At 41.6% G+C, this 144,179-nt stretch overlaps 1 protein-coding gene and 2 long non-coding RNA genes across 5 annotated transcripts; 1 reads left to right on the top strand and 2 right to left on the bottom strand.

Annotated features, from left to right (window-relative positions):
* Window positions 1-249: 249 nt before the first annotated feature.
* Window positions 250-107,440, bottom strand: lrp4 (low density lipoprotein receptor-related protein 4). Of its 3 annotated transcripts, none has more exons than XM_026177903.2 (38): window positions 107,091-107,440; window positions 60,644-60,790; window positions 37,359-37,475; window positions 30,939-31,052; window positions 30,714-30,830; window positions 30,197-30,325; window positions 25,408-25,527; window positions 25,117-25,242; window positions 24,286-24,411; window positions 23,504-23,638; window positions 22,383-22,508; window positions 21,671-21,901; window positions 19,654-19,810; window positions 18,852-19,069; window positions 14,351-14,527; window positions 13,008-13,133; window positions 12,150-12,358; window positions 11,747-11,828; window positions 11,522-11,627; window positions 11,237-11,438; window positions 10,854-11,043; window positions 8,427-8,558; window positions 8,006-8,146; window positions 7,816-7,902; window positions 7,560-7,731; window positions 7,293-7,455; window positions 6,903-7,128; window positions 6,407-6,710; window positions 6,049-6,267; window positions 5,694-5,828; window positions 5,485-5,593; window positions 4,997-5,141; window positions 4,401-4,514; window positions 3,712-3,823; window positions 3,339-3,400; window positions 2,519-2,606; window positions 2,251-2,392; window positions 250-1,134 (listed from the first exon to the last, which is right to left on the bottom strand). In XM_026177903.2, the coding sequence occupies exons 1-38, from the start codon at window positions 107,149-107,151 to the stop codon at window positions 793-795; spliced, it is 5,709 nt and encodes a 1,902-aa protein (XP_026033688.2). In that variant the 5' UTR covers window positions 107,152-107,440; the 3' UTR covers window positions 250-792. The 3 variants fall into 3 exon arrangements, with proteins under 3 accessions (XP_026033688.2, XP_026033683.2, XP_080157915.1); XM_026177898.2 differs by having other exon boundaries at window positions 4,997-5,189; XM_080301789.1 differs by lacking the exon at window positions 250-1,134 and adding an exon at window positions 1,840-2,021 and having other exon boundaries at window positions 4,997-5,189.
* Window positions 107,441-125,369: 17,929 nt separating this feature from the next.
* On the top strand, window positions 125,370-130,355 carry LOC145430184 (uncharacterized). The gene is made up of 2 exons (XR_013910634.1): window positions 125,370-130,272; window positions 130,314-130,355. It is a non-coding gene; the product is annotated as an uncharacterized LOC145430184 (long non-coding RNA).
* Window positions 130,356-131,171: 816 nt separating this feature from the next.
* Window positions 131,172-133,853, bottom strand: LOC145430181 (uncharacterized). The gene is made up of 2 exons (XR_013910627.1): window positions 133,421-133,853; window positions 131,172-133,291 (listed from the first exon to the last, which is right to left on the bottom strand). It is a non-coding gene; the product is annotated as an uncharacterized LOC145430181 (long non-coding RNA).
* Between the last annotated feature and the right edge of the window lie 10,326 nt (window positions 133,854-144,179).

A 144,179-nucleotide genomic window follows, 5' to 3' on the forward strand; every position in this document is an offset into this window, starting at 1 on the left:
CAAGTCAGAGGAAACAAACATCCCAGAATGAGAATAAATCTCTGTTGAAGTGTGAAATGGAGAAAGAAGCATGGAGACACTGAAGCCCCACCCTTTGGCACTGTCATAAATACAACTCTTGAAAAATAAAATTAATTAAAAAAGAAAAAAAACAGGTGCTGCTGCACAAAAATAAAACTTCTAGCTTAGCGCACTCATCATTCTCTGAAAGTCAGCAAACCCACTCTACAAATTAAAAAAAACAACAAAAAAACCCACAAACATGTTCATAAATATAGTTCATAAAGACATGAGTGGCATTAGAGGGAACTCTGTGGTTACGTCGTCCGGGGGGTATGTTGCTTTAGCTCCGTCCAGGATGAAAAACAAAGAAAAAGAAAGGTGAAGTGGTATACAGAGAAGCGTCGCACTGAGAGTCTGTATCCTTAAAAAAAAAAAAAAAAAAAAAGGTTCCACGTTAACGCTTGTGTCTCTCTGTTCACTTCCTCCCCAGAGTCCTTTGTTTTTCTTATTCCAGCACGCTCCATTTTTGCCTCGAGGCAGCAGCACTGAGGATACTGCACGTGTGGACAAGTAGGACGGAGCCCCAATTTTAAAGACAGGACATGTGTGTTTTGTAGCTTAGTTGTGTCTAACCAGGTTGATATGTACCATTAGTTTACATATGCAGCTGTTACTGTGTTCTGTACCTATTCATCTTTGTGTGTTTGTACCAGCTCTAAATACAGGTGACTGCATGTGTATATTAGGTAATGATGGTCGAGATAAAGCACAGAGGGCGGGGGGCCTCCTTCACACTTCGCTCTCGGTGGAGGGCTTGCGTACGGAGACCCAGCCGGTGTCGGGCAGGCTGTGCTGGGCGTGACGCTGCGGGGTGATGGCAGAAGGGGTCAGGGTGGTTATGGACGAGCATTCAGACGCCTCCTCCTGGAGGAGCTGCTCCGTCTCGCCGTCGTCTAGCGAAGCGCTGCTGGCCTGCAGGGACACGGTGTCTGTGCGCATGCAGGTGTGCAGCCCGCCTCGGGACGGCTTGATCTGTTTCAGGTCGTCCCAGTAAAGCTCATCATTGGACAGGAGGCACACGCCCTCCACGATGCGGATCTTCTCCTTGGTGTAGCCTCCGTCCACTCCCCCCTGGACAACAACAACACTATTAGTGATTGACTCTGCGTCGGCAGTTCAGAGAGATCATCCACCTTTGATGTGTCAAGTCATGCTTCTTTCTTTCATCTTTAATGCTAACGCTTTGCTCTTTTTCTTTTTAATTAAAATGTATTAACATCAGGCAGAAAGCTCTCAGCCTGTTAAAAGGTGGACAAACCTCAGGGATAAGTCAGAGAACACTCCAGAACAAAGTGTCACGTTCAAACCCACAAAACTCATGCTGCAGGAGCTCCGCTTGCTCCTGGATTTAGCTTTTTTTTTGTTTAGTTTTTTACACATTTCTACATACATTTTTAGAATAAGGTGCTACAAGTACGTAATTAGAAGAAACAAAAATCTGGACTGTTTTACAGAATAAAAACAAGTTGGTGCATACTTTTCCAAAGCAAAAAGATTGATGAATACTGGAAGCTGCTGCTAGTTTTAGATTTATTTTTTACTAAGAAATAACCTTTTTACTTGTAAATTACCAGCAGGCTCTATGGGAAATACAGTATGAGCCGAACAACTGCTGTCAGCTTGACACACTGTGTACTTAATGTTACTATTGATACATGTAGCACCTTTAACAAAATCCACCCACACATTTGGCTTTGTTGCCAGTTTCAGTGTCAATTTCACAACACAGTCACTCAGTGGGATAAAAATCATCATGCTGCTGATCACAGAGCTCTGAAACTACATCCAAAGAAGGAGGTTATTCATTAAGATTTTTCAGGCGACATGCTGTGAAAGGCAGAAGTAAAACAAAGAGACGGTTTAGAATTACACGACTCCTTCATGCTGTGTAACTACCTCTCCACAGGACAAGTGGGTCAAAAGATAAAGGGAGAGAGGGAGTTGTAGGGGTGAGAGAGCTGCGGTGAGGGAGAGAAAGGAGGGGAGGAGAAGATGAGTGCTGGTGTCTGTGACCTACTCGTGTCACATGTTACAATCATTCTATTCACAGAGACAAACAGTAAAGGGATTTGTCTCTGTGCTTAGACACAATACAGTCTGTGATCATCCTATGCAAATACCATGGATTCATGTTAAATCCATTATGTGTCCTTTTCAACTTCTCACAGATTGCGGACCGTTCGTTACCTCTTTCTTATATCGAAGCTGGTTGTATATTGGAGGCTTCTGAGATGCCTCGATCTTGACCTCTTGTGTGGACGTCCGGTACGAGGGGTTACTGTAGGTCAGATTGCTCACTCCTGGGTCAGCAAACTTTGACTTTTTGTGTCTGTTGATCAAAAATAAGACAATAAGAGCAATTACAATTTAATTTAATTTACAGGTTTACCTATCCTCTGCGTCAAATGTAGGTAATTAAACATTCTTTTTAAGCAATGTTGTGCAGGACACTGACCTGTAAATGATCAAAGCGGCAATGAGGATCAGAATCGCCAGAATGGTCAGAACCCCACCGATAACATAGCTGACATGAAGTCCCTCTCCTACAACAGACAGGACACATTACAGGGGTGGTTAACAGGCTTTGCTTAAACTGATTTGCTACAAAGTTTTACACAAACATTGCAGGTCAGTCATTAACCCAGCTAACCCCATAATACCCAGTGAGAAACGAGCTTGAGATGGTTATTGAATATTATTTTAAGTCTTTCAGACATAACTGTATGTCTGCGATGTTTGTCTTGAGAAGTAATTTCATTTAGTAAAAATAGCCAACGCTTATCACTGAATAGCTTTAAAGCAAAAGTAGCTCTTTATTGCCGTTTTTTGTGTTCTTATATCTTACATTTTTATTCACCTTCACAGTCATAACTGGTCTTTGGTTGATGCGAATGCTATATTATTTAAGTCCCACATTCAAACATTACTGATGTCCAACTCTGAGTAGGGGGAGAAACTATTAGCCTAGCTTAAGAGCTGTTTTAACATTAGCTAGCTGGCTGTTAACCAACAGCTACAACCGTCTTTGTCTACAAACACATTACATTTACATTTCTGTTCTGAGTCCTTAAACAATAATCTGTGTCAAGATCCTGTTCAGAGGTGTACTTTATACTAGTCGCACAGCTATGCTAGCAGCCTTTGTGAGCTGCCAGTCTTTGAACCAAGCTCAAGCGTAAACTCAACCTGGATGTACTGTATCTCGCAGAAAGAGTGATGCCTAGCTTTTCTCTTTTCCCTGTAGGCAGACTTTGTGAATGTCTCGGTGTACTGACCGTGAGGAGCTGTCACCACAGTGTTCATACACCCCTCTATGTTTAGGTTCTTGTCAGTGCAGCTGTAACGATAAGGAGGAAAATAAATATTAATTTACCATAGACTGCAACACAGAGGACTTCATATGATTTGTAACAACTTTGCTATATTTACAACTGTGTATTAACATTAAATCTTTCAGATTCTGTGGATTCTAAAAATGTGTAAGGCAGAAACAAGTGCACAAAACAGATCCATTGTATTCCAAAGTTAAAATGCCAACATGGTAGATCGACAAGTCTACAACTGTGTTCATTAGTGGGACAATTTCATTTAGATCAAACACAGTTTGGATCTAGAATGTGAACCATTTAATGAACACAACAGACTTACTTGACCAGTGAGGGTCCTCTCTGTGGGATGTCTGTGGGAGCTTTAGGGATCTTGTTAGGGACAGGAGTGCTGCTGGGCCCTCTGGCAGGAGAGGTGGGGATGTAACCTGAAACTGATCAAAGCACGAGGAACAAGGGCCTGAGTGGGCATTTCTTGGTTTGTCATTTTAGTGTTCTTCCATCCATCCATCCATTCGCTTCCGCTTATCCTTTTCAGGGTTGCGAGGGGTGCTGGAGCCTATCCCAGCTGTCATAGGGCGAAAGGCGGGGTACACCCTGGACAGGTCGCCAGTCTGTCGCAGGGCTAACACACAGGGACAGACAACCATTCACACTCACATTCACTCGCACATTCACACCTAGTGACAATTTGGATTAATCAATTAACCTATCCCCACAAGCTGCATGTCTTTGGACGGTGGGAGGAAGCCGGAGTACCCGGAGAGAACCCACGCAAACACGGGGAGAACATGCAAACTCCACACAGAAAGACCCCGGCCTGATGGTGGAATTGAACTCAGGACCTTCTTGCTGTGCGGCAACAGTGCTAACCACCGTGCCACCGTGCTGCCCATTTTAGTGTTCTTCTGCTATATAAAACCTATTTGTGACTTTTTACCGTTTTCAGTTAAAAAGTTCAGTTAAAACTTTTTAACTGGTACAGGCTGATAAATTACAGAGAACACTTACTTGTGGAGCACGGTCGCCCGTCTGGTTCATCAGGGCAGGCGCATACAAAACTGTTGGTCTTGGCAAAGCAAAGGTGAGTGCAACCGCCGTTATTGATCCCACAGAGGTTAGTACCTAAAGGGAAGGAGAGGGGACGTTCACATTTATGTTCAGCTCAAACTAACTGAACATAATTGAAAATAATGAGCGTTTCCTCCGTTACTTTGGTCCATTTATCAGGTTAGAACTGAGAGCTTTTAGTTATGATGGCATCAAGTAACAGCACAGTGATGAAATTAAAATGCAATCCAACCCAATTACCAGAATCTGTGTCAAGTAAAATAATTTATCTGTTTTATCTGATTATACTAAACGGGCTGAAAGAAATCCATCAGCCTTATCAACAAGAATCAGATTTCTTGCCATGCTGGAGAAAGGGTTATCTTACTCGCACAAGCAAACCACGTGAACGTCATATTGACAGACCAATTATCTAGCACTGACAATATTTCATAAATCCACAGTAGCTTTGGCTCCTTCAGCAAAAGGTAATAAACAGAGACACCTTTGGCCTCTTCCCCGTCAGATGGAGTTGTCAGGAGAAAAAGCCTCCTTACCTGTCTGTCTGTTAGGAGATACCACTATAATGTCCATGAGGCCTTCCACGTTGGCCAGCACGGTTTCCTTGTTACGGCCAGTGTGTTTGTCCACCCGCTGGATGGACTTAGTCTGCCAGTCCGTCCAGTAGATCCAGCGGTCTTGCTGCGAGAGTCGGGAGAAAGGAGTTAGAGGGGAGGACACCGGCTTCGACTGGGGAAACGAGGGAGAAGAAGAGAGGGGGAGGAAAAATACACGGACAAGGAGAAGGGGGCGAGAGGAAGAAAGGGAAGGGGGGAAGAAGAAAAATGAGGGTCAGAGTGAAAGCGAAGTAGAAGAAATGGTTACGTCGAATGGGTTCAGTATGAGCTGAAAGATGGAGAGAATCACACGGTGAGCTCATGAGTGAAAGAGCGGGTGATTGGAGAAGGCAGCCAGGGAAGAAAAGGGTCAGCCTAGCATATGACAGCTGAGGGTGAAGAGGAGAGGGGGGGGGGGCTGGAGGTACCTGTGTGAGGGCGAATGGGTGGGACACCGGGCTGATGAGGACCTGACGCAGCTTCCCATTCAGGTCAGAACTCTCGATTCTGTCCAAGTGGGCATCTACCCAGAAGATCCTGCAGGATTCATTACCAGTTATTGCAGAATTCTTACACAATAATAAACTTTAAAGTCATTTACAGGACATACAGATATCTCAGTCATGCTTCAGCTAACCTTCGTGTGTCGTAGTCTAGTGTTAGGCCGTTGGGCCAACCCAGGTCTGTATTGATCAGAACCTTCCGGTCTGAGCCGTCCAGGTGAGATCGCTCAATCTTCGCGATGTGGCCCCAGTCAGTCCAGAACAGAAACCTGCAGAGGCGAGGTGAGCCTGATAAGCTCATGTCTTTCTATGGTACAAACAATTCTGCAACTATGTGATTCTTCAGTGTACAACAATAAAAACCTCGTGCTGACAGTCAGCCTGTTTGTCTGCCTATTTCAGTGCAGTCTATTTCTGACTTTAAGAGCTACGGAGACCAAACATAACCTTTTGTTTGTCAGTGAAGCCCAGTGCACTCCTCTCTCTTACCCTTTGCTTGGAAACACTGCAATAGCTCGGGGTTCATCCAAGCTGTTGTTGACTAGGACTTTGCGGCTAGTTCCATCCAGGCGGGCCACCTCAATGGTGTTGCGCCCGGTGTCGGTCCAGTACATGTTTCTGGCAACCCAGTCCACAGCGAGTCCATCTGTAGTCTTCAGGCCCTGGCTGATCACCGTCTCCATGCCACTGCCATCCAGGTTAGCGCGCCTGAAAAACAAGTTAATGTTGGACGTTGTATGATAAGGGGCTACTTCAACTTTATTGTGCACAACCAGTGGCACAGTGGCGAACTTTATTCAAAATGTGTGCTTTACAAAATTAATATCTCAAAAATTAGCATTTGCACCTTATAACATCCAGGGTGACATCGGTGTAGTAAAGTTTCCCATCAACGCTGTCATAGTCTAACGAGATGACGTTGTGCAGCTCGAGCACCGGGACGTGTATGTCAGTGTGGTCATTGGTGTCCAGAGAGATTCTGCGCACGCTCACGCGGTTGGAGAAGAGCAGGTATGTCTCCGGAGAATCGTCACATGACCTACCATCTCCCTTGAGCAGAATCCCAGTGGGACAGGCGCAGGAAGTGCCGTTGGGACGAGGAAGGCACAGGTGTGTGCAACCTCCGTTCCTTCTCCCGCACTTATTAAAGCCTTAAAAGGACACAGGGTGACGAATTAGTGCAAAGAGACAGGAGCGCACTTAAAACAGGAAGACGCACATGCACACTTTGTATGTTGACATTGTTCAATCACCATGTGAGTTGAGAAAAATTCAAAAAGTCAGAAGTCAAGGAATCATAAAGATCTTTAATGTGACCTCCACTTCCCGTCCTCCAGACTCACCGAGTGGCTTCTCCCTGTCTACAGCCTGGATGTCCATCAGGCCTGGCAGGTTGGCTCGCACTGTGATGGTGTTGGCCCCAGAGTTCTTGTCGGCTCGCTGGATGCTTCGGCTCTGCCAGTCGGTCCAGTAGATGTGGGACCCCAGCAGGGTTAAACCATACGGGTGTTGGACTGGAGTCACAAGGGTGCGGCGGTTCTGCCCATTGAGGTCAGACGCTTCAATGCGCTGCAGAGGACCAGTACCACATGTGGGATCACCACCATGACTTCATAACGTCTGACGCTTTCATGCTCAAAGCTTTTACATCTTATAAAACAGCATTATTAGCTTTTAAATCTTTAACTGTGACTTGTATCCACTTTATTTTATTCTTGGAAGCATTTAATCACCTCAGTGTGTGCATCAGCCCACAGTAATTGAGAGCCAGCCATATCAATGGCCAGGCCATTAGGCCAGCCCAAGTTGTTATTGATGAGCACCACACGGTCTGAGCCATCCATCGCTGAGCGCTCCAGCTTAGCATGCTCTCCCCAGTCTGTCCAGTACATATATCTGGAGGACGGGAAGATAAAGAGAACACAGAAGATGAAGTAACATAGAACAACCAGAGATTTGCTTTAATTGACTATACAAGGCCGTCAAACTATCAGGCTCACCCCATCTCGTGGTAGAGGGCGATTGCTCGAGGGCTGTCAAGATTTTGCCAGACCAAAACCTTCCTCATGGAGCCGTCCAGGTTGGCTACCTCGATGCGGTTGGTTCCTGTATCCGTCCAGTAGATCTTCCTGCCAACAGCATCCACTGCTAAACCATCAGTCGTCATCAGCCCTACAGTGAGACAGTGAGAGATGAAGTCATGACACTCTGACGAGGCGGAGTCACAAGACTTTATACATGTAAGCCATCCTTCACCTGTAGATATGATGTCTTCGTGTGATATTCCATTGATGTTGGCTCTGCTGATTTTCTTCAGCGTACTGTCAGACCAGTAGACTTTTCCTGCATGAGGTGCCACACATGCAAACACATACACACAGCTGAGGACTTTATTCCTACATCGGTTATATTTATGAAACAAAAAAAATTAAGAAGACATACAAACCTTCTTTGGGGTCAACACCAATGGCAATAGTATTTTTCATGGTGCTATTGATGGCCAAAACCACATCAGCATAGTAGGGGATGTCCAGAGAAACCATCCTGATGTCAGTCCTACGTGCAAATATCAGGAAGCTGCTCATGCCTGCACACAAAAGGATCACATATCACAGCGTCTTCCTGTCGCAACACAAAAAGCGGCTGACATACTTTTATCTTCTCGGTCCTTTAAAAATTGATTTTCCTTATCGGATTTCCCTTTGAGATGGACATGTTGTTTAAAGCATTTGTTTCAGACAGAACACATTGTAAGATCTTAACACACGCTTGTACATGTTAAACTTTTAAACTGTGAAGTGTCGTTCTTTTTTTTGTTTTGTTTTTTACTAAATGTTACTGAGATGTAAACAGAGTTTGTTTTATACCAGGTGTGCAGGTCTTTCCATCCGTCTGCAGGTTGATGCCAGTGGGGCAGGCACAGCTGGAGGCTTTGGGAGCAGGCGCCAGGAGACAGAGGTGGCTGCAGCCTCCATTATTCACCGCACACGGGTTATGCACTACAGGTGGAGAGGCAAACAGACTCGGGTCACTTCCTGTCCTACTTTCTAAGTCAGCTTGAAAGCAATGAATGGGAGATGCATGAAAGAATTTGTGTGTGTGTGTGTGTGTGTGTGTGTGTGGGGGGGGGGGGGGGGGGGGGGGGAGAGAGAGAGAGAGAGAGAGAGAAACCCACAACAACATTGGGGAAACAAACAGAAAAACCCTTCTAGCCACCCAACAGAGCCAAATACATCACCGAAATCAGACAGGCTTCACAGGCTCTGTTCTCTCAGCCAATGATCTGGGTTCAGTTTACCTGTAATTCCCTAGTGTCAGTAGATATATTGGATGTGAGCTCAGAGAAAAGCCAGCACACATCAGAGAGAAGAGCTTCCTTTGTGTAAGATACATATTTTTATTTGTATTTTTGCTGTGTACACACTGCAGCCTTTATACCTTTGTGCCTTTATAATGAAAAGATGTTTTACACTTGAAAAACGTGATGTGGCTTTTGACATCTGACTGGCTCGCCCTGCTTTGCACTTTGGCTGCTTTAGCTAACGCTAAAAGAACAAGGCTGGCTCACAAGTCGGCACCCTGCAGTCCCATTTGGCTTCCTACAAATTCCATCAATTAGCTAGAGCAGGGGCGTAGATTTGGCATGGACGGAAGGGACATGTCCCCACCAATATCCAGCGATTAGTAAATTGTCCCCACCAATAATTTGATCTGTTCGAGTAAAGAAAAACAAACCCGATAGAAAGAAAAAAACGATCCGTCACCGTCTCATTCACCCAGCGGTGCAGAAAGAGTTAAATTACGTACTCTACTGGAGTCCTATATCATGTGACAAATATGGCCAATGTGATTGGCTGTGCTTTTCAGGGAGCTCTGTTTAGTTTTAGCAGCGGCAAGCCTGCGCTGCGAGGACCTGCAAGGAGGAGAGGAGGATGGCTGCAAAAAGAACCTGGATATAAGAAAGTATTTTTCAAAGAAACCTGTAAGTCACTTAAATTCAAGTTCACTCATAAAATGTGTCCGTCATAATAACGTTACAGGCTATGCTAGGCTTTGAATAACGTAGAGGCAGCTCTGCCATGTTGTAGCTCGGACAGAGGTGACGAGGCGAGGTCACAGGTGACTTACTGATGATTTGGTGCTATAGATTAACTAGTATTTATCATCATAACAATTGTTAGGCTGCTGATGTTAATTGATTCATTAGTGTATATTTGACAAAGAATCTGAATTGACATGTCTCACTTTTTATATGGCACGAATCAATGTGTTATTTTATCAGGTAGCAATATGTCCTAGTGCAGTCAGAGGGGAAGAGCCAGGGCCAAAGGTGACGCACATCAAGCACATAGTAATAATTTTAGTCTGAGGATAAAACGCATGTACTTAGGATGAAAGATACTTCAGTGATCTCAGAAGATTAAAAAGATGGCTAAGGTCAACAACGACTCAAATGAGATTAAACAATGCTGCTGTATGCCATTTCCACCAGGAGAGACTAGACAGTATAGATGTAAAACAAATAGGCCAGCAGTTTATCTCAGTTAACGAGAGGAGAAGGCATGTGTTCGGCTCCTTCACATAGTGGACACTGAGTTGTTGTGTGGGTCACCAGTAGTCCATGTCTGTTGCTGTAACAGTAGTCCATGTTTAGAATAAAAAATCCCAGCTCACTGATTTGATCGGGGCAATAGTGTGGCTAAAATGTTGCATAATTTTGCTGAGAGATCTGTTACTTTGTGGTAATCTTTATGGACAAAAACCACCAGGTCATTAAGTGTTCCCTTAGTGCTAATGTGTTAGAGATGTTGGTGTACTATAACTGAAGTAATGTTGTCCTTAAAGTCATATTCTTTTATTGTCATGACTGTATTTGAAGCTATTTTTATTTTTGTATGATACCTGATTTATATGGAATGTGGAAGTAAACTAAAGCCTAAAATACTTTAGTCAGTCATTTGTTTAATAGTAATTTAACATTATATAATTCACATATAAAACTATGAATTGTAATTTTAAATGGCTTAAAAGCATGTAGAATAGCATATGTAGGCAAATATATTTCTCCCTTTTTTTATCAAGAAGCAAAGACAAAAAGGAAAAAAAAAAAAAAAGAAACGGCAGGGTTTGGTGGTTGAATCATCCGTCCCCAGCAATGCCAAAACCAAATCTACGCCCTTGAGCTAGAGGTTTAACAGTATTCAACACTGTGGTTGTAAATATCTGTTTAAAGCTGCAAGTCCAATTCTCCTTCACACACACAAAACTCTATGCTTTAGTGGACAGACACACACCTGTCTCACGGTGTCGATGGAACATATGGATGTCCATTAGATTCTCTAGGTTTTCAGCCAGTGTGTGGCGCCCCAACCCGGTGAGCTTGTCAGCGCTTTGAATGCTCTTGGATTGCCAGTCTGTCCAGTACAGCTTGTCCTCATGTACAGTTAAGCCAAAGGGGTGAGGCAGCTGAGTCCCAATCAAAACCTGTGTGCAAAAACAACAGCAGAGGTCTGATGAGCTCTTTTAGAACATGTCTGAACAGGCATAATCACACACACACACACACACACACACACACACACACACACACACACACACACACACACACACACACACAACAAGACTTGACACATTTTCGTACTTCAAATGTTTTCTCAGAAAAAACCTAACACCTTACCTGTCTGTCAGAACCATCAAAGTTGCCATATTCAATAGTTTTCATGCCAGCATCGGCCCAGTACAGGCGTTTGGTCTCATAGTCAATGGCGAGCCCATTGGGCCACGTCAGATTGGATGAAATGATGACAATTCGGTTGGAGGCGTCCATTCCCGCACGCTCGATCTTTGGGTTGGCCCCCCAGTCAGTCCAGTACATGAAGCTGAGGAGAAAGAAGGAACAAGTTAGAACTCCATGTGTTGTCCAGGTTCACAAGCTGTTTCTGTTTAAATGTCATCATCTTACCCTCCGATCGGATCAACTACAATGTCCCGCGGTCGGTCCAGGTTCTCCCATATCAGGACAGTCCGCATGCTCCCATTGGCATTAGAAACCTCGATACGATCAGTACCTGACACCCAAAAACACGAGCAGGTTAAATTGAGGAGCACTCCCTGCTGAGCTGGTCAATGAAAAAAATGGATATAAAATGATATTTTATGTCAGAATACATGAAATGAGACTTTTTACCAGCATCAGTCCAGTAGAGCTTGTTGGTCACCCAGTCAATTGCTAAACCTGCTGGACTTTCTAGACTGGTTTCCACCACCACCTGTTTTAAAAAGAAAAAGAAAAAGATCAGCTCAGATCCATGCTGACAGTTACTGTTTACTGCTTTGATGGCAATATTTTCATGTCTGTTTTATGTTATTCTGTAGTAAACCTGCAGCAGTGAGTTATGAATGTGCTGAAGGCTCCTACATTCTACAGAGGATGACCAGCTGCTGCTCTTTCACCTCAGTCCCAGTAGATGGCAGTAATGTATAAACCTAAATCTGCTGCCGTCCTCCTCTGCTCCTTTTTTAAGTATGGGCCAGATGAGAAATGACCAGACTGCAGTACTGAGTTCAGTCAACCTGCAGGTATCACTGACCTCCTGCTTGGTGCCGTTCCACAGTGCTCTGTTGATGGAGTCGGTGGTGACGTCTGTCCAGTAGATGTAGCCGTCTTTGGAGTCCCAGTCCAGCGCCACGGCATTGCGCACGTCAGCCAGAGGAATGACATCATCGGACATGTCCTCTGTGTCGAAGCTGATTCGTCGGATGTCCGTCCTTCGGGCAAAAAGCAGGAACTTGTCAAGACCTGATTAAAGACCAAAGGTCTTCTGTCAGTCTTCTAGGTTCAACAGTGGGGTCAGCATTAAACACAGTAAAACAGCTCTACCACAAAGACATGTAACCACTGATTAATATCACAAATCACACCCTCTGCATTAACATAATTAAACAGAGTCATGAGAATACTTTTTATTCAATTTCAAGCAGCATGACTTTACAGTGGGGAAAAAAATGAAAACGCTGCATTTTAGCTCAAATTTTCTTCAGCTGCTCAACCATAACATGCACTTGAACTCACTTTAAATGTTCCCTAAATGAGATCTCACTTTACATGCAGTAGGTGTCTTATAATTGTCTGCACAGGCATTTTTCATCTGAAATTTTGATTCCTCTGACAGCCTACACCTTAATCGTGGGGCTGATCAGATTAACCATGTGTTACAGGATTATTTTCTCTTCATTAGTGTGAACACATGGTTCATTAGTCAAAACAGAAGACAGAGCTTTTTTTTGTTGTTTTTAATTTAAGATTCCAAATTATTGGCTATTAAAAATGACTTTAGTATGAATAGATGCCGCTAAAAACTACTATAATATTAATATAATATTAATTATAATAATATAATATTAGCAGTATTTCTGTACTTTCCACAACAAACAGTGGAGGAACTCACCAGTGGCACAGCTGTAACTGTCCACCTTCTTGAAGCCGGTGGGACAAGCACAGGTGTACGTCTTGTTGCTGGGGAGACACAGGTGGCTGCAGCCTCCATTGTTGGTGCCACAGCGGTTCCTGCCACCTAGAGAAGAGACAGGCAGACACAACTCAGTATATCACATGTAAAGTGGTTCAAAAAATAAAAACCCCTCAAATCCACTTTCTCCTCAAACCCAGGGCAACAAAACAAATAGTCACACTTCCAAAAATGTCTGCCTCCTCTTTCATTAAAAGGTCACAGCGTGTGGGCTCTGTTCACTTAGGTTCTGAGTCGGCTTTTCTTTTGTTCTGATCAGACATGAACTCACATGACTTGACTAAATCTTGTCTAAAAGTGCCTGACCTCCCCCTGCCAGCACGGAGGCAGCTCACAGTTCATGTTAGTGTCGGGGCTGCTGCAGTATTTTATCAGCACGTTAACAAAAACTTTCTCTTGGCTGGACGTCAAGTTCAACACGGTTTGTTAGCAAAGTCTTTGCTATCATGCTGATGAAAAACACACATCAACTGGCCGGTTCACGGCAGGGTCTTGACACTGGTGCAACAAATCATTCTATGGTGGGGTTCGCGCCACTGTGTGAGGCAAATTTTTCATTTCTGCCTGCAATGATATCCTCAGATAAGTCTCCCATTTCTGCCTTCAACTAGCTCATCTTCCTTCCTCTAATGCTGATATTGTGTTTGATGTTTTGTTGCTCACCATTTAGCACATCATCTACTGCTACAAGCTGCAAACTTGGATACTTTAAAAAGAGAGTCATTGCTCCCAGCCAGTCACTGGCAGATCTGAAATAATGGGGAGTAAACATATCCAAATATAATGAGATTAGACTAGACTCCTTCCTTTTGCTTTTAACTCAAGCTGAAGCTATGTACAAAAGAGCTAGCACAGCTTCCTGTTGCTGCTGTGTGTTACTGTCCGATCCATGAACCCAAAACTGCAGTAACAGTCTCAACTGAGAAAAACCTACACAGGTAAAATGCAACATAATCAATACAAGATCAATGCAATGTTTTCTGCTGTTTCACTGTGATGCTATTGGTTGTTCTGATTCAAGCTGCTGCTTTGTGACCTTGCAGAAAGTTGCAAACAGCTGTCAGCTGAAAAACTAATAATTCAGAGAGAAAAATGTGAAAAATAGTCTATTTAGTTTGTGTATCTGCAACCCATCCCTAGATAAGGCCTTTATTTAACCAGACAAAAACCTTATTGAGAACAAAAATATCATTTTCAAGTTTTGTACATATGTAACAAACATCAGTCTGAGTATCCAGCTGTTGACCCAGCCTGATACTGACCTGCAGGCTGCCTCTGTGGGTGCAGTGTGTGGATGTCCATGGGAAAGTGCAGCTTGTTGCGGATTATCTCTTGGTTCTTTCCTGTGAATTTGTTAGCGCTGTTGATGCTTTTGGTGTGCCAGTCAGTCCAGTAGAGGCTGTCCTCAAACACTGTGATGGCAAATGGGTGGGGAAGGCCTAAAGAGAGACAAGAACAGAGTTTAGCAAGGCGACAGTCCACAATGACATTTATGCAAACAAAAAAAAGGAGAGAAAAAAGAACCCCCCAAACACAGAAGCTGAGTTTGTCACATTTATAATAAGCAAAGTAATGATTCAATGAAGTTTCAGTCCTAACACAAAGAATGGAAAGCGCACATGCTACATTTGGCCTGTTCCACTAACTCTCCAAACATCAGAGCTGTGGGCTTGGCTGATGTCATATCATCCCCATTTTAGAACTGCTTTCAATTACACTGCCTCAAACCACTCTGTAGTTGGTTAAGTTGTGGCAAGAGTGTCCAAAACCAGAGGCGCTTCGTAGGTTTTCCATACATAATGTGACTTTTCCATCCGGAAACTGAATGTAAGAGAACACGATTAAACCGGATCAGACTGATGCAGACTAGTTTTGCTCATGTGTCCACAATAAAACTTTACTCACAGATTTTAAAGTGAAAATTGAACCAGGACAGGATGTGTGTGAGATTTCTGAAGGAGAGATCGATGCCTGCTCGATGTCTAAATGCTCTTTAACATCTTTAACATTGTTTTTGTATTAACAGAAGTACTCTGGCAATAAGACAAAAAGCTTGCCTTTTTTTCTAACTAACCACTCAGATTCACTGCTTAAATGGAAGATTTTCCTTGAACATCTGCGGCTGAATATTTAAAAATCAAAGTTCAAGCATAGCTGTTTGACGAGGCTTCATCTCTTTGTTTGAGAAAAGCCTCTTCAAAGTTCGTCAAAGCAGAGAAAAGAACAAAGAGAAAATGCAAATGGGATAATCAGTCGTGTCATTTGTTGTTCCAGTCCTCCTTGATATTAATGTTTACACGTGAAAGCTAACTGCTTTTATTAAGGTTGGAAAAATTTGCTCCAAGGCTTTAATTCTGTGGCTATTTCTGTTCCTTACACGAATAGTTGATTTGTGGGGGACCTGTGCAGATATGTCTCCTGTGGGAACATCACACTAGGGTGACTCCTCCACACTTGTCCAAATCAATGTTCTTTTTCTTTCACCAGCTTTAATCTTCCTCCAGCACAGAAGCCGCAAAGCCCAGTCGGATGGGCACGCCGAACGGATGGAAAAAGTGCTTTCTGCTGCCACACAGAGCCGCAGTGGTGTGGCGAGTGTGCTGGCGCACAGCTTTTAAAAACAGCGTTGCTAGTTTAATGACAGTGTTGTACGGCACAGCAGAAATGTTAAGTGGTAAACGTCAAAAACTGGAGCGAGATCACAGCGATAATAAGCCACAAGGATCAGAGTATCTGGGTGCGTTTTGTGTGACTGTTCGATGAGGTTTATTCAAGAAAACTGAACAAAAGAAATGAAATAAAATAAAACAGCACCTCTACATTTGCCCTCGTCTCTTCTTTTCAAACAGGTCCAGGTGTGTGTGTGTGAAATGATAGTGGCTCAACGTGTGTTTTCTGATCTTATCTCAACATGAGGGAGACAATAGTACACCCAGTTCCCTCCTCTTAGTCACCAACATCTCAATGATTGTTTTGATATGATCAGCTCATTCCTTGTCATCTCTGCTCCTGCTCCTTTTTTGTTCTCCCCAGGACAGCTGCAGGAGCAGCTGCAGGAGGACAGGGCATCAAACATCCCACCAAGCCTTCACAGCTATGTCCTCTTTAACACACGTGGCACCTCATATTCCTCTCACAGCTTGCCTGAATATGTCTCACTTCCTGTTATAGGTCACCAGCAACACAGCAAGGCCTCCGGCTGGACAGAACGCTGGTCCATAGTGTGATGGGAAGTTTCAGGGTTAGGTTTTTCCAAACAAACAAAAAAAGCTATAGTGATATTAGGAATACCACTTTAATGCATTTTATCTGTAAAGCTGAACCATATTATAGCAGAATCTGGTTTGTCTTGCTGAAACAAGTAGGGCCATTGGTTAAAAAGACATCACTTGGACAGCAACATATATTGCCATGTGCACTAATGCATATCAACACAGATGGATTACACAACAGTAGGAAATACATTTCCTTACAGTAGATGTCTTACTGAAAGTGCTGCAACTAAATTTAATGATACAATTCTTCCACTGTTATCGTCTTCAATACCATGTGTCAACACTGTAGAGCAGCTACCTGAAGGCCGATTATCTTGTTGTGTTATATCACAACTGTGTATGACTGTGGATACTGTGCCTCCACTGAAAAGAAAGCTTCATATCAGAAGTGCTCGACTTCCCGAGCCTGGTTCTGCCCGAGTTTTCTTCTTGACCGTTCCTTCCCATTGTCCCTAAGTGCTTGCTCATAGGTAACTGTTGGGGTTTTCTCTGCATTACTGTTGGGTCTTTACCTTACAATTTAAAGCACCCTGAAGTTACTGTAGTTGTGATATAGCGCTATAGATATTAAATTTAATTCATACCTGTGAACTAAAGTGCTGTCCACAGGGGCCATTATTTCATAGTTTAATTTAAGTCTACCTACATATACCCTATTGGGTATATTAAATGTCCAGTCTTCTGCCATACAGCATTGTGCATTTGTCGAGTCCAGACAAAAAATATAAACACTCCCCCACCAGCACACAAGTATGCAATACCCTATCTCTTCCTGTTCCCTACCTCGTGGTGTACAGGTGTGCAGACAGGATAGTGGTGATTACCGTGACAACCGCCTATGCTCCAATTCCAGTTACAGAGGAGCTGGCAGAAATCCAGATAGTGTACACACACACACACACACACACACACACACACACACACACACACACACACACACACACACACACACACACACACACACACACACACACACACAGAGAGAACTATAGGTTCAGAGAGATAAATGCTTGTTAACATTCCTTGACGTAGTGGCTCAGAATGTAACCATGCACACACTCAAAGACACACACAAATGTCCTATTTTGTCCTGTGTGTTGTCTGAGCAAACAGAGGCTGTGGAGGAAGGACAGGGCCAATTACAGCCTTTTATCCTGAGAGCACACATCATTAAGGAGAGCTCAAAGGGCTGATGGTGTGCACATACACACATATACACACACACTCATCAAACAGTCCCCCTGCCACTCTCTCTCTCTCTTTTCAAACTCTTAAACCCTCTTCATCATCACTGATTCCACACTTTTTAGTTCATCAGCGGAAAAAAAATCCCCAAATTGAAAGTGACTGTCAGCTGAGACCTGCACTCATCCTGATTCAACTTGTGTTGTGTAATCGCTGCAAATTGCCTAACCTTTATATTAAAAAAACCCAGCAAATTTTGAATCTCATGTCCTATAAAACTGTGACTGTCCAAATGCTTGCGGACTTTAGAGTCCCACCCATAAATCTAATAAGCTGGTGTGTGTGTGTGCATGTGTGTGTGCGTGAGTGAGTGAGTGAGTGAGTGAGTGAGAGAGAGAGAGAGAGAGAGAGAGAGAGAGAGAGAACCCTGCCTGCTTACACTGCAAGAGCTCCACTTTTAGTGTGCATATGCACTTCTCAGTTGGAACCAAGAACATAAACAGAGCCACACATTTGGCTTTACGTCGTCATTTATAGATTGTGTGTGTGTGTGTGTGTGTGTCTACACTTCAGCGGTAACCACATGTGCTCTTTAATGGAAATATGTTTTTGATTAACGCCACATGGCATAATGGAGTAATGAGGCATCAGCGTGCTACATCCGACATCCATCCCTTTGTTTACCGCATGTGTGTTTCTTAGCGTGAGTGTGATAATTAATGAAAATTGAGAATGAGAGCCTGAATTCCAGCCAGACCTCTGCGCACCACATACAGCATCTCTTCTGTTTCTCCAGCCTCTCTCAGAGCTTTTAATAAAAAAGAAGAAAAAAGAATCCTTCAGCAGCTTGTGAGGTCATATGAATTATGAGCAGTATGTGAGTCATTCCAGTTTGAAGAACTCCTTTAAAGACTTGTGCATTATCGATCCTATTCACTCTGGTGGCAAAAATGAAAACTTTTTGAATCTGTTGAAGCTTGAATCTACTGTTGAGCTTCTGGTCCAAACATAATTTGTGTGTTTTTCACTTCACATGTACTTACACTTGGCAGTTATGTTGTCTTAACTGCTGAAATTAGTCACTCGAAAGTGCTTAAATGTAAAACGTTGCCATCCTTAAACCTGGTCACTTACAGAGGAAGAAGAACCAGCCACAGCAGGAATAAACAGGTAAGGAGCTGAAAGCAAGGCTGCTCAAGAGGCCCATCATTTTTGGGTAAAGCTTTTGACTTTGCAGCCCCACTCTTTAGGCAACTAAGCTAGCTCCAGCAAACGTGTGTAACAGTCAAGACTAGGAGTGTACCTTGGCTGATGACGGCCTTGCGGTTGCGTCCGTCCAGGTCAGCTCTCTCAATGACATGGTGCTTGGCATCCACCCAGTACATGCGGCGGCCAGCGTAGTCTATGGTGAGGCCGTTGGGCCAGAACAGGTGTGTGTCTGCTATGACACGGCGGTTTGAGCCGTCCATGTTGGAGTACTCGATGCGAGGTGTGTTACCCCAGTCGGTCCAGTAGATCTTACTGAAAAGAAAAATGGGGCAATCACGCTCAGTTTGTTTGTTCACAGCGGCAGACTAGATGGGTGTAAATTAGCTGATAGTCATGGTGTCCATTAAAGACAAGAGGCAAGCAGACGGCTGTCAGGATTCTAGACACAACAGATGCCTGATTTAACAAGAAAAGTCTCCTCTGTCCTCATCATTCATGTCCTCCCCATCAGCATTCATCTGTTCTGTCCGGGCTCAGAGGGAGGATACACTCTTTTTTAAAATATAATTTTCAATTATCCCATGCAAATGAGCAACCTAATAAGCTGAATGAGTTTTCTAGCTTTATATTTCTCTGGGGGTTCATCCAAAACTCTCTCTTGCCACTGCAGCTCATGAAAGCTAGGAAGAAAACACACTTAGCTGCTGCCCCTTTCATGAAAGACTTGTTCCACACAGATGCTTGCCTGTGGGTATGGCTGTGCCGCCAAACGTTAATCCCTGCTCTGCTGCTACACTACAACTGGGACACATCCAGAGGGGATATGTATATATGAGTGTGTGTACATCTGTGGTGAATTATAGACTGCATGTGCGTGCGTGTGTTTGGACTCGTACCCCTCTATGGGGTGCAGTGCAATGGCTCTGGGCTTCTCCATGTTCTGCCAGATCAGTACTTTGCGGTGTGTCCCATCCAGGTTTGCCACCTCAATACGGGACGTCCCAGAGTCTGTCCAGTATAACTTGTCATGGATCCAGTCTATGGCCAGTCCACCTTTAAAAGGAGAGAAGAACATTCTGAGTTTGGTTTAAGTATGAACCAATATTTTGTTACTAATGTTACAAGTAGACACAAGCAATGCATACTCTTTAGCTTTTTCAATTTGCTTTGTCTGATAATTATTTGTGTAGCTGTTAGTTCTTATTTTTGAAAGTGTTCTGCTGGTAGAACATCTATCATCTTGCTAATAGTTAATCTAATAAACCTTCATCACCTATTATAATGTCTCTTTTTATAAATCTCAAAAAAAAAAATCCAGTGAACAAAGTCAAAGTTGTGGATTTACTGGGATCAAGGTGCAGAACTATTTCTTGATGAGTGGGTTGAAGGACCTCTGTTGGACTGAAGCCAAATGGTGTGAAAAATAATAATAACAATAATAATAATGGATTGCATTTATATAGCGCTTTTTGAGACCCTCAAAGCGCTTTACAATTCCACTATTCATTCACTCTCACATTTACACACTGGTGGAGGCAGCTACAGTTGTAGCCACAGCTGCCCTGGGGCAGACAGACAGAAGCGAGGCTGCCATATCGCGCCATCGGCCCCTCTGGCCATCACCAGCAGGCGGTAGCTGAAGGGTCTTGCCCACGGACATAACGACCGAGACTGTCCGAGCCGGGACTCGAACCGGCAAACTTCCAATTACAAGACAAACTGCCAACTCTTGAGCCAATTTGCATATCATACCAGTCGCGGCAGATGGACGGCCGGAGGTTTCTTCCTGTTAAAAGGGATTTTTTCCTTCCCAATGTTACCAAAGTGCTTACTCATAGGGGGTCATATGATTGTTGTTTTTTTCTCTTTATGTATTACTACCTTACACCTTGAGCACCTTGAGGCAAGTGTTGCTGTGATTTGGCGCAGTATAAATAAAACTGAATTTAATTGAATTGCTGTGTAAATAAACTGAATTCATAACAATTAAAAACTAATATAGATGGGGACTTTTTAAGCCAATTAAACAAAACTATTAGGCAAATTACTCCTTTCCATGTTTTTTTTTTTTCCTTTCTCTAAAACCGACTCATACAACCTGTTCAGACATCATCTGCCTCTCAGGTTCAAACGCTTTAGCTAGCAAGACATTGTGGTGTCACTAGTGCAGCTTTAAAACCAGCTAAATCAATGTCATGATGTAGCAAAAAAATCAAAACAAAATCAAGAAAGGATGTAGCAGCAGATTTGCCTTTGTAGCCTGACTGTAATCACAGCTAACCTCTGGTACAGCGAGAATCACGATACTACTGTATCAGTAGAAAGAATAAATCATGATTATGAAATAAAAACTGCATAACTGATACTACTAGGACAAGTTAAATACATAAGATACAGTGTGTTAGCTGGTGAGTTGTAAGCCTGTCAGGCTAGCCTTTTCTCTGTTTTAAGCGATTATGGTAGGCTAAGCTAAATCTAATATGACTCTAGCTACATGCACAACACGTGTGCTAGATGATGATCCTTTTAACTTTAAAGAAAGCAAATAATGTTTTTTTAGAAAATTTAGTGGTGAAAGAGATTAAATATGACAGAATAAGACAAAATGTAACGAACACAAATATGTATACAAAAAACACAGATTGAAATAGAAAAGGAGGGTCAGGGTTAGAAATAAAGGAACCAGAGAGAAACTATAAATTAAAAAGACAAGAAGAAAGCACCAAAGACTTTCAAGTTTCACCAGTATTGATGTTATGTTGCTTAACTCATTTATGAATAAGGTGATGAATGAAGTAGAGTGGGGCAGAGTATAGTTGGACAGAAAGCAGCAGAGTCCAATAAATTGGAAACATGATAAATGAGTCTGTTGTCCTACATCTGAACCTGCATCCCATTAGCTGTTGTACCCACCTGGGCTCTCCAGACCGGTGGAGACGACCTCTTCCACATTGGAGCCGTTGAGGTTAGCTTTCATGATGCGGTCCAGAGTCACATCTGACCAGAAGACTAGTTCAAGACTATGATGGAAGTCCAGAGCGATGGCGTTTTCCAGGTTGTTGAGCAGCAAGGTGTACTCGGAGCGATGTGGCAAAACCTGACGGATATCGATGCGGTTGGCAAACAGCAGCACTGGCTCGGGACCTAAAGGGAGGAAGAAAGAGGGACGTGAATGGAGTTGACGTGTGTTAAAGTGAAAAGGAGAAGCAAAGGTTAGCAGGTTAAAATTGGCAAGTAACTACACACAAGAGAGATAAAGAAAATTCAGTTAGGACAAAAGGTCACTTTAAATGAGACAAAGCATTAATCTGACTGGATATAAAGGTCTGGGTTGCAGCAGCTGTGTGACAGACATGTCTGACCTGCATTTAACTCTGGACCGCAGCAGATTGATGTGCTGCTGCACCAGGCCTGCCCTCTACCTATGCAGCATATCTAAATCGAGTCCAGACCCTCCGAATGAGGTGACCTCAATGCAAGTCCAAGACCCGGCAACAGAGCAGCGGATATAGTTACTGCTGAAACACGTACAAACACTATGCAACTGTACTTTTATTAGAAGTCAAACCATGACAGCTCTCTGCGGTCACATGTCAGGGATGAAACAGAGTCCAGTCATTCGTACCCAGAGCTTTGCAGCTGCGCTTGTCAGGTCGGAGCTCATAGCCCTGAACGCACCAGCACTGGAAGCCCCCCTCTGTGTTGGTACAGCCCTGACTGCAGTAGCCTTCTTCAGCACACTCATCCACATCTGGAACAGACCACAGAGACAGAAGAAGGGAGGGGAGGGACATATAGATGTTGGTGTCTTATCTCCCACAGTATTAACAATGTCACACATTGTGCAGAAAGGGAAAATTCATTGATGCTTTTGGAGCATATGTACATCATTTTAGTTTTCAAGCCTTTATCTAAATCAGTTTCACAACATGCATGCACACTAACTGTTGGAAGCTGGAAAAAATACATCGAGTAGATTTGAATGTATCTTCATGATTTGGAAGTTCTGGCAAATAAAATGTTTAACTAGTGGCAGAAATCCAAGATTAGAAGAAGACCAAACAGTCATCAATAACTTTCCAGCCCAAAGAGAAAATTCTTGTGAAATTCCAGCGAAATTTCTTCATACTTTTGGAAAACAACCCTGCTAACAAATTGCAAAACTGACTGACTGGACTAATGAACTTCAATCCCTGGCCGTATTTAGGAAGTTAAAGGCAGGACAAGTAGAGCAAAGTTGTAGTTTTTATAGGTTTGCTTAATTCACTCAGTCAGGATCTGTATTCTACTTTCAGTTTTGGGTTGGTTGCTTATTTGTTGATTCGTTTTCCCCAGACACCTCTAATTCAGTTGATAGCTTGGAGTCTCTCTGTACAATTTAATCATCTATGCTTGGCAAAAGAAAAGGCTTAGCTTAACCAAATTATATGACTGGTTTAGTTCCTAATGTGTAAATTATATTACCAATTTCCAAAAGACCATCTTCAGGCTATAAAAGAAGTGCACGTTGAATGAGTGGAGTGAGGGAGTAGAGTTGTAGCAAACTGAGAACAATTCTTAAAGCACTGTCACATGTAGGAAGTCAGTGAAGCTATCAGATGTTTAACACAAAGTAGCAACTGGCCAATTGTCAAACTCTGCAGAGGTCATGAATATTAACACTTGCTACAACCTGCTCACTCACTTTCACTCTGCTGTCTCTCTCTCCAACACACACACACGCGCAAGCAAGCAAGCCAGTGTTACCCTGGCAGGTTTTGCCGTCGTCCATCAGTCGGTATCCAGTGTGACAGGTGCACTGGACCAGTCCTCTCACCATCTGACACTTCTGGGAGCAGCCTCCGTTATTCTGGTTACAGTTGCCCTCGTTGGAGCGTGGCCCTGCGCACAACACAGAAACATTACAGGAACATAAACACAGCATCCTAGCTCAGTATAAATACAGCCGCACACTATAAAAAGTGTCTGACTCATCTACTGTTGGGCCTTAAAATATTTTAGACACACAAGCAGCTAGGCCCGTGGATGGCGATGGCAATCAGGCTGGCCCAGGTCAACATATACAGTATAAACTGCTGTTAAAATTTATGTGAGCATTTATTATACACCCTCAGCTGTTCCAATGGTTTCTGTTGACAGCGTCATCTCACCGAGTCAGCATTAGGACTACATTTTACCTTGATGAAATCGGTATTTGTATTTATAATGGCAGACCAATAAATGTAAAAAGTAAAGAGAAGACACAGAAACATCCTTCAAACATGTTACCAGTGTTCCATAATTTATTGTAACAATAAAATAAGATCATTTCTACAATTTAATATTATCTTAGTAAGGACTCATATATAACTTCACATAACAAATGTTAGGTAAATCTGTTTATCATTCTTGTGTCTAAAGAAAAAAAACTATCGACTGATGCACTGGATACCAAATGTCGTCATTGCTATCTGCCTTTAAACTCTTTAAACTATTATGTAATCGTCATATTGGTGTCCAGATGCCGATGTCACCATTCTTACACTTACGGCAGTCATGGTGTGGGTGTTCATCAGTCCCGTCACCACAATCATTGACCTCATTGCAAACCTTCCGCAGGCCTATACAACGGCCATTCCCACACTGGAACTGATCAGGGGCACATGGAGGACTGTCTGTGAGGAGATACAACACAGATCTGATAAGTGAAACACTTTTCTACGCCATATTTATCCAAGTAGTTCTCCCTTAAATATCTAAATAGTATGTGCTATGGTTGTGACAGTCAGTTGCCTGCCATGTCTTTAATTCCCTGTTGTGGTTTAAGTCCCATGTATGTACGTATTTAATGTTGTGTGTGCGTGTGTACCCTATGTAACATGCAAGCATGAACAACAGGTGACTGTGCATGGACTATGATGCACATAAGCAGGTTTAAAAATGACACAATGGATTTGAATAGATCATTAAATATGAATAAAATGGTGTGATGAGCAATAAAAGAAACATTTCAGGTATTCACAGGTTTCCTGCAAAGCTGAACTTCTTTATCGCCATGCTTCCTTTTATTGGTGGATAGTATCCAAAAACAGAATAAAAAGTTTCCATCTAGCTTTTTCCCCCTCGCTGCCTGTTCACTGTTATTTTAATCACAATACACAGGCCTGTCTCTGCGGTTCGTCTTTCCACAGCACAGTGAAGGAACAGACCAAAAAAGAAAGAAAAAAAAATCTGAACTTTTTTCCTTTTTTTAAAATGCAACTGTGTTTCCCAACAGAGAAGTTTCTCAGCAGAGGGCTGTTCAGAGCTGTTGTCATGGTTACTGTTGAAGCTTGTACTATTTTTAGCGGCTGAAAACAAGATAACAACCAGAGCCTTACCAGTTTTCTCACAGCCCTCTTCATCGCTGCGATCCGAGCAGTCGTCCTCGCCATCGCATCTCCATGACAACCGGACACAGCGTCCAGTTCCACAGCGGAACTGGTCGGCCGTGCACATGGACGTGGCTGCAGGAGACGCACATAAACATACATATTACTCTTATAGTTTTAGATCAGTCATTAGGACTTCAGTCATTATGGGTGAATGCTTTTTTGAAATAATGACGGAAAAAGAAGAAATGATTAATTTTTAACTGATTTGTTCATTAATTCTGGACACCGGCTACTCACTGCAGTTCTTCTCATCTGAACGGTCGTCACAGTCGTGCTCGCCATCGCACCTCCATGCAGCATTGATGCACATCCCGCTGCTGCACATGAATTCCACTGATCTGCATGGCTGATGTGAAGCTAAATAAACACACATATATATAACTGATTTAGCCTGGAGTTATATATAAATCTAAAAAATATATAAAAATATACACAAACTGTGCAGGTTACAGGTCCACTTCCTTGCTATAGCAAGCATGAAAAGGAGGCTCGTTTTTAATGGTATGACAGTCTTTGAACATCCCTGTATTATAACCACTGGTAAGTCCAGCTGTTTAATTTCTTATTAAATAATCACCTTTTTGAGTCATGCCTTTTGTGTGAGACTTGCATGTTTTAATTTGATGAAGGCCAAGAAACATGTAAGATGCTGTCTCAACATGTGGGATAAAGTTCTAAAAATCCTGCATAGTGACGACACAAAGTGAGACTAGCGACAGCGGATAGGTCACCTTAGCTGTCAGCGGAGTTCTTTTTTTGCGTATTTGTACTTTACTTGCACGCCACAAATGCTCAGTAGCGCCTCAAGGTGGTGCTTTTCTTCATTCCTGCTGTATTCAGCTACAGTCATACAAAGACACTGATGGAAATTTGTTCTGCCACAAATGCAGTGCCACGCAGAACTGACATGGTACAAATGCTGTCAAGTACTGCATAACAAAGCACTAGTTCACTGTCAGAGCACCTTCTCTGGCTAAAGTAGCCCTCTTATTGTTTCTCCATACTTCCGAGAGGTCGTTCTGCAACCACAACTCTGCAAATATATCAGCAATCACAGGTTCATCGACAGATAATGACACATACTAACAAGCATTGTGGTGTGTTCAGGTTGACCAAATTTCGATCCCATTACCTTTTAGTCTATTCAGATCAGGTCTCTTTTGGTACCCTTTTGTTTATTTTGGAAAAGTAAGTCATCTACAAGTTTGCACCATGTCTGATCCCACTTATGCACCTTTGAAGAGTGAAAGTTTTGTCACAAGATCACAGAATAAACATTTTTACTCTATCTTCTCTGAGCGCATTCCACATACCTAAACATATATTACTTTTCCCACATATAGTAATTAGATCTGCTTACTTAAGCTGCTGCATGATCATCTCTAAGCGGAGATCATAAATGTCCCACCTTTAAATCACCCACCATCATCGCTACATGTGATCAGATCAAAGTGAAGCTCAAACTGGCAGCAGATGACGACGGAGGTGGATGAGAAGATTAAAGCTGAATCAGACATAAGCATCTTAAACCCTTCATCCGTGTGTGAGCGTGTGTGTATTTCTTCGACGCGTTTCCTCATGACAGGACGAGTCGGCTCCCATCGAAGCTACAGCAGGCATGTGAGTCAAGACAGTTTCTAGCAACGCTGTGCAGGCCTGTCAGCTGGGCAAGAAACGATCAAAACAGCAGGTGGCTTTCCCACAAGAGAGAAGCTGAGAGAGAGAGACTTATTGGCCAAGGGAATTAGCGTGGGACACCAACTAACACACCGACACCCGCGCACACACCCAAATGATTCATCCCCCCTTTTCTTGTCTATCTCTTATTCTCTCCCTCGCGCACACATGCACACAAAAACAGCAACTGAGCTCTTTCATCTGCTCAGCCACGCAGCCCAAAGCGGCATCAGTGGTAACGAGGCTTGCAAGTGTGATCTCTTTTGGGTGTGTGTGTGTGTATTCACATAAGGGGGAGAGAGGGAGTGAGAGAGAGTGTCGACTTCTCTAACAAAGCGCCCTTCATGTGTCTGGAGAGTCCGTGCCAAGGAATGCTGTCTGAGGATGGGCTGTCTTATGCCTCTCAGAAATGCCTTCTCTGTCTAAGTGTGTGTGTGTGTGTTTGTGTACAAACTACAGCATAAAACAGAATTTACTAGGACTTAAATTACTAAAAAGAAAAAAAGAACGCTCTCGCCCTGAACCATTCTGAGTCAGAAATAAATAAATAAAACAGGAAGAATAACAGGCAGTGTGAGAGTGAAGGACAGCCACAGGGGACACGCAATCATCAGCGAGGACCTGAAACAAACCTTGAACAACACTTTGTTCATTTAGATCTGTTATGTGCCTCTGTATTTCCTACACACAGTTATCTAAAGTATTTCTTAAGGTCTTTCTGCTGCCCCTTTTGTGCTTTCCCCCCCCCCCTTTCAAATACGCTTTGATGCCAGCTCAACTTTCGAAAAAAGTTCGACACTTCAAAAGTGAGGCAGCAATTAAAAAACCTGGATGTGGGAGGAGATGAGAGGAAAAAACAGAGAGCTGCTCAGTTGAATAATTTGACCTTACAGATGATCAAACGATGTTGCAAAACTTTGAAGCCGTGCTTATTGCGCTGCAGATAAACACATCAAAGTGGGGGGAAACCACTGGGCTCGAGCGCATGTGTCTGTGAAAGAGCTGGATGTGGTGGGCAGTTAAAAGATGATGAGCAAATGAACGTGAGAAATCGGAGAAAAGGGAACAGGGAGGGGAGAAGCCGAGAGATTAGTCAGCAGCAGGCAGCGTCTCTGGAGCGAGGCGAACGAAACATGATAGTCTATGTCAGGACTGTGGCTTCCCTCTGCGTGTGTGTGTGTGTGTGTGAGCGTGTGTGTGTGTGGGTGCGTGTGATCGAGAAAGAGAGAGAGATACAGTGACAGCACAGATCTAACAGAGTGCTTTCCAGTTATGACACAGGCTGTCGAGCAACAGCTGTTCCTGAGCCCAACCTGCCATCAACAGAACGTCGGGATGTGAAATCAGCACTCAGTGTTTTACAATGAAGCTCAATTTTCGTGCAGCTACCAGAGGGCCTTTCTTACAACACATAAACACTATTATCAAAGAATCAGCTTTCAAGATTACAGACAGTGAATCAACAATTCACATTTTTTTCTTCTTCTGTAGAGTCACTTTGCATCAAATCCAATGGTAAAATACCCACCTTATCAACCTCAACTATGGCAAAAATGCCACTTCCTAACAGCTCTTTAGTGTTTCTGGGCACACAAAAACATCATGGAAGTGACAAGCTAACAGTAAATGGCTGAAAGAAAATGTGTATCTACAGTACTATATGACTCATGTGATTAAAACATACATTTGATAACCCTGCGCTCCTTTTAAGCTTCTCAGCGCTTTGGTTTCTGTCACTTCTGCAGATGGTCCGTCACATTCATGTTTCTCCACAAACACTTTAATTTTGTTTTGTGATTTTTTTCCCTCTTTTTTTTTTTATATTTGTTGGTGTTTTCCTAAGTTGCGGCCCGTGTGACCTCTCAGGGCCACCATATATTTGGTTGCTTTGAGCAACAGGTGCAGGTAGAGCAGTGGTAGCTGCTGGCAGTGTGAAAGGCGTCACCTTGACCAATTTGAGTTAAATGGACTGAAACTTTATGGCTGTTTGTGGTTTCAGTACCTTCTGGGACAACTTCAGTGCAATTACACAAGATGTATTCTCACTTATAAATGGGAAATCATTTGATTCTTAAACAGCCATCATTTTCTGTTATTAGTATTAATGGACAAAAACAAATAATACTCAAGTCAAATTATCAAAATAACCAGTAGTTGAAGCAACATCAGTTACATGCTGCATCTCTTTTACAGATGTTTTACTGCACTAGGGCTGTTCGATATAAACTTTACTTTACTTTACTTTATAACGATATATATCGGATGACGATATAAAAACGTCTATCGTTTCATTTTACGCTATCATTTGTTTCGTGGTGTCGCAAAATAAACTGTTTACGGCAATATTTTTTCATCGTTTTGATGGTCACTGTAGTGGCTATATTAATTTCTTAAAGTTCTCTCTTTCTCTTATATTTTATATAACCACACTACGGACGGACAAGCGCCTGTTTTTATGCATTGTGGTTAGCAACAACGACAGTAACACCATCGCGTGTCCGCTTGTTTATGTTCTACATAAACCTTTCACAATAAAGCTCAAGATCCTGTTGAGATTTTTCAAAATAAACTGAATCACGTGAAAGAGCAGATTATTTACAGATGAGAATTAAAAAAGAGCCGCCAGATGCTAAAAAATAAATCTTAGACTCAAACGTTAGAACAGGCTTTTCCCCGTAGCATGCCGTGTAATAAATACTCACAACTTATGTCTAAAATGTATAGTTTCATGCATCGGTTAAAACACGGGACGATAGATGTCTTATAGCGGGATATGAGATTTTGGTCATATCGCGCAGCCCTATACTGCACCATGCTTTAACTGTCAGCGTTCAGTATCTGAGCCCAGTTTGGAACAGACTCGGTCGGTGTAACCACTAAAAATGATGGATGTTAAACTTCCTGTTCAGATGAGCCTTTAATGTACTTTTAAACTCCAGCTGAACTAGTGCAGGAAGCTGTAACACATGAATCTGAGTTGCACTCAGAGGAAAGGCAGAGAATAAAAGGAAGGAGAGGGAAGAGAAAACGGAAAGAGCTTTGCCTTCATCCACCATGCACAACACAGTCTAGTGAGAGCCACGATCACTGGCAGGGATCCTAAGAAATGTTTATCTGTGCCTGTGTGTGTAATCAGATGACAGCAATTCTTTACACCAGCCGGAGAGGCACGATTGGTCTGGATCACCTAGCTAAACACTGAGTGTGTTTCCTGTCAAATCTTTACTTCTGCCCAAAACTTGGATTGGTGTCTAAGAAGTACACTTTTTCCCCCCCTGGAGGTTTGAGACTAGACCCTGACGTCTACAATGCTGCAGGTGTGTTTCTAGCTATGCGACGGGGAACTCACAGCAGTCCGATTCATCCGACCAGTCTCCGCAGTCATCATCTCCGTCACAGTGGTAGATGTCCAGGATACAGCGGCCATATGCGCACTGGAACTCCTCCACGCTGCAGGTGGCTGTCATCACATCTGAAGCTGCACAGACACGCAGACATGTTAAACAGATGCTGGAAAAGATGGTGCAGCAGTTGGCTGTCGGAGGCACTTTGAAGTTTTGATGCTACTTTGCTGAGTCTGTCAGAAACTATACATGAAATGAAGCAGAAGCTCAGCTCTACATTGAGACAGTGAACACATTTACATGGTCTGGTGTAAACTTGTTACTGTAAGATCTTGGTTTACATACAGCTTTACTGGTAAGCATATTTGCCCCTTTCTGAGGCCACAATTTTGACTTTACATGCTGCAGTGTACCATCACTCTGATCTGACTTGAGTTATCGTGGATGATGCCCTACAAATATAAGCTGGCCTGTCAATGTGTCTACAAAACAAAGCTTGTGCATACTCTCTCAGTAACTTACGGCAATTTTCCTCATCTGATCCATCTTTACAGTCCGTGTCTCCATCACAGTACCAGTGCTCAGCAATGCAACTCCCGTCCGTGCAGCGGAACTCCTTGTCTGAGCATTTACGCATGTCTGCCATGGAAAGAACACACAGGCTCATATACTATTACAAATACTGTCGGAATGAATAAAGGCCTTGCATGCTCGGGCTTAGGTGAGCCTCTTTGTGTGTGTACCCACCACACTGTTCATCACTGTTGTCCCCACAGTCGTTGTCGCCATCACAGTGCCAGAGGCTGCGAATACAGTAGCCGTTTTGACAGTGAAACTCGTCCTCCTCACACTCCCTGGGAGCTATGCAGGCAGAAAAAAGTGACAGACTTCAGAACACCATATAACACAGACACAATGAAAAGACACTAAAGCTACCCTGAAATCTGGGCAACTCTAATTCTTTGAGTCAAACTAAGAGCAAAAAGCTGTGCAGAAAAAAAAAAGCCCTCCATAAACAGGCGGATCTTTCAGAACACTGCAGGTCTGTGACTGTGAAGCTTTCAGGCTGAATGTCTTGTTGCTCAATATGAAAATCTCTAATTTACACGCATTGCAACACAGTAAGCGATAAGGTTGTGTAAAGTGGTCTGTGTTACAGCTATAATAAATTTCCTTTTACAAAGCACATTTTCAACACCTCACAAAAGGCACAAAATAAAACCTTAAAAATAAAAAAAAACCAAAATTGGCTCTAGCTGAATACATGATGGTTAAAGTGGATGTTAATAGAGACGAGCTTTCATGGAAGAAAAAAGTCAAATGTTTGATTTATTACTCAAACTGCATAAAAGCCTTAAAATGATCGTTGCATTTCAACCTAAAAATACCAAGCTAACAAAAAGGCTACTTTCTTATTTGTTAGGAAACATTCAGAGAGGCTGTGAAGCTGCAACTGAAGAACTTTTTTTTTTTGTCTAAAAATCCAGGACTGGATGTGTTATTTCAAGCAGGAACCAGAAAAAGAAGCCAGCGTGAATGTGCCAAAAGCTGCCATTTCTCAACCAACTACTTGGGACGGGCTCCAAAAACGAGACGGCCCCCCAAACACTCCCGTCCAACTTTACAGAACTGCAACATGTTTACAGCCTGGTACTAAAAAATAGTTTTGATAATCTGGCTTGTTCTGTATTACAGAGCATCCAAGAAGTTTGTGTTTCAGTCAAATTTTGGTATTTTATAGTCTGTTACTAATATAATTTAAAGTATGTTTGTCTGTGTGTTAGAACTGAACACTTTACTGATTTAACCCACTTTTATCTGACTTAGAGGCAGATTCTGAGGCATTATGGTTGTGGGCACACTGCTGTAAAGTTGCTTTAATGCATATTCTTCTAGTCCAGCTCAAATTTTGGATTGATTTCTTTCACCAAGCTCTAGCAGCATGCTTTATATCTTAATTACACATAGTGCTGGCTGTACATTAGGAAGTGTTTCATTATGCAGTTAACCTTTAGACTGGAGATAAAAGGAACATTAGTCATTCGTACAAACAGTTGACACAACAGAGAGACAAAGTCACTCCCTCTTGTGAGAGTTCAGCCCTGTGACAGTGTTTTACTTTCATACCCTTTCATTTATCGAAACAACTGGTTCGCCTTGCTTCTTTCATCACACTTCCAAAGCGCCGCCATCTACCGTTACTGCTGCAGTCGATGGCAAAGCACGGCTGGAGCCGAGCAAACAGGTTTGCCAAAGAAAACCAGTGATGTCTGGCCCCTGGCAGTAGGCAATCTATAATTTATCACTGCTGTGTGTGAGTGTTAGACAGTTACGACAAAGCAAGAGAGATAAGAAGAGACAAAAACAGAAGGACGCCCACAGAAGAGACGACCCGACAAAAAGGAAAAGGGTAACGCTCGTCTTTTTTCCACTGAAAGCTTTCATCTTTTCTCAAGAGTATTATAGCACCACACAAATACACCTGAGAACCACACTTCACTTCTCAGATGAGTGACATGACATAAGAACCCAGAGCCATTGCACGTATATATGATCTGGGTCCAAATTAATGTTTAACAAAGATCCAAAAGGGAAGCATCTTTCTAGAATGTTTTCCATATAAAAACATGACATATTTAGAAAGTTCTGACGGGGATCCTCAACATTTGGGAATTATTACACTCATCATTGGAACTTGCTTTACACTACAAAATCATCCACTTTCTAAAATTAGTTGTTTTAGCTCCATTTTCCCTCCCTTTAAGCCAATCCTCTTCTGATTGGCTGCCCTTCGCAAACAGAAGATTCGCATAACAGGTGGGTGGAGCTTTTATGCTCAAAGCTTAGGGCTGTGTGCCTTAAATGACCATCTACTCTCAGTGACATCATACAGAGCCAAGTGTATTAAAATAAATATCTAAGACTAAACATTCATGAGCATGCTATTCATTCAACTGCTAAATTTCCGCTGACCTCGCCCCCACCTCAGCCAGTTCACCCCCCCCCCCCTTAAAAAAAAAAAGTATTTTGGTGGGTTCCAATGAAAATTTAATTTTACCTGGACAATTGACAATCAAACTCGTTCCATTATTCAGGTTGCAAGAAAATAATTGATTTGCCCCCCTATTCTCTGCCTCTCCCATGCTCTAGCTCCCTTCCCATAAGCGAAGTAAACAGAGTAAGGTCAGAGGTCAACAAGCCCTCAAGAAACTCATCATTCACACAGCAGCCAAAAGTCAAAGGGCAAAGAGCACTGGGAGTCGATACCACGCTCTCTACATGTGCGTATGAGCTGAGACAGGTGTCGAAATATTTATTTGCCAGATTAAAATATCTTTTGAACGTCAAGATTTCAAACCCCTTTTTTAACACACACACACACACACACACACACACACACACACACACACACACACACACACACACACACACACACACACACTGCTCTGCACCGAGGCACACCTCACTCTCCATGTTTGTCTGAAATCTTGACAGCTACTTCGGTTCCAGCCAAGCGTGGAGGATTGTCTCCCCAGGCCTAAATAATGCAATGAAACCACCTCATCTTAGGGAGAAACCTATACTGGCCAGCACATATTGGGAACGGAGAGCCAAACCAGGTAGGGGGAAAGAAATGGAGAAAGAAAGAAGCATGAAATAATAAGTATGGGAAACAGAGGAGGGAGGAAAATTTACTGGGCATGAAGATGAAAAATTCATAGCACCCTCATTGCAGACAGACACCCCCCACCCCCATCAGTAAGTGATTCAGTGTCTGGCTGCTCATGCTATATGTGGGCCAGCACAGGAGGAGGAGAAATCACCAGGTGACAGAAAAATCATTCGCAAGCTATCCTCTACCTGCTGCACCTATAAACTACTTGAATTTTGAGAAAACAGTGAAAGTGGCGTCTGTGCATAGGCCATTAAACAGATTCTATTGTATTTAAATACAGCAAGATGGTCCCTGTAATCCTATGCACATATCCAACATTTAATTGGCTAGAGTGACCAAATGGTTCACAAGACTCAGTGCTACAATCAACAGATTAGCTCTACAGATTTAATGCTAGTGGTTTAGTGGGGAGTTACATATTCATTTTATTGGCTTCAAAATAGGGCTGCCACGATTTGTCGACTAGTCACGATTACGTCGACTATCAAAATCGTCGACGACTGATTTAATAGTCGACGCGTCATTTGAAGCTTTGTAAGATCCCAAAAGCAGGAATAAGTAGCAGGATTTAAGAGTGTAATAACGGACTGAAACAGAAGATGGCAGCACTGCATGTACAAGGATGCCAGCTGCCGTTAAACCCCGAAGAAGAAGAAACTGTGTCCCAGAATTCATAGCGCGGCCCAGCGCAGTTGTCAACAATGGCGGCAGCTAGTTAGTTTTAATATTACTCTTATTATTCTTTCTGGGTCACAAAATAAACGTTTAACATATTTTCAGGCGAGAATGTAGCTGTGTAAACCTCAAATATCTGCTCAGTTTATCAGGACACCACATATTTTCAAAAGCGCTCCGACGTTTTCGGAGGCGTCTGTTACCCACTAGCTCGATAGCTAGCCGGGGGCCATGAGAGCACCGGACTCCCGGCAGATCGTTTTCAAACCCACCGCCCTACTCAGGTTAAACATATACAAGTCACTTAGATAACTTAAAAATGTTATTGTTTGGCTTTTTTCAGTATTTTATTTGTTCCTGAGTAAATCGGCTGAGTTTATTAAACTCCACCGAAACAATCTGCACATTTAATTAGAATTCAATTAACTATCATCTTGTCTTTATTTTTAGTTAGCACAGACCTTAAACACTTAAAGCTGTAAGCTAATGATAGTTATATAAGAGCAGATGCTGCTGGTGCAATAAGCTGTACTTTTACGTTCAATGGATGATGATCTGATTAGTCGACTAATCGCAAAAATAATCGGTGACTAGTCGACTATCAAAATAATCGTTTGTGGCAGCCCTACTTCAAAAGCATAAGAAGGTGGTTCCAGTTTATTTTTTAATCAACATGAAAAGAAAACACACCAAACTGAGCAAAAATATTCATACACTTTTGCTTGCCAAAATATGAACCTCATTTACTATCACCGTGACCCTATGCGTCATGTTATCAAGCTATCCAGCCAACACTAGCATTAGTCATATATCACTTTTTCTTACAAAAACAGGCCTCGCTTGCATTAAAATAAAAACAAAATGGGAAGGCCAGATTTCTACCATACAGAATTTATAATAGCAGTTCCCAATCAAGATATGAGGTCATTGTCATCTTTGATATCCAATATATATGGAACTACAATACTGTTAAAACCTTTGATGTGTATAAACTAAAGACGCACAGTTTCAAGCTACTGCTACCAAGACCAGGAGCTACCAATAGGACTGTCACTCTGGTCTATAGTTACCAACCTGCTGAGTCAGAAGCTTACTAAGCCAGCCAAAAGCAAAAACGTTCCTTCTTTTGATTAATAGCTACCTTCCATCAAAAGCCTACCCAACCCAGCTACCACTCCTCTGCAGAGCCAGAATCACAATACAGATTTTGTGATCTACTCTTAATTCCACATTAGCCAAAATATGCTGAAAGACGAGTTGTTCCCGATCTGATGTACAGAATTATCAAGTGGAGTTACTTTTGCCCTTATTTTGTTTTTTCTACTTTTCTAGTTCTACCACAATGGTGAATGATGATAAAGTTTCAAATAATGAGCCCAGCATAAATGTGAGTTCAAATACTTGCAGCTCTGGCAGGAAGTATCTGTCCGGGCCCCACCCACCTAACGTTCTGTTTTTGAGGGGCAGCCAATCAGAAGAAAAGCTGAAATTGATCACCCCTAGGTGATCAATTTTAAAAGAAGAGTTCTTTAAATGGCTTGTTCAGAACTGGTTTAGAGGCGGCATAATAACAAAATATACAACAACCAGGATTATTATGAACTGTGAATCAATCAAAGTTACTGTAGCTGAGTCCAAGAAAGAAGGTTTATGGTTGCAAAGAAGCATAAGAGGTCTATGTCAAGTTCTCGGTATTGTCACCCTTATACCACTTTTATCGGGGCCAAAGTAAAAAATACAATCGCCAATAATTGATATGAATTGTATAATTTAAGCAACATGTTGTTGGTGGAAGATCCTTCACAGATCTAGAAGTGAGTTACTTGAAGGACACTGCCTAACTGCCATGTGTCGACTCCATCAAGGACATGTCACTGCTTGTAACTATTCCAGTCCTCCGCACAGAGTGTTAAAGTTGATCGAACTGAATCGCCGAACTTGCTTCTGATGCTGTGATAGAATGTCCAGCCTGCAGCATGCATCCACCCCGATCAGGTTGCACACACAGAGCCTTCTGAGTTGTCAGGGGTAAATATAGAGACTAAATGTGGATTCAGAATCTGACCACTGGCCACACCTCAAATAAAGAAGAAAAAAACCCCACACAGACAAGCAGTTGTACTCCTCTACTTCTGATGACCTCTTTTAAAGAGCACAACTCCTATTCTTAACCTCAAATGAATCTAAAACTGACCTTCGTTAAAAGGGCAAGCACATTGTTGAGTTAGTAAAATAGGATGGTTTCCTTATCATGTTTATCTGACAATTTTCTGAAGGCTGCATTAACCCATTTTTAAAAAAAAAAAGACAGAAGTGAGAACAGAGAAATTACCCTCCTCTCTCAAGAATGTCCTCAAAATCAAGCAAAATGTCTCACATAGCAACACAGAGACCACAGATACCCTCACTGTAGCGGTCAAAGCTTCAGGTTTTTCCTTTTAGTTTAAGTGTTGTCACGATTCTGCCTGGTAGGAAGCTGAGGATACTTCAGCAAGAACACACGACTTAGAACACAAATAACTCCTCAAAACAAAAGAGGAGCAAAATAAAGTCAAAGGTCAAACAAAGTCTTGTGCTGTGACCGTGGGAGAGCTGACCTTTTGCCACAATGTTTTCGTGTGCACATGCGATTGCCCGTGTGTTTGTGAGTGCAACAGACAGGCAACGCTTTTAGACTCTAAACAAACACCTCATTGCACATGGCTGCCTCAAACATCTGTTCACTTTAATAAGTCATCCCCTTGAGTAAAACGGAGCAGGTCGAGTGTATGTCTTTGCTACTGTTTGTGTTTTCAAGAAAGACAAAGTGTACTTACGGCAGTCTTGTTCGTCGGAGTCATCCTCGCAGTCGTTGTCTCCATCACACACCCAAGAGCGACGGATACATTTGCCATTGTCACAGTGGAAGTCCAGCGGTGAGCAGGTGGGGAGCACTGCAAGTAAACGAGAGCAGACAACAAGGCTGTCAGCAGAGAAAACAAACAAACACACTGAGCAGCTGAGAGAAGAGGACCACAAAAGAAAAAAACTCAAACAACATGGATGGGACGTCTTTATGAGGATATTATAAGCAGTGTTGCTGACCAATAAATTTGGACAGTTTGCGTCAATGTCCTCTTTTTCTGACAACTACAAGACAATAACTAAATAAAAAGTAATGCATGAGGACAAAAACTACGATGAAATGTATTCACACTTTTGTCAACGAATAAAAACGAGATGAAAATATTCTGAAGTAATCTTAAGCGGTACGGTTAGACACGGACATTTGATCTGCCCCTGGGAAACTAGCTCCCATGCTCCACGTTTCTCATGAAAACACTAAATGTCAGCACTCGTGAGGAAGAGAAGAGCAGACACATGGACATATTATACATTTGTTGTCAACAAATGACGCTTTGTAAACTGTGTGGAGCAACTATCACAGCTAAATACATTTTTTTTTACTCCATAAAACTAAAAGAACTTAGATTATGATGAAAATCAAATGACATTTCATTCAAAAGACTGCGACTAAATTTAAATAAAAATTGTCAAAATGAAAACTAATATTAAGTACTTTCAAAATACCTACTAAACTATAGGCCAGATACTGTTGAGGCTTCAAGTGTGCTAGCATAGACAGCTACAGCATTTAGCTGCATCTAATCTGGACCTCTTCATGTTTGTGCTGTTAGTATCAACTGCAGCATTTTAATGGAACTATCTGACAAATAACATAGTCTGCTATGTGGTAAAAACAATTTTAGTAGTTTATACTTTGATTTTGGTATTTGATTATAATGTGATTCGTGTGTATGCCATATTCCTGTTTGCTAACTATACTCGCTAGTTAGCTGCTAATTTCTGGCTCCAAGACACCAATATGGCAGCAGGCTGAACACTAATCCTGAGGCTTCAAAATGCAGAGTCTAGAAGCAACGATCATTTTTTATTTGCAGTTTAAAAAGTTTTACCTCTGTCTGTTCCATTTGGGCTTGTGTAATTATCTAGATGATTGAGGGAGCTTGATAAGAGCATGTTTTCATGCTGCAATCCTAATGATTGACGAGTAGTGACACATTTGTGCTCTCACTGTGCGACACAGGCCCACAGTTTTGGAGACGCGCACAAAGATATAGCCTCCATTCTTCCACCCTGGTCATATTTCATCTGGGTCAGCCCCGAATAGCAAAGTGTGTATGCAGCTTCAGATGAAAAAAACAAACAAACATACAAATATGCTAACTTAGACAGTGTAATGCTGCAGCAGGCATTTTCAACATTATTTTGACCATGCCACAGATGGGACAAGTACTCATCACAACTAAAAATAATTATTAATCATAACCTAACATAACACAGTCATCACTCTTGCGAGGCTACTAGGTGCCCTAAAGGTCAGTTTGCCAAACAGCTGAAATAAAAAATCTTCACTCTGTATCTGGTCTAAGTTCATTGCGTGAGTCAGGCCTGGATCCAGGCATCCTCTTCTTCCCCACCTTTTTTCTCCTAACAGAGGTACTGAGCTCAGCTCAGCGCATTCCTCCTTAACTTCATATCCGCTCTACAGAGTGCAGCTACTTGCTATCTAAGCACCACCCGAATGACTGGCCCTTTGTCATCTGCAGACAGAGCTAATTTAATTACAGGCCAGAGAGGGATGGAAGTAAGAGGGAGAGAAGGCGAAGGGAAAAGAGGGAGCAGCGGCTCCTTACTATGGACCCGACTGTCAATAGCAAATATGAAATATTGACCAAGCAATGCAGACTTTATGAAAAATGTATGACGTCACGCAGCGAGTTAACCAGCCAGGCAGACAAGCCAGGACTCGGGGAGTGAATTAAGCAAGTGTGCATCTGTGTGTGTGCTGGGGTGTGCCTTTGGTCTCCAGGGGGAAGTAAAACCCCACTGACCCATATACCCCAACATGGATACTACATTATTCAGAGAGAGAATCATAAGCAAAGAGAACCTGTCTCCCTCTTGGTCTACACATTCTCTTCACATTCTGAAGATCTCTGTCTAAATCACACAGTCACCCCCCCATTCAGACAGCCACTGGATTCAGTTCAATATAAGATGTAAAATCACCTTACAGAGACATCACATTAATTTGGTATGTGTCACTTTATCGCAGGAAGACATTTTAAGCAACTTTACATTTTTGTCAGCTAACAACATATTTTATAGAATCTGTGAGCCCCTTTCATAAAGGCAGTCCTTTCAGGTAATCTGACAGCATCTTAACATATCAGCTTCATGCCTGAATGCTCACACCGGCTACTTTTTCTGTAAAAGTTGAGATTACAACCTTACTGAGGTGGATCCAGTTTTTTGCCGTCGCTTTGCCGTACGAATGTCAAATCATGCCGCTTGCACGAGAATGCAACTGCCTATGGATCTAAACCAAACGTGTTGCTCGAGACACTAAAACACACAACAGTTTTTGAGAATACTCTAAACAAGAAAAATTTGAGGAGGAAAAAAAACAAAAACACTAGTCCATAAAGATCACAGAGCACCAAAGACACTCGCCTTTAAAGGCCAGAGACACGTTTTCTGACTTTTCCAACAAAAACCACAAAACTCCTTTCATGTATGTTGAAATCTAAAATCTCACGTCTTATAAGACTGACATGTCTTTAAAAGACTTTAAGTACAAGTCTTTACTGTGATGAAGAAAGAGTCTGTGACATGTCAGAATAATAATGATCACCAGTAATGACTATAATCTACATTTTGACAAAGTGTTCGCAGGGGCTGAAGTTAGCTTGTCGCTTGCATCTGTGTGTAGAAGTCATCATTTTGAGTTTATTACATATCTGTAAAATCAGAAAACAGGAGAAATCATCCATAAACATTTCCTAACAAAGAAAGCTTTGTAAATCTACAAAGGCATTACAACAGTGTTTACTTTATTATAATAAATTATTCCTGAAATGGAGACATGATCCGTCACAATCTAAGAGCCACATTTTATGAACCACAGTAAAATAGTTTATCTGTTTCATGTGCAACCATCTCTTACAACATTACTGAAATACAGCCAATGAATTATGAAAACTACAGTACAGCCAAAAGAGTCTTGTTTAAATGTACTGAGTCACCCTTAATTTCTTTATACTTTCCCAGGAAATTGGAAAATAAATGCAATAATTAGCAACTAAAACATGCAAACATACATGCAAATATAGTCTATAAGGCAACACTAGACTTAATACAATTCCAATATTATCTTTATTAGTTCTCCAGGCTTCTTGAACGACATCTGAAGCTCTTCTTTGGATGTTTGATGCCTTTAGTTCTGTTCTCTGTCAAAATGATCCCACACGGCTTTAATAATGTTGAATCCACATTCTGTGGACTGATAAGTTTCCATTGTGTGGGTTTTTTTTTTTTTGGTTTGGTTTTTTTTAAATTCAGGTATGCTTTTACTGCATTGGCAGTGTGTTTAAGCTTTGGACCAAAGCCATTGCCAGTTGGATGCTTTCCAGTTGGTATTGCAGGGCGGTTCAAAATCTGATCTGATTTAGTAATCTTTTGATAAGATCCCCTACACCATTGCCTGAAATGCAGCCCCAAACCACGATACAGTCTCCACCTGAAAACTGCCAATTCTTGTATAAGATAAGATAAGATAAGATAACCTTTATTAGTCCCACACGTGGGAAATTTGTTTTGTCACAGCAGGAAGTGGACAGTGCAAAAGTTATGATGCAAAAATTAGAATACAATAAGAATAAATACAGTACACAGTATGTTCTACCAGTTCAGTTTCGCTGCACACCATGGCAAAGTATGTTAAATTTTGGGCTAACAACAATTTGGGAATTACTTTGTTGGTGCAAAAATATTACTTTACGCCTGTCAAATTGTGTATTTTTCATAGATTGAGCTAAAAGCAATGGTTTAAATTGAAAGATTTTACAGCAGGGTATTAGTAACAAAGTGGCTGAAAATGCAATTTAAATATGGTTCTTTAATAAGTTGTCTGTTATGTGAGACACAAGTCTGGTTTATCCTTTGAATTAGGAACCTCACCGATTCCTCTGGAAATGGTCTGTTACAAGAACTGAACTGAAATTGAGAGAAAAAGCAGCAAATGTCCAAACAAATATTGAAAGACCTTCAGAATGCAAGCAACACTGTAAAACTAAATAATAATATAATAGCATACAACTTTAAAGCTTAGTAAGCTTTTATTTGTTGTATTTGAGTGTTTCTTGATAGTTAGGGTTAGGAGTTGAAACCACTAGTGAAAGTAAACAGGAAATGACATTTTGTGAGGACTTCTATGGTGTGGCTGAAGGGAGTGATGGCTAAATCAAGTACAAAATTTAAAAAAACAAAACAAAAAAAAACAGGTCAAGTAGTGCCGTTTAGAATAAATTTTACAAGATTCACTCTTAAAAGAAAATCTCAGCTTAGATAAAATAAGAGTTTAACTCATAATGTCCCAAACAAGCAGAAACCCAGCATTGGCACAAATGTATTTAAACTTGTGATATCCTGAGAGCCTATCAGAAGACTGATGACAGCTGTGAAAACCTCTTTTTTTGTTAAGTAAAGTGATCGAGCTGCATTCCTGTACATTTCCTGGTCAGGCGTCAGCAGATTTATGGCCTCGAACAACAAAAGGAGGAAAAATGCTGGGTTGGAAACGTTTCAATAAATAATTCAGCTTATCTGAAGATTTAGAGATTGTGGTGTTAACGCGCACGCAAAAAAGCACACATGCAGACATAAGCCAACCATCACTGCACTGGCTAAATAAACATATTCTGCTTAAGTGCGGGATTGTTTAAGCACATGAATTGGGAGATATACAAAATGCATGCAAATAAAGAGTCCAGGACGAATCAGCGAGAGATACAGAGAGAGGGAGAGTATGTAGGTGTGGCCTGGTCCAGGTATCAGGTGGATCAACAGGGAGCTTGCTAGGTAAGTTGATGAGGTCTCCTGGAGCCTTGATCTCTCTTATCACATGGATTCGGCTCTGTACGGCGCTGCTCTTCTCTGGACCGCTGCATTCCTCAGAGGCTGACACTCACGCATGTGCGCGCACAGACGCACACACACTTCAGCGCTCACAAGACCCTCCATCCGCTGTGTCATCTTGTGCATTCCAGTTATCACTTTATGATGAACTCAACTAATATGAACTCCACCTGCTACACTCCTACATTTCCCAGGATTGTGCGAATATTATTAATAGCTGCAATGATGTACATGCTTCCCTCAGCCCCACAATAAAGTAAGACAGCTCAGAGAATGATGTCTTAGCGAAACCCTGGTTAAAGATGGCATCTAACTTCAAAACGGGTGCACAGCTCATTGTGATCATGAGCGGCCTCATGAGCATCTTCACATTTGCAGTTGGATAACAGTTGCAGCTGATATCCATTTACACCCCCCCCACCACCACCACCACCACCACAAACTTTTCTTTTTCCTTTTGAAATTTATATGGTTGTTTGACCAGTTCATTCACCTCCCATAGTTACACTTTGAAGTGTTCCAATAGTACAAAAATTTTTGTCTCAGTCATGCTTCAAAGCCTTTCAAAAATATTGCTCCTGAACATTTTCCATTTATTCTTCTGTGTGATGCTGTCCTCACATGTGTAATAGAACACACACACACACACACACACACACACCCTGACCTTCACCAATGAGCTTTTCTCATCCAAGCTAAAGAATTCCCACTTGCATACTATGTGTTATTCCCACACAAACAATGATACACACCTGCAAGTCTCATCATCAACACCAGCCTCATTCCTTTCCCCAGTTATTCTCTGGTGCACACACACACATACATACACGCAGTGAAGAAACAAGAGTGTAAGTGTAAAAGTTGACCTCTTTAGCTATACTGAGAGTTTACCTGCATTAAATATTACAGTACAAAGTTAAGTCAATTCTTAAAGCCTTGTTTTTCCATGAATATGTGCAGTATTATTTTAGTCTCCGTATTCTGTAACCATGTAGCCAACAGATATTGCTTGATTACGCTGCTTCAACTTTTAACAAACAAATGTGTGTGAATGCATGCAGTCATTTCCTTATGTCAAACCTAGAGCCAAAAGACTAGAAAAAGTAAACATGGGTCTCCACTGTGAGTAAATGTTTCCTGTTGAGAAAATAGTAACATGGAGATGGAATGACCCATTTTGAGATGAAAGAGAGGGGAAAAAATACAGACATAATCAAAGGTGAACTATACTTGTTAGTAGGGCTGCCACGATTAGTCAACTATCAAAATCACCGACGACTGATTTAATAGTCGACACGTTGTTTGAAGCTTCAGATCACAAAAGACGCAGGAATAAGTAGTAGGATTTAAGAGTGTAATAACGGACTGAAACAGAAGGTGGCAGCACTGCATGTACAAGGATGCCAGCTGCCGTTAAACCCCGAAGAAGAAGAAGTAGCTCTGTCCCAGAATTCATAGCGCAGCTCAGTTTCCAACAATGGCGGCAGCTAGTTAGTTTTAATATTACTCTTATTATTCTTTCTGGGTCACAAAATAAACTTTTAACATATTTTTAGGCGAGAATGTAACTGCGTAAACCTCAAATATCTGCTCAGTTTATCAAGACACCACATATTTTCAAAAGCGCTCCGATGTTTTCGGAGACGTTTGTTACCCACTAGCTCGATAGCTAGCCGGGGGCTAGGCTCACTAGAGCCCGTGAGAACACCGGACTTCCGGCAAATCGTTTTCAAACCCACCTACTCAGGTTAAACATATATAAGTCACTTAAAAATGTTATTGTTTGGGGGTTTTTTTGTATTTTATATGTTCCTGAGTAAATCGGTTTGGCTGAGATCAAAGTTATAGTTTTTGCACAGCTGAATAAACCTCAAGCAGACAGCTGATTATCAGAAGCATGAGATGTTCAAGAATATACTCCGGTGTCCCGTTATATTTTAGATAGCAAGGAGTTTATTAAACTTCACCGGAACAATCTGCAAATTTCATTAAAATTTAATAAACTATCATCTTGCCTTTATTTATAGTCAGCACATACTTTAAACACTTAAAGCTGTAAGCTAATGATAGTTATATAAGAGCAGATGAATGCTGGTGCAATAAGCTGTACGTCTAATGTTCGACTAATCGCAAAAATAATCGGTGACTAGTCGACTATCAAAATAATCGTTTGTGGGAGCCCTACTTGTTACATGTGCAGGCACATCAGTCCTGCTGTGAGATTTCTGCCTCCAGCCCCAATCGATGGGAGGATGGAATATTTGAGGAAAGTCTGAATTCTGAACAGTTTCTTAAAAAAAAAAAAAGTGATTATCTTGTTAAGTTTTTCTTTTTCTGCTTTCCAATGCAACTTTCAGGGCAGTAAGCACCGCGAGGCTTTAGTGACCTTCATTACAATAGAAGGCGCAAATCTCAGAAACAGACATTTAAAATACAGCCAAAGCTGTTTGCATGGCTAGATATCCATAGAGATAACAAGAAAATGGAACCGTTTTCACACAAGCTCTGAAGCCCTAAACTTTTCCATTAGGCTTCAGCCAACAGAGCAGAGTGTGAGAATGCAACTGTCACACAGTTCTTGGTGTTTTAGGGTTTCTGTGCCTCCTTTTGCTTTGACTTTTCCTCCCTTTCTTTCTTTCTTTGCCTGTGTTGGTAGACACATGATCTAAGAGCACTTGTACATTGTTACATTATGTTACAAGTGATAATAATGAGCTCTGTTAAGTGTGCACGCTTACTGACTGCACGTCTGACTTGCATATGCATGTGTGTCTTTGTGTGTGTGCGTCTTTAGGAAGATGTATGTGGCCGTCTTTAAATGGCCTTGAGTTAATGGCCTGCCTCCTCACTGTAGAGTAGCTGAATCAAGTGGCTCTAATGGGACCAATATATCTGCCTAAGCGCCGCTTATCACACCAGCTCGACGGATGGGAGGATGAAAACATGAGGGAGAGAGGGAGACAGAAAAACAGATGTGCACTCCAGAGAGCGACACAGCTTCTTTCAAGCTTAAAAAGTGCAAGGATGTGCACGCGCATGTCACAAATATAAGGGTGTAACGGTGAAAATTGATGACAGTCTTTAAAGTGTTATATAGTCACTTCAGAGGACGAGTCACTGGGATGTCCTGCCATGGTGTACTCGTGTCTGTACACTGTTTGTTTGTTTCTGTTGGCTACTGTACAGCATCTAGCTGGTAAACCTGTGTTCTAATCAAAGCGCTTGTGTCCCATTTGGAAAATGCCTTTCCCAACGCCAGATGATATGTGAATCCACCGAAAGCCGAGATGGTCCAGTTTCCACCGGCACTTAAACGCAGCATGTATTTGTAGATCCGTGTGGAGCTGCACACGTGTTTATTTGCCAAGTTGTTTTGCACGTGTTCAGATTGCTTGGCTTTAGCGTGTAGACTAGCACGTGCATTTGTGAGAACTAAAAATGCTGCACACATCAGTAAATCTTTGTTTTTCTCTGTGAATCATGTAGCGTGCATCTGTGTCTAATTGGGAACTACAGCTTTTTTCTTCTAAACGGATTCATGGTCAGAGGGTGTGAAAGTCCTGTCTTTCATTGCTTAACCCACTCTGGACTTGTGACATGGCGGCAAAAGTAATTGTGAAACTGTGCATAACCTTGTGTCTTTAATTTTGTTTCTGCAGGCTATATGACGATGATGATTATGATAAAAAATTTTTAAAAAAAATTCAGCCTTTTCACTGCTGAATGGAACAAACTCAATTTACATTTGTGTCAGTAGAAATTCCTTAATGAAGACCTTAATACAATCAGTGGCATAAAAAGAACCGTTAACAGTCTGGAGCTGCCATACTTCTGATTCATTTCCAATCTAAATGCAGGAAGCACACATTGAAAAATAATACAAAAATGTCTCAAAATGTAAAAGTACGTCCCTCACCCTTCCTTAAACCCAGACTAATCCCCTCTGTCCATCTCTTTATTTTCCTCTCACAGCCGATCCCGACAGAGGTGGCTTATCTGATTTTGGGCAGCTCTGGTTGCTATCCAGCGCATATTTGAGCCCGTCAGAGCACAGTGGTACTGCCAGCACAGTTTTTTCCAGGAGTGTGTCTGGCGGCTGCTTGTGTAATGGACTTTTTCCTCCACCTATACAGTAAACAGACCTCGCCCTGTCCACAACGCCACTTTGCATTCATAAAACCCACTGAAAACTCACAGCAGAATTGTGTTTACTACCTGTCTGAGGCAACATAATCAACTCTGTCCAGTGTTTATCATAGTCTGCTGTATAAAGCAAACCCTCAAAACAAGTCACCAACAACTGTTTATTCCTGTTTTTATTACCTTATTTATCACCAGCTCTTTTGCACAAACTACAAAATAAAGTGCAAGACGAGGGAACTATGCACTGCAGTGGCACAGAAATTATTTGAATCTAATACTTGCTGCAAAAACAGCATCCCGGGAGTATTAAAGCAATCCATCACAAATATAGTTACAGAACAAACTAAAATATTTCTTATCTAAAAAGCCCCTATTCAAAGAGCCATTTTACAGCATATTTAGCATATTTTCTATGCTTAATGCAAAGAGATTAATGCTTATGTGGCATTTTAAATGTTGCTGAGTCTATAATATATCCTCTGATACATCAAGATTAAAATGTTAAACTTCCAACAATAATAGTCTCCATTATGAATGAGCATGATCAAGTAAAACGCATGCTCAACCAATTAAAGGATGAAGCAAATCCAGCCCTCCCAACCACAGCTGTTCACTCCATCATTCTGCCTGAACTTTCCTGGACTAGTCTGGACCAGCAAGACTGTTTTGTATCTAAAGCTACAAAATAAATAAATTAAACAAAATTAAAATAAATAAATCACTCAAAGTACAAATGAATCACAAGAGTGGCTTTCCTGAATGACTTACAAGTGTGTGTAAGATTAGTGGTGATACAGCACATTGACAGGACATTTTACCGTCCATTATGGCAGATTAATGCTGAAGCGTTTGCTTGTTGCCATGACAAATCTCTGCGGAGCGCTTGACACCAGTGAGTAACACTTAAGCGCTGTCATCCTCACAGCCCACATATTTTCCTCTTAAGAAACTGAATGACAGGAAATACTCTGGTGCAGACTAATTCAGCATTATATGACTATTAGGATCATCAGTCTCCAGCTGAATGAATGCATCCATTTTCTTATGTTAGCTTTCTTGAAATTTTATATTTAACTATCATATTCAGCTCACAATACACAGGAAAGTGCTTGTGAGAACATGACCACAATTTGGGTGAAGACCTATTAGGCTATCACTGTGTGTAAGTTTCACTAAAATCTGAGAAATATTCTAGAGAGATCCTTTAAAGCAATTCTTAGGACCGTGGATAGAGAGATGGATGTGTCATCATGCCATAAGCTTATCAGCTTTCTGGAAGGATGAGCTAAAAAGGATAAAAGGATAATAAACAAAGTTAAAATAAAAGAAACAGGTTTACAAAGATGCAAAAACACACTGTGGGGGGGTGGGGGTAGTGTAATTGTGTTAGGTCCTGGAGGATCAAAGAAGAAGTGAAAGAAGGAACGCATCCGTACCTGGGGATATTAAAAGAGAAGAGGGTAAATGGAGAGACTTAAGACTTAAAACAAACTGAAAAGTAACAAACTAATAACAGAAACTATTGTAAGAAATTGGTATAGGCATTTTTTTTTTATTATTTTTTTGGGTGGGGTTTCGGGGTGGGATTGGTAAAACTTTTGCAGTATCATTTTATGAATGTAGTGCTGTGACACTTCGAGAGTGTAAGTTGTTAATGATAACATGTGAGGTGACAGCTGATTCTCACATCATATTACAAGTATGGAAACCTGCCACTGTCTGGTTCATGGCCCAACAAATTTATTTATTTATTTTATTTATTTATTTATTTATTTTTTTACACACGGCACCATAGAACCCATACGAGGTAAGCTAGCCCCTTATTGCTCTCTCTCCACCTATATCACATTTGATTAATGCAAACGTGTGCTTGAGCCATCAGCAAAATCAACTATTAATTCTGGCATTTATTCAGAAAAAAAATGAAAAAGCCGCTCCAAGATGTAGAGCATTAGAACCTTTAGTAGAAAAATCAAGAAACCCAACTACCAGGTGAAGTACATGTGAGCACCAAAACACACGTGTTAGCTAAATAACAAAAAAAACAAAACAAAAAAAACTACAACTACAATACAGTTCCACCTGGAAAGAACTAAATAGGATCTATAACCCTCCTTTGTTATTCTTTACTTTTTACCAGCACCCACCAATCTATCATTCCCTACTTTCAATTATTCTATTAATTGTGCAAACCGCACGCGCTCACAGCCTGAGGTGATATCTGCAAAATGTTTATTTAGTCTGGCTGTCAAAAAAGTTCAGCAGAACTGCTATAATTGTGCAATTCATTATGTATCAATGCAATTTAATTAAGTGCAGCGACGCAACAGCACTCTGTGTTTGTAAAACTATTTTCAGTTCTGGCTGCCATTTTCTTCACATAAAACGAAACGCCGGGATCTGCATTCCCTTATTGTTTGGCACCAAGCCCAAACCCTGCAGTAAACATATTATTTTCAGCAGGCGGCTCTTTTCAATCTCTCTGATTTGAGCTGTCATGTGAAAAATATACTATTGCGCCACTTAAACACCCCTGTGTACCCCAGTTTTGGACAGCACAAAAGCTCTTATTGATTTTTAAAATCAACAAATCAGACCCACATTTTGTTTTCCTCCAAATGACTTAAAACCAACTGTAAACCACACCAGCTAAACTCTTGCTGGGGTAAAGTACAGAAGTTGAAACTGTGTCAGATTAAGATGTAAGCCAGCAGATTTGGGCAGCATTTATTAAACATTAGGACTGCATCAACACAGCACTCCTATTTCTTTTCATCAAACTAAAGCGTGGGCAGAATCTCTGACAAAACAACACAGGGTTGGCAAGGGAACAAAAAAAAAGTTTAGTCTGCCAATAAAATCAATATCAGCTGGCAGAACACAGCATAGGCTAAGACATGTAAAACAATGTTAATATGAAACTCACCAAAATCCAGAAAAATGTGATGGGGTAACACTTGCCCAGCTTCAGCTTGAGGCATACAAATCACAAGTACTGTGACTTTTTTGCATCAAAATGAAGATTCATAAACTATATGCTAAACCAAATAAATACTTTAAAAAGAAAAAAAAACTACCACTGTTAATGCAAAAGACATATATAAGCAGTATTTTCTTTTAACAAGGGTTGCAAAACATCAATTCTTAAATGTGCTGGCTTACACAGTTAAGCCCTCTAATATGATAGTGCACTGATTACACTTTTAAAGACTTTTAAAGCTTAAATCCACAACCTCTGCTGTAGTTAACATTGAAAACCTACTCAGACAAGTTTGTACAAGATTTAAAAAGAAAGTAAAGCCTGGCCTCAGTCCAATAACCCCTTTGTCTCTCCCTCTTGCTTCTGTTACTTTCTTCTACCCTCGATCACCCTCTAATCATGCCCTCTTCTGTGTGAACAAGTTTGCCCGCCTGGTTTACAGAGCAGGGAGTAAATATTTAGGAGGGAGGTGGAGGAGAGGACCAAGCGAGTGTTGGATAAATCAGAGAGGAGGAGGATTATGTTAATGTGTCCAAACAACTACGGTCAAATCCTGGGACAGAAAGAAAGAGACTGATGAGACAACAACAAGGGAAAGGAAGGGGAAGGGAGATGAACTGAGCGATGCTAGAAATGCAACCGCTTAGTGAGATATAAATGAGAAAGTCTTGGATGAAAAACAAAAAAGCAAAGGGAGTTGGGCGTGCAGGATTCCTGTGGTCAGAGGGCAGAGACAAGGAGGCTAAGGAGGCTGCAAGGACAGAGGGGCTCAGACAGAGAGAAAAAAACATGAGGGGGACGCAGAGAGAAAATCAACACATAGAGAAGGAGGGAATGGGGTCCTAATCTTCTTCGCTCCCACCTTCAGATCAGCTGAGCTCCTGCGGTCACAGCTGCTCTCTGATTGGTTAAGACTGCAGAGAGTGGTGGATTAAAGGACAGGAGGGGGTACTTCTTAGTTTTTGGTGGTTTGTGTGTGTGTGTGTGTGTGGGGTGGGGGGCCGTCTATATATGAATGCTCTTGTGAGAATCACTTTAATGCAAGGACACGGTGGTCACTCCTCACTTATTTTTGTTGAGAGGATTTGATCTTGAGTTAGGGGTCAGGATTAGACCAAGTCCTGCACATATCTGAGGCCTTCCAGTATTTATCAATTCCCTTTAAAGTGTAAACTTGTCTGCACTTTTTTTCAAGTTCAACTGGGAAAAGTTCATTTGAAAAATACAAAAAGACCAGACTTCAAACTGAAGCCAAAAAAAAAAAAAAAAGACAAAAATTAAGACATTTTAATAATTTTAAAGACTTAGATGACAAATATTTGATAACTCTAACTAAACTTAATAACTCTAAAAGACACTTGCATAAAAGGTTTCATTAAAACATTTACTGGTGGCAGTTCCAGAGGTCTTTTAAAACATTTACACTCACAAAGTCGTGAATACCAAGTCAGTGAGTTGTTCAAATGACTTCTTCTCATGAATATGGTAAACATTACACCACCTGGAGGCCCAGTTATACCTGACAGGAGGGTCCTCACAAGTTGGAATGCCAAACGTGTGTGTGTGTGTGTGTGTGTGTGTGTGTGTGTGTGTGTGTGTGTGTGTGTGTGTGTGTGTGTGTGTGTGTGCATATACCTGTGAATGTGTGCGTTTGAGTTTTTAGTACACACACCCGCTTCCCAAACCTCACACGTACTTGTGTGAGCTGACAGCAGAGGAAGCCAAGTCTCATGCAGCGCTTTCAATCTCACCCAACAGAGATTTTCCTCTTCCATTTCATTTTACATTCACGGTCAACACACACACACGCACACACACACACATATACATATATATATATATATATATATATCTCCTCGGCACCCCCTGTCTTCTCACTAGCTGAAATCGTTTACTCTTTCGCAACCTCGGCCGCTTTCAACTCAGCAGGACTCCAACACTGTTGCAACGTGTGTGTGTGTGTGTGTGTGAGTGAGTGAGTGAGTGAGTGAGTGAGTGAGTGAGTGAGTGAGTGAGTGAGTGAGTGAGTGAGTGAGTGAGTGAGAGAGAGAGAGAGAGAGAGAGAGAGAGGTGCGCTTAGCTCAGTGTAAGTGAAATGCAGAGAGAGAAATAACTTGAAGGATGACCTATAACAGTGAGGGAGGATGATGCAGTAGGAGGAGATGAATGGTGAAATAACACATGATGTATTAGTTGTCCCAGGTTATCTTGTCTTATCTGCTGTTGTTATGAATATCCAGTGTTACTGTGTGCTAATAAATTGTATTGCCTTGAACTGGGAAAAGAGGTCAGAAAAATCGAAAGCCTGATAAGATATGATGGAAGACAGAAAAATGAGTCATACTGCAGCTGTTGGACGGGTCGCAGTCAAAAGGTGAGCACGGCTCTATGCCAATCACATTCACTGTGAGAGAGGACAGTCACAGCAAGGCCCAGGGCTGGACTGGGACAAAAAAATCGGCCCGGGCATTTTGACTAGAGACCGGCCCACCAAGTATTATAGCAAAAACCATAAAGCCGTTGAATGAAAACAAACACTGTTGTCACAGTGATGTACACTGTCTCGTTGGTATATATGCATCAGTCTAATAAACTTAAACCTACACCATCCTCCCTATTCTGGTATTCTAAACAGTACCCGAAAGTAGACTGCTTGGTCGAGTTAACCTCCTGAACTATCTACAACACATGGTGAAAACCTGAAATTAAGACAGAGAAGACTAGAGGTGAGACATGATCATTACAGATTACTGATGACAGATTTACATATATTTTCATAAACAATTAATTTGCCACATCAATAAACAGCATGGCAGGGCAAAATATTTTTTCTAACATGGCAACCTTTAAAAAGTGAAAGGAGACAGAAAGACAGGTGAGAAAGAATAAAACTTAGTTGACTTTTTGATGGCATTTTACACACAGTACTGGTACAGAATCTAGAAAATGTGGGAAAATACTGGCATCATATACAGTACTTAGCTACTTCTGAAGAAATTATGATGGGACCCTAAAAAAATTACTATGTACAATAATGGATTTCTATACATTTTACATCAGATGAAAATGTTTGCTCTAAGATTCAGATAATTATTTGTTAAAAGCGAGACATTTTAAATGAGAAAAAGAAAGAAAAGTATTTCCTTGTGCCCTCCTCTCCCTGTTAATGTCCTACCTGGGTCCCTGGCAACACTTTGCTAGACCCGCCCCTGCACAGTCACCAGCTGTCAGCTACTTAGAAAAGGATCCTGGTGTTATTTGTCTCTCAGAAACAGTTCATAACTTCCTTTCAACTCATTCATGTCACCTAAAAGGTAAACCTGTTTCTCCTTCACCTGTTCAGCTCTGATGATTCAGTAAGAACATCTCCTGGTTTCATCTTCATGTTTCTTTCTCACCAGATAACCAAACCGATATCATGACCAGCAGCTTTTACAGCTGTGGCTCCAGCAAACATCAGCTGATACTAGAAATTAATATTAAATCAATTCTAACAACAGCTGATCAAGCTTAAACGTGCTGCTGTTGTTTAGCGCGACATCTGCTGGTTTCCTCTTTCTGGCGCAAGGTGGGAGATAAACAAACAAGAGAGAAAAGCTGATCAGATGATCATTGATCAGGTTCATGATTGAAGTGAAACCTTTATGGGGCGGGGAAAAAAAACAAAAAAAAACAAAAAACGAAAAAAAACCCTAACCCATAAAAACAAATAATTACCATCGGCCCACCGGCCAGTCCAGCTATGGCAAGGCCTGATCACTTGAACATTAACAGGCCTGCAGCATGAAGTGCAGCAAAGAAACCAATGTGGGAAATCGCTACTGTAACTGTAAGAAGGTCAAAACTACAAGGATAACATCAGGGTTACTAAAATAAAAAGAATGGCAGCTTTTCTGAAAGTTTTAGGAGCTTTTTGGTGTCATGTGCACTCAAGGTACTTGGCACATGATTTGGTAGTCCAGAAAGTGCTACGCAGAGCTTTCTAGGCCCATGTTTGCATGTTACAGCTGTGCACTGTCACCAAGGGCCAATGTCTAAAATATTAACAACAACTAATGTGGGCAATCCTTGATTATGTTTATGCTGTTGTTAGCTGTTTAGCTTAGCCCCTGAAAAATTGATAATATACAATGATGGTTTTGTTTTTTCCTGCCATCATTTCCTTTTGTTTTCAAGCCTACTTTCCAACCAGTCAGCAATTGAGCTACACAAGGAGACTTCCTAAATGGGCAATTTGCTGATGGCTTTTGGACTGCACACACGTGCGTCTCTGTAGCCTCTGTGGGCACTGAATCCTTCTTTCTACCACAGGGCTGCACCTTTCTGGTCCCCCTCAAGAATATGACCCAGTCCCCTTTAATGTCTCCTTAATCATTGCTCATGCTGCCTGTGTGCATGCCCAAAGTTTAAAACTAATCATAAATGTCATAATCTTTTTTTTTTTTTTTTCCTCCTAAATCTTTTTCCGAATTCCTAAACTAAGGTTTGAAAACTTTAAAAGCTGGATCAAATAGGTTCTTCCCCTCACTTCTTGACACAAGAGTTTCAGTGAGGTAGGGAGTGGATTTATGAAGAGAGCAGTAGGAAGGTTAGGTGAACGCGCTGACCTCAACACGAGGCAAGTGTCATTCTTTTCAGATATTATGATGTACTTCCTCTTTATTCACTTTCTGCTTCAGTTTGCCCTCATCTAACTGTGAAAACCTTCAACACAATAAGCCCTTACAGCCATTTCCATAGGAACCACACTCACAAAGTATGCCCTTCCTTCTCTTGTGTGATTGTATGGATGTGAAACTAGAGTGGCAAGAACACAAACACATTCCTCCAATGGAGCAGCACTTCATGCTTCTTACAGCTTATACTTACACCCTGCAATCAAACATAGTAAAATGTGCCTATGTTGCCACATTTAGACGAGCACACCCCCTGAGCTCAGACAGCTCTGTCAATGAAAGAATGGGGGTGTTATTAATTTGATTAAACGTCTGTGAGTTATGCCTTCATTAAACTTCATCAAGGCTAATTAGTATCCTGGCATTGAGATGTGCGACCCACTAAAATGCTCTTCAACTAACCACCTCTGATGACACTGTCATAATAGTCACCCACTTTGAACATGTAACATAATCATGCTCAGTTATTAGTTAAATCTTTAGTTAGTTTTACGATCATTTCTACACAATAGCTCAAAATCATCCATGCAGATATTTTGTCTTTATTCTGAAGTTTGAGAAACTAGCACAGACTTTAATTTACTGATCGCCACTTACAAACCTGTTAAACTTACAGCTGAATAACTGTGGGTAAAATAAAGCAGTACAACTTCAGAGAAAGTATCTCTTTTAATGTGGGCATTTGTACCAGACTGTCACTGCGAAAAAGTACCGAGGATGAAGTCCTCGACTTGATTTACCAGCTGATGTTCCAATTCTATTGCTATTATGCAACCAATTCAGTATGCGACCAGATGTGAAATATAGACACAACCTTTCCATCTGTGAAAAACAGCCAGGAAACAGTCTTTGGAGAACACAATGAGGGACAAGGCTTCTGGGACATGGCTGAGAAGCTGAGAGGCAGGAGCTGTCTAGGTTACTTTAGTGTTTGTTTGTTTTTTTTAATTCTTCTGGTACCTGACTGGGTTGACTAGTGTACTTTTAATAATACTTACAAATCCTGTTTAATGACTCCAAGTATCCAGATGCCAGTCAATGCCAGTATCCAAGTGAATGAGTAATACAACTCCCCCACTCAGAGCAGTTATAAAGGGGCAAAATATCCATAGAGGTCAAAACCATCTCCTGTACCAGGCTGTAACTAAGCGTTTTGTTTACTTGTAATGCCCCAACTTACAACCTAATAAAAGGCAAGTGAAGCAGCAAATCTTGCAAACTAACTGGTACAACTTGAGAAGTGTTCTTATAAAAAAGGTGAAATTTATGATAACACACCCTCCCCAGTATGGTCCAGTATAAACAGGCCAAAGTAATGGGAGGTGAAGAGAAGACCCATAGCTGTAAAGTCAATTTCCTTCTCACCTTCATGCAACAGCAGCTCCTTCAGACTAAAGTTACAGCACTGACATTCACAACTCCACATATTTTATCCAACACACATGCACGCACGCATACAACCACAACAAGGATTTTTACATGCTCCTCTTAGTCCCCTGTGTTCCCCTCTGCTCTCTCTTTGGTCTCTGTGCAGCTATGAAACTTTATCTGGGGGAACACAAGTGCAAGATACATACACACACACACACACACACACACACACACACACACACACACACACACACACACACACACACACACACACACACACACACAGACAGCCACAGCTGAACTGCAGTTTCCACATGATCTCCAAATTGTAATTAGATCAGACGTTTACACAGATAGCTTCATAGGCACAGTCCACTAGGCCACTTTGCCTCCACTCCCATCTTCATGAGTTTCTCTCAGACACACACAGACACACACACACACACACACACACAGATTCCTCCAGCGTGATTCAGGAGAACTCTGCTTTGTCTGGAAATTGCTGAGAAATTAGTTAAGGTTCAAACAACACAAACTATAATGCAACAATTCTGCAGGGAGGACAATGTATCTTTCTGTGTTTATCTGTGTGGCTACTGTCGTTCTGGATTCTCACGGTCTCACACACACACACACACACACACACACACACACACACACACACACACACACACACACACACACACACTCAAGAACAGTCGAGAAAACCAACTTGGAAAATGTTGTTAAATAACATAAAAATTTCTCTTCTCGGTTTTACGATCCATTTCCCTCAATCCAATCAGTCAAATACAGGGAGTGCAGAATTATTAGGCAAATGAGTATTTTGTCCACATCATCCTCTTCATGCATGTTGTCTTACTCCAAGCTGTATAGGCTCGAAAGCCTACTACCAATTAAGCATATTAGGTGATGTGCATCTCTGTAATGAGAAGGGGTGTGGTCTAATGACATCAACACCCTATATCAGGTGTGCATAATTATTAGGCAACGTCCTTTCCTTTGGCAAAATGGGTCAAAAGAAGGACATGACAGGCTCAGAAAAGTCAAAAATAGTGAGATATCTTGCAGAGGGATGCAGCAGTCTCAAAATTGCAAAGCTTCTGAAGCGTGATCATCGAACAATCAAGCGTTTCATTCAAAATAGTCAACAGGGTCGCAAGAAGCGTGTGGAAAAACCAAGGCGCAAAATAACTGCCCATGAACTGAGAAAAGTCAAGCGTGCAGCTGTCAAGATGCCACTTGCCACCAGTTTGGCCATATTTCAGAGCTGCAACATCACTGGAGTGCCCAAAAGCACAAGGTGTGCAATACTCAGAGACATGGCCAAGGTAAGAAAGGCTGAAAGACGACCACCACTGAACAAGACACACAAGCTGAAACGTCAAGACTAGGCCAAGAAATATCTCAAGACTGGTTTTTCTAAGGTTTTATGGACTGATGAAATGAGAGTGAGTCTTGATGGGCCAGATGGATGGGCCCGTGGCTGGATTGGTAAAGGGCAGAGAGCTCCAGTCCGACTCAGATGCCAGCAAGGTGGAGGTGGAGTACTGGTTTGGGCTGGTATCATCAAAGATGAGCTTGTGGGGCCTTTTCGGGTTGAGGATGGAGTCAAGCTCAACTCCCAGTCCTACTGCCAGTTTCTGGAAGACACCTTCTTCAAGCAGTGGTACAGGAAGAAGTCTGCATCCTTCAAGAAAAACATGATTTTCATGCAGGACAATGCTCCATCACACGCGTCCAAGTACTCCACAGCGTGGCTGGCAAGAAAGGGTATGAAAGAAGAAAAACTAATGACATGGCCACCTTGTTCACCTGATCTGAACCCCATTGAGAACCTGTGGTCCATCATCAAATGTGAGATTTACAAGGAGGGAAAACAGTACACCTCTCTGAACAGTGTCAGGGAGGCTGTGGTTGCTGCTGCACGCAATGTTGATGGTGAACAGATCAAAACACTGACAGAATCCATGGATGGCAGGCTTTTGAGTGTCCTTGCAAAGAAAGGTGGCTATATTGGTCGCTGATTTGTTTTTGTTTTGTTTTTGAATGTCAGAAATGTATATTTGTGAATGTGGAGATGTTATATTGGTTTCACTGGTAAAAATAAATAATTGAATGGGTATATATTTGTTTTTTGTTAAGTTGCCTAATAATTATGCACAGTAATAGTCACCTGCACACAGATATCCCCCTAAAATAGCTAAAACTAAAAACAAACTAAAAACTTCTTCCAAAAACATTCAGCTTTGATATTAATGAGTTTTTTGGGTTCATTGAGAACATGGTTGTTGTTCAATAATAAAATTATTCCTCAAAAATACAGCTTGCCTAATAATTCTGCACTCCCTGTAGAGGCAGCGTTACATGACACATGAACACAAATACACGTGCAAACACTTGCTTCTAAGTGGCCTGCACTGTGGGGTTTTCAGCCACACAAAAATATGTTATTACATTTCAAAAAGTCGTTGAAATCTTACTTACTTGAGAAAATGCATAATTTAGTTAGCAGAACAATAATCTCAGAACTGGAAGACACTTTAAGACAAATATGCTCTTTATCTGAGGGAGTGAGTGTAAGCGCCTGTCTTTGATGAATGTACTCTCGTCTGATATTTGGAATACAGATCAGATTTCAATAAAGATGAAACAATAAATTTAATGTCAGAATTTGGGAGTTGTGATCGCTTAAAGCTGTACGACTTGCGGTGCTAGTGGAGACGCAGCCAATCAGGACGCATTCTTGTTAACACAACTCAACTATGTGTTATTTCAAAGTGTTCATTTAAGTAGGCAACTTTCCATGGATGTATGCGTTTCTTCCAGTTATCAAGCAGTTTGGACCAGTCGTACCGGCTTCAGCTGCTAGAGAAACTGAAGCAGGCTGAGCAGAGGTGCTAAATAAACTACAAATAACCTACACAAAGAAGGAGGAAATAGTATTATTGTAGGGTCTTTAACTTGCAATGTTGCGAATCTTGCAAAAGTGTGTTGTTGCTATAGAAATAAATTAGTGGCTATCCCAGCTGACATAGGTAGGCGTGGTACACCCTGGACAGGTCACTAATCTGTTGCAGTGCTAACACAACATGACTTAAGTAAAAGTCTAATAATTGTTAAGACTTGTTGCAGTGCCAAGGAGAAAATAGATTCTAAATATTATAAAGTATTCAGTGTTTCTAAACTATAAATACAGGCATATATCAAGGGAAAAAAGTGATACTTTGTTTCATGATTTGTAGTCTTCGCTGTTGGAAAACTGAACTGCATTAAGTTGATATGTGATGTGATCATTGATCTAGTGGATGCAGTAGCAAGAAGAAGCGGTGCGTTTGCTTGACAGTATCTACGGTTTTTAATGGCTGACTACTACAACAATACAAAATCTATGTGATATGAGAATTGCGATTATGATATTGACTGGACAGAATCCAAGAGAACCAGCGTGGAACTACAGAGCGGTGGAGCAGAGGATCGATCAGACAGTACTAATGGATTAGAAAGGTCCAGCTAGATGCTCTGATATCTGTCAGCTGCTTCCATGCGTCTCCTTAAATAAGTAACAAGATGCAGATCAATACACGGCAATCTGACACACTGAATATTCAACTGGCCAGAGATCAATAACGCCTCTCCCAACCTCTAACTAGCTTAATATGACAGAGGAAGACTGATGGAGAAAGCATATCAGCACATACACAAACACAACCACGCAGCTCTAAAGGAGGTTGGGGAAGTGTCAAATAAAAGGGCAGCTTGCTTTTTTCCGCTGTGAGCAGGCGAGGAGAAAGAAAAAGAGAAGACTCGCATTGACATTTCACACCAATACACCGGTGTTTAAAAAAAGAAAAAAATGCTGTGGAGATCTCCTCCACTTGACAAACTGACATGCTCTACAAGAGAATACTCCTGTCTGCCTCAGCTGCCAAGACTTCCCCTCCAGCCAAACTTCATCTGTTGCCAAAAGTCACTCAAGCATTTTTCTGCACGGGGCATACACCAAGCAGAGCGTCTGGCTCACAAGTACTACCCCACCTGACCAGTGACCCATTCACCGTTTCACCGGGTGATGATGGGATCCATATGGGTTCAATTACAGATTTTTTTTTACTTTTTATGGAGGGAAAAAAAGCCTCTGCCTGAGAACATTTCTACATTTATAGAAAAATTCAGAAGTCATCCAGTTATGTGAAATTAGTGCCAGAGACCTGCCAAGAACAACCAGAGTCTTGGTTAAGTGATGGGATTTTAATGCCTTGCTCATGGGGCTCATGCATAATATTCAGTCGGGAATAGCTGATTTACTCTTTAGAACCGCATCTGGCACGCTGGTTGATGTAACAGCTTAGAAAATTGATCTAGATTTAAATTAAACCTTTAAAAGGGAAATTACATTACAACAAATTACGTAAATACAAGTTCATTACAATGGAAAAAAGAAATGTTTTAAGAAAAGTATCAAAAATGTTCAAGTGCTCAAAGTATTGAGAATGTCTTTTTATTTCAATTAATTTAATAATCAGGTAAAAATCTTCTTCAGGTGCTTGTTAAGATTTCAGAAGTTTGGCTACCTAAGGAAAGCATTTGAGGAAAAAACATTTTATGGTAAGTATAAAAAAAATAACGCTTAACTTAAAAACCGACAGATTGTATAAAATATATTTGGCAAATTTACAGTGTCTTTGAAATGAAAAACTCAGAGGGACACACTTGGATTACTGTCACAGGCGACTTACTAAACATGCAGTGCTTTGACTTCAATGCCTCCTCATCAACAACCACGTGCCCATCAATGAGGTGAGTTTAACACGGTCATTGAGTCTTTATGCGATTTTATTTATCTGTTTCTTTTTCCTCCTCATGGTAGATGAATAAGCAGAGAGAGAAAAGAGAAACTGAGGATGATACCAACAGCAAAAAAAAAATAAAGTAAGAAACAAAGACTCACTGCATCCATCCTCGTCACTGTGGTCCCCGCAATCGTTGTCTCCGTCACACTGCCACTGGGCTGGGATGCAGGTACACTCCCCGAATGCACTGACCGCACACGTAAAGTGGTTCCTCCCACATGAGCACTCAGTGCTGCCCTGAACTCCTGCACACACACACGCACACACACACGAAGAGAAGATTAGAGTTTATCGCACATGCTCAGGTTAACTCAGGCACTGGAATTCATATTACCACAAAATGATTCTGCCAGATATACATAATAACTGTAAAATATTGAGACAGGGACTTTTATCCCTGCCCGTGACCTCCTGCTTTGTTTCTCGCTTTAATCTTGACACTCCTCAGCTGCTCCCTGCTTAGTATGTTGGATAAAAGCCTGAGAATGCCACAGTTTTTTGTTATAAACAAAAACACAGTTTCCTTCACTTTAATGTAATTTTCTGTTTCATAACTCTCAACAGTAAACTTTAACAGTAAACACAGTAAACTAGGACTCTGAATAGATTCAGTATAACCTTGCTTCTGAATTTTATGCTCTGATATCTGTCATATCTATTTTACAGAGTGATCGAAAGACTGTGCTGCTCATGTAAAAAGACGCTCCTTAGCTGCAGAAATAACAGAAGCACATCAGTGCCTTGGTATACACATACAGCACTGCAATGGTTAGTCACTCAGTTATTCAACACATACTGAATATATTTGTTGTTTTTAGTGTTTTAATATCCTTGATTTGGAAAAGGTTTCACGTGCAAATCTTTAGTCCTCCCTCTCACAAACCACTTTGATATAGAATAAAGTAAAATAAGCTAAAAGGGTCGTGTTATATCAAGTCAGCGAGGCCAAGCATCTCGAAGATTTTCAGCTCCCAAAATGACAGAGTAATTAAACTTTTCAAGGATGTGTGATTGTGCATTTGAAAAGCTGAGACCATCTCCTCTCAACACATATGCCTTACTGAAATATCTAAGCTATGTGGTGATGCAGAGGCCACGTGTTGCTTTCAGCTGAACTGGGCTTAATATGCGGGAGAGAGTCTCGGGGAGTAAAGTCTACTGTTAAGTTTAAAGTGAGCTAAACAACAACAAAACAAGCTACGATACACAGAAAGTCTGACTCATTTCAGCTCCTGAGAGCGATGATGTTTAGAACATCTGTATGTGTACACATGTCCTGTGGTGTTTCCAACTGAAATCCTCTGTGATAAGTAGGATGGGTGTCTTTTAAAAGCATCAACAAGTGACTGAGTAAATTTTCCCCCTGAAGTTTCTTCCTCAAAAAACAAAACAAAACCCCTGACAGTGAAATATGCATTGTTGTTGGACTGTACTGACACTAATGATTAACAAAGTGATTGATGAGTTCTGTGTGCTAAAAACTGATAATTTAGTCAATTTACTCATCTGACAGAGAAATCACTAAAATGTGACTAAAGACTGAAGTTTATTATGTTTAGGTTTTTCTTTTTAGGTCGACTATCAGTGAAATGAGCATGTTCTGAACTATTGAATCCCCATTCAGTGGACTGAGACAGCCTTCCAGTGTTTATGACCAATCTCTTGTAACAAGCTCAACTTTTATTGTTACAAAACATATGCTGTAAAAAGAGTAATAAATAAATATGCAAATAACATACGAGAAATGTAAATGTGAAATTTACATTTCTATTCAGAACACAATTGAACACTGAACTGTAATACCAAGCTAATATGTAGCATTACAGTATATACCGTGGCTTTTCTCTCAAGTCAGAGTTGAGTCTCCATCTTCAGTGCACCCAATTATACATTCCCTCAAATATCCCTGCGTAAATAAACACAAAACATCTAAAAGAGCAGGGGACAACATTATAGCAAACCAAGCAGGCGGTTGCTTCAATTGTGGAAACTTGCACACTGCCGAGTGCAAAAAACTTTTGCATATTTTTTGCAAAAAGGTGCAAAAGTTATACTTCAAATAATTTACTCATCAATATTTTTTTTCAGTTACATGGCATTTAGCTAGCTTACATTTAGTTAGCAATTTGCCAGTGTGACCGCTACAGCAATTTATCACAGCAGCCAGTTTATTTTTAGGGTGGTTACTGCAATGTTGAATACACCAGTGGTCCCACACACGAGTCAAAGAGAATGTCAAAGCTTGTATCTTGTGGCGGTCCAAGAAGGAAAAAGAATTATATTTACGGTACACTGAATGTAGACATGCTGATTCAGAACATTGTTAAGCACGGGAATAGGCGGTTTTATTAATATAGGCATACAGCAATTAAAATATTAAATAGTAATAACATTTTTATGAAAAAATAACATTGAAATACTAAAATAAAAATACAGTAGTAAGCAGATGACGGTATTATACTGTAAAGCTCAGAATCTACAAGTAAACTACAAAATAACCAATAAAATCTACACTGAACTTAAAAAAAGCAAAGAAAATTTTGATCTATAAAACATCTTCAATTTATCTCTGTTGCAACACGGTTGATTAGATGGATCGAATATAAATATCAGTTACTATCCTTTTATGTCATACACTGGGTATCTGTATACCAATAAACACTGGGTCTGATTTACTACCACAAAAAAGGAAAAGAAGGAAGAAAAAAAAGACACCACATCTTCAGACACATCACAGCAAACCATAACCAGGGGAGGAAATAAATAAAGGTTTCCCGTTTTGCTCTCACTTTGAAGCCCATTAATGGCCATCTGTGCGTGTGTGTGTGTGTGTGTGTGTGTGTGTGTGTGTGTGTGTGTGTGTGCGCGCGCGCGTGTGCGCGTATGTACACGTCTGTTTTGCTGAAGCTGGCCTGCCGCAACAAACCCAAAGTTTCTTGGAGCACGCATACGAATGTGTGTGCGTATGTGTGTGTGTGGTTCCTGGCCTCCTCACAAAGGCATCAGTCAACCCAGGAGGGCCTGGCAGAGAGAGCTCAGTAACCTTCAGATCCCTCCCACAGCACTAAATTAATGGCCTCTTTCTTTTCATTTCCCTCTCTCCCTTTCTTTCGCCTCATTCTTGTCTTTCCATCATCTCCTCTTCACACTTTCCCCTCAGATACCTCCATTATTCCCCCCTCTTCCTTACCCTCTGCTAGACAACTCTTCATTTACATCCTGTTACATTTGTTTTCATTTTCATGAATGCTCTATAATTCCTACAGTCCTCAGACCCTAGGAGTGGGACATTTACTCTCAGAAAAAAACAAAATGGGGCTATCAAAGACAGACTACCTGTCTGCTGGACAGACTGGGGTCTGAAACTCCCCGTGTTAAACTTTTCAGGTTGACACGGATCACTTATATTGGCTTTGTAGCGTTAAGCTTATGCGTATTTTACTCAGATGTGAGTGTGGGCTTGTACTGAGCTAAATTAAAGTGTGCGAGCTGGAGCAGAAGTCTTGTCAACATGAAACCACATCACAGGCCGCACATTTGTCAAACATACTTTGAAAAGCATAGGTCACTGGCTTCAACCGCAGCCAAAGAAACTTATTGACTATAGCAGGAAGCAATCAACCACACTGTCTTACACAGTCTCACATATTTCCAACCGTTTAGATCAGGGGTGGGCAATCTCAGTCCATGAGGGCCAGTGTCCCTGCAGGTTTTAGATCTCACCTTGGGTCAACACACCTGAATCACATGATTAGTTCGTTACCAGGCCTCTGGAGAACTTCAGGACATGTTGAGGAGCTAATTTAGCCATTTAAATCAGCTGTGTTGGTTCGAGGACACATCTAAAACCTGCAGGGACACCGGCCCTCGTGGACTGAGATTGCCCACCCCTGGCTTAGATGGTGTGGCAGTCTAGAAAATGTTCAGATACAGACACAGTAACATCATCAATATTTCAGTGTCAGACTGGACAAAAACTGCCTGTAGACTGAAAGAGTTCTGGTGAAGGAAAGACTGTATCACATGTTCCTGTAATATAAGAGCCGTTGTTTTACAATGTTGCCAACACTATGTCACAAACAAAAAGTCACACTGCTGAGGTGTAGCAAATGTGCTTTATGGTACTAATACCCTTGACACACAAAGCTATCAAACCAGAAAATCAAGTCATCTAATGTTCATCCTGTGAACTGATGTGAACATGGAGCAAAATGGAAAAAATAAAATCTTAAGGGTTAAATGCCAGTAAATACAGCAAACGTTCGTGTAACCCCGTCAGTGAAAGTAATCACAACTTTAAAACCAAAAATGTATGAAGCGAAGAAGATGCCGATGTTCCTCGATGAGGCTTATGATGACGGGTAAATGCTCGGTCAGAGGGCATACAAAAAGACATTTATACCGTCTATAATGAGAGGGTGAACCTAGCAGGAAAATAAAGAGGGAATCATCACCCCTAGATTGTTATGTAAGGCTGCAGACAAAAAAAAAGTAACAAAACAAACACAAACACTATGCAGCAGCCAGGCCTAGCAGGCCGGTGCTTTCAAGAGCGCCAGCATGACAAGCCTCTGATGAATCACACAGATAGCAGATCACAAGCTGGGCTGTTTTCTAAAGACAGAGGATCACTTTGAGTTGTAAGCACAAGTTTAGCAACAATACATCATCTGAATAAAGGCTGAGGAGCACGTACAGTATAATCACCTGAAATGTGAGTTTGGAAAACTGATAGCAACAAGTTTCAGACACAGAAAGCTCCAAAACCAGTATCAACTTTTTTTAAGGGAAATTCCTTGATATTATCAAACTTGTAGACTTTCAAAAGGTTTCCAACAAAGAGAATCTGGATTGTGACTGTGATTGTGTGGGTGATTGTGAGTGTGTGTGTGTAGCAGAAGCTTTGCTTTGTTTAGTGTTACTCAAGGATAGATGTTGGTCTAAATGTACATGTAGATATTTTTAAGCTATATCCCGCTCTGTGGATTGGTTTGACAGTCATTTTTGAGCAGAGACACAGATAATTAATCTCTCCCATCACCTGCTGCTGGTAGAGCCCAGTGTGTGAGTTGTGACTCAGGAAAGAAAAAAAAAAAAAAAAAGACCTCAGGCAGAGAAAAAGAAACCAAAGACCACCAAAGATCCTCCACTGCCGGTCACTATGGCCTTACACTGTCTAAACAGGCCTGGTATGGAACAAGACAGGTGGTCCCCAAAAAGGTAAACACAGACAAAATCCCACAAACCAACGTGGATGCCATGTTTAAACCCAGACCCACCTACAGCAAGGACCGAGCCGGAAGCTGGGGTGGCGCGAGAGCCTCAGATCTAACCAGGTGGTATATTCAAGCTATGTTTCACCATTTTACAATTTGCTGTTGTTAAATAGCTCAATGACGAGTGTGAAGTGTTGAAGAGAGAGCAGTTGGGCCAAAACACACAATGGTAACTCTGGCCTGGAGAGCGGGTGGCCACATGCTTTGAACAATGTCAAAAGGCTGCCAGTTAATTAGGCGTGGACCTCCCTGGAGTCTACCTGGAGGGTCGGCGCGGTATCTTTTTTGCAGTGCGCGAGTGCGTGGCTGTAAAAAAGTGATAAGCAGGAAATTGGGTTTGGGCAGAGGGATGGGGGTTGGTGGGGGTGAATCATCTGATGCAGAGTATAGGAGGGGAGCGCACAAGGAAGGAGTCCGGCCTTTTGTGTGCGTCTTCTGTTCTTCCTGCCACCCTTCGGCTGCTGGTGCCGCGCTGTAAAAGCACAGCTTAAGAGAGAAACAGCTGCGACTCAGCGTGTCAGCAACTGTTCAGCCCGAACCATCCAAAACCGGCCACATTCATGCAGCACTGCGCAGCGCTGCATACTGAGAATGGACACAACTGGCGTCCCGGCTTGCTGTCGGCCAACAGCGTCCAGCATTCGTCACTCCTCGCCGCGTGAGACTGCGGACAGAATGAGACGCCTGACTGCTTGCATACACGGAAAAGCTGTTCACCTGCAGTGGTTCTCATTCATGACTGACAGAGAACAAGAGAGCTGCAATGCTGTTTTGGCTTCCTGAGGGAGACAAACTTCATTATCAGTATATTCGGATTTTCCTAGGCCTAAATGACCCATCCTTAGTACACAGTAATATTTCTGCAGTAAGTAATCTTTTTTTCTAGCATATACAAGCTTATCCGAGTTTTAATTTCATCCCATTTCAATCCCATCTTCTATTTAAATTGGCTTTATATCCCAATACAAAAGTGTCTGAAAGAACATAAATCAAATTTACACGCTCTACAGATTCAACCAGATGGTTATTACCTTTAAAAGAAAAAAAATCTGAATGTCTATAATTTGATAATCTGTGAACAAGACAAGATCAGAGCAGAAAAGTACCGTAGTTTTCGGGTCATAAGCCGCTACTTTTCCCCACACTGTGAACACTGTGGCTTATACTGATGTGCGGCTAATGCATTTTTTTTCCATGCGGCCAAAAACATTTTGCCTGGTAACAGTAGAGCAATAAAATTGATAAGTAGTATATATACGGTATATATTTTTACCGGTTGTTAAGAGACGTTGTAATGTTGTTTGTGCACTGTTGCGTAAAAAAACATAAGCAACATAATTTGTGTGTTAAGTATACGTATGTATCAGTAAAGGTAGCCGTGTTACAGGCGCTGTTCGAGGAAAAAAAGCATTTTTTGTATGTTACCATAACGTTTATGTTACCTTACGGATTAAATTAAATGTTAAAAATCCTCACGTGTAATATTTCTGTGTAAATATCTCATATTACGAGTGAAACGCATACGGCTTAAAATCCGGTGCGGCCTGTACAAGTACAAAATTGATTTTCTTTCTAAAATTAGAGCATGCGGCTTTTAATCAGGTACGCTCTGCAGTCCGGGAATTACGGTAATATTTGCTGCTAGAAAGCGTTGTTTCTTTTCCCACCTTTCTGCAAAAGGAAAGCTTCTTCAGTACAACAGATTGGTCGAGCTGTTACAGGGTGTCACGCAGACAATCAATTCAGCTTCTTCCTGCCCATGTGATGATAGTAAATCAGATAACAGCTGCACTTTCAGCTCCGCTTTGGTCTCATCCACTTTTCTGGCTATCTGGTAACTTTCCGCCGTCTGGTCTGGGACAGGTGGCTCATACTTTTTGTTTTCTGCGGCCGCTGCTGAAAACACAGCCGATGACAGTGGTGAAACTGAACCGCACATTAAATGGCCCGTAAAACCAAAACAATACACTTAAAAAGTTCAAAATGGTCCATAAAGACTTGATGATCATTCTCAGAGGATTTATTACCTTTCAGTTTTTAGACTCATAGAAAGAAATCGATTAGTGGTGCATTTATGAATATAAACTGCGTACCTCAGGCTATGAGCCCTTTCTCGTGATCTGGATCTCTCTCTTTCACGGCATATGGAAGCTGTAAAGCTGCTACCAACACTCAAAGAACACATTCACTGAATTCTCTGTGGTCACCATGGCTCCGGGTTATGCTGACCTGGCTTCATGATGCCGAACAGCTCATCATCCCTGCCAGTACCTCTCCTTAACATCGGCTCATCTCCACCTACTAATTTGCCGACTGTAGGTCAGACCGCCCTGATGTGGCAAGCCGTAACCACAGCAACACATGTTGAACCGTGCTGGGGAAAGGAAAAAACAAGTGTGGGGAACAACATGTTTGAGAAGTCATATATATGCAAAGCTTTATAAGCTTAAAATGCTGTCAACATCCAGTTTGTGCACTCGAGTATGTAAACAAAGTAGCAGACAAACAAGCTTAGAGCTGACGTCAAATCTTTCTGGACAGCTCCGTCATCACCAGCTCATCCTCCTGGTTTGCTCAGTAACACGCGCACACACACACACACACACACACGCACACACACACACACACACACGCGCGCACACACGCACACACACGCGCACACACACGCGCACAGAGACAGGCAGGACTGTCTGAAAACGAGGCAGTTGGTCCAGCAGCGGGGTTCTTTTCGCGCCTGCTCATCTCAGACTTTCATTAATAACACCAGTCTTATCACACTGCAGCTCTCAGTCACTTTTTTATAACATAACTCAGCAAGAGGGTGTGTGTGTGTGTGTGTGTGTGTGTGTGTGTGTGTGTGTGTGTGTGTGTGTGTGTGTGTGTGTGTGTGTGTGTGTACACTTAGCCAATCATTGCCTAATAACTACATGTCACCTAAAAGCATGTGGGTGGATACTGTCCTTCATTCCCATAAAATGAACCAATTCAACTTAATGACACACACAGTGAACATTACCCTGTTGCCGGTGAAGTTTTATAAATTAAAGGCTATAGAGGGAAGCTGTGTACAGTACATTCACCCACAAACACACACACACAGACAGTGTCATGCAAGGCCAGTCGGCAGTCTCCCTCTGAAGTCACTTCAAAGATAACTCTCTTGGCCAGGGATGAGTGGACGGCCGCTGAACAGGCATGTGAGTGGACATGAGGTGGGGGAGGATACATGTAAGTTTGTTTTCTTCGCTGAAAAAGAGAAAAGGAGATTTCCTTTTACAGGGAGTGTGCGCAGTACTATACATTTCATTTTCTGAGGCTGAAACCGTACTGTGAGGACTCCGGCTGCTCGGCACTGCACTTATGTGGTTTGGGGTCCCAATAACTGTGTGCATGCGTTCATATATCATGTGTTATGTACAGGATTTGAATGACATAAGGATTCAGTGCAGTAATCAAAGCAAAAACACTTGAAAAATCCATCAGGACAACCTCCATTTCCTTCACTACAAAGATGTTTTTGAGGCTTGATGGGAAACCGGATGAGAGTTTCTCCACAAGGGTGACACACGTGTGCTGAAAGGAGTTGACGGTGATAATGAAGCCGTTGCACAGAATGGTGGAAACACAGGCAAGGCAGAAGAAGAGCTGCAGGTCTGACAGTTGTAGGCCTGTGTGGGAGGACTCCTGTGGTGTTTTTATGAAGAGTGGGTGAGAAAGCAACAGTGTTGTGTGTGGAGTCATAGAGGAGGGCAAAGACACAGAGAGTGAAAATCTGGTTGGCTTGTTTAAAAGCAGCAGTGTGAACAATTCCGCTGAGATGAAAAGGTTGCACAAAAGAAAGGGCACTTGCAGTGCTTTCAAATAATTGAAATCATATAAAAAGATGCTCCTGTGGAAATAACAATCAATAATTGCTGCCTGTCTCTCATTGGATGCCATCTCCACCAGCAGCTAGCGACAATAGTTTTGTTCTCCTCTGCAGCCGGGGTCAGCTCTGAGGAACCCCTCGTGAAGTCGTTCAGCAGTTGCAATCCAAGCTGGTGCAGGTGGAGCACATCAAGTCAGAGGATGAGAGAAACTACAGAGAAGGGCCAAGGCTAGCTACATAGGAGCAACTGAACCTTCAAAATAAAAGCAAGAGGCAGTATCCACTAGTAGACCAATCATGCAGGTTTTCATTCTCAGAAAATGGAGGGGGGGGGGGGGGGGGGGGGGGGGGGGTTAATGAGAGGTTAAATATACCTGGAAAAGTATAATCAATAATTTTCTGGCACTAAATGACAGGTTTGAAGAAAAGGTTCAGCAGTTTCTCACGTCTACAGATTAAAGAGCATCGCTGCAGTTAGAGTGAGAGCATAAAATCGTGTCGTGGCTTTAGCACCGATAGGACTGTTTGAATGTGCGTGCGTCTGTGCATGTGTGCATGCATGTGTCAAGTCCGACAGTGTAAACACAGCAGAGCTCTGAGCTCTGTCTCTGGCTGTGAACGCTGCACTTGCTGGGTAATGTGCTGAGCTAGCACTTGGTGTCCAAGCCTGCTCTAATCCACAGATTGACTCTTTGGCCAACTGACATGCCCCCCTCTTCCCATTGTCTCACACACACACACACACACACACACACACACACACACACACACACACACACACACACACACAATTCAAATCATACTCATTCCAAACACCAAAATCCCCCAACAGGGGCCTCTGCCAGTGATTCACAGGTCACAGCATCAAATGAGCCCCCCTTTCCTTCCTGAGAAGAGTTCCATTTGCTAGCCGGGGTTCAATTTTTAATAGCCATTCCAGTATATATGTGGTTTTCCACTAATCATTATATGTAGAGGTCCTCCCTACAGGCCTCTGAGTTGGCATTATTACCAGTGTTCATTAGTCAATTCAACAGTTAATCAACTGAAATATTTTAATGATCATGGCTCCTGAGTACCCACAGCATTTTAAACTGGTAGCCTTCAAGCCATTGGCTGGCTAAAGAACTAGGGTTTGATGGTTAAGAAAATAGTAACCCTTCTTCAGTACCAGTTTCACAGCTCTCCTGACAAAGTTCAAAGATTGGACTCTGGCAGCGTGAGGAATTTTTCAGTACTATATTACATCTGTCAGGTGAAAAACAGTACACCAAGTTGTGAAACTCGCTAAATATTTGCGGAATGGCAACTGAAGCCAAGACGAGATAAGACAGGACGTCAGGGCCAAAATCTGGCCCTGAGGGGAACAGAATGACATCCGGCCAGTGCTGTGTTCATGGTGCATACATTACTACTCAAAACAAAATTTAACAGAATAACAAATCTATACCAAAATCTGAAAAAACAAACAAACAAAAAAAAAATGCCCTGAAGCTAAACCAAGTGATCCACTTTCCATGTTTCCAGCCGATAGAAGCGGCAGACCCTACTTAGCTCAAATCAAAATAGCTGAACCCACCGTTGTAGGTAATCCAGAGTATAGGCAGAATATACTCAGATATGCGGACGACGTAAAATGGCTGTCTAAAGTCTGAAAACTCTCAGCAGAAGTTTTACATATTTTTATTTCTGCTTGTATGCAACGAGATCACATCCAATCCAGTGGAGTCAGTTTCTTTGCGCTACACGAGTTGCCTGGAGAAAAACACCTGATCTTCACCCTTCTGTGCAACACCCCCAATTCATCAAACTGTACACGCAGATCATATTTTACCCATGCCCCATTTAATTCTGCCGCTGCACACATCAGAGCACCTGAATAAATTACACATGTAGCCAGTGCCAGCTAATTTTGTCATCTGTACAAACATTCATTTGAGATGTGTAACGCACCAAACAAGCACAGCACTCTCTCGAACAGACTTCAAGGCAGTGCCTCATGCCAGATCAGTATTAGCAGCTCAGTTCTGTCCATGTCTGTGAATGTGAACTCACACTGAAGGGATAAGTGTAATAAGAGGAGATTATTCCATGTGGGCAAGCTGTAACTCACTTTATGGGCTTTGACTGGATGAGGAGAGCAGGCGCTGGGGTCCAGCTCTGTAATATCCAGTTATAAACTGACGCAGCATGAAGGGCTCCACTAACCTCCCCCACACTGGCACCAGAGCCTCTATGATGTTAACATTTGGGATTTGGGGCAAAAATTGGGCTTGTAAAATTTCAGATCTCCGAGTGAGAGTTTGCCAGACTCCGTAAATTCAACTCTTTGTTTTCTACATCACTCCAGTGGTCGGCCATTAAAGTGAGCTGCCATATTAGGAGGCTTCAAACAAAGACACACATGTAAAAGACACTTATTTCTGGGCAAGACTCAGTCTGGCAATTAAATCTCTGATTACCAGTCATACTAGTCAACACAGATTTGAAAACAGCTGGACTCCCCCCCCCCCCCCCCATCCAAGAAAATAACACTATCCATGGTTTTATTACACAATAAATCAATGCTCTTATTTTGAAAGTTTAGTTCAGTAAACATAGGCCCTTCCCGTTGCACATTGCCATACTGGCAGGCTAACCAGTGGTGGTTCTAGATATCATTCAGCGTCTGCGCCAGCCAATGAAATCTCTAGTTATTAGTGAAATAAAGAGTTTGATGTAAACTAGACAGACTAAGTAAAAATCATACTCTCACTAGGTAGGCCAAAAATTTGTTGACAATATCGGCGATTCTCTGAATATCATTTGGATTTACGGCTGTTTGATATAACGATATATATCAGATGATATATCGTTTCATTTTACACTATCGTTTGTTTCGTGGTGTTGCAAAATAAACTGTTTACGGCAATATTTTTTCATCGTTTTGATGGTCACTGTAGTGGCTATATTAATTTCTCTCTCTTTCTCTTATATTTAATATAACCACACCACAGACGGACAAGCGTCTGTTTTTATGCGTTGTCGTTAGCAACAACGACGGTAAAGGTTTTTCCCCACAGCATGCCGTGTAATAAATACTCACAAACAGTGGCCATTAAACTTATGTCTAAAAATGTATAGTTTCATGCATCAGTTAAAACACTCGACTCCAGGTACATGACGCCCAGCTGGAAACACTTCACGCAAGTCAAGCTGCCCGAGATTCACAGAATTTACAGAAAATGTTAAATTTTTGTGATTTATATCGTTATCGGGAAGTAGAGCTGGGCGATAGAACGATAACGATATGTATCGCGATATAACTTTTACTCGATAGAGAAATTAAGCTATCGCGATAGACCTCGCCGCTCTTGTCCTCTTAAAAAAAAAAAAAAAAAAAAGGTCAGCCAATCCAAATTAAGTAGCGCAGAGCCGAACCAATCACAGCCGCAGCGTCACGTCGCGTGACTTGTTACGTACAGCACAAGTGCCAAGCCGCACGTGTGTTTGTTTGGGAAGCAGCCAGCGGGTAATGGAGCCAGCGCGTAATGGAGGAAATGAGTGTGCCGACTAGAAAAATCAACCGAGCGTGACCGAAGAGAAAACAGATGATGGTTCCAATGCCGGAGAGATTGTCGAACAGAAGAGCCATAGAAGTTCCGTAGTGTGAAGGTATTTCGGCTATTTCAAGTCTGACAAAAAACAGAGTAGCGTGCACTGTAAATTGTGCCGAAAGCAAGTCTGGAAATACAATAAACTGGTGCATGCGTCACACTGTGCGCCACGTTATTGTTTCGGTGAAATGAATTTCTACAATACTGTTACTGTTAATTCTACTCTCTGCAGTGTTTAAATGCTTACATATACACACAGTTAGTCCCTCCACACATACGACTCGGTTCTGCTTCTATGCCCCAGCTTTGTTTACTTTTTCCCACCGAGGCTTCTAGACTTCTGATTGGCCAACATTTCTGCACGGTTAGGAATCTAGCGCCACCTGCTGCTTTGGCATGTTCATAGCAGCGTTTTCCTTCATTTCTGCCTTTTATGTGTGGACGGGATTATTTTTTAAAACGAAAACGGAAAATCTCCGTTTTCAAAAATACCCGTGTACGTGTGGACGTAGCCTCAGTCTCTGACTGGAAGCGCTAATTCGTCATTCGGCTTTTGTCAGACTAAAGTAACTGTTAAAACTGTTTGAAAAGCTCAGCTATACAACAAGGAGAGATTGAGAATTTCCTTTTAGTTCTCAGTTTATTTGATATTGACAAAAGTTAGTCAGTTTTGTCTGTTCTTCTGTAAAACAAACTAAGATTTATTTTTAGAATTAATATTTTGTTTCTAAGTGGAATTGACAATTTAGTCTGTTTCGTTTGTCCTATTTTGAAACTTAAACGCTTTAGCGGCTGCCTTTTGTGTAGTTTGCAATATTTGCCTTTATTTATCTGAAAAAGTCTCATGTTCCTTAAGTACATCTACCCTGTTGAACTTATTATGGGAAATAAATATTTAAATAAAAACAAGCTGCTGATTATTTCACATTTTATTTGTGAGCAACGGCACATTTAAATCTTACAAATATAGTTATTTGGCTTATATCGTGATAGATATCGTTATCGCCTGAAATGAAAAAAACATATCGTGATATGAAAAAATCTCATATCGCCCAGCTCTATCGGGAAGATAGATGTCTTATATCAGGATATGAGATTTTGGTCATATCGCACAGCCCTATTTGGATTCATTTTCTATCCTCCTCTTCTCCAATGAAGAAGATCTTAAATGTTTAGAAACCTTGTAGGACAGCCACCCTGGACCCTACGGGACAACAAACCCCTGAAGCATTCCAGAGGCGGTGGGAGAGCGGAGAGTTTTTTAGGGCGATGGGGGTGGAGGGATGTTAAATTGGTGACTTGGAAGGCAGAGGCTTTCCAGAAGCGAAGCGGACAACCTGTGGTTGGGGTTGAATTCTTTCCCTCTCTGGCTCCTTTTAGAAAAGAGGAGAAAACAGCAAACACAGACCCCTCCATTCACAGTAATTTATCCCTATGACCAGGCCTTCTTTACCGGCAGCAATAGCCCCCTTCCGGGGCTGCCCAGCAGGATGCCTGCGAGTGGCGTGTGAAACTCTCCTGTCTCCTTCAGCTCAAAAGGGAAGGATGAACAATGGCCCTCGCCAGGCACTGGCTCTGAACAATCCCTCACTCTGCTTCACTCTCTGCTTTACTTTCTCTGTCTCTAAAAGCAACCACAAGCTATTCCTCTCAGAGCACACATTCCTTTATCCATCCAATATACTGTCCATCAGAGGCTGGTTCCTGTTACCTGAAAGTCCTCGCCTGCATTTATCCCATCCACTTGTCTTTGCCTCAAACTTTATCATCGCTCTTGTTGGTTAACACACAGAGACACACTGTGTATCAACATGAAAGGCAGCAAGAAGCTCCCCACATTTTTCGGGGTTCTCAGGACCTCATGTGACCCTCCCACTAACCCAATCATCAAAACGTGGGCAGCTCACCATCGCTGTGCCTTAGCCCAACCATCTTTCCACCTTTGAATAAAGCCCTGCTGGATCTTTCCAGCCTGAAGGCGTTTGGATCTGACTCAGAGAGCGAGTGAACAAAGCAATTATTGGTTTGATCAGAAGCATATTTGCCTGAGACGAAATTACGACTGATTTTGATTTACTGTACCCCATGTGAGATTTCCACAACACATGGAACCCAACAGTGAAAACAAAGAAAATGAGTGTGGACAGTGAGGCAGCTTTGTGCCATTACAATAAACGCCACAGCAAGTCTTTCTCCCCAAGGCCGAGGATGTTAGCGAGTAAGCTGGGCCTCTGCGAAACATGTGGCTCATCACTTCATAGGGCGACTGTCCAACTGGCTCCAGGCTGAGAAACAGGCAAACTGCATGTCAGTCTGATCAATCAAAAAGAAAAAGAAGTGTTTCTGAACCCCTCTGTGGGAGCCAGCAGTTGGGGGAAAGAAATGTGGACAGTTTCCCGACAGAAAAGCGCCTCAGAAACAATCTGCACAACTATTGCGGGAAGCCATTTTCTCCCCAGCACTCAACCATTCACCAGCGGCTCCTACAGAGCTATTGAGCATTCACCAGGCACCTCCACATCCCCGACAAGCGCAACAAAAAGCATTTTAAAGTAACACTCCCCGCAGTTCCCACACTATTTCACCTGTCAAATGCTTACAAAACAGTCGAGGAAGGCCAAATTCTCCTCAGGGGCACTACAGCGCACCTCTTGCCAACCTCAGCCCCACTAAAGATGTTGTTACTTCTCCTAAAGAAAGAATACACAATAAATCTTTCCCACCTACTATCACGAACAACTATTCTGAGCCTCAAGGCCCAGACGGGACCTTGCACCTTGACAAGCATCACCTAAAGTAGAACAGGAAACCTAAAGAAAGCATTTCCTCATGGAGCCAGACTGTCAGCGCTCAGAGAAAAAAAAAGGATGAGTCATCTTGGGAATGATGCTCAGGAAATCAATAGAAACCAATTGTCTGTTTGAGGAAGGAGACAACAGAAAAAGGCAAAGAGAGGGCAGTGCTAGAAATTTGTTGTTGTGTTGTAGGAAATTAGAGGCATCTGCAGAGTCAGAACCTTGACCAGCTGACTGATCTTAAACTAGAAAGATATCAGGGTCTGACAGAGAGAGTAAGAGAAACTGTTGGCATCAATCATTTACTCGAGCCTTCATTCGGAATTCATAAGAACACAGCTCTGCAGGCGAAGGGTGGCGATGATACAGTCAGCTTCCAATTCAAAGGCGGTGTTGCCCTGCACGGAACAAACGGATTACTCCTATGGGCATGAAAAGGGATCATCAGAGAGAGAAAACTATGGTTATGGAGTTTTAACTTCTTAACTCAAACGCATTGTTCAACTTTTCAATGCAAATAGTCAAATGCACATATTGGAACCCTAATGTCTAAGAAATCATCTGAGGCAGCTGTATGTTATGTTATTCGTTTACCTCACTGGTCACAGCTTCTCAGTAAATGTGCAGCCCTCAATTTAACACTGATAGCAAAACTCCCACTGATGATACTTTTTTTTTTCCAATTTTCCACTGTGTGTGTAGGATGGAGAGGTACAGCTTCACTTAAGCTAATTATAGACATCTCTAACTGGTTTTGTTGCTATGCTGTGCATGTTCCATTTTCTGCGTAGCAGGAATGCGAAAGCACTTGATGTCTATAAACTAGAAGATGCAGAGGTTATTTAATAATAAGGTTTAATAATGTTGTTTTGAAACAAGGTATTCAGCGTCTGTCCTAATTCATGCCACCAGAGCATTCTACAGCACGACAGTTCGGATTAACTCCGGGAGGGAAAGTTGAACATGACAGAAAGCTTTTCACGCGTCTGGAAGGAGAAATGACAGCAGCCCACTCCGCTGCCCTAATAAACCTCCTGTTTAAAGAGACGACACAAATATTTGCTTTGTCAGTCTGCGGCGCTTAACCTGCCACAGCCTTCACATCACACTGCAGTGAAGATGCGAGTTATGGATCCCCTGAGGTTGGAGAATAATTATGCAACTGCACGATAACAACTGTCAATAGAGCATCAACCCCCATCAGAAAGCGAAAGAACAATGCCCATCAGAGTCCTGGTTTGTAGATGCTGCAGTCATCAAATTAGAACCTGATCCTATTTTTCGATTTTAGCTCCCCACCTTGATCAACAATAAAAGCTAAAACAATGAGGGGATTTCGTGTCCCAAGCCGTTCTCCGTCATTTAATATCTGCCTTGGAAGCTGTGGTCCTATTTTAGACTCTCATAAAAGCAAAATTTGGATGTAACTCAATAAATGTTAATTTGGCCCGGGGCATTTCAGAAAATGAAGACATCAATCTTCATGCAGCAGCCCCCCCACACACACACACACACACCACCCCCAAAGACCCAAAAACAGCAGCAGTATAATGAAAGCGAGAGAGAGGAAATAACACAAGAGGAGAGTTTTATCAACATCACTCTTGTTTTAAAAGTCCAGGCCCTCTGTACACTTTTATTAAATCCATCTTTCAGGATGACAGGAAAAGCGGAAATGTCATAACGGGCCAAATCGCTAAACACAGATCCAATGAGGCAAAAAAGGAAACATTTACAAAATGTTTTAAACAGAGAAATGGTTTTGGCAAATCTATTTGGAGTAGGAAATCAAGACAACAAGACAAATATAGCTAAAGCTTTTTTTACCTGATATAACCCAAGTGATAAAGACCTACTTTATGTAACTGGATCTAAAGCTGGGTGGTTTTGGCTCTTTACAGAGGGTTTGTGGTTTGATCCCTGGCTGTATCCTTGAGCAAGATACTAAACCCTGATTGGCTCTGCAATGTATTCATCAGTGCGAATGTTAAACATGTTAATATGTAGAAAAAAAGTGCCATGTCCCCACATCAATGACAGAGTGACACAAAGTGTTTACATTCCCTAACACTGACACAAGCCCAAACACGCCTGAGAGCAAAAGCCACGTGCAAACCTCCGCTGACAATTTAGTGCTTAAAGATGGAGATCACTTCCATGTTATTGAAGTGATTTGGCAACAAAAGGTAAAAACCCCCAACAGCAGCGCAGCACAATACTTTCCAAAATATCCAAGAAAGCTGTTCCTGCTGAAGATGGAAACAACAAAACTTGTTTCACTCCTCCAGGCACAAAAAACACACTAGAGTAGAACCAGGCTGTGACGGCACGTGAGGAAGGAGGAAATGCCAACGGCTGGTGATGTGGGACCCAAATATAAACAAATGACCTGACCAGACATCACTGGAGCACCTGATAGATGCCCTCTATCTGACAGGAAGAGCAAATAGTGGATGCTAGTTACCAGTTCGGTTACATGGTGGAAAAGGAGCACTCTCAGCAGCTCAAGCCAGGATATAGAATTCCAGGTAAAAAATATTTTACAGTTTTACAATGTGACAACACAGGTCCACCCTAAATCATACCCCACTTTATCATCCTGGTGGACACTAATGCCAAGTGTAAAATACAAAATGAAGAGCATGTTGAACACAAAAACACCTGAAACTGAGGCTATAAAGCCACTAGGAAAGTGTTTACTAAGGTCATAGATTTAGGCAGCAGAGTCCCATACACTTTTATTTAACCAAACTTCATCAAGCAATCAGAGGATCTGCCCCACACTGGTCATAAGAAAGAAAATACAGGTTTAACACATTTTTCACTGGATATATATATAGAAGTAATACTAAAAAAATCTGTTAGGTGCTAATGAATTCAGAACACTGATTTGAGTCCCAGCTGATCTTTTGCTATTTTCATGCAAAGCAAAATATTTTCCCATGAGCCCTAGCTGCAAGACGAGAAGTTAAAGGTCAATCTTCCTCATTTTATTTTTACTGTATTTGCACTGTGAGCCCGACAAGTCTGTCTTGCCGTCTTGACATGTCTCACTTTAGATCCATTTGTTTTGGGCTTAGCCATAACAAAAACCTGAGAGACAGCCTGCCTTTCGGACAAATGGACTGACGGCATAATATTTTACTCTTAGTACAGAGTGGATCGTTCTCCCGACACATACATGCCTCAATTATCCGCTCTGCTCTGTACTTGCCACACCTCCATCTCACTGTCCTGAATTTCCTTATTGGTGCCACAGCTCCTTCCCACCAGTCCTCTTCTTTCTTCCTCCCTCCTTCTTATACCGTCTCTATGCTCCCTCTGAAGCTCTTCCCACAAGTATGTTATCGGTCCTGACTGATTTCAGACACCCTTGATTAAAAGAACGGCCCTGTCTGGGCCACTTTGACTCACACACACACCATGCAGGCAGAAGACCGGCAGAAGAAAGAGACGCTGCCCAAGGTCTGATCTTAGCGCCGGGCCTGTATGGGCCTGCCTGCCAGCTTAGATGCCTGCAGGGTGCTGGCCGCCATGCTTGAGAACACACACTCTGAAACACATGCGGCCTCCCCTGTTCCCATCAGTGAGCTGAATGTGGCATAACAATCATTTGTTAAGCGAAACTGTAATAATTGCCTGTTATTGTTGGCTGTTGTTGTTGCAAAGCAGCAAAGTTTTGGGGAAAAGTGATAATGACAGAGTACGCTGCAGAGTATGTTACAAAACACACAGATAAGACACAGATCAGGGTTATAAACTGACAGTGTTACTTTCAAGAATTAAATGTAACCTTTTTTTTTTCCTCTTCAGATTTTCATTGGCTGGCTGTCATGTTTTTTACTTAAGAAACAATTCTAAACTGAAAAGCTCTTCCTCTGTTTCTGCTGGCAAAAGCTGCAGACAAACAGCTTCTGTTGTCTGGAAGTGAGAGACAATGAACGTAACCCCCAGACGTGCCTAAAGAATTCAACCCGTAATGATTAAAGCAGTTTTTGGTAACTCATTGGCTTGATTTTGGTAATAGCACCCTCTGAAGCTGCCTGAAATGTCTTCCATCCATTCATGCACACACACACACGCACACACATTCAATTTAACATATAAAGCATGTGTTAGCACAGACAATAGCGATTTTCTTTTTACTTTTGCATTTTGTCTACTGCACTTTCCCCCGTCCTCCTGCCTCGTTGTCACAATTCGTACTGCCGTGTCTCTTCCTCGTTCTGCTGCATTTGAAGATTCTCCACACAACGTGAACGCGGCCCACTTTAGAGATGAAATGAAAGGGAGGAAAAAAACAAGACGATAAGTGCAGAGAGAGTTACAAACCACTGTGCTTTGGAAGAGAGGAATGTGGAGGAGGAACACTGGCAGCAATCGCTACTGATGGAATATTCTAGACTTTGATTAAAGACGGAATCAAAGGAGAAACTCAGACTTTCTCTTTTTGTTCTTCTTCTTCTATTCTACCAGCCTCCGACCTCGCCATCCCTCAGCCCAGATTTTTTTTAAGTCAAAGAAGTGAATGAAGCAGAGGATTGTGGGGAAGCAGGCAAGTTAAGAGATGCAAAAAAAAAAAAAAAAAAAAAAAAGCAATCCTTTCATGACTGCAGTGAGCTGGGAGATCAGATGTGTGCTGAAAGCAAGCATCATGTATTCACTGTATTCACAGCATCTGCGGGTGCTAAACAGAAGGAAGATGATGGTGATGAAGCGGCTGGGAGAGGAGGCTGGGGACGTAAACAAATTTGCTTTCTTTCTCTCTTTACAGATGATGCCGTTTGCTTTCTGACTTTTTTATCTTTTCTTTTTTTAAGTAATGAGGCTTTGAGGCAGACAGGTTTCAGCAGGATGCCAGCTTCATTGGTGTTTTTTTTTCCTAAAACAAATAAATAAATAAATGAAATATTCTTTTGTGGATCTCTTTCCTGCCCTTTCTTCAGTGACAGAACAGCATCTGCAGCAGCACATTCTGCTGGAACACGAAACAGCTGAGATTGGGAGCGATGTTTAATGAACAACCTGCTGATCCTCATCGGACCTGCAGGCAGACGAGCCTAGAGTTCTAAACTCTCCTCCTCTCTCTGCTGTCAACAACCTGATGACAAACAGAGTTCCTTTTGTGTAAGGAGAAAAAAATAGAAAAGAAATGCAACAATGAGACTGACCTCCAGACAGGCCAGAGAAATAAAACCTGTAATGATTAAAGGACCTTTTAGTAAATCATTGCCTGCTTTGCACTGCAAAACCCTCTCAAGTCTCCTGAAAGAATGGTAAAAGTGGAGGCGGAGGAACAGATAAAGAGAAGGGCAAGCTTTTCCCTTTTTCTTTTTTTAAGTGCAGCAGCCGGTGAAACGATATGTGCTTGAGGCTCATTAAGACGAGAGGCGCTGGATTCATTTAATCTCCCTGTACCCACAAAAAAAAAAAAAAAGGAAAAGAAAAACGCTTCACAATCGATCAGCTGTGGCCATCTAGGTCCTGATGGCAAAACAGACAGCCGCTCATGCACGTGCGCACGCACGCAGCTCTCGTTAACTTAACAAAACTGTTGCATTGGTCGTTCTCATTAAGTGAAAGACAGACGGACGTGTGATGCTCATTTAAGCTTTAAGACGAGGATTTAGATACACTCTCCCTCCTTGGTTTCATTTGCCTGGCATCATGCTCCTGCACTTCTGATCCGATTAGGATGTTTGGAGGTGTACAGCGCTGCCGCAATGAGATTTGGATTAGCGGCAGCTGAGGATTCGGGTCGGGAAGCATACATCAGACCTCGACTGGGGAAAAAAAAAAAAAAGGGAACAGAAGTTCACTTTAAATGAGGAAGCAGTTGTGTGCCAACTAATCTCACATCAGATAAAGACATAAGACAAGCTCAGCACTACTAAAATAATGAGATTTGGGAGTGCAGCAAACATTCCTGCAATGGACTCCAAAGGAACAGGAAAAACCACAGAGTCTACACAGCTGCAAACAGACACGTTCTTCTGAACTGTCTGAGAACTAAAGTGAAAACACTGAGCCTGCACAATCTCCCAATCCTAAGGAATCAACACACACACACGTTGGGACAACAGCCTGGGGGTGTCCGACTGACTATAGGTCTAACATGCAGCACACTCTGTTCATTATTACATGTGAGCAGGATGCTCAGGTGTTTAAGAGGCGTCCCAGAATGATGTGGTTCAGAAACCAAACCCGCAGATTAAGGAAATGAAGCTGAGGCCTCTTTGTCCGTCTTCACACTTCAACACTGAGCTGGGAGCAATTAGCCACTTACGGCAATTGTGGTGAAACACACACACACACACACACACACACACACACACACACACACACACACACACACACACACACACACACACACTCAGGACTGACTGAGAAACACATGTTCTTTCTCCCGTATCTTGTATTCACGATCTGTCCCTGTCCGAAGCACACATACACCTCAGGTCTATCCCATTACATGAGCCCCCAGGCCCAGCTTGCAGGCTGAAAAGCCCAATTTGTTTATTCCTGTGGGGATTACGGGGAGGGAGGGTAGAGGGGGTGAAATGCATCTAACAGAGCGCAGGGGCCCCCTCGACCAAAGCTCTTTAATTACTGCTCCTCCTTGCCACCACCCCCCCATCCCTCCCCAACACCACAGCCTCCCGGAACTCAGCCACAATGAACTTGAGCTACAGTTAACTGCACAGCCACTCTCGAGGTGTGTGTGTGTGTGTGTGTGTGTGTGTGTGTGTGTGAGAGTGAGAGAGAGAGATATATGGACAGAAAAGGAGTAAGAAAGATCACCAACAAAACTCCCATCCCCCATAATACTTCTTTCCTCCTCAAAGCATTCCAGCTTGGCAGAGGCCAGCACAGAGCAGCGAGCTTCGACTAAACCAACATCATCCAGCTCATCACACCAACACCACTGCTTTACCTGTACAGTTCATACACCTGTGTAAAGAGCAACAAGAAGACAGTTTCAAAAAGACACTCCTTTATTCACATATTAATGAGAGTTTTAGTTTTGGAAAGGTTGGAAGATGCAGCTGCTTAAACTTTTTCCTCAGCGCAGCATCCCTCATAATTGATCCGTGCCAGCCAAACAACCAGCAAGAATACCTCCTAAAGGGCTAATAACAAGGAATGTTTACAATATTATTATAAATATTAATATTTATAACCTGCTGATGTGGTAGACTTTAGAACTGCTCACTTTCACTTTGCTTTCAGTTTCTGTAACTCTCCCTCGTTGCATTTTTTTTTTTTTATATCTCCATAGAAAATTTTTCTATGGAGAGTTCCTGCAGTTATTGTGGTTGTTCCACCATGCACTATGCAGCTAACTAGGCTAACCCCCAGGAAAACAAAACAGTTATCCTCTTCCTCTTTCATAACTGAAATTCAATGGGAGAAACGCTGATGCAGTACTATAGTAAGTAAAGAACATTTCTTTCACAATGGTAAGTAATTCCCAAAAGGGAAAAAAAAACAAACAAACCACAATTTAAATAAATCACACATCTTTAAAAAATATGTCAGAAACTGGAATGCAAATAATAAATAAACAATAACAAAAGAAAAAATCTGAAAACTCAGACATCATCTTTCTACAATAGGTTACTTTTGTAGAAGCAGGACTATGTTGGGTTATATTTGTGCTTCACAGATGGTGACTGATTTAAAAAGAGCACCAACCTAACCAGCATCACAATCGTCTAATTAACTAGCCTAAAGCTTATTTCAGCTCCTCCCACACAAAGGGTCGCCACAGTGTATGGATCCAAGTATTTGCTTTGGCAGATTTGTACATCAGAGGCTCTTCCTGGATTCGTGTCACCAGGGATCTTTCCCACGTTAGATGAATCTGTCTAACCACTATACTATGGCACCACAGACAGACAGACCTGCCTGAAAGTGACAAAAATAGTCAGAAAACAGTGTTTTTAAGAGGCAGGTGTCAGGTAATTTCAGCTATCATCTCCTAAGTTAGCAGTGGTAGCACCTGCAGCATTCTTTCCTTGCAGACTGATATCTGAACTGCTCAGGTTGCTCTGGTCTCGTGGTCGGTGTACTGTGACGCAGCTTAAATGCAACCGTTCCTTCTTTGGATCAAAGTACTGCTGAACTGTGCTGTTTGCACCACTGTCGTGTGTATTTGTTTACAACTGTCCATCATTGAGACACAGACAGAGAAGGATGCTGTCATCTGTCTGTGTCTAGATAACATCTCAGACCCAACAGCTAGCTGAGATTTTACAAAAACAAACTATGGCTAATTCGTTCAACTAGTGGTACCAAATTTTGTGTCCCACAGACAAAAACAATTCTGCTTTATCTCCAAAACTGACATCAATCAGATACATGTTGCCCGTAAAAGATTATATAAATTTCCCTCTGCAGTGCTGTGCTGTTCCCACAATGCCTGGTGGGGCTCCAAACAAAAAGACCCCGGGCAGCCTCGACCACAGTTAACCATGTTAAAGAAACAGTGGAGCAACTCTTTTTCTTCTTTGTGCACTCATTTCTGTGTATTTCACTCACTCTCCCCCTTTCTTTTCTTCACCCCACCATCACTGCCACCAACCTCCTCTCACACGAGGAGGTACAGAGGAGAGAGGAGAAAGAAAAACAGAGGGTGGGGGGTAGGCTCGAAGATTGATTAGAGGCAGAGAGGAGAAATGGTTGAGTTGCACATGAAACACAGAAGCAGCCAGAGATGACTCTATTCACACTCATTAAAGAGCACCTTTCAAAGACCTCCTTCCCACACAGATATATGGAAAACAATTGTTTCTTCTCTTAAAGGCACTCTGTCAGCATGAAAATTGCTTTTTTTGTTTGTTTGCTTTTTTTGCGGGGGGGGGGGGGGGGGGGGGTGTCCTAGAAAGACTCCAAACATCTTGCCGCACCTCACCAAAAAACAAAATCTCAATCTGGCAGACTTTCTTCTTATATACAATCACTAAGCTTAACTTTGATACCAAGTTTATCACCTAGAAAAAAATAAAAGGCGTACTGCTAAACGACACGGCTCAGATCTTTTGGCCACTTAGACATCAAATGATTGGTCACTGCCTTTTTGAGCTTACCATGAAAACACATTTAAACTAACTTTAGCAATAAATCTCTCTTTTTCTGTAAGTACATTTATTATTGCTGCTCTTTTAATACATCTGACACTAATTTGACACATCTGACACAACATTGTCTTTGTCAAGAGCACTTGGTGAACCCCAAATCTACTACTGTTTTCAGCTCAAACAATTTCAAAACTGTAAAAAACAACAAACAGTGGCAACCTCTTGTCCCCATGCCAGGCTCCCACCACGATTTTGATGATGAAGGAATGAGAACAGGTGGCCCAGTGGCTCCAGACGCATTGACACGCAAGTAATCATCATGACAGGGGGATTTGGACCCAGAGCAGACCGCCAGAGGAAACATGATATCCCCTGACATCATGCTAGACGTTTGTTCCACAATGACACGTTTTTCTGTGCTTGGGCACACATTGCAAATACATAGGGTTTTTTAATAGTTTGTTTTTATTTTTTTAACCTCTGATTATATCACATTTTCACAATACACAGTATTCTGAAGTGTTATGCATGATGCAAATATTTGGCGTTATTTCCTGTGATTGTTAAGTGAAAGTATAAAAATAATGCTGCAAGAACTGCCTGGCAGTTACCTACAGTATACAAACTTCACCAACACCAACAGAGGAAACAATCACAGTCCTGCCCTGAGTGCTTTCTAGGAAGCGTAGAGACACTACAATGAGGAGCACTGGGCAAAAAACACAAGAACGACTTTGGACAAGAACACAACTTCTTCCAGGATTTCATAATTTGGCCTCTTTTTGTTCTTCAATGTGCGTACTGTAGACTTCTCTACAAATACCAGCTCAGGGCTCAGCATCTTTGAACTTAGTTAACTAAGCTGCCACTGATAGTGTATAAGCGCAACTTCCCCTCAACTAATCCCCTCGTAACGGTTTGCCTTGATAACCTTTTCCCTTCGTCTCTTCGCAGGCCCTTTGGCCTTTCCATAATTTCATCGTACATGTACAATGACAATAAAGGGCTATTCTATTCCTCTCTTTCAGTTGGTTTTTCTCTGCCTTCTGCACCAACTGGACCTTTAACCTTGCTCTATTTGTTATTCTCTTCAGCGTTCAAGTTCCTCCTCTCTGACCCTGGCTCAATTATTCCTTACTCGTTCCTTAGTGTGTCGTCAAAGAGTAAAGACCGCAGTTTTATAGCACTGGCTATGTTTTTTTCCCCTCATCGAACAGACATGCAGTGGCCTCCAGCTTTAGGACATCTCATCCTGACGCCAGCAGAGTAGCCCATCTCTTTTTTATTTGCCTCTTCAGTTACAAGAGAGACGATTGTTTAAGCAGAGCTGTGTTCCAGCCAAGACCTGCTATAAATCTGGGCTGATTTAGACTGCAGCAGCTTCCCGGAGAAGGCCATGGCTTTGGGCATACACTGAGATTTGATGTGCTTGATGGTCTGCCAGGGGATTTAGCTTAAGCTAGTGTAAGGATTTCAGTCATAACATTAATAATACAAATACTGCATCAATGTTGAAGCACATATAGTTACGGTTTGTGTGTGTAGGTGGAATACAGGGTAAAAAAAAAAAAATCTTCTACCTGGCTATATGTATTATTCAGGGGTTTTTTTTTTACATTATTTTATTTATAAAAAACTGTAAGGCAATGAAATCCTAGAAAACTAATGTCATTTCGCACTGACGCTGTCCAGAGCCAGTCTGACATAAATAATGGAGAAAAAGACACACTTATGTTACATTATACACATTGTCAAACCACCCAAGATTAACACCGGAGCTACCAGCTAAAAGTGTATGCATCCATAAGCTCCAAGTAGCATATCAGCCATCAGGGCATTTGCAAAGCTGGTCAACGTCCTGGGAGGAGCTTTGGGATCAATGGGCCTGCCAAGCGGCATTAGTCCTCCTAGCCCACAGGATCCGTCTCTGCACACAAGAGCACAGGGACTTTAACTCTGATCTTATTTATGTGCACACAAAGGGCAGCACAAGGGGTCTTTTGGTGGGGCCTGTTCAAACAGAAGGCCGATGCGGATGGCTCTTTAAGGGGGCCGGCCTACATTGACTCTGGGGAAGAGAGAGTGGCTGACAGGTCAGTCTTAAAGCTTTAAAAAATGGGGCCGGGATCAAGGGGTACCGAGGAAAGGGAGAGAGAGGGAGCCTCAGCCTTCTCCCTCTTCTCCCCAGAGACCGAAGGGAGGCTTAAAAACAATGAGTCTGTGCTGTCGAGCTAAGAGGAGCCAAGAGTGAGTGCTGGCTAGGGGGACGTTAAGGCAGGGAAGGCTGCCTTGGCTGGTGGGGCACAGGGGACGGATGATCTAGAAAAAGGGCCTCCACCTTGTCCCAGCTGTCGCAAAACCCGGCACAAGTATGCGTCCCATCTCTCCAACACTTTTGCCTCCTTGGGCCTCTGTCCCCTGTGTAGTGCTAAATCAAGAAATGACCCAGCCCCTCTCCAGGATGGCAGGGCAGGCAATGCTTTGGGGGATGAAGGGCAAAAGATCAAAGCCCTGAGGAGAGCACCACAACAGCTCCATCCAGCTGGACGCTTCACTCCTGTCACCTTAGTGTGGGGGGTGCTGACTAGGGAGCCGTTTTGTGGGTGGGGGTGGGTTTCAGAATCATAAACCAGCATGGCACTAGGTTGTATAGCATGTGGGTGTATATGTGTGTTTATGAGGGAAAGAAGGAGGGGTTGGCTAAAGTCAGATGTGACACTGTGTGAGCCAAAGCAGAGATCTGTCATGGCTGCCATTGTTGCTTAGCAATGAGACGAAGACAAGGAGATAGATCCAGAAAAGAAGTATGCGGGGGCAAAAAACTAACAGGAGGAAGAGAAGAGGGCAGAAAAGTAGACTGAGTGGAAAGAAAACCTCAAAAAAGATCAACATAAGTCGAGAGCCGGGCGCACGTGTTCTCTCAGCTCTGAATCCTAAGAAACCCACGTTCCTATATTTTTATGCACGTGCAACGCACATCTGCCCATGTGGTTGCGTGTGTGTGTGCGCGCTCACCACAAAAGGTTCCCAAATTCAAGCAACACAAAAAAAGTTGCCATGTCGTTCGTTTTATGACTGCCACAACCCAAACGTGACCCACTCACCCCACGTCCACTGACCTGGAAGTTACGTTCATTTGGGGCAGCCATTTCCTGGGTCTATAAAGGAGAAAGCGGAACTGAAGGAGACCGGGGGTGAAAATGGAGGGGCAAAATCATTAACTGCCAGCACAATGACCGTAGCTGTGTCCGAGTCCAACCCAGTGTTTTGGAGAGGTCAACCTCTAAAGATCTGACAGTCCCACAAGCAACACTGAGCCTTCACTAAGGGGAAAAACAGCCCTCTGACAAGACTACAGACAGAGGCGAAGAAAGTCTATAAACAGCTGGCTGCTCACAGACAACAAAGGAAAAAACTGCCAGAGGCACCCGCTTGCTTCCAATGAGTTAAAAACTGAGCCAAACTGAATGAGTTGCTGCTTTGAGAATCATGCATGATAATTCTGGTGTATCAGACAAAAAAAACAGAAGATCTCCGACCTCAGCTACCGTCATTGGAACATTTCCTCATTCTTGCACTTCAGCTATCAGCCTTCTTGGTCCCATAGCATCAGCATCCAGCCCCAGGGGCCATGAGGTAAGGCCATGCTGGAGTCAGAAACTCTTGTCTGGGCATGACAGTCTGGCGCAGTTGTTCCTGGCTTGGAACAGATCTAGAACTTGAGGTCTGCCGGTAAAGCAAGCTCCAGAGCAGTCAAGGTTACATCAAGGACCAGACAGTCAGACTCAACTGAGAAACTCTGGCAAAGCTCCAATCTTCTTTTCAGTGCCAAGTACTGCTTAAATCTAAGCTACGTTCAAGCCCAAGTCCAGTATGGCCGATAACATTCATGGTACTCTATCAGTGTTGCTGTCCCTCATCCCCAAGTCACCCCGTGGTGCTGTCCCAATGTTCCTGCAAGGGTTACCAAATATAAGACGTGGTTGGAAATAGCTCAGATTAGCCTTTGGCAAAGTCAAATGTGTGTTAGAAGAGATGTGTGTGTGTGTGTGTGTGTGTGTGTGTGTGTGTGTGTGTGTGTGTGTGTGTGTGTGTGTGTGTGTGTGTGTGTGTGTGTTGGATAAGGAAATAATCAAGTGGCTGGATAGGAGACAGGGAAGAGAAAGAAACTCAATAAATAACAGCTAAGAATCACAGGTGAGGCACTTACTCTTACCCTTCGTTCACCTTCAATTTTTCTGATTTCTTTTGGGGTTTACTATATATCATCACTTCAATACTTGACAGTTCGTCCGGTGCTGTCTGACAGAGCCACATCTGAAGTGGTTATAAAAAACTATCAAGAATAATAAACCTATTTATATTTCAAAGTAAATGGAAGACCGTAAACTAAAGCACAACACAGCCTGGTAAGAAGCTAGTATTGCAGCTGTGTTATGTGCAGGTTGAATCCAACACTGAATTAGAAATCAATTCCTACTCAAAAAGGCACCTTACGGCGGAAACGCTTCTATGTCGAGAACCTCTCAGCGGAGTGAATCAGTTACACGTTGATGGTTCAGCTTCCTCTCGTGAAGCCCACACACTGAGATATAGATGCACATGTAGAGCCAAAAAAAGGGATGAGTATATTTAGCATCTCTTCCTTTTGATGTTCACCCCTTCGCCTCCCCCAGCCTGCATCTCGCTTTCGCACTCTCTCTCCCTTTCTAATGCCATTGCTCTGCAGATAAGAAGCGCTTCTTCTCTCCCAGAGGAATGGAAATATCTGCAAGGACATTGTAAACACAGTAAACAGGGCACAACACCATTAAGTTGTCCGTGACTCAGCGCTGGCACAGACATCCTGAGCTGCTGCTGCTGCTTTTAACAGGAGCAGCAGCAGCAGCACACTTGTCTTTAGGAAAGATAAAGCAATTTCAGTGCAGAATGGGAAGCATATTTGATGTAGCTGCTTTCATGTCACTATTCTTTGGTCTCGCTGACCCATAATGCTTTTCTGCAAAGTGATCCAAGTTAAGCCGATCTTTAGAAAAACTAAACTGCTTGATAGGTCAGCAGCCTTTCAAAGCACTAAAACAATGAGACGAGTAAAGAGATGCTGATGTGTGTTGTGAATGATTTTTTTCTTTTTGACTTTTTGACTTTAAATACTATTTAATAGACTTGTCGAACATTTTAATAGACCGGGCAGCAGCAGAACAGGACGTGTTGTATATTAACTAAAAGTGTTTGGATCAAGAGTAGTTTGACAAGAAAGCATCAGCACTTCTCTCCTGCTATTCATCACAATTAGTGCAAGCATTGTTCTCAGGAAGAACACAACAGAGCACTGCTGAATTCAACATGCCTGGGCTCCTTCTCTTCAAGAGGAAAACTAAGACAACTGTAAGCCTAAACGGTATAAAGAACATAAAATCAATTGCTGAACATTACCATTTGCTAAATAAATACACCAGTTTTGTTTCAAAACAAATAATCACCGCTAGCTGAAAACATGGAATGACAAAAGGATTAGGTCCTAATTTGGTCTGAAGCACTTCCTTCATACTCTCTGTACAATGTTGCACGTTTCAATTGGATCTGAACAAATTAGTGGTGCATCATGTGTTGCATCGGCGTTAGCCAGTCTGACGCTGCACTGAATGGTGGCTCTGTTGCAGAGCAGCGAGCCCTGAGCCGTCTGGCTGATAAAGAGCACGAGGTCAGCACTTGATGTCCCCTGGACATTGTCTTACTTTTTATCTCAGTGCTCTGTCAGTAGTCCGTTTGGGTAAAAAAAAGGAATTAAGGAAATGGAAAAACTACCATTTTTGTGTCTCATACCATATGACCTGACCGACAACTTTGCTGAGAAGAGACACAAAAACTAAGTATTTGAATTAAAAACAGGTTATTTCAGGTTCTCGCTGCCTTTGTTCTCTGTGAAGTTATTTAGGTCAACTTTCTCCATTTATTAGTGATCAAAGATCAAGGAGTATCAGATGAAGTGTAGCTGGGCCAAAATAGCAGAGGCCCATCCAGGATATTATTCGCATATCAAGTGAGAGTTCTACAAAAGCCATGGCTCATCTCTTCATGCTGCAAACACCATTCCTAATTCTTGCTGGTGCCGACCACACCACTGTGTATTTTTGTGCTGGAGTAACAGCTGTGAAGCAAAATGATACGGAAGAATTGACTCCAACCTACACTGGGCCGCATGAAGGACATTTCACACTCCAGTTGCTCCTACTGAGAAGGCACCAGAAGGTAGATGACAGGTACAGCATCCACCCATCATCCTGACCGCCGCTCCCTTCCTGAACACGAGCAGAGGTTAGAAGCAGTTCAAGGGTAGGGGGAGGATTTGTTTGCATTCCTGGGCCGTTTCTGTGCTGCCTAAGTGGTCAGACAGGTGTTTGTGCATCCTGGAGGCACATAACCTCTGCGTCCTCCTTGGAAGGGGGACAGGTCACTCGATGCGGGGGAAGAGCGCATTTGTGCACAAGGGGGGCCGGGGGGGGGGCGAAATGATCAAGCACACTCCTCCGTCAAGAATAGCCTTCACCCAAAATCCCCGAGGCAGGAAGAGGAGGAGGCAGGGTGCTGACACCCTACACCTGAGCCCGAGTGGGTAGTGGGGGCAGTATGCAAGTGGCATTTGAGAGACTGTGTAGCATCAAGCCTTCAAGTAGACACCGAAATGGTCACAAGGGTTTCATTCCAATAGCTAGTTCATTTTAAATGTGGTTAAAAAGAAAATCTCGAATAGGTTTGAAATTGGATTTGACATTCTGATTCATTTGTTTCAAAAAATAAAATAAAAACAGTCTCATCCCAAAATCTAAACATCTGCTCCTTGGCTAGTTTGAAAAAACAGGGCCAGCAGAACAACTAAAACTGACTTCTAATCAGCTTATCAGATAAGAGTGAGTAATAAAATTATATCACATTTGCTAATCTAAATTAGTAGAAGTCACAGCGCCACACAGCTTGGTGTCAGAGGGGAAGCTAGCAGAGAACAAAGCCGTCAGAGCAGTAGACTGCTTGTATGGCTCCATCACATACAAACTCGCAGGCCTCACTCATAAATCAATTCTATCCGGCTGGGGTGGCAGAAGAGAGCCAACACTAAATCCAATTATAAAAGGAACTGGCACCACTCAGCTTGATGACAGTATCCACCTTAACGCCCGAGGGGAACGGCCGTATGAGGGGTGCCAGCTTCAGCTGTGGCACCAGAGACGAAGGCAAACAACAGGGGGGGAGATGTTGGGGGTACATATGCGCATTTATTACAATCAACAGGCTGAGTTGAGTGGTTCCTAGCTGGTGTGAGTATGTTTTTGTGGCACTCTGCCAGAGGCACATATCTAAGGGCTGGACGACGATCACCAGGCACCAGCTGAACCTTTTTATTCCCGCAACTGCTGGGCAATAAGACTGCACCCTGGCACCTGTCTCACATACACGCACACACCCTAACATAAAAACGAACACAACAGAGGCAAATGCAAGCGGCATGAGAGAGACTCACATTTGAGATGCAGCACCTGTCGAGGATTTGCTATGAATGAATGCAAATGTACAGGAAGGAGACACCTCTGATTTCCTAAAGCCACATGTCGTGACCTTTCTCTCCCTGCTACAGGATTAAGCTCATCTCAGAGTCCACCCATGCACCTAAAGCTGAGCGTAAAGTTAATGAAAAGTTATTATGAGTACTGCAAAGAGTAAAAAGCCTTGAGCCTTTTCCACTGCTCTAACTGAAAAAGGACCAAACAGCAACCCTATTATATGAGCATTTTCAGAAGCAAGTGTGTTTTTTTAAACACCGCTCTAAAACGTGCTTTTGTCTTCGTTTAGCTTCCAAGGTTACAGCAATCAGTCGAGCATCTAAAGTCGTCAGCGGGAGGACACGCAGTCACAAGGGCCGCTGACTGATATTGTCAGGAGCTCTTTAGAAGTTTTCTCCAAATGCTGTTTATATCAAGTGAACACACTCTGCAGGAAATTTAAGTTCCACAAGCCACTGTATACAGTCCCTTAGGTTGAAGGCTAAAGACCCCGGGCTACAATTCCAGTCTTGTTACCAATTGTAGTATAGAAGCAGGTAAGAGAGATGAGATTAATAGCAAGGCATGGACATGTGTGTATAGCGTGTGCTTTTAGCTGATCTGGGTCATATGTATAACCAGTATTTAAATACCTTAATATTGCATGCACAACAAACTCGACAAAATCCAACAAAAATCAACCTTTGAAATGAAATTTGATGACTGAGCAATTCATTTCAGTGTGGTCTGTATGGTAACAGTTGTGCCTCTTGGTGAGATTGAAGCCATTCGACTAACAAAGTTGGATAAAGACTGAAAAATCAATGTGCAACTCTGGACACTAACCATCGTCTTAAAACAGTCTTGCATGCTGCTCCATTCAATAGGACTGAGTCCAGTCCTGGCTATGCTTTATGCTTAATTGAAGCTACTGCAATTGTGACCATTTGTGATGCATTTGCCCACAGAGAGGTGTTTGCAATCACCGCAAACTCCAAAATCCTAACTTCACATTGCTCAGCATGGATGATGTGCGTCGGTTGAATGCTGATTTGCTGACAAGTGGGCCGGAACACAGAAGGGCACAACAACGGAACAAAACAACAACAACAACAACAAAAAAAAAAAACCCCATCAAAGATAAAAAGAAAAAATACAATATCAAGAGTACAGACAGTGGCTGCAGTGTTTTCAGTTGTTTAACACTCAGTTTCACTTCGGCTCTTCGGCTGGCGGAGCAACAACAGAACAAAAGAGGCCCAGGGACAGTCTTTTTCTTAGAACTGATTCGCAGATACGTGTTTCTGTGTGTTGCAGAGTTTATAGGTGCAATATTCTAGCCTTAGCTGACAACTTAGCTCTCCACCTCCTAGTCCATATGTGGTCACTTCTGGCTCCAAATGAGCAAAATAGTGGCAGTCAAATGCTAATATCGAGTCTTCAAAACATGGAGGCCAGAACAATCAGGGCTGCCACAATGACTACATATTTTACCAACAGTCTGTGATGTGGACCCCAAAATTGTATCTGCTCTATTCCCAATGACTTCATAGCTTAGTAGCTATGGACACTCTAGTAATCTGGCACCAAAGCGATACTCATGTCTTCCTTTGTCCATGCAGGAAATGGCATGAAAAAACCATTGTCTTGAATGCAGATATACTATAAGGATTGGCTTTAAGAAAACCACATAACCCATCACTGTTACCAGCAACAATCAAGTTGGACCAGCAATCAAATCCTTAGTTCTCATATAAAACAACAATTATGCCCATATGGGCTTGTAGCGTCATTGCCATTTCTGTCGAAAGAACACAGGCACACAAGCCCAAGGCCTCCCGGGTTGAAGGCCATATATACACAAAAATTACGAAAGACAAAGTCAAGCAAGTCTTTTAGAGAACCCTTTTGGGCCACGACTGATATGGAACAAGATCTCTAAAATAAATGTGAGCTAAGTTAAAATGAGGACAATGTGAGACGATGGACTTTGCCCAACATAGACTGATTTGTCTCTTGATGGCCAACGCAATAACTTTAGTAGGCGATTCTCAGAATAGAAACCCCATAGATCAACCACCTAGCAACAAAAGTGGAAAATCATGCTGACCCAATTAGTGTCGACTCTCAGCAGAATATTGTTATGGCCCGCTTCAGTTCACTACCATTCAGGCAGATGGCTCCCTTGGTTCTGGATGAGAGTTTTGTTGTTGTTGCTTTTCTTGTTATACTCTTCCATTAATTTTGGCTCATGGCCTAAAGGATAACTTTGGCCCCTGGGAGTGCTACCGTAGCTCTCAGCTCTCTTTTATTCTTCCTGTATGGCTATGCCTTTTCTTTTTTTTCCTTCTTTTTTTTAAATGACAAAATATATGGGCTGTGATCAATCTACTGAACTTTTCAAAATACATTTAAAAGTACAAGGCACCAAAAAGATTTGCAATTCTCTGTTTTTTAAAACTCCATTGTTTACTTATGATTTTTTTTCCAGGATTTTCCAATAATGTGGCCCATCAGTACAATACTGTTTGGCAGCTGACACAAAAATCTCTGTACATTTTCCTTCGTTTTGAAAGCAACATTATAGTCAAGACATATAAAAATAAAAAGCCAGAACTCCAAGATAGACATTCACATGAAATTCAACCTTCCCAACAAGTATGAGCCAAATCACTTTAATACATCAGTATCATATCACTTCGATAAAGAGATCTGAGCTTCAAAAGCCTTGACAGACTCGACTTTTCAAACATTCCTTTAGCTCTTGTTGACCCCTGTTGTAATCACACTGCTTCATTCGAGACATTCAATGCATGTGATTAAGACAGGGAGGTGCAAGTTAAATCAGAAATCCAAGTGCAACCTTGCAAGCAGACAACACCGAGATAGACAGCCTTTATTTGTGAGAAAGCTTTCAGTGTTTGGCGAGAGAAGAAACATGTTCATCTGACACTTTGTGTAGCAAACACAATCATGCATGCCTACCGACAGACAGTGGGTCAAATGAGGATTACTCTGCTACTGAATAATGTATTGCTACTTTAAGCATAGCAAGTGCCACATATAATTCCAACGAATGTCTCACAGTTTCCACAAAAAGCAGGCATGAGTTTACATTTGAGCTGTGATTTGACTGTTTGCTTCAGCAACGGTTAAGCCACCGTTGCCTCAACAGTCCTTTAGCCCCGTTTATTTTTTACCAGTCTGTAAATGTAATAAACATGAATACAACACTGTCTGCTACTTATTATAAACTCTGTCCATAAAACAATAGCAGACTTTTATGGCACTGACTCTCAATCAGTGCACGGTAAACAAGGCCCGTTATCAGGCCCTGCTAAGCTCAGCTCTATTCTGATGGCGTTGTTATGAAACAGAGTGGGAGTTGTAGTATTATACATAGCTGCCTGTGTGTAGGCCAACTCTTTAATCAGTCACTGTAATTGCCGGGATGGACTTTGAACCACAGACATATTTGTCTCCGCTTTTCATCCATGGCTAAACAACTCGGGGCCCGGCAGTGCGCGGCTCCTGTCCCAGCCCCGCAAGCAGCCAAGCATGGAGGAGGAATGGAGGGGTCACAAGAAGAAGAAAAGAGTTTTGGCTGAGAGTGGAAAGAAGAGGGAGAGAAGAGGAATAGAGGGGGTGGAGAGGTACAGAAAAGAAGGAAGACAGCAAAGTAGAGGCGGTGAACGGAGAGGACATGATGGTACACAAGTCCCTAGTGGCAGATTGAGTGCTTTGAGGAGCCCAAACAGAGCTCTCCTCTGAATACTAAGACTTTTCATAGAGGCAACACTGCTACAGAGATGCAAAGCCTCTCCTCTGAGGCCCCTGCGATATATGGGGGCTTTCAATTGCTTGTGCAAGAGCAGGTCTAATTGGAAGCTGAGGCGATATTAGAAGGGGAGCTGAGGAAAAGAAGAGAGGCAAGGAGAGGTGCTTGATTTAAGGGCCCATTGTTTTAACAAGTACATTCTGCCTCCTCCTCCTTTCTCCTCATGGCCTCCGCTTCAGATGCCCACACTCCACAGAGTCAAAAGGCGGCGTGTAGCCCCTCTGAACGAAAAGGGGCCGGGCTTGTTTTGACACTTTGTCCTTCTTGGCTTCTGTGAAAAGGCCGTTGCTTCTATGGGCCACTCGAGTTCATTAGGAAGTGCTGCTCTTTCAGTCGCGTCCCCATTCCGGCTCCAGGTTTCAATGGAGCCTCCACAGCCCTTCACTGTTTGTTTAATAAAGACCCTTACCACCTCCACAGCTACCTCCTCCATTTCCCTCATCACAAGCTTAGCTGAGTTGGTGCCTGCAGGGTAGGGGTCCACTGACAGAAAATAGCGAAGAACAAAGAGCATTGGATAGGATGTGAAGAACAAGCGCAAAGACATATAGCAATGGTGGGAAATGAGGGAGAAACACTTTTGCCCTGAACCCATACCGAGCTTCACCTTCATCACAGCGGCAAAGCAACCACTCTCTTGCAGGTTATGTGTGTTTGTGTGTGTGTGCATGTGTGTGTCTAGAATTAGATTTCAGCTCTCGCACTTTTGGGTGACATCACTGTGCGTCAGTATCGATGGGACAAAAGTGTGAGATGTCACTCTAGAAGGGCAAAAGCACTCTGAGATCATATGAGCCCCAAGGAAGCTTCTCTCTGTGAGTGTGTGTCTGTGTGTACATGGAGATAATTGCTGTGGGAGAAGTAAAAATGGAGTGACTATATACCTGAGCTATTACAGACAGTGTTTGCACAGTCACACATCTTATACAATTGTTCTTATGTACATCAGCAAATTAATGAGAAATACAGCAATCGTGATTTGACAAAACTTTTTGCTTTAATTCAAAGGGTTTACTAAAAATAGTTCCTTAAACATTTAGATTAAGTGGCTCAAAAGTAACAAACTGACATAACTATACAATTTTTTTGATGATTTTAAAACCTCCAAACTATCTGAAACTTTTAGTTTTATCTTTAGTGAATGTAAAGCAGGATCTGTTGAGTTAACTGATTTAGACATTTAAAAATGTTACATTTCTTTATCTTGAGGAGGTATTGGGGTTCTTTTGCATTATGTTTTTGGTTATTATTCATGTATACAATGGGGGACAGCCCCGTCAGCTTTGCACCATTTAATTATGTCTGCACAGTGAAATACCATCACTCCAGAAACCTCAGAGTTCACTCTCCTGCTTCTATCAGAAGTACCATCAGCAATAAACGTAACAGACCCAGGTCCACTGGGAGCTCTACATGTCCATACCATAACACTGACTCTGCCATGTTTGACAGATGATACTGTACGCTTTGCTTTTCTACTCCACACTCTTTTCTTCCCCCCTTTCTTTCAGTCATCCTTGCATTTATCTGTCTAAAGAATTTTCTTCCAGAACAATGCAGGCATTTTTAGATGTTTTTTGCTGTTTATTCCTGGTTTGCATCTTGGTGTAGACCCTCTGTATTTACACTCTCAAAAGGCATGCGTTGGGTGCAGACTCCGACAATGAAATGTCTACTTCCTCGACAGTTCTTGACCTCACTAGATGTTCTAAAGGATTCCTTTTTACAGCATCTTGCCAAGTCCACAAAGATCACTCTGCAATCATCCAATTTAGTAGCCTGCCATTTCCTTTGAGGCTTGTTGGTGTTGCTTTGCTCTCAAATCCAATCTTTGTTTTGAGGATTTAAAAAAAATAGTTGATATGGGCATTCCTAAAGCCTCTGCTCTCTTTCTGATAGGTCTTGTACCCTGTTAATAGCCTCCTTCAATTACATCCACACTGCTATTACTGATAGAAAAAAACAAGACCCCACATTTACAGTTTCCATGAACAACTATGGAAAACTCCAGACCTTTAATGTAGGTTTCAAACCAAAATGTGGTTTTAGCGTTACAGTTAGGTTATGGTTAGGTTTAGGCTGAGGGTTAGATTAGGCATTCATTTTTGACGCTTAGGGTTAGGGTTAGAGTAAGCATCTAGGGAAAACATATTTAAGTCAATGAGATGTCCTCACTAAGATATGAAAAGGAATGTGTGTGCGTAGATTTAATTCCATAGGTGGTACAGCATATGCCTGCTCCTGGTTGATTTGGGTTAAACTGCTGGGCATGGCTGAGCATAATTACAGTCATAAGCCATTAATAACAGTTGCTCAGTTATGGTAAAATGTAAAAACAAAGGACAGAGGTAACAAGGATTGTGCTAGTGACAAAATTAAGACTACCAAGGAGTCACCCACAGGTACATCTTTGCAGGAAGTCTTTTAAATCCATTTTTGGCCTGGTGACAAGAACAGGAAAGGCGTTCACTTTCAAAACTCTCCCATGTATCCCTAATCAATAGAGCTCACTTTATTCTTATGGTTGTAAAGTAATTATAGAGTGAATTTGGGTGACTTTTATTTAATTTGCCTTTTGTTGTCATTAATTTTTTTTCGTGTGCTTTAAACGTAGGACTTAATGTTTAAAGAACTGACTGAATGTGCGTGGGGTCTAAGTAAACTCATATCTAACCCTAATCTTATCTAAAGCTAGAGATGGAAGCTGCGAGTGTGTGTGTTCCTAAAAGCAATGTCTGAACAGGTCATTTGTGCATGCAGGCATGTTGAGTGAGGTGAAGAGCCTTCATTAAAGCACCTTTTTAGAGGTAATCTAAGAGACAGCTGCTGTCTCCCATCTGCAGGACCCCCACTGGCAAACAGGAAGGGTGACTGAGTAATCTCAGAGTATAAGGTGCTCAGCAGAAGAGGAACAGAAGATATGATCTGAAAAACATCAAAAGACGCTCTGAGCTGCTTTTTCAGCCAAAACGCTCTTTTTAGAGTCTAATACAAACCAGGTTTACAGCTTACCCAAAGCATAAAATAGTCCAAAATATGATAGGTATTAACAGAAAAGCACAATGGAAATTTTACAGTACACTGTCCTCAGTAATTTTCAGTTTACGGATTAAAAAAGGACAGTTACTTGATATGCTGTAGTAGCCATTTAAAAGTAAATTCTAGCAGAAGAAAAAAGGTAATTTGGAGTCTGTGTACAAAGAGAGATGTTCAAATCCAGATCTTCTCTGCAAAAGGGGAGAAGACATGACAAAGACGAATGGAAAGGAAGCTAAGGGGGTGTGTGTTCAAACAAACTTGGTGGGCTGAAGATGAATCTTGTGGAGTACAACAAAAACCAGAGTCACGGCTTTGACATCAATTAAGAGAAAAATCTCCCTCAATCCATAAACCGCATTGATGCCGGGCTGTTTGTGAGCTGCCAAGCAGTCTAGAACAAAACATGTGCACGTGCACACACACAAACAAACTTAGTCCATGACCTCAGCGTAGTGAATGAGGTCATATTCAGTTAATAAAGAAGCATGTCTTTCACTGTTTATAGTTATTTATATCTTCAACTCTCACCCAGTCTGCTTTCTGTCTACTGTCTAAATGGTGAGAGGAGGACAAAGACAAAGTGGTTCTTCTATAGTGTTGGCAAACATTAATCAAACAGAGAAACACTGAGCTCCTATTGGAGACCATATTCCAGGCCAGATCCATTCAGTGCTATACTATAGTATTTATTGATAACGATGTATGTGAAATTGAGTCAAGATAAACTACAGTGGCTGCATACTGAGTATTGACTGAACATGTCCCCCAGTGTGGTTCACTGATGTCTTTTTTTAAGTAAAAGATGTCCTATAGCAATGAGTAATAAACCACCTAAATCCCCCATTCTAGACCAGAAACAACGTCCCTTGGGGGTTGCATCAAGAAACGCATCCAACATAAAATCGGCCACATCAAAATATGCAGGGCAGCCTGCTGTGTTGACCTCTTATTATTATTAGCTTCAGTCCCGTTGAAAGTTATTATTGCACTAATACATTTGTGGGTCTATTTATCTGTTAGGAAAGCAACGCTGCCTTACACATTTCCCTGAAAGTGGAATGCAGCTCATTGATCGATCATCAGATCTTTACTTGGCATCAGCAGCTCTGTATCATACGGAAACTGCAAAAAGGTACAGTACATTCCTAGTAAATCTTAAAAAAAAAAAACAAACAAAAAAAAAACAAAACACACACACACACACACACACACACACACACACACACACACACACACACACACACGACAACAAAGACATTGTCCAGTCCTCAAAACTTTGTCAGACGTTTCTCAACCCAAAAGCCATTTCAAAACCATATGTTTGTGTGGGCCCTGCACTCTGCAGTTAACCCATTAGACACGGTGAGTATACGCCTGCACAAATTTCCCTTCGTGCCCCCGCTAAAGACTGAAACCATGCAGACACTGGCCACAGACAAACGTCCTCTTTTTGTCTGGAAAGAGTGTCCCATGATGTCTCGGTTACCCAGATAATGCATAAGAATGAGCGGCTTATTTCAAATTTGTGGCTAAAACCAGATTTAGGGATGGCAAGAGGCCTTTCATGACAACAATCCATTGATGCCACAATCATTTCACACTAATGTCTTCCACCAAATTTGACAGAATGTCATTAATGTCCCTGTAGAAATTTCCCTATGTCACAGCAAGAAAGGATGGAGAATTAAGTTACTATGGATCCGAACGTGTGAGTGACCTTCAGAATGTCTTTGTGTCCCTGCCCCCCTCCCCTGGTTGTGCTCAGACAGTGAGTCTCCAGCCCTGCTTATCTTTCTGTCCTCTACAGCAGACCCCCGCTGAGACAGAGAAGTAGAGTTTATTACAGTCCCCAATAATCTGCAACCCCCAAGGAACTCAGATTCATACTACATGGCCTAAAAAATGTATTTTTTCATTTTCAGACCTGTGTGGTGACAGGGCATGAATTTTATGCCAGAAGAATTATAAAAGACAGCAGATGCTACGAGTTTTGCACTACTTTCAGATTCAAAGAATCACTGTGAAACAATGATGGGAACTTTTTTTGTTCCTAGCACTTAAACATGAAACTAACATTTGTATTAAAACTTTTTTGCTGTCAATGTATCGATTATATCACATGGATGACCAATTTCTCAAATGAGTCACTTGGGGTTTGGTTTTGGGGTCCAAGGATTCAACAGTCAAGCACAGATTGCGATGTGCTTGACTGTTGGACAGACAGTAAGCCTGATCTGTTCACATATGTGTTACCTTATCAGTCAGAAAGCTATGCATTCTCATTTATGAAAAGCAGAAAAAAGAAAATGTGTATTATGGTTGATTTAGTGAAACGCTAATCTATACAAACACATAGCTAACATTAATATGTAGATAGAGGCAAGACTTTTGGTACTAAAACCTTTATGGTTTCCATTTGTACTTCTCTGGTAGTCCAAGTGCTACTGGCCATCATGTTTGAGCAAGCTTTGGTTACATGGATGCAGACAGAAGGTGGAGAGCAAAGGAGGGCTGATATTTGCCTAAATGTGCTGGGTAACATAAGCTAGTGAATGGAAATCTTTCCATTTCAAATGGAAAGGACATGAAAATCGTGCCTCAGATATCTACTAACTATACTGAGAGTTCCCTAGCACCAGAAAACAAACAAACAAACAAAAAACTCAGTGGGTTAGCCATTGTGTTTCAAGACTCGTGGAATCACAGCTAACAAAACATGTTAAAAATTCTAATTCCATAGCAAAACTGGTGAAATTCACTTGGCTTTGACAACGCCTGAATGTCAAAACTGAAAACCAACAAACCAACATTCAAGGAGTTTTCTGCTTTAAAATCACTGGGTAAAGCACAACCCACAGCTGTCAATCATCCATCCATCCATTTATCCAGTTCAGGATTGACACCTATTCCATAGGGCAAGAGGCGTGGTACAACCTGGACAGGTGCCAGTCTGTCGCAGGGCTGACAATCAACTATATGAATGTAATGCAAATCACAGAAACCCTAATTCTGCTGATCTCATATTTGCTACAGTGGATGGAGCTGAATATTTTGATCTGACACAGCTTTTTATATCAGTTGCTCTTCCTGATGCAGTCCTTCCAGGGATTTGTGTCTCCTCCCAATGATGAACTGGGGATCTTTTGCATGTTAAGCATACATGTTAACCATTACACCATGGATACAAATGAAATGCTAATAAAATACATTTTAAGATCTGTCCAACCTGGACAGATCTTAAAATGTATTTTGACAGATCAAAGTCTGCACTTTAAATTCCACCAAATGTCATTACAAATATCACAAACAAAGACACACAGATCTTTTTAGCACGCTAAAGAAGCAGCAAAAGCAGAACAAGTCACAACTTTGGCACAGAGTTCCACCAGTGGATCATTTCTGCTGTTAGACTGGGAACCAATCTCCAGAGTGCTGCCAGCAGTTGACTTTGTTTGTTTCCTTGCTTTTGTGCTGTAAGACCTGACATGTGTAACACTGAATATTAGTGCGCTGAGCATAAGTGAAATGGGCCCAGAGGCAGTAGCATCATGTTCTGAAATCTGAAACGGCCCTAAAGACGAAAGCCACCCTCAGGGGTCTCTCTGAATGGAGTCAGGTCTTGCAGGGAGAGAAGCCGGTGATTTATAGGAAAGCAGAGGGACACGAGGAGAAAAAGGAGAGGGGTTAGAAGTCTGACATTTATCCTTTCGAGAATGTTGGAAGGGGGGCTGGGAATCAAGTAATCACAGGTTACCTCCACTGCTACCTTGGAGGTGCAATTCCATCCCCGCAATTCCATCCCCTCAGCACCGACAGACAAAGCACAGTGGGGGTATCAGGTGGCCCACTTTACCTTCCCCTGGTGAAAGCAAAAGGCTGGCCTACACCAACCTAATGAGCTAGACCAGAGGAGGGCACACACAAACACACTCATTTAGGCCACAAAAATCATATGCACTCATCTAACACAGCAGCTCTAGTCTCGCATCCATTAATGAAACTCTCAATTCCCCCAAAGCCCCCCAAAAAGCTTCTGCCAAAACAATCAAACCTTGCCAAGACTAAAGACAAAGCAGTCGAATTTACTGACCCAAACCACGGCCACATCCTCCACATCAACCATTCCCCGTCAGAGAAAAGTCGTCTACAGAGTGGAATCCGTACCAAAAACAACTTATGGCACGCCATCAATCTGTCTCTAGGCTGAGTTATTTGGAAATATCAACGTTGCAACACCATTAATACCAACACAATTACTCTGAGGACATTTAATCAAATGTGGTGTTGGAGGCATTTTGCAAGACAAAGCCATAAATTTTTTGCTGCAAATCCATGCCTGCAGGTTGTGTGAAAAGGAGACTGCATTTAAATATGTGTGTGTTTGTTGGTCCAGGATGAGGAGCGGCAATGTCAAGGGACTAATCAATCTGATAAGGCAATACAGGTGGCAGGGAAGGGCACAGAGGCTGGCAGACGAAAGCAAGCATGGGGCCAAACTCCCCACCTCCCCTTTCAGGCCGCTGTTCCTCCAACTGCCACCATCCAGTGGTCTTAGGATTGTTTGACTTTCTTCTCTAAACTTCTACCTACTTCAAAAATCTGTGCCAAAATCATCTGCTATTTGATGAAACACGAATAAAGAACAGTACGAATCCCTGACTAACTGGATATTGCAAAGTACATTTTTATGACTTGAAAAGGGGGAGGGGAATCAAATTTTTCAGACCAAATCTTTTTCTCGTATTTTACTGTCATCGTTGCCTTTCTTTTTTATCCTCTTTGTTTGGCTGCTGCAGCAAATAAGACCAAAAAAAAAACACTCAAGGAAGGAGGTTTTTTCTTGGATGGCTGCCCAGCTGTCAGATTCATACAGAAACACCGTCTCACTTTAGTCCTGTTCACTTCTGCAGTGTACGGATCATCGTGTAAGAAGAGCATTTCATCCCATTCCCAAAGGGTCATGGATTTTACATTTTAATGAGGCTTTATTGCCCACACAACAGTGATCGAATGTTTGGCGATCTTCAGTGGAATGACACCACAGCCTCTGACTCAAACTGCAAGTCTGATTGATAGTTGATCAGTAAATGGAGAGAGCACAGTGGAGATCGTGGGAGTTTGTGAGGGGGTGTGGGGGGTTACTGTCCCAGAGCACATAATTAAAGAGTGTAACACTCTCTCCAGCAGACCATTAGTCCAACACAGCCTATTACTGCGAAGCCACTAGACTTAGCTGAGAAGGCATCTTGACCTCAAACACGTTGAGACTCAGTTACCCACACACCCACACTCTCAGTTTGATAAATTATAGCCCTGGGGCATCTTCTGTCAAATGGGACCAGCAGCTGGCCTTCATAATGTCATTTACTGTACACAGCGTAGAAATTATAGCCTTTCCCATTTTATTCATCTCCACATGAACCCATAATGTATATCTTAAAATACGACAGTCAAAAGGGAGAAACTCATATGTCGATGATAGACTGGTGCATCACTTGGACAATATTTATGGCCAAGATGATGAACATTTCATGGTTTAGACCCACTGGAATTGAATTTACTGTCCCCATATAAAGATGCATTTATCGATGTCAGGCTTTCATTCATCCTGGAGTTTCCCCAACCACTGGATGGCTGTGGTATGAGATCCTGCCCTCAAAGAGCCACTAGTCTTAAAATAATCATTCATTAAGTGCAAGTCTTAGCTGTCCGAGTCAAATTACAGTTTGAAAGCTATTTCAGAGCCTTTTCCACACTGACAAAAAAAAATGAAAAAAATAAACCAGAGAGGAAATAAATACTAAATTTTTGGGATTCCCAAAAGGAAAGTGCTCAGATTTAAGGATATTCAATTAAAGACTGGAATGCAAAACCACTATCAAGCAGAAGAATTACAAAGCACTGGAGCTGTGGTGTTTGCTACTCGCCACAATGGAAAATGCCAACAGCAGCAGCTTCCATTCATACCCAGTGCACAATGAAATGTTTAAGACATGATACAGGCCCGGCAGGCTTAATTGCTTTATGACAGAACAAGACTATAATCAAAGGAGCGCAGGCCTCCGCCCCAGATAAAGTGGGGAGGTGCAAGGAGGGTGGGGGCATTGATAACCATATCTGGAAGGATGAAAGGACCCGCTATATATAGCATGTCATCCAGGGTGACTTTTGTTTTCAATTGGATATTGACTCTTATCAGGTTGACATTTTAGATACAGTCTTCTGGTGACATTTAGAACTTGTTACAATTACACCAACCTCCATTTGATGTCCGACCAGCCAATTACAGATGTCATTTTCGCTATTCCTGTCAGGTAAATCTTTACACAGCATGTCAGAGTGTGCAGCACCCATGTGTGTATGACACTAAGCTCAGTGTGTGCTTGTGCACGTGTCTGTTCAGACATTGCCTCTGCTGGGTCCTTGCATTCCAGCGGCTGTTCTAACATGTTGTAAATACAAGGTGTTAGAGAAACATAGAAAGAGAGTAGTGGAAATATACCAAATACTGCTGGTTATGGTGTGTCAGCGGGGGTGTGACAGAATCTAAAATATCATATATAAACAGCATGGTTCACCCGCAATCAGGGCGCAGAGGAGTGTGATCCAAATTTGCTTCTTTCTCAGAAGTTATCAGACAAATAAGAGCATGAAGGTCACGTGGCAATTACTCAAATGGATATTTGCACAAAATAAAAGGAGATTTTTTTAAAGCCACTGTGCATCAGCTTATATGCCAGCCAAAAAGCAAATATTCTCTTAAAAATAAAAACCCTTTCATGAGTTACATGACCAACTTTCAGCTTCTAGGTATCCAAGACAACAGACAGATTAGAAAAGCAACAACATCTGGTTGCTTATTCCAACATCAGCCAAGAAATGTGTCAGATCTGACAGAACATCCCCACCATTCACCCACCGCGTACTGTACCAGCCGACGTCCTCAACCTCCATAAAACACCAAACAGTAAATAAATAAATAAGACTGATGAAACCCCATTTAAGCCTAAATCAAAGCGGCACGCTAACATTTAACACACGCGCACAAAATAAACAGGGTACGTGAAGGTAAACAAAAATAAATAAACTAAAATAAGTAATAAAAATAATAAGCTTCACATATACAAAACGAAATGAGTGCTAAAAAATGAATATATATACACATTTTCACAAGTTTCAGGTATTACCATCCAAAGGACTGCTGCTACAGATCTGTGAGCTACACAGGTATGTTTGTCAAACAAGACTTTAAGAAAACAATGAAAACACACTCGAGCACATTTTCCACTGTTTTAACCACCTACATGGCCCCTTCTCTGTTACAGGGAAACTTGGCTGTAGTTTGAATGCGCTTATGAGAAGCAGAAAAAAAACAACCTAAAACTAAATTCTAGTGCCAAATAACAGTGGTGCAAAAAAAAAAAAAAAACAACCCTCCGTCCACCTCTTGCTCGGACCCACTGACATGCAGATTCAAGCCCGGTTCGCGCCGTTGTTGTCCGTGCATTTTCTTACCTGGACTCCGGCTGAGAAGCAAAGTTAGGAGGGCGCCCCACAGCACCGCGGCCAGCTGCATCGTGGACCCCGCTTTTTTCTCGCTTCTCTGGGCTTCCCTTCCCCTTCTTCCCTCCTCCTCCTCCTCTTCTTCTTCTCCTGTGCACAATTAAATATCAACAGGCTTCTTTTACAAGAAGACGCTCCGGCTTTCACCCTAACCTCATAGCATGACTGGCTTTTTATCCCCCTTTCTCTCGGCGACCTCCTCCGCCTCCTCCTCTTGTGTGCGATAACGCGACAAAACCGGGATTAAAAAAGTTAACTCTGAGCTGAACGGCTCGGCTACGGTCTCCAACATGTTGTGCTGTGGTTCCCGACTCTGTGGACACGAAAAGGAGCTGTGGACTGTACCATGAGAAGGTTTAAGGGGGTGCTCCGTATGTATGATTCGGTTCCGCTAAATTAAAGTAAAGGTAATTTGCTGAAAATGATTTATTATTATCGTATAATAAGTTATATGACAGAATAAAGCAATAGTCTCCCTCAAGTTCTTTCTTTTCTAGGTGTTATTTTTCTTCATACCGCTTTCTGTTCCCCTATCCCGAAAGAAATCGAATCGACCAAAAAAAAAGGAAAAATCTCTGCTCTCTGTATCACATTGTAAAGTTGCGTCTTTTTAAAAGGCTGGTGGTCCACAGAGGCGAAAGAAAGAAAGAAAGAAAGAAAGAACAACAACCTGCATTTGGGGCAATGAGTGAACAGCTTTTTTCTCTTTAGGTTTCCTCATTCTTACTTTGCTTTCCTTTTTTCTCTCTTTTTTCTTTAGACATTTGGTTGCAGCACGGGGTGGGGGGGACTTCCCTGTTGTCACTTCAGTCATTGGAGGCAAATGACAGAGCAGTGGTTTTTACAGTGTGGTGTAATGACCATGAGATGAGGTCATTACACAGTCATTATTCAGTAGGCCTACCACAGATTTGCAAAAGTTGCCGGAGGGAAGTAATGGCTATATTAAAAGGTAATTAATTCCAAAATAAGGTCGCTGTGGAAGCATTATTTCTTTCCCCTGAATTAGCTTACAAAACGTTCCAGTGGGGATGACATAGTTACACCACAAATTGATACCATGCAGTTCTGTCCAAAAAAAAGGTCACAAAACTCATTAGGAGACACACATTGCACAACCCTGTGGTAACATGAAAGAGATTCCACCAAGCATAGAGAAGTTTTTAAACAAAATAAAGCGATTTTACCTCAGACTGCAAAACTAGATAGTATATTGTAGCAATTGCACATGCACTGAATTACATTCAGATGAGCTTGTAATCTGAAACATGTGACATGTTTTGGAAATATTTATTTATATGTAAAATGCATAAAAAGGCTGATGGTAGAAGAAAACCAGCTTCCCTCCCTCTGCAGCGATTCTCTTCTATTTTCTTCTATTTTGTTAGAAATGTATAAAAAGAGAAGAAAAAAAATCCCTGTTTCGTAAATATCCCAATCACACCCTTGTTAAAGGGTCCCAAATTGAATACAAATTACATTTGCGGTGGTTGAAAATCAAGGCTAATTGTAAACTTTGTGTATTTTTTTTATTTTTATTTTGCTTCAGCCTGACATTCATTATGTTTCTGCACTGCAGAGAGAGCTGGTGCCAGCGGCGGCAGAAAAGAAGGACAAATAGCTCTACAGAAGATGCTCAGAGTGCAGAGAGTCAGTGCAGAACGTGGCTTTAGTGTCAGTGAAAAGTTATGAAAAGCTTACAGTAAGCCTCTAAAAAACACTCATGAAAAAAGCAAGGTTTGCAGTATGACTGTAACCACTGGGTACTTGTTAGCTGCAGTGAGTTGTGATACTCACTGTGAATTTTGTTGGAATTTATTATAAGAGTGTGACTGCATATTTACAATATGAAGATCAAATTTTAAACATACCGCCCAGCACACTCACATGTCCACAGTCTCTTTGACTGGAAGCAAGGCTTTAGACTCCACTTTCTAATTATGAGGCAGCTTTAGTTGGGATGTGAGCTCCCGCCTTCCTAAACAGGACATCATCATTCAGCACACGCATCCTCTCCACTCTCCTGCGGCGTATCCATCAGAGTATTACATTTCATCCCAATAAAAGTGCTCTGCAATGTCACTTATTCTTGATTCGATGCAGAGCATTTTAATGAACAATGCTTTGGACAAATGACTTAGGCTGTCTTAAGAGAGAAAAAAACATTAAGCCACTGAACAGTTCACTCATTTATTGCTTTTGTAGATAACAGATCTATATCTTGAGATTATATTTGTGTGTATAAGACTCTGTAAGAGTATAAATATACAAGAGGCACAAATACTACAGTGTAGCACAGTGGCACATTATATAACCTTTAAGGAAACTACTTCCTTCAGAAATGTTGGAAAGACTTTGAGATGAAGGGTGGTGCTGCCACTCAAGCTATTAACAAATGATCCTTAGATGTAGCTGGATGCAAAAGGTGTATCCTCTGCCAAGGCCAATTCCCTATTTAGCACTTTTAAAGAAAGTAATGGAGATTTACACCAAAAGTGTGTGGGTTCTCCCTGTGCTTGTCCATCACTAAGTTACATGACATTCGACTGTGTAGCTTTTGAATAATCTTGTCAAAAGACAGATTGTATGCACTCCATACTGTATATAAATGCCACTTGTTTTGCACATATTCAACTCTGTATATTTTATATATTTTATTATTATTATTATTATTTTATTTTTATTTTTTTTACTATTTAATTTGTAAAAATGTGTATACACACACACACACACACACACACACACACACACACGTAGGAAAATATTTAGTATACACATCCAGAAATGCATACACTATTATATATTGTACATATATTTATTAGTTTCAGGTTGGCCATTCTTGTATTTTGCTCGTTTGTGTTGTTGTGTTTGCACATCTCTGTTGCTTGTGGGGCTCGCACACAAGAATTTCACTCGCATGTGCTGTGCCAGTGTGCCTGCACATGTGATGTGACAATAAAAGTGATTTGATTTGATTTGATTTGATTTGATTTGACAAAAGAGCACTGATCACATCAATGTATATCATTCAAGGACCACAGACATTACAGAAAACAGTTTCTGAAACTGCAAACACCTGAGATTAATAAAAGTGATGCTAGGCCATATTCATATTGCAGCAGTCTAGAAGAGCCCAGAGTTATGGCTTGAAAATATTTCCTCTCTGTGCAATATCTACCACCGACTGTGATGACAGAGGGGGATCAAGACCTGGGTGTGGTGAACTCTGGGTGGCTGGCCTGGCTGGAGCGTGAGCCTGATAGCAGCTCTGGCCCTCTTTCACTTCCCATCCTGTCTCTGTGTGAAGAGATGGAGACATTTAATTATAACCTGTGATTAATGCGTCCGCAGTGGGCCGGGAGGCTGTCTCCACAGCAGCAAGGGATTTCGTTCAGGTCTCAGACTTGTCTCACAAACGCACACACTGGGAATGACTTTGTATGGTCTTGCAAGCACTGCTCTTACTATCTGCCCAGAGAACCTCATCATTTAAAGTGTCAAAATGTCACACCAGCTTTCCTCTGACTTTTATATTCTCTGACCCATTCTAGGATGCCACTGGTATCTGACACCTTTTGGTCTGTGCAACATATGGAGTGACAGTGTGAGTCTGTGTGTGTCTGTATGTATGTGTATGTGTGATGCAGGGAGAACAGCTGTGGGTTAATCACTTTAGCTTCCGCTGATAAATAAAGAAGCGTGCTTGGAGAGGACGAGGCCACCGCAGACAGAAAATCAGGCAGGTGCTCTAAGTTTGTCTTGTACTTTTTAAAACTGTGTGTTATTTGCATGTGTGTATGTGAATGTGTGTGTGTGTATCAAAGACACAACCTTCTTTTTTTGCCACTAGCTTATAATAAGTCTTCCCTGAGACGTATTCGATTCATTTCTTACCCATCTTCCCTTCTCTCTCACGTGTAAGTTAATATACAGCATAATAACTCGAAACAGAGCTCATTTTTGGAGTGTAGCAATTATTAGCAAAGTAGGTATATTATTCCTATGACCTCATATGGCCTGTGAAGGAGATATATTCTAGACTTTTAACTGTGTTTTCACATTTTTCCATCTTTTCCCACTGATAAAGAAGAATAATTTCTTTATCATGTAGAAAAAGTGAACTGTTGTGTTAGATTAAGATATCTCATTGATTAATTGTGTAGTTAAACTTCTTTTCACTGACAGAAGTTGTAGTTTCACTTGTCCAGCTAAGCCTAGATTTTCAGTCCCCCAAAAAACTATGAACACAGTTGTCTCATTGCATACTCAATCATCCAGTTACCGGTAAGTGTCCAAAAGTTGATTCTGTTCATCTGGACATAGCGTTTAAAACGCTACGTCCAGATGAACAGAATCAACCTTTGGAGATTTACTTTCCTGGATGATTGAGAATGCATTAAGACATCCAGTTAAGTGACTTCCACAGAGACTGAACAAGTCTGAAGACGAAACGTTTCTTCCACTGAAAACACTATGCCCAGATAAACTCTGGTCGTGTCCAAATTCATGGGCTGCATCCTCCTGAGGCCGCATTTGTAGACCAATTACGTCACAGTGATGCGCCGAAGGCTGTCCAAATTCTTAGACTCCTCCAAATGCAGCCGACAAATGTGTCCTCCTTTTCCCTGAATTTGAATGATGGGTCGGGTGTGTCCTTCGTGGCCCACCATATCCCAGAATTCATAGCGCGGCCCAGCCAAACTCCAGTTTCCAACAATGGCGGCCGCTACTAAGTTTTAAAATTACTCATACTAATCTTTCTGGGTCACAAAATAAACTTTTAACATATTTTCAGACGAGAAAGTAGCTGTGTAAACATCAAATATCTGCTCGGTTTATCAAGATATCGCATATTTGCAAAAGTGCTTCGACGTTTTCAGAGACGTCTGCTACCCACCAGCTCGATAGCTAGCCGGGAGCTCGAGGGTCACTGATGCAGCCGAGAACGGCACAACTCCCGGCGCATCATTTTCAGATCACCGCGGACTTTTGCTACTCGGGTTAAACGTAATATATAAGTCACTTAGACAACCTAAAAATGTTATTGTTGGGCTTTTTTCCAGTGTTTTGTTTGTTCGTGAGTAAATCGGTTTGGCTGAGATTAAAGTTATTAGATTAGATAAAATAAAACTTTATTAATCCCCCGGGTGGGTTCCTCCTTGGTTTTTACACAGCTGACTAAACGTCAAATAGAAAACTGATAAAACAGAAGTATGAGATGGTCGAGAATTTACACCAGTGTCCTGTTATATTTTAGATAGCAAGGAGCAGACGGCTGAGTTTATTAAACTCCACCGAGACAGCGGTGACGCTAATCAGAAGGCTAGACCGTCCAATTTCCCCAACCGTTTACTTACGGCCTACCCGACCTTCTGAGGACCCGGCCCACGTAGACCGCGACCGCCCATGAATTTGGACACGACCAGAATCTACCTTTTGGGTATGAACAGAATTGGTGACAAAGGGCACCCCTGATGGAGTTCAGCACCCTTGAGTCTAACTGATTGCGGACAAAGCTACATCAGTACTGGGATCGAACATGCCATACTCCTGAAGCACCCCCCAAAAGTATACCTCTAAGAATGTGATCAAATACTTATTCCAAGTCCACAAAACACACTTCAATTGGTTTGGAAAACTTCCACACATCCTCAAATATCCTTAAGAGGATGAAGAGCTTCAACTAACAAAGCGACTCTCCTCTCTAGTACCTCTAGCCACTGCCACACACAACTCTCTGCATGTCCTCCTTCACTACAACCATGAATCTTTGCTTTATATGAGCACAAAATGTAACACTGCTCTAAATAAATGCCAATGTTTCTGTGTAACTGCACGACATGTTAGAAGTGACTTTTATTTTAAGAATGTGGAATTTTCTGAGCTGAGAGGCCAAACAGTATGAATGCAGCTTTACGCTATATGTAGCTTTTAGCAAAGTTAACCATATCAAACCACCAGAATAGTCTTTTAAAAATTATAACACTGATGGAGGATTCTTTTACTTCTTCCAGTCTCCCTCTTTTCTTTCTGTTTCTTTTGGCCATGATGTAAGCAAAGACCCTTATTAAATTTAGCAGGGGAACCCGACCACGCCACAGTCCGCATGGACAGGATTGGCTGCTGTGCCACCACATAAACTCGCGCGCGCGCACACACACACACACACGCACACACACACACTGCATCCTGCTGTGGCGTGGTTTGGAGCCCAACAGCCCGTTCTGTGGCCATTCTAACTACAGGGCTTTTCTCTGTGAGGTTTATTTTCGTGGATGCTCTGCTTGCTCCATGTTCTTCTTGTACAATGGGCTCATTTACATGTGGTCAAAATCAAACACACACACTGACATGGCTTTCACTTTGGTTTATTGTTTGAGTTCGAAGCATTGAGCTGTTTTTAATTTTCTTTCTTGCCCTAAGTTACAACGAGAAGGGCCTTTATTCTCAAAAAGAGGAACACTGGTGTTATTTTAGATTAATTGAAAATGTGGCTTTTGTTTTACCAAAGAGTACTGATGTTATAAGGAGTTTATGTCTTACATATACTAACAAATGTAAAAAGACATAAGTGACTGACATAAGTACTGCTTTATTCTTGATGACTGGTTTAAATCCAGACTTTTCCAAATGAAACTTCCTAAAAATAAAAAAAAAACCCAGCTGTCTTCATCAGTAAATGTTCTCCAAATAAGAACTCATGTATTTCACTGTTTGACTGTTTCTTTAAGGGTCAGATGTAAGTGGAGACAGGAAAAAAAGTAAACTGTGAAGGTGCCAAAAAACTCAGTCTCCTCAAATTACTGTATATAGTATTTTATTTTATTCTATTCTGTACAGTTGTGTACTGTATTTATTCTTATTGTATTCTAATTTTTGCCTCATAACTTTTGCACTGTCCACTCCTGCTGTGACAAAACAAATTTCCCACGTGTGGGACTAATAAAGGTTATCTTATCTTATCTTATGACCACTTGAGAGAATTTCCAAAAGACAATTAACCACCCCTATGCATATACCAAATTTAGACTATCGTGACAACTACAGGGTGTGTGGTGTTACCGCCCATAATTCCATTTAAATTGTGTTAAGTTATATGTTATTTAAATGACAGATGTTTCAGGACAGGTGGCTGTAGCTGGTAGCTCTCTGGTAGGCTACACCTCCACTATCTTAATTGTGTTTATACAGTTGGTGCCTTTTGGAGATTTTTAATGTATTTTTCTAACAAAGAATATATCTTGTGCATTTATATTTCAAATAACTGTACAAAGGGAGTACAATTCTAGTTTTTTTAATTTGTAAATTTGGCTACTTAGCTAGTAAGCTTTAAAATTTAGCATTAGCTTGTGCTATCTTGGAGCCATACAATCAAGCTAGTGACGACGAGCTAAGCTAACCATGATATGTAACATCTCATAGATGGCTGTCTTTTATTTATACTAGACAGGCATGTGGCTCTGGCTGGCTTTGCTCATGTATGAAAACACAGACATGTATGTTAAATTCAAAGCACGTTGTGCGCTATTGTCCTGCGTGCTGCACAACAACATTGAATATTTAGTATTTACTGCTGTTTACACTTAGCTAGATTAATGCGATGGTGTTGTGTTTAGTATGTTGCTTTGTTTTTTTTTTGCTTGTTTTCTATTCTCTCTCTCAACAGGTGATCCAGGAGATTGTTTTTCCCTTTCTCACTGTCCCTCTCCCCTTCTGTTTTTCTTTTCCTTCCTCTTTCTCCCTTTCCTATCCCTCACTCATGTCTGTCCCGTCTGTAACAACTGAAAATAAAATAAAAAAAAATAATAAAAAAAAAGGTTGATCAAATGGACCAGTACGGCAATGCCATGATGATGTCATGGATCGCTGTGTGGCAGGCAGGAGGTCTGCTTCTGCAAACACGGATGAGGTTGCTGGTGGGGCAGCGGGTGGCTGGACGGGCCCCTCGGACCCTCCAGCGGAGACGGGTGCAGGAGTCGGCAGGGTCACGGCTGACCTCACCCGGGGAACCGGAACCGGAGCAGGCAAAGGCTGGGTGTCCATCAACCCCACCCGAGGAGCAGGTACGGGTGCCGGGATGAACGGGGCCTCTGCCAGGCTGGGGACAGAAGCAGGGACCAGCGGGACCTCAGCCACCCTCACCCGAGGAGCTGATACGGGTGCAAGGGAGAGCTGGGCCTGGGGAATAAAGTACAAAACACACAAAAACTGAGAATACTGGGCCCACATGGCCCAGGATCATGACAGATGATCCATTTGGCAAAATAAATCCATTGTGTATCCTTGTTGGTCTTCAGACAACAATTCTGACGGCTAAATAAACAAATGGGACAGGCAAAAAAAAAACCAACAACAAAAAAACCCCCCGTCATGTTATTCTTTTTTAACTTTTGTTACGCTTCCTCGAGGGCAGGAGGGGGTAACACAACAACTGCAGAAACTCGGTACAAGTGTAATAACAAAAACAAGTTTAATGGCAGCTTTTTCACAAAAACAATAACCCAAATTCTTACAACAAGTGTGGGGGAGAAAGGGACAGTTAAGTTGTGCCAAAAAAACCCACCAAAAAGACAAATCCAAAACTTAACTGAACTCTTACCCTAGAAAAACAAAAAAAGGGGAAAAGACCGTAATCCTCAACTCAAAACAAGCTCAAACTTACATGGGTGGCACCAACCTACTTACCTAGTGTTTCTAACAGAAAGGACTCTACGTGAGTAAGTGTATGGGGTCCTCAGACTTGCCTAGTCCTCTTTACTCCCACCACAATCTTCAAACAAAAGAAATACACCAGAGCTCTACACATGTGCCAAACAACTCTAAGCAAGGAAGCAAGAGCTGCACCCAGCCACAAGTGAGTCTCCTTATCAAGGTGTGCACTGTGTGGTTTGTCAAATCAAAGCCTCCTTCCTCTGATTAGCTGGAGATCCCCAAATTGACACCAGCCTGCAGTCTTCTTCTTTGTAAGCTGTCTATTCATTGTATGAGACAATCAATCACATGTACAGCTATGTACACGTAATGTACACATAACACCAACAATGTAAATTTAATGTAGATGTAATATATTTCTTTTGAGATGAGCTACTAGCCACCCTTTGCTTTGTTGACAGCGCTGCAAACTCTTGGCCTTCTCTCAGTGAGCTTCATGATGTAGTCACCTGAAATGGTTTTCACTCCACAAGTGTGCCTTGTCAGGGTTCATTGTAGAATTTCTTGCCTTGTTAATGGGGTTGGGATCATCGGTTGTGATGTGCAGAAGTGAGGTTGGTACACAGCTGACAGTAATTTTTGACAACTGTTGGAATTCATATTAAGGCATGAAACCCATCAGCTAAGTGAAGAGAAGCGAAGTCTATCATTATTTTAAGAACTGAAGGTCAGAAAATTGCTAAAGCGTTGAACGTGTCTCCAAGTGCAGTTGCAAAAACCATCAAGTGCTACAACAAAACTAGCTCATGAGGACCGCCCCAGGAAAGGAAGACCAAGAGTCACTTCAGCTGCCGAGGATAAATTCATCCAAGACACCAGCCTCTGAAAACCGCAAGTTAACAGCACCTCAGATTAGAGACATGTCTACAGGGTGGGCCATTTATATGGATACGCCGTAATAAAATGGGAATGGTTGGTGATATTAAAGTCCTGTTTGTGGCACATTAGTATATGTGAGGGGGCAAACTCCTCAAGATGGGTGGTGACCATGGTGGCCATTTAGAAGTCGGCCATCTTGGATACAACTTTTGTTTTTTCAATAGGAAGAGGGCCATGTGACACATCAAACTTATTGGTAATGTCACAAGAAAGACAATGGTGTGCTTGGTTTCAACGTAACTTTATTCTTTCATGAGTTATTTACAAGTTTCTCTTGTTCACAGCCATTGACATGTCGAAGAGGTTAACGCGTGAGGAGCGGATCGAAATTGTGTTGATATCTGGTGAACGCAGTAACCAGGTCATTGCAGCAGATTTCAGTGCAAGACACCCTACAAGACCACCCATCTCCCATGCTACAGTTAGCACACTGCTTGCTAAGTTTCTCTAGCAGATCATTACATGAAGGAACCTTTTAAATACAAGCGCGCTCATGCTCACACGGGTGCTCACACACACAAACTGTTCTGGGTCATTTTGAACCTGCTTTTTTTGGTGTGTTTCCAGATTATGCTAATTATAATTATGTTCTGATTCTTTAGCTATCCTATGATGATGATTATTTCTGGGTTAGGTTTTGTTCTCTTGCCATCATGTTTAGTTTAGGTTTTGCTTGTGCTTAGTCTTCTCTGCCCGTATGTCCCTCTTGTCTGGTACTCTGTGTCTGTTAGTTTCCTGTTTTATTCTGAAGGTCGTTGTCTTATGTGAGTGTGTTCAGTTACGTTTCCCCTGTCTCGTCAGCTGTGATTTCATCCCGGTGTGTTCCCCTCCTGTCTCTCATCCCTTGATTACTGCCGTGTGTATATAAGCCCTGTGTTTTCCTTTGTTCTCTGTCGCGCCGTCAATGTCTACTCACCCTTGGTTTCCGCTGTGTGTTCTGTTACCTGTTTTTGCCTGCCTGTTAGTTTATATTTTCTAGTTTAGTTAGTCTTCTGTTTGATCAGCAGCCTGCAATAACGCAGTTTATTCTAAGTTTACTTTCGCCTCCGTGAGTCCTGCGTTTTGGATCCTTCCTCTCTGCCTGCCTGCACACAGCCATGACACAAACTGCACCCTTTTTGGCTCCTACCTCAAAGCCACTGTGCGCTGTCGATCTTACACAATAATGTTTAATATTTAGTATTTACTGTTATATTCCCATAGATCATCGTGATGTTGTTTATTATATTGCTGTTTTTTTCTTCTGCTTGTTTTCTCTTTTCTTTCTCAACAGGTGATCCAGGTGATCGATATATGCATTTTTTTTCTCTGCTTATTCTGTTGGTTTTTGTTTTTTGCCCCTCTCCCCCGTCCCTCTTCTCAGCTGTTTTTCTTTCCCTCTTTCTTTCTCCCCTTCTTTCCCCCAGTCAAGTCTGTCCCGTATTCAGCAAATGAAAATAAAATAAACAATAAAAGGTGAATCAAATGGACCATTATGGCAAGGCTGGGATGGTCAGTTTGGTAAAGTAAATCCGTTGGGCATCTTTCCTCGCCTTTAGACAATAATTCTGATGGCAAAAGAGCCAAACGGGACAGGCAAAAAAAACAAACAAAAGAGTTGCTGGTGTGGCTCCTGAAGAAGAGGCTGTGTGGATGGTTAAGTGACACCTACTGTGATTCACTGACAAACATTGTGTGCAGACACGAGTATATTTAAACCTGGATCACAGTCAGTCACTTAGCTAAGGGATTATTTTCACCTGTTTAAACATCCAGTTTCTCTCTCGTGGGTTTGGCTGGTTTTTAATTAAGTTTTATACAAACAGCTACATGAAAAATGTTTTACATGAATCAGATTTCAGTTGAAATCTTTTAACACGAGTGATCCACCATGAACATCAGCAGTTGATGCAAGAGAGATTTAGACATGACTGTACATAATTAGCACTTATGTAAGCAAACACACACTTGTTCCTGCAGGTGTACATAATGTAAATGAATCCATGCGGTCACACGTAAACACATGCACATTCTTCCAAAGTACACACAGTGAAAACCCGCCTATACAGACTCACACACCTGGCCTGTTGGCACCACATCTTAAAACCTCATTTGAAAGCTATCAGATCTTCTATGACTCACAGTGCCGGGGGCACAGCTGCTACTAAAGAGGCCACAGCTCTGAGACTCTGTACCCAGAGGGGAGTGCAGCCAGACTGTGGTTGAAGAGAGGTGAAACCTGTGGAGCTCTGAATGAAGCAGGGCCTGGACTTTCTGTTGAAGCCCCTGAATTGGAAACGGAGGCAAGAAGCTTTGATATGGCTTTGTGGGCAGAATTATCTCTTAGGGTGGGATTACGATTTTAAAACAGGATAAAATGCTGCTAATCATCTTGTGTCATCTTGTGCATTCTCAAAGTTTCATAACGCACGTATACATGGATCTCATGCTGGATGATAAATCTTTAGTGGTCCTGTAGGGAAAATGGATACCAATTAGAAATGAAATTGGAAGAGGAGGAGGCAATAATTTGGATGATATGTGATCTCAGTGCCATGGGATTTAAGGAGTAAGCCTCAGTGTGTAGTAAATGTCCTAAAGTTGGTTGAAATCTGAAACATTTTTTTAAATCATGGCTGGGTTAACCCTTTTTTTTAAATGTACTTAAGCTTTTTTGGAGTTAAGAGATCCTTTATAATCTTGACACTGATTAAGTATATTCTTACAATTTAGCACTCTTGGATGCTATTGGAACTATTTATATGTATATATAAAAAACACAATTGCTATAAAAGCGCGTAATAAGAGGTTCCACATCATATCAGAGTTTTTGTTGTCCCAAACACAACTAGGTTTGACTAATGGACACTGTACTTATATCTATTGTTTCAACATGATTAAACATGCTCAAAAGCATCATTGTGATTCATGTCTTGCTTTGTTTGTAATAAGATTGATTGAGAAAGAAAGAAGAAAGGTGAGTAAAAGCAACAAACTGACTGACACATTTGCCACCTTTAGTCTGCACTTGTCTGTTCATGCTCATCTGGCAGGATTTGCAGTATCATAGCTTATAGAAAGCTAAAACAGAAGCTAGCATGCAATACGCTTTAATTATCAATTGTTTTGTTGCAGCAGTACACTTATTAGTAGATTATGCATCGATGTCATACAATGCATTTCAGAGATCATTACGTTATATTTAATGTAAGTGTTTATTTAGTTATTATTTTTTAGGTACATGCAGGGGGAGAATGAAAACTGAGCCATATTGACAAAAGAATCCTGTATTACCTCTTTTATGATCAGAAAGGGGTGTCTGTGTTATAGCAGTGCTTTTATAGCTGCTTGTGGTTAGGGGCAATAGAATAATAAGGCATTGTGTTTTCTATTGGAACGTGCATTGTGGAGCAGCTTGGTGTTGTTATTTGTTCGCTGCTGGCTGGATGGCCTGTGTAGGGCTGCTGTTCAAATCCAACTCTAAATGCGTCACAGCCTCAACCACAATGATTGGGACCAAATATTTACATCCAACTCTGAAATCCAGAACTGCTATAAAGCTTGCATGTTTACCATAGAGCCACTAACGACTTGGTGTTCTTGTTCACCAGGATCCACTCGGGGAAGCCACTCACCCTGCCTGAAGGGCAGCTTCAGCTGCTACATTTCAGCACGGATCATGGTTTATCCCTGCAGCACTGAGGACTTAAGCAAACCTCTTATTAAACTATTTTCAAACGTAATTGTTGGCTAAGCAGTTAATTTCTTACATTTTACACTTCTGGAATACCAAATTTTGCTTGTATGATTTGTTGCAACTAGATGTGTCTTCTCATACTAAAGGCATGTTTTTAAAATGTAAATAAATGTAGAGAACATTGCCAAAGCTGATTGTATTTGAGAACTGTGGGTGTTTTAAAAGGGCTGTATGTCGAGATCTAGCTACTTACTTCTCCACGTATGCGGTGGTAAGATGTCCAACATTGTAATATTGTACCAACAAAGAAGCAGGGAGAGGAAGACTTTTACTGAGAAAACATCAATATAGAAAAAAAACTCTCATCCATCTCAAAATGTTCCAAAACTGGTCCAAAGTTTCATGGAGGTGTGGGGTCCAAAAACCATTAAATATAAAGCTGCTATCTGGAGAGGCCAGAAGGAGGGAACTGCTGATCTTGCCAGCGAAGGATCTAGATCTATAGCCAATGGCAGAACTGCCAATCAGTGACTACTTCAAAATGGGTATATTTTGAATCTTACAGACCATGTGCAAGAAACACGGTGCATGGCATGCTTTCAGTTAAAAGTCGTGTCTTTTACATGTCAGCAATACTGAAACACGTCAGCCATTAATGCAAAGATTTGAAATTGGATGAGCACATCAGCCTTCCTCTCTACTAAAAGGCAAAAAAAGGCAATGCGCTATTTTTTACACCATACATGCTCTTATAAGTAACATATAAAGTATTATATTAAATTACATTATTGTATATTATATAATATTATTATATTAAAAGTTTGCTTATCTTTTCATCACTGTTTATCATCCACCTTACATAAAGAGTTATAATGGTAGGTACAGATATTAAACATGGCCAAAGTTTTAAATAATGAGGTCGACATATATGACATATGAGATTTCAAACTATTCTAAATGCTCTGTTTCATTCTGCTCTGCTTCTTTGCATCATAAAATGTCAAACATAGCAGATAGTCTTAGGCTACGTCAACACGGATAGATTTGAAAATGGCATTTTCGTATGAAAACACTCTGCGTCCACAGTATCCTTTTCAGTCATTTTCACAGAGTTGAAACGGCCGAAAACGCTTATGTTCCAGTACTGCGCATGCATGAAACACAAGACGATTCGACCTGCGTCATTTCTGTCTGCCGTTTATTTACTTTTCGGCTCTTTGAAACGTCGCGGAAAAATGTTGAAGAAAACCACAGAGTTTTTTAAATGGACTAACAATGAGGTGGAGTTGTAACACAAAAGTACAAAATTTTCAAATGTATCCACTTTGGAGAGCAGTTTCAAAACGCTGCATTTTCCTTGACCAAAAACGCCGTCTCAGTGTGGACGGAAGGCCAAAACGGAGAGAAAAAGATGCGTTTTTCAAACGAAAATGTATTAGTGTGGACATGGCCTTAATACAGTAACCTCAGACACCCACATCCAACTGCATGTGCTTAAAGTCCCACCCACCTGCTGTTCCAACCTTTTGTTTACAAGGGACAGCCAATCAGAGAAGAGCTGTTTTAATGATAAAGGGCATTTAATCGAGGCTCAGTATAATAAAAATATTGGATTAAATCATGCAAAGCTACTTTACTGAGATAAAAATTTGCATTAGTATTTGTAAACAAGAAATAGGTCCCATTTAAACCTTCAGCATAACTGCCATTGATTTGTGAAGAGTGTGATTAAATTAATGGACCAAATCAAACTAATATGGCTGGTTAGCCTGCTGAGTTTTAGATTTGTGAATCTTGTCAGTCTTGTGCTGTCCTCTTATCATAGATGGAGCCTGAATGTGATAAAACCCTAAACAATTTAAGTGGTCCACATAAGTGTGGATGTGGCTTTTCTCTCACTTGGTGAGAGCAGAGCCAAGGTTGTTAAACCATCATTTTCTTTGCCTTTAGAACTCAGTCCCTTATGTGCAGTGATGCACTTCAGTTTACGTTGAAGTCACTCACAGATGATGTAAACTTGATTAAAACCCTTTTTTCACTCCCTTCTCTTTGAAATTCCCTGCCATCACTGATAACAAAGCTCGCAGAGAATAGCCCCTTTCGCTTTTCGACAAAATGATAGGTCACAAGCTTAACAGGGTGCAATTATGTGACAATTTCCTTCATCCACATGTTCCATCACAAACACAAAAGTGGCCGTCTATAAAATGCCCAGGAGTTCACTATAAATAGGGCGTCTTTTCTATCGACCCGTCCACCGCCGCCTTCTCTTTGTGCTCCTCAGAATGGAACTTATAATTGTGTGCCGCTTCTTTTTGAAGCAACAGCCTCAACAGCTGGGGAATGACAGTACACACAAAGATCGCACACATAATCAAAACCACACACGTACTATACACGCCAACGTATATGTATATACGTATGTGTGCAGGCATGTGTGTGTACACAGAAAACCCTAATATACTGCTTACAAAAGCTCTGAATCCTCTGGGGGCTTATAAAGGTTGTTGGGTTTTTGTCTGGCTTCTTCAGAATATTTTCTACCCACTTGGATTTTCTTTTAACTTTAAAAATAACAGATTGCGGTGCGTGCAGGCTTCCATGCAAACTTCTTTTCTTTAGGCGATATGGGCAGAAGGTGGGGCATGCAGCTGTGTCAATAGGCTACCGAGCTATCCTAAAGTAACCTCAAAACCCTGCAAACCGCCTTTTATGTTGTCCTCCTGGCTAAACGACAAGCCTGTTTACATTTTGCTCTTTGTCAAACGTCCGACACCTGCACATGGGGGAGGGAGGGGTGTGTACAGCTTAGTGTGAAGGTGTGTACACTTACCTGTTGAGTGATGAGCAGCACCTGTTGTGTAAATGGACTCTGTGAACTTGGACAAGTCTTATATCTACCGCAATAAGTGAAATGTCTCATTTTAACAGTCTTGAATTGTTCTTTACAGATGTCCCCTAAACACGTCACACACAGGTAGTCATTAAGCCACTGTTTTATAAAGGCTGCAGATGCTGTATGTGTGTCTGTGTGGTCGTTCCTGTGGCTGTGCACACATGGCAGACTGTGGGATGTAGTTTTGCAGTTTTCTCATTTTTCATCTAAAACAAAATGAGTGCGTGATCAAACCAAAAGCAAAGAGAAAAAGAAAAACATGTTAGGCATGGTTTTAGGGCTAAAATTAGAATTAGGTTCAGGTAAAATGAGTTCAAAGTTTGACACTTTTAAGTCTAAAACACTAATTATAATATGCTTGTGTGTGCACACAAAGACACAAACACCAAGACACAGAGTTGAGCAGGCTGCAGTCATTCCAAAAGCCATTACTAGGGGTGGGTTTTTATAATCGATTCACCGATTAAAATCGATTCTGGCTTGGATAACGTAAAATCGATTCATTAAAATCCTGAATCGATTTTTTAATATAAATTTATTTTGTCCGAAATGCCAGAATCTCTGGTGACATCTCACAAAATTTCAAGAACCACCAAACAGTAAATGAGAGCAGGTACAGGGATTCTGCACACAGACTTAAACACACAGCGCGACCCACGGATCAGAATCAGTTAGATGTCGCCTTTCTCACAGTCGGGGCTGAAAGCCGACAGCTCGCTGATCCGGGTCCGCGCTTTGTGTTCACGCCCTTTATGCGCTGATTCTAAAGCTGTTAGTTTGATCTCTCTCCAAACAATATTGACCGAACCAGCAGCAAAAGAAGATCCAAACGCTTCACATAAACATCGTCATGAATTCACTCTTTTACTGTTTTGCTTCCATTGCGATGCGCAGCTCTCTCTCTCTCCCTCTCTCCCTCCCCCCCCCTCTCTCTCTCTCTCTCTCGAACAGTTTCGCTTTCTTCATTATTCGCTTGCTTGTTACGCACAAGTCTACTGTTGTTTACAGCGCTGTCGGCTGCTGTTTTTTTTCCCTTTTACATTCTTCCGAAAAGAAAACCTCATTTCTGCTGTTCAATACTGAACAAATTTAAACTTTTTAATATTATTCAAAATGCAAAATGCTTAGCCGTGTGTCTAATAAAACTGCTGTAACGTCAGAGGTAACGTTCATTAATTAATGGTTTTCTTTCGTTTTTGATGTACTGCAGAATATTTTTATAAAATCCCAGGCCAGGAAAATCACCTTCACGTTTTTCTGTGTTTTATCTTCAGCTACTTTGACACAAAGGCATCTGCTGTGATGCTCACACCTTGGATAAAGTCTTGCGAGTGTCAGCTTCCTTTTTATAGATACAAAAATATGTAAATGTTCTGATCTGAATTATACTTCTGACTGTCAAAATTTCCCAGATTTAAATCGAATCGAATCGAATTAAATCGAATCGTGGATCGAATCGATTTGGGACCTTGTGAATCGGAATTGAATCGATTCTAGAAATCAGTGACGATACCCAGCCCTAGCCATTACACCAGGGGTAGGCAACCTTTCTGATGACGAGTGCCATTTAAAATTTCCTCAGAAGTCAGTGTGCCATATGATTGCATTAGCAATAAATTTAATAACGCTCTATATTAACGGTTACTCACTATATAGAACCACTTTATAGAATTATATTTATTCACAGATGTTGGCAGCTATCAGCGAATCGTTATCAGCTATTTTGAAACCAAAAAAAAAGACAGTTTTTATCCATAACAACAACTCCAAAACAGCGAATGAACTATACAACAGAAAATGCAAATGCTATTTGTGGTCTCCTCACAGCAATGATAAGAAAAATAAACTGAGCCAATATGGCATGTCTGTTAATACAGAGACACACATGTTAATGTGATCTCTGGTCTCCCACTCAGAGACACAGGTCTCCCAGTGTCCAGCATTCAGACGGCTACCTGAGGACACTCTTCATGTGAGAGAAAATCTGCTCACACAGATATGTAGAACCGAATACTGTCAACAAGGCCTCTGCAATGTTCTGAAGACAGTTAAACTTGTCAGGTAGTGATGTCCAGAAGGTGAAAATGCAAGCTCCATGAACACGCACAGCTGTGGATTCTAGCTGCTTCGATGTTATATGTATGATTTCTATACATTTTACGTCAGATAAAAACTTTGGTTGTAAGCTTCAGATAATTATTTATTAAAAGCTAGACATTTTAAATGAGAATAACAAAGTATTTCTTTGTGCCCCCCTTTCCCTGTTAATGCCCTACCTGGTAGTGATGAGTCGGTCGCGAACGAAATGGCTCTTAGAGCCGGGTCTTTGACTTGAACGACACGAGCCGGCTCCTTATCGCGAGCCGTGGGTTTTTTTTTTTCTTTCTCTCACCCTCTCTCGCACTTATTTTCCGCTTCACTCCGCAAGCGAGCCTTGTGCTTTACGCTGGGAAGAGGGGGAGGGGCGGTAGTTACACTGAGTAGCACAGGAACAGAGCCAGAGGGAGAAACAGAGAAAGAGCCAGGGACAACAACGCCACATTAGAAAGGTATAGTAATCATCCACAACTATTTTCAGTTGCGGATGATAAAGGATTCAGACAGTTTATTCATGCAGGTCCATATGACAGAGAATACGCATGTTCTTTTTGTTTTCATATTATAATTTATATTTAATTGTGTTGTGGTTTTCAGTGTTTTGTGTCGTTTCACTTCAAATTTGTAAAAGGAAAAAGCTGAAAATTTAAATAGTTAAAAGTTGAAATGTGAATAGTTGATTTCTGTATTATATGATTTATTTATTACATTTTATGTGGAGTGAATAAATAAAAGTATATTTACGGTGGCCCCTACAGACTGAAGGATATAAAAAAAACAACAACAGCAATAGAATAATATTAAACACAAAGTGAACCCGTCTTCCTTCATTAAATAGGTTCTTTTAGATGTTAAGGAGGAATTGACTTAACCAGGCTGGCGGAGAATGAAGACAACCGGACACCTGCTGCAGATGGGGAATCAGTGAACTTTTATTGAGACAGAGACAAACTCTCAACGCAGCTCACATCAAGAGATTCCTAATATTTGCTGTGAGGATGGGTATATATTCTCTAAAACTTACAGGAGGGGGTTGTGAGGAAAGTGCTGCATTAGCAGAAAAACAACTCCATAAAAGGAAAGCGGCCTTGAGTGTTCTAGTCTCTTCGCTTGCAGATATCTTTCACCTGCAGGATGAGGCGATCGCTTCTTATCGCTCTCAAGGCCAAAGTCGTGAGCACATTTTTATTACACAGTTGCACAGTAACTTTAAAGCTGAACAATATTTAAAGCTGAATAATGTTTAAAGCTGAACAATATTTAAAGCTGAATAATGTTTAAAGCTGAACAATATTTTCTTCAAATCCCCCTTTTGACCCATCTTAAATGGGTCAACACACAAAAATAAGTAACAATCAAAGGAACACAGAGACGTGTCGAAGCCTGGCTCGAAAAACTCCTCGGGTCTTATCATTTGTATTTATCTGTCATTGCAGATGAGGAGAAAAGAGTCCAGGCACCACCCTGCCCAGGGGTCGGCTGCAAGCAGTCTCGGTTCCCGATGAAAGCAGTAACAGCTGTCCTGCACACACGGATACAACGAGTTAGTGCAACCAGGGTAGTGACACAAAATTAACAGTTCCTGTAACTCAGCAACCAAAAAGCATAAGTAATGATAAAAATGTGGAGAGTACAGAGTATACTATAATAATGAGAGATATAAACGTGAAAATGTTAAAGAATAAATCAACTGTAAAATAAACTCAGAACGGTAACTGCTAAGGACATTCAAAAGTGAATATGGTAAAATGTGAGGAAGGGGTGTGGAAAAAAACAATTTATATCCAGTGGTGGGAGTACACATTCGCTCAGGCTTAAGTCCGGAGACCCTGAGAACATCGCTTAACCCTCACAACCCGACCAGACACAGTTCAACCAGATATATCCTTCAAGAGGAAGTGGGTGAGGGAAACAATTAATAACAAGCCTAATACAAAACACCACAGAGAAACAACCATTCTAGAAGCATTTAAACAAGAGAAAGACGATAATGTTCGTCACCCTCACGATCAGAGTTTTCATCATCCGTTGGCGAGGAGGTAACCGTGTCTCGTTTCTTTCTAAATGGATCGGGCGTGGGCAAAACTGGAGAGGAAGTGGTGGGCAAGACCCTAGGGGCTACATTTGTCAGATTGGGACTGTCAGAAGGGGGCGAAGCTTTTGAACTTGAAGGTGTCAGAAGTGTCGGGGGCCCTTCACAGATCAGGATTATGCCAATGGGAATGAGACCCAGGGCCAGGAAGCAAACAAAGACGCAACATCTTTGCCTGCCTGTCATTTCAGGGGGAAAGGGCCAAGACATGTTTACTTAGCTTGGATGTCGTCTAATAGAGGATGATGGGGCACAGAAAGGTGGTCCAGTTCCCCCCACCTCGCCAAGGGCGTGTTCTAGGAGTTAAAGAGCAACAACCTGAGAGAGAGAGAGAGAGAGAGAGAGAGAGAGAGAGAGAGAGAGAGAGAGAGAGAGAGAGAGAGAGAGAGAGAGAGAGAGAGAGAGAGAGAGAGAGAGAGAGAGAGAGAGAGAGAGCCCCTAATGGCCAGTTAGTGGGCTCTAGGTCAAACTGTCCCCAAATTTGTTATTTGTTATTATTACTTGTTTTCATGTCACTTGTCTGTTTTCTACTGCACCCCTCTCACCAAAGCAAAGCAAACATTAGCAGCACATTGACCGTAGTCAGGCATCCTCATTCCATAGGTGCTATAAAACATTTCCTGTAAATACAGTGTAATAGCATCCCCAACTCCTAACCCATAAACACCGTTTCACACATCCGCCCAGAAATCCTGTAATAGAAAAACATTAAAACTGTAACCCTGTAGGGAAGAAAATGTAAATGGTAACGCTGCGCAGTTACCTCTGTAAACAACACAAGACACAAAAATGGCATTTACAGGTTCACTCATCCTCGAATATTTTGTCATCCTTCTACTCCTGTAAAAGAAACCCACATAAATTCATCCACCCTTTTATCCTATCTAGGTGGAGGTGGTTAACCTTGAGTCATGGTCAAGTCTTGTCATCTTTTACCAGTCAGTCCGTTTGTTTTTATTCCCAGTCTTTCATCCATTCATCCGTTCTTTGCTGATAGTGAAACCTGTCGTCGCATCTAGTTTCCACACTCAGCAAAATGACGTCATCTCAAAAAGAAACAAGAACTTGAGTTTGGATTACCTCGCCGAATCCTTTTTTAAACAGGGACTCTCGTTTCTAATTGTCCCCACAAGTGTTTCCTCCAGAACCCATTTCAATGCGGAGAAACTCACTTACAACAATTTTCTCGCCGACGTGTAATGCTTGTAATTTCCGATGTGCAGATCTGCTTAAAGAAAAGATTCACCAACAAAAATCAGTAAATATAAAACAAAATAAAATGAAAAATAACAAAAACAAAATGCAGACGCCCGGGTCTTAGGACTTGTCACTGAATATTCTTCCCATCAATAAAAATACCAACCTAAACCTACACAGAGTCAAATCAACACCACCTCAACCTTTTCATATTCATAAACCTATATGTTTTGCGTTCGTGAAAGAAAATTGAACCATTAAGTAAGTTGAGCTCTTGAAATGTTTTAATTCTCTTAATTCTGCCAGTTTATTTCAACACTTATTCAATGACTTTTATTCAACTGCTACTTGGTCACTCGACTTTTACCTGTTCAAATTGCCTAGGGTTCAACAAAGTCTAGATCCCCGTTTTCATGAAACTTGAACGGTGTACGATGATTTACTTACAGTAATTTAGAATCATCACTCAACCTAGCTCTACTACTGGCACTGCGTGACTTTTCTCACACTGGAAACCAGAATTTAGTACAGAACTTTAATGCCTCAGGCAATCGCGTTCAAGAGCTGCCCCCCCTTCTCTTCTTCTTTGTCCGTGTGTTCCTCCTTTATTAAATCTCCATCACAATGACGTGGCGCTCTGAAATAAAACTCACACTGTTAATTCCTCGTTTTCACTCTGCACCACTGCTCAGAGTGTTTTCTTTTCTTTTTAGTGTAGAGTAAACAATTAAGTCGAGGCCTTAAGCCCCAGATATCTCGCACGGGCATCATTTTCATAACCAAACCGCTCCGGACACTGCTCCCCAGACCACACAAATGCCCTCTGGGCTTATTATTATAGCAAATTCTGTATTTGACTTTGTTGTGTGCAGCATTGAGCCTTTGTCAGTAAAGCATTCTTCATTGCAGCAGCTGGAGCATTGTGTGTCACTTCTTAGTAAATTAAATCAACATTTTGATTTTAGTGCATGGGTATGTATCAGTTTTTACTCCCTCAACAAGTGCATAAGTGTTCATGTGTGTGTTTCCCTTCATTCTAAGTAGGCGCATGCAGAAGTGTGTGTTCGTGTGTTGGTATATGTTTGTGTTCATCACCTTTCTGTTCTGTAGTTTAGGTAAACCAGCGGCCTGACGCATGGCCTAGGGTCCTCCCCTCCTCTTTGGGTCTGTTTATGTTGTCCTTACTTTGCTCCACGGCCTTCTGCAGCTCTGCTGTTCGGCTCTTCTCAGAGGTCAGCATCCTTCTGCTCACCGTCCCTTTTCCTCCGGGCTTAATGCGCGTCTCGTCACAGCTCTGTCAGCTGACGCAGCCTGGGAATTTCCCCCGTGTAGTGAAACGGGCTTTAGGTTTAGTGCTCTCCGTCTCTGCTGCATGAGATCACTCTTTTGCAGCACTGTTGACATCCTCAAGTTGTTGTTGTGAGTCCAGCTGCTGTGGCCTTCAGGGGTCAAAGGGTCAAAGATGGTCGCGGAGAGGGCAACGATGGTAGAGGGGAGGGTAGGAGTCCAGGTCAGCTTCGGCTCTCAGAAAAAACAAAAACAAAACAAAACAGGCGAACAGGAAAATGATGTTGTGTTGGCTGTGGTGTGTTGGCTGTGTTATCCCGAGAGGGGAGAAACAACGAGATCTCGTCTCCCCCCTTTTTTGTTTTTGTTTTTTTTTTTTTTTTTTCACCATATAATCAACTCATAACCCCTCAAGTTGACAGGACAACACAGGTACGTGTTAAAATTCTTAAGATCCTGTTTAGAAACCTAAAAAGGAATTTCCTATCATTCAGTAGTCATTTGTCTTAAACAATCAACAAAAACATGTCCCAAGTCGACCCTTTTAACCACTAAATTTGTCGTGTCCTCACTTAATCCTCAGACCAGTGTCTTTGTCTTTTAACGTTACGTTGTTGTCCTGCAACCCAAAGCGTTTAATTGTCAGTAATGTATAAACTATATCATTTAAAAACAGGTGTATGTTACGTGTCGCTACTTTAACCTTGCATGTACGTGCACATGTATGTAAGCTGTTTCTTCATTGCATGTATGGGTGCGTCTGTATATGGGTTACTTTAACTTTTTCTCAAACGAGGCATGTCTCTAACACGCACATGTGTCTGTTCCTCACCCTTCTCATATCTTTCTCTGGTTGTGTGTGGTTTTATTTGTTTCAGTGATTTACCAGGAACATCTTTTCCTTTTCTCCATGTCTTCCGCCAGAGGTTAACACCGGTGAGATTCAGGGACACAGCACCCAGAGCAGTTCAGCAAGAAAAACCCGCCTCAAACTACATTCTCTCTTTTTTGTTTTACCGGGAGGGGTGAGGACAACTCTGGTGTCCAGCCGTGAATTTTAGCCAAAGCTTGGCCTGTCTTCTGCTGCCGTACTCAGGCTTCCAGGCTAAGAAAAAACACCTGTATGAAGACACTAAACATACATTTAGTATTTGTATAAACATAACTGCCTAAATCATTGAACTCTTGAGGAGGGTGTATTTCAGAATCAGAATCAAAATCAAAAACTTTATTGTCATTGTCATGAGACCGACGACATTAAGAATGGTCCCTGATCATTGCATCATCCCTAGTAATATCAAATATAAAAAAACAATAAAATTCAATCAATAAAATAGATAGAATACTTAAAATACTAAGTATTCCCACCGTCATGCTTCAGACCGTGCATAGATTAACACAAGAGTGGCATGGTGGACATTTTTGTAGTATTCAGATGTGTTATTGCAGTTGGATAACAGCTGTGTTTGAGTCTATTAGTCCTTGCTCTGATTGCCCTGTACCGTCTGCCTTAGGGCAACAGTTCGAACAGGGAGTGGCCAGGATGTGAGGTGTCTTTTATGATGTTTTGGGCCTTTTTAAAACAGTGGGCGTTGTTTGACTCTTTACTAACTTTAAAACCCCACCATAACAATTTCTCACTGACAAACTTCTATGCATCCATTTAAACATGCGAAGCCAGCACAAAATCACACACATACCCCTACAGCAAAGCTTTAACATAACCACAATGCAACTCCTCCCTTAAACGGGAGAAATCACCCTGAATCAACCAACTCTATATAAAACGTCAAACAAAGATAAACCACAAACATTTCTACACTTCTGTGTCTTCCACGCAGCACAATAGGCAGAAAAACACCGATTACTCACAGTCTACAACAAAAGAAAAACCTGCTCTTTTCACAACTTTCACAGCTAAAGTCAAAACTCTTACCCAGTGCCTCTGAAATAATAAAAAAATCACCAAATACTCGATTACTCTTTTCACTCGCTCCCTCTCACTCCCTTCTTCCTCATACAGCATACACGCTCGCTCCCGCGGACCCGCTCGGCCCCGCGGGCTCACTCGGCCCCCACCTTTTTCCTCTCACAGAGACAGAGAGAGACCCTTTTCCTTTTTTTTTTATTTCTCCAGCACACATACACACACAGAATCCCAACTGAGAGAAAGAGGGAGAGAAGAGAAAAGAGTTGTAGAGAGGAAGTTTTTTAGCAGGAGTTTCAGATCTAACAGATTTATACAACTTATTTACACACACCGGTAATTTATGTTCTATTTATTGATTTTAAAGGAGAATTTGGGCCAGCTGGGTTTCTGCCTCTGTTAGGCACTAATCAGCTGGGGCGCTGCTTTAAAGGTGAGTCAGCACTGAAATATCCCTTCAGGTGTTACCAAGCTTCTACCAAACCGGAGTCTGGCGGGTAACCTTGCCTAGAGCTTCCTGATAGGGGTGCTAGTTGGTTGTCACCTTGTTCACACGTCTCATTCACACTTCATACATTACCTGCAGTCACTCATTACCCTCCTTATGTATGTAATAAATGTGTAAAAAAAAAAAAAAAATTCTATGTGTGGTGTATTATTTTAACCAAAAGAGGAACCTAGTTCCTTTAATTGTGTAATCTGTGAACAACGGAGAACCAAACTGTCCTGCCCAGTGTTCCACAGCAAGCATTCAGCGTGTATTTATGTGTGTCCAATATCAAACAGAACATCAAAACATTTAAAACACTAAAATCATCGGGGTTTTAAGAAGAGATCCGTTTTCTCCTATTGATCAAAGGGACCCCTCCTATGGACTCCAACCAGTACTTCTCTTTTTTAAGTTTTAGAGGATCTTTTCTAATAAAGTCCTCTGGGCCTTCCTAACCCTTCTGTAGTTTAGAGAATATTACTAAAAAATATTCTCAAGGCCTTTAACCTTTTAATTTGTTTAGAAAGGCGTTACTAATAAACCCTTTCAAGGTCCCAGACCTGCTGAGGTATGTATCCGACACCGGAGAGCAAACCCGTCGGCTGCAACCGTGGTCAGACCTCAGTTCACTCTTATCTTTATTCACTTATTCACTTATTTCTTATTCACTTATCTCTTATTCACTTGTCTGATTCTCAACAAGCCTTAAGTAAGCCAGACAATTTTGGTTATGAATTACTAGGAGTTTGGACACTAAGTATTTTTATAATGTTCAATATAGCAGAAATAAAAGGTCTGCTTACCTTGTTTTTTGTGTGTACACAGCTTTTGTCCAAACTCCGTTCACTCAGACCACGGCCGATGTCCTCCCTCCCGTTCCAGTTTGACCTGGAGCGGATCCTGTTCGTGACGCCAATTGAAGGATATAAAAAAAACAACAACAGCAATAGAATAATATTAAACACAAAGTGAACCCGTCTTCCTTCATTAAATAGGTTCTTTTAGATGTTAAGGAGGAATTGACTTAACCAGGCTGGCGGAGAATGAAGACAACCGGACACCTGCTGCAGATGGGGAATCAGTGAACTTTTATTGAGACAGAGACAAACTCTCAACGCAGCTCACATCAAGAGATTCCTAATATTTGCTGTGAGGATGGGTATATATTCTCTAAAACTTACAGGAGGGGGTTGTGAGGAAAGTGCTGCATTAGCAGAAAAACAACTCCATAAAAGGAAAGCGGCCTTGAGTGTTCTAGTCTCTTCGCTTGCAGATATCTTTCACCTGCAGGATGAGGCGATCGCTTCTTATCGCTCTCAAGGCCAAAGTCGTGAGCACATTTTTATTACACAGTTGCACAGTAACTTTAAAGCTGAACAATATTTAAAGCTGAATAATGTTTAAAGCTGAACAATATTTAAAGCTGAATAATGTTTAAAGCTGAACAATATTTTCTTCAAGACAAAGCACATACAAACTCCAAATCACGTACTAACTCTGAAGCGCGTAAAAACTCCAAAACACGTAAAAACACGTTCAAACTCCAAAACACGTAAAAACTCAGAAGCACATAAAAACTCAAAACACGTACAAAAGACAACAGAAGTGCTCCAGGATCAACCCTGTTCTCACTCCCAAAGCGTAACATTTTACGCTAGGTGACAAATCGTCACCATATTACGTTTTCGGCTACCCACCACGTTCCTAAATGACGACCTCGGAAAAAAGAGGAAATATGAGAACCGTCTGGACTGAATCTACACATGTTTGCTCTTTTTCTTCAAATCGCTTAGAAACACGCTATTTAACATCATTATAGTCCTGGATAAGGTCAGGAATAAGGTTATGGTCAGGGCTAGGGATAAGGTTAGGTTAGGTTTAGGGCTGGAATTCAGGGCTGGAATACAGGGCTGGAACGTCTATTACCGCGGGAGCGTCATTGCACTGGATTCCAGCCATAACCCGCCGTGTACCATAAGAACGCCGAAGGTCTCCTTTCGCGTTCATCAGGAACGCCGCGGGACGTGACAAAACGTCGACATGTTACGCCTCGGGAGTGAGAACGCTCTGCCAGGATGCTAGGGGAAGTGTTGAGCTTTTGTTACCTAGTGGCTACACAAGCCAGCAAGTACCAACGACTGGATTTGGTGTGTGGTAATAACAGGTAAATGAACATTTTTTTTAATCTTATTATTTGACTATATATGAATGCTTGTGTATAAATACACAAACAATACACATATGCTTTCATGCTTTCAATTGTGTAATTTAAGTGATCTAGGTAGCTCTATTTTGGAAGTTCAGTTCATGCTAGAAATGTGTTTTGGAGTTTGTACGTGTTTTGTCTCTAGGGGCCACTGCATATATTTATATATAAACACATATATATATATATATATATATATATATAAACATATATATATATATATATATATATATATATATATATATATATATATAAATAAATCTACTTTTTTTTTACATTATTAATTCCTTTTGTGCATAATTTTATATTATTGTTAATAATAAATTAATTAAAGCAACAAAACAACCTGAAGAGCCGGTTGGGAGCCGAAAGAGCCGGCTCTTTTTAGTGAGCCGAACCGAAAGAGCCGGTTCTTTAAAAAGAGCCGGAAATCCCATCACTACTACCTGGCCCCCTGGCAAAACTTTGCTAGACCCGCCCCTGCACAGTTACCAGCTGTCAGCTACATTAAAAAAAGGATCCTGGTGTTATTTGTCTCTCAGAAACAGTTCATAACTTCCCTTCAACTCATTCATGTCACCTAAATGGTAAACCTGCTTCTCCATCACCTGTTCAGCTCTGATGATTCAGTAAGGACATCTCCTGGTTTCATCTTCATGTTTCCCTTTCACCAGATATACAAACCGATATCATGACCAGCAGCTTTTACAGCTGTGGCTCCAGCAAACATCAGCTACTAGTAGGGCTGCCACGATTAGTCGACTAGTCACGATTACTTTGACTATTAAAATCGTCAACGACTAATTTAATAGTCGACGCGTCGTTTGAGGCTTTGTAAGATCCCAAAAGACGCAGGAATAAGTAGTAGGATTTAAGAGTGTAATAACGGACTGAAACAGAAGATGGCAGCACTGCATGTACAAGGATGCCAGCTGCCGTTAAACCCCGAAGAAGAAGAAGCTGTGTCCCAGAATTCATAGCGCGGCCCAGTTCAGTTGTCAACAATGGCGGCAGCTAGTTAGTTTTAATATTACTCTTATTATTCTTTCTGGATCACAAAATAAACGATTAACATATTTTCAGGCGAGAATGTAGCTGTGTAAACCTCAAATATCTGCTCAGTTTATCAAGACACCACATATTTTCAAAAGCGCTCCGACGTTTTCGGAGACGTCTGTTACCCACCAGCTCGATAGCTAGCCGGGGGCAAGGCTCACTAGAGCCGGTGAGAACACCGGACTCCCGGCAAATCATTTTCAAACCCACCGCCGTCTTTCGCTACTCAGGTTAAACATTATATATAAGTCACTTAGATAACTTAAAAATGTTATTGTTTGGCTTTTTTTTTTTAGTATTTTATTGGTTCCTGATTAAATCGGTTTGGCTGAGATTAAAGTTAGAGTTTTTACATAGCTGAATAAACGTCAAGCAGATTAAACTCCATCGAAACAATCTGCAAGTGTCATTAAAATTTAATAAACTCTCATCTTGTCTTTATTTTTAGTTAGCACATAAACACTTAAAGCTGTAAGCTAATGATAGTTATATAAGAGCAGATGCATGCTGGTGCAATAAGCTGTATGTTTTACATCCAATGGATGCATGATCTGATTAGTCGACTAATCGCAAAAATAATCAGCGACTAGTCGACTATCAAAATAATCATTTGTGGCAGCCCTAGCTACTAGAAAGTAATATTAAATACATTCTAACAACAGCTGATCAAGCTTAAACGTGCTGCTGTTGTTTAGCGCGACATTCGGCGGTTTCCTCTTTCTGGCGCAAAGTGGGAGATAAACAAAGAGAAAAAAGCCGATCAGCTGATCATTGATCCATTTCATGATTGAAGTAGCAACAGGCAAGAGACGGGGAGAGAATGGAGAGAAGAAGAGGCAGCTGTGCAGCGTAAAGACATAGAATAACTCCAGCTTTGTGTCTTTTTCCATTCTAGCTGAAGTACGGGACAAACTGTTCCTTTTCACCTCAACACGGAATGAGTAATATTTTCTCTCAATACGGGACGATTCCGTGTTTTTACGGGACGGTTGGCAACTCTACTAACTAACCTTATGAATAAAATAAAGTTCACTATCAGCAACATCAAAGCACCCACCCATCTGTATAGAAACTCCATCATGCTAGCTAGGACGCAGTACGAGTTATTGTAACTGACTGTAAAAAGTCAGCACAACGAAAATAAACTCCACCTAAACTTGGTTTATATCTGACGAAGATAGACTGCAGGTCATAACTTCTTACCTGAAGTTCAGTTCACCTGACACTCGGACCGGCAGCCGCTTCGGGTCTCTCCTCTTGCCTCCCCTTTCCCTCATCCACCTGCTGGCCTCCACCACTTGCTAATGTTACTGAATCTGAGGAAGCACCGCCACAGCTACCACCAAACAACGGAGTTATTTTTACACACCGACCAGCATCTGGCCAATTCACCACCTTTCATTGTTTATACCGTTACAAAGAAAAAAAGTCATCAGGCCACCGAGCAAATGCCCAGTATGCCCAATGGCCAGTCCAGCTATGGTCGTGCCATCAGTTAACCCTTCCTAGGGTTGCCGACCCCTGCATTACACAGTAAATAAATAAAAAAATGACACTATGTAACATATACACACAGCAAGCCTGATACAATATTGCCAAAAATTTGTCTTTACAATGTGAACTGTGTGCATGCGGTCTGGAAGAATGCAGGGTTATGATTGGTCTGATCTGTTTACTAGCATGCGAAAAATCTGAAAAAGCAGCTGGATTAAGAATAGGTGAGTCTAAAAAATATTTATGAGACACAAATAATCACACAATAATTGCACAAATTTCGTGTGTAAAGGCCTTAAGGGTAACAGTGTCATTGTTATGGATGGGGCTTGCAGGCGCGCCCAATAAAGTTAGTACTAAATTTTACTGATACATTTCAACTATAAGTTACACTAATTCATACGTTTGGTAATGAAAAAACGTAAACATCCACATTAATGACTTACTGCATTGTGAACTCAGTTTAACTATTAGGCTCAAGAGTAGTAGAGTAGTAGTAGAGTAGTGCTTCTGCACCAATCGTGGTAACAAGCATGACAGTAGAGCAGATGTGTTGATGCAGGTCAGAACACAAATCTTTATCATGACAACTTAATTAGCAGCATGTAATCTCTGATTTGCAAAAGAAGAATTCTTTCTCTTCTTCATAATGACAGGTTTGAGTGAGCTCTTTATAGACCTTTGTAGGTTGATGAAAGGTTTTCAGTTTTGAATGAATTACTGCTCTTGTTGAAGCTTTTTATTATTAATGTTACAAAATGAAGTACCAAAAGACAAAAGAAGCATGGAAAAGGAAAGTAGTGTTGCTAGCACAAAAATCCCTTTACATACTGTAAATAGAGTATATATATAGTTTTGTACAAACACATACACATTATAATGTTTTAATGTCACACTTCAATACTTAATTGAATTTACATTTATACATTTACTATTTTCCGTGTGAAATGGGCACTCCTAGGTAACATGTCTCGTGATAGGTGATTCTGTGTTTATGTCAGGTTTGGGTGGGGTGGTTGAGGCCGTTCTGTGGGGACTGCGTGTTGTCCACACACCTGTGTGAGTTCTTTCTGGGTGTTCGCTTAGTTGGTGATTCTAAATTGGCCATGGGTGAGAATTTGAGTGTGAGTGGTCGTCTGTCTGTGTGAGATAGTGGTTACCTGCCCAACGTGTTCCCCGCCTTTTGGCCTATGACAAATGGCATAAGTTCCCACCCTTTCCCCATAACCTTGAACTTGTCTTGATGCATTCTCAATCATCCAGGTAAGTAAATCTCCAAAAGTTGATTCTGTTCATCTGGACGTGGCGTCTTCAGTGGGAAAAACTTTTCGTCACTCATCCAAGTGACTTCTTCGGTCTCAGCTGACTGCAGGTTTCCCTTGTCTTATCTTATATCTTATAAACAGTACATTTGTACTGATGAGCTCAACTTGATGAGCAGTAATGAAACTTGAAAAACATAATAACTATATTTTATTCATACTTATTATATAATTTTTCCTGTGGCAGTAAAGATATTTTTGAGTAAAGTAGACTGCAGATTGTGCTTAGTTGGGCTTTGACTGAGCATTACATGAATATTTGAAAGTATGCTGACATAATAAACAGAGGTTTATGCTGACAGTGCTCATTAATCACCAAGAGAAATAACTTAATAGCAAAAGCAAATAAGTGTCATGGCACCAACCCCGGCCATTGTATTGGCACAATCTAAATCCAGCTGGCCCAGCCAATGGCCACAGAATTCATTTCATGCTTCATCTCTTGGCCTAAAGAGCCGAGACAGAAAAGGGCACAGTGATAATTGTACTGCTGAATCTGGCGTGAACAAAACATATTTTTTACAAGGAGGGGGCCAGGAGGGGGGAGATGGGGGAAAACACGCTGACACATCCATAACTACTCACCCACTTGGACAAAAGAGATTTTTAATCAGCACTGGCTATTTAACATGTCAGTCACTGTCTACAGTGCAATAGATAGATAGATAGACTTTATTGATCCCAAGAGAAATTGTTGCATTACAGCAGAATGATAAAGAATAATAGTACAGTCTACGACAGACAGCAACAAGAAAGTTTTTGTTATAGCATTATTTATCCTTCTTTCTGAACAAACACATGATTGGACAGTGGTGTGCTCATCCCTCCCAAGAGGCCATCTAATCTACTCAGTCACAAGTAGTGAAAACAGTATAAGAAGAAAATAGGAAACGATATATAATACCATCATTCTGACTGGATGGGTGCCGTACTTACCTTCATAGTCTCTCCCTGCCAGTAGCCCTTTCTTGCCTTGTTCCCAGACCCGAGCCCACCTAATAAAAAGTCGCTTTTCATTATGCTAACTAATCATCCTCTGTCCTGTGTGTGACACAGAGAGCATTTCCTCTCACCATCATGGAGAATCTTTGAATTCCTTAACTGCATCTTAACACAACACAGGGAATATCATCTATGGAAATCTTTGACTAAGTGGCAAGATCTATAAATCCTTTGCAGTGTTGCTTCTGAGGATCAACAAATAACGCAACAGTTCATTTTAACAACAAAATGTACATATACAATGTGTATGACTTAATGTGAATGATGCTATTTTGATATTGCATATGCTAAATCTAATTCATCATAATATGTGGGATAACTTAATAGCAAGAGCAAGTGTTGTAGTAGCACCACACAAAGCAGATTTTTAAAATTATTTTTTTTATACACTTGACATACGTAACATCTATGTGTTTTATTGTGAAGATAACAATAATACAAGAAGATAAATGTGACATCTTAAAGCATGTCAGTAAATTTCCAAAATTAACTGGGGGCTTTTATTTTGAATGATGAATCACAGAGTAACTAATGATAGAGCACTATCACAACAGTGTTGTAATTCCTACTGACGATACAGTGATTCTGTGGTACCCGATACACTGTGAATCTACGATATAACACAAAATTATTCAGAAAAAAAAATGTAATGTCAGATTTAGGAGTTTATATACTGTCCTGTTGGTGTCTGTGCGTATTTTTAAAAACATTTAACTTTAATAATGTGTGATTTACTTTTTTTTCATTTTACACTCATTTAAGTGCCATCTTGGAGTTAGTTGTAGCAGTAGTATGCTTTATAATTCACGGATATTTGGCACCAGCATATCGTCAAGACACTGCAGTCAAGGGGAATATGTTGCTCTGTCAATACTTTGTCCCACCATTACTTGAGAGACACGCAGTGCTCTTCCTAACATGCTCACTCACTAGATTAGAGGTGTGAAGTGCAACAACATTGTGAAACATGAAGTTCTAACTCCATCAGTGCTACTTCTCTTTACACTGTGAGCTCTGTGAAATCCCTCTGAGGAATAGCCACAGTAATTACACACTGTCTGCTCAGTCTAATATTGTAACTGGGTGTTCTAAATTCCTGAAAATTTCATAAAATCAACTCTGGCCCGCAGCAGTTCCCTTGACTATTTCATTTCATATGGTGTTATTCAAGCCACCATGTGTTGAGCTCATCTGACCCAAACAGTTCTGTTCTCGAATTATAAGCGTGGTAGGGGTCTACGGAGCTGTCTGGCGCCACCGTCCTCTTAAACATGTCATTACTGTAACCACAAGGTCAGCACAATACAGCCCCCGCGCCCTCCAACACACATATCCTCTGTGCTAACATTTAGTCTTGCCACCACATTAAAATATGAGAAATATGTCAATAAAAGCTTTATGAAACATGCCACAAATAAACCACAACAATTATGTCTGCAAACTGTAGTCTCCCGAGCGTTTAGGATGATGTTTTGCAATAATGACTTGTCATGTCTGATGAGAATTGTTCACTGGCATAAACTTTTCACAGCTATAAAACAAATGACAGTGCATGGCAATTGGAAAAATAAGATGAAAATAATAGAGTGGGAATATATCAAGATTAAGCAACTGTAGGAAATAAAATAGTACATGTTATAACATCTGTATAGCATCTATTGTTATCCTATACCCTATATAACATATAACATAAGTGTTATATCCCAAATAGATGCTGTATTCTGCGTACAAAAATCAAAATGTAAAACGTTTTTGGGTTTGTTTTTGTATGGATTCATTCAGTTCAATTCAGTTTTAATTTGTAAAGCACTAAATGACAGCAACGTTTCGTCAAGTTGGTTTTTATGTTGTTAGCTAAAGAACCTACAATAATAACAGAGAGAAAACCCCAGAAATTAGACAGTTTCAAATATTGAGATCAGCATATGTGGAATTGCATGTGCATTGCATGTTTGTACTGCATATGAACCAAAAGCTTAGGTTTCAGACAGTTTTTTTTCTATTCTTGGCTCTCTGTGATGTCGATGAGTGCCCCACCCATCTGTTGTTCAAACCTTCTGTTTGTTGAGGGGCAACCAGTCTGAAGAAGGTTGGCTGAAAGAGATGGTGGCTTTCAAGGGAGAAGAGCTAAAGCCTAAGGCCTACTGTCATGGTCTGGGTGTGTGGCTGTAAAATTCCACTGAAGGTCTGGACTTCCCTGGTATCCACCCATGGGCAGGGCCTACAGCCTCCCTCACCTGAAGCTGATTGAGGCAATCAGGTTGGAGATTTAAGCTACCTGCTGACACTGCTTCGTTGCCAGTTCGTTGGTAACCAGGACTTCATGTCTATGAATCTCAAGTGCTCTACTAACCTTGCAATCTTGTGTTCTAGTTACTCCTGGAAATTCCATCACACTGAACCACTCATCTTGGAAATCTGGTTAACCCGCCTGCTTTCAGAATCATATCCTTGCCTCACCTGCCTGGCCTCCTGCACTTAAACAACCTCGGGAGCTTCACCGCTCAGGACAGCTGCCACCAGTGTTGATCAAGTTACTTGAAAAAAGTAATCAGTAACTAATTACTGATTACTTCTCCAAAAAAGTAATCCCATTACTTTAGTGATTACTTATTTTCAAAAGTAATTAATTACTTAGTTACTTAGTTACTTTTTAAAAACACGATTTACAACCTGAATAGGTAATAAAGTGATAGATCTTACAGCCCAATTCTACTTTTTCTGCATAATCCATCATAAAAAATGTAATCAAATGGAAAAGTCTCCTTTTAAAACTTGTTTTACTAGTTTTAATCTTTTAACTTTATGCATCAAGTAAAAATGTAATTATATGCAACATTCTCTGACTGGAAGAAACTTGTTTAAAATTTAAACCTATTTTCTGCACATTCCTGCTCATAAAATGATTTTTGTTTTGTGTGTTTACACTCACTCTTTCAAATAGATGCAAGTAAAACACAGCAGAAAATAAATAAAATCAAAGACTAGTGGTCCTGTTGCTCTATTTTCACCTGTAAAGCAGGAGCGGGGTAGATCTGCACACAGCTGTTGTCACGAACGTCGCACTTGCTTATATCACTGTCATGAAAATTTCTCGCAAAAAATCACTGTTTTAGTAACGCAGCGTTCCTACGGGAAAGTAACGGTAATCGAATTACCGTTTTTGCAATAGTAATCCCTTACTTTACTCGAAAAAAGTAATCGGATTACAGTAACGCATTAGTGCCCATCTCTGGCTGCCACACACCACCAAACCCACCTCCACCTCTTCTCCTTGGTAAATGGCCTGTATTTATATAGCGCTTTACTAGTCCCTAAGGACCCCAAAGCACTTTACATATCCAGTCATCCACCCATTCACACACTGGTGATGGCAAGCTACATTGTAGCCACAGCCACCCTGGGGCGCACTGACAGAGGCGAGGCTGCCGGACACTGGCGCCACCAGGCCCTCTGACCACCACCAGTAGGCAACGGGTGAAGTGTCTTGCCCAAGGACACAACGACCAAGATTGTCCAAGCCGGGGCTCGAACTGGCAACCTTCCAATTACAAGGCGAACTCCCAACTCTTGAGCCACGATCGCCCTTCAACACTTCCATCTCCCACCTGCACAGTAAGACGAAGATTTTCATAGCTTCCACCCTCTCCAGAACTCCTCATTGGCTACCGCTCTAACACTGCTCTCCTCTCTTCCAGTACATACCTAATCACCAGCCAGCTGCCATTGCTTTCTTGGACCTGTCCCCTTGCTTATCCCTCTCCCCTGGCCAAGACCCTCATGCCCCATGTGTCAAGCCTTAAGTCAAGTACTATCGTAAACGTCATTTTTGTGCTAGTTAATAAACCTTTGTTAAATCTTTTCCTCAGCCTCCGCTTTGGGTTTTCTGCACGTGGGTTTGATTTTTGGTACTCGGCCTTCGGCCGTTTTGTGACACCTACACTACACTAAGGCCTGGTGAAATATAAATAAGGATTACAAATTGTCTGATCTTATGTTGATGAGCACTTATTCGTAACACCTACGAACCTTTGATCGACGTGCTGAACCAGCGCTACTTTATTTCCATCCCATATGAAGAATGCAAAAAGAGGAGGTGCTCAAGAAACTACCTGGTACCAGACCCACCTGGCCTTTTTGACGGCCACGTCTGGCCCATGTACCTGAAACATAAGAACATAAGTGTAACTTAGTAAAACCTTACACTACTCTTTTTTTGAGCATGTAAATTGTTGGTATATAGAATTATTCATGCAATTCTATATTTTTGTTAACTTTTACTTCGTGTTTTTGTATTTTTACATTGTATTTTGTTTTGTATTTTATTTCTATTTACATGTTAGAAATAAAAACAGTCATTTTTTTCAATCAAATGCAAATCATTCACACTAGTAGCATTGAATCCAAGGATAAATATGGAGCTGGAAATGAGTGCATGCCCCCTTAAAATTAATGTTAATACTGCCAAATATAACACAATATATAGATATTATATTTGGTATCGAACTCAAAGTGAATGGCGACATTGTGTCTATATTACATGTACATTGTTCCCTGCAGCAAGATCAAAATTCATTTGAAATAAATGACTGACATGTTAATAATAACTTTTTACCCTAAATAGGTCCCTGTTCTCTAGTAACAATAGCTAGTCGAGCAGATTTTAAGGGCAGTGCTATCTGTGTTTGAATGCTAATCTTTACTCAGT

Source organism: Astatotilapia calliptera, chromosome 1 (assembly GCF_964374335.1).
Source record: "Astatotilapia calliptera chromosome 1, fAstCal68.1, whole genome shotgun sequence".
Lineage (NCBI taxonomy): Eukaryota > Metazoa > Chordata > Actinopteri > Cichliformes > Cichlidae > Astatotilapia > Astatotilapia calliptera.

Bases quoted from the DNA above. Each gene is read 5' to 3' on its own strand.
- lrp4 (XM_026177898.2), bottom strand. From the start codon at position 107,151: ATGCAGCTGGCCGCGGTGCTGTGGGGCGCCCTCCTAACTTTGCTTCTC. The intron at 13,134-14,350 runs GTCAGTATCAGG...TCTCTTCTCTAG, and splicing joins CCCACAGAGGCAGCCTGCAG to GTGGCAGGAACCGCTGTGGC. The intron at 1,135-2,250 runs GTAACGAACGGT...GTTGTTGTCCAG, and splicing joins AGCTTCGATATAAGAAAGAG to GGGGGAGTGGACGGAGGCTA.